The sequence below is a fragment of the Pseudophryne corroboree genome, chromosome 9, assembly GCF_028390025.1.
Source record: "Pseudophryne corroboree isolate aPseCor3 chromosome 9, aPseCor3.hap2, whole genome shotgun sequence".
Lineage (NCBI taxonomy): Eukaryota > Metazoa > Chordata > Amphibia > Anura > Myobatrachidae > Pseudophryne > Pseudophryne corroboree.
The window spans coordinates 95355317-95499495 of NC_086452.1; the positions used below are offsets into that span (position 1 = coordinate 95355317).

Genomic DNA, 144179 nt, shown 5'->3' on the forward strand with positions numbered 1-144179 from the left:
TGAGTTCACTTCTCTCCCCTAAGTCCCTCGATGCAGTGAGCCTGTTGCCAGCAGGACTCACTGAAAATAAAAAACCTAACAAAACTTTTACTCTAAGCAGCTCTTTAGGAGAGCCACCTAGATTGCACCCTTCTCGGCCGGGCACAAAAATCTAACTGAGGCTTGGAGGAGGGTCATAGGGGGAGGAGCCAGTGCACACCACCTGATCCTAAAGCTTTTACTTTTGTGCCCTGTCTCCTGCGGAGCCGCTAATCCCCCCATGGTCCTGACGGAGTCCCCAGCATCCACTAGGACGTCAGAGAAATGGGCTTTAAAATTAAGTCACAGTATTATGGACCTGATTCAGTAAGGTAACGGAATTTGCTATCCTTTTGATCGCATGCTGGGGGCCACCCAGCATGATGCTAACCATGTCCCCCACCCCCCATTGACCACGTTGAAATTGCCATTGCACCGCAATTTCAGCGTGATCGCTAAAAATAGGGCAGCCTCCTGCCGGCGCAACCTGACTGCGACCGCAGGAGGCCCGCCGCCTTGATCATGCCCATGCCCCCATTCGACCGCTGCCGCACCCATTTTTCTCTATCGTCCTAAGTGGATGCTGGGGTTCCTGAAAGGACCATGGGGAATAGCGGCTCCGCAGGAGACAGGGCACAAAAAAGCAAAGCTTTACTAGGTCAGGTGGTGTGCACTGGCTCCTCCCCCTATGACCCTCCTCCAGACTCCAGTTAGATTTTGTGCCCGAACGAGAAGGGTGCAATCTAGGTGGCTCTCCTAAAGAGCTGCTTAGAGAAAGTTTAGTTTAGGTTTTTTTTCTTTACAGTGAGTCCTGCTGGCAACAGGATCACTGCAACGTGGGACTTAGGGGGAAAGTAGTAAACTCACCTGCATGCAGAGTGGATTTGCTGCTTGGCTACTGGACACCATTAGCTCCAGAGGGATCGAACACAGGCCCAGCCGTGGAGTCCGGTCCCGGAGCCGCGCCGCCGACCCCCTTGCAGATGCTGAAGCGTGAAGAGGTCCGGAAACCGGCGGCTGAAGACTCCTCAGTCTTCATAAGGTAGCGCACAGCACTGCAGCTGTGCGCCATTTTCCTCTCAGCACACTTCACTGGGCAGTCACTGAGGGTGCAGAGCGCTGGGGGGGGGCGCTCTGAGAGGCAAATATAAACCTTATACAAGGCTAAAAATACCTCACATATAGCCCATAGGGGCTATATGGAGATATTTAACCCCTGCCTGACTGGAAAAATAGCGGGAGAAGAACCCGCCGAAAAAGGGGCGGGGCCTATCTCCTCAGCACACGGCGCCATTTTCTGTCACAGCTCCGCTGGTCAGAACGGCTCCCAGGTCTCTCCCCTGCACTGCACTACAGAAACAGGGTAAAACAGAGAGGGGGGGCACATTAATGGCTATATATATATATATATTAAAGCAGCTATAAGGGAGCACTTAATATAAGGATATCCCTTGTATATATAGCGCTTTGTGGTGTGTGCTGGCAGACTCTCCCTCTGTCTCCCCAAAAGGGCTAGTGGGTCCTGTCTTCATTAGAGCATTCCCTGTGAGTTTGCGGTGTGTGTCGGTACGTGGTGTCGACATGTATGAGGACGATATTGGTGTGGAGGCGGAGCAATTGCCAAATATGCAGATGTCACCCCCCAGGGGGTCGACACCAGAATGGATGCCTTTATTTGTGGAATTACGTGATGGTTTATCTTCCCTTAAACAGTCAGTTGAGGACATGAGGCGGCCGGACAATCAATTAATGCCTGTCCAGGCGCCTCAAACACCGTCAGGGGCTGTAAAACGCCCTTTGCCTCAGTCGGTCGACACAGACCCAGACACGGGCACTGATTCCAGTGACGACGGTAGAAATTCAAACGTATTTTCCAGTAGGGCCACACGTTATATGATTTTGGCAATGAAGGAGACGTTACATTTAGCTGATACTACAGATACCGTAAAACAGGGTATTATGTATGGTGTGAAAAAACTACAAACAGTTTTTCCTGAATCAGAAGAATTAAATGACGTGTGTGATGAAGCGTGGGTTGCTCCTGATAAAAAGTTGATAATTTCAAAAAAGTTATTGGCATTATACCCTTTCCCGCCAGAGGTTAGGGCGCGCTGGGAAACACCCCCTAAGGTGGACAAGGCGCTCACACGCTTATCCAAACAAGTGGCGTTACCCTCTCCTGAGACGGCCGCACTTAAGGATCCATCAGATAGAAAGATGGAAGTTATTCAAAAGAATATATACACACATGCAGGTGTTATACTACGACCAGCTATAGCAACTGCCTGGATGTGCAGTGCTGGAGTAGTTTGGTCAGAATCCCTGATTGAAAATATTGATACCCTAGATAGGGACAATGTTTTACTGTCGTTAGAACAAATAAAGGATGCATTTATCTATATGCGTGATGCACAGAGGGATATTTGCACACTGGCATCTCGGGTGAGTGCTATGTCCATTTCAGCCAGAAGAGCCTTATGGACACGACAGTGGACAGGCGATGCGGATTCAAAACGTCACATGGAGGTTTTGCCGTATAAAGGGGAGGAGTTATTTGGAGTTGGTCTATCAGACTTGGTGGCCACGGCTACTGCCGGGAAATCCACTTTTTTACCTCAAGTCACTCCCCAACAGAGAAAGGCACCGACCTTTCAACCGCAGCCTTTTCGCTCCTACAAAAATAAGAGAGCAAAGGGCTTGTCGTACCTGCCACGAGGCAGAGGAAGAGGGAAGAGACACCAACAGGCAGCTCCTTCCCAGGAACAGAAGCCCTCCCCGGCTCCTGCAAAAACCTCAGCATGACGCTGGGGCCTCTCAAGCGGACTCGGGGACAGTGGGGGGCCGTCTCAAAAATTACAGCGCGCAGTGGGCTCACTCGCAGGTAGACCCCTGGATCCTGCAGATAATATCTCAGGGGTACAGGTTGGAATTAGAGACGGATCCTCCTCATCGTTTCCTGAAGTCTGCCTTACCAACCGTCTCTTCCGAAAGGGAGAGGGTGTTGGAAGCCATTCACAAGCTGTACGCTCAGCAGGTGATAGTCAAAGTACCCCTATTACAACAAGGAAAGGGGTATTATTCCACTCTATTTGTGGTACCGAAGCCGGATGGCTCGGTAAGGCCTATTCTAAATCTGAAGTCCTTGAACCTCTACATAAAAAAGTTCAAGTTCAAGATGGAGTCACTCAGAGCAGTGATAGCGAACCTGGAAGAAGGGGACTTTATGGTATCCTTGGACATCAAGGATGCGTATCTACACGTTCCGATTTACCCCGCACACCAGGGGTACCTCAGGTTCATTGTTCAAAACTGTCACTATCAGTTTCAGACGCTGCCGTTCGGATTGTCCACGGCGCCTCGGGTCTTTACCAAGGTAATGGCCGAGATGATGATTCTTCTTCGAAGAAAAGGCGTATTAGTTATCCCATACTTGGACGATCTCCTAATAAGGGCAAGGTCCAGAGAACAGCTGGAGACAGCTTTAGCACTATCTCAAGAGGTGCTAAGACAACACGGGTGGATTCTGAATATTCCAAAATCCCATTTAATCCCGACAACTCGTCTGCTGTTCCTAGGAATGATTCTGGACACGGTTCAGAAAAAGGTTTTCCTTCCAGAGGAAAAAGCCAAGGAGTTATCCGATCTGGTCAGGAACCTCCTAAAACCAGGAAAAGTGTCAGTACATCAATGCACAAGAGTCCTGGGAAAAATGGTGGCTTCTTACGAAGCAATTCCATTCGGCAGATTCCATGCAAGAATATTCCAAAGGGATCTGTTGGACAAATGGTCAGGGTCGCATCTGCAGATGCACCTGCGAATAACCCTGTCACCAAAGACAAGGGTGTCACTTCTGTGGTGGTTGCAGAAGGCTCACCTATTAGAAGACAGCAGATTCGGCATTCAGGATTGGATCCTGGTGACCACGGACGCCAGCCTGAGAGGCTGGGGAGCAGTCACACAAGGAAGAAACTTCCAGGGAGTATGGACGAGTCTGGAAAAGTCTCTTCACATACACATTCTGGAACTAAGAGCAATCTACAATGCTCTAAGCCAGGCGGAACTTCTCCTGCAAGGAAAGCCGGTGTTGATTCAGTCGGACAACATCACGGCGGTCGCCCATGTAAACAGGCAGGGCGGCACAAGAAGCAGGAGTGCAATGGCAGAAGCTGCCAAGATTCTTCGCTGGGCGGAGAATCACGTGATAGCACTGTCAGCAGTGTTCATCCCGGGCGTGGACAACTGGGAAGCAGACTTCCTCAGCAGACACGATCTTCATCCGGGAGAGTGGGGTCTACATCCAGAAGTCTTCAACATGTTAATAGACCGTTGGGAAAGACCAATTGTAGACATGATGGCGTCTCGCCTCAACAAGAAACTGGACAAATATTGCGCCAGGTCAAGAGATCCACAGGCAATAGCTGTGGACGCACTGGTAACTCCTTGGGTGTACCAGTCAGTGTATGTGTTTCCTCCTCTGCCGCTCATACCAAAGGTATTGAAGATCATACGGCAAAGAAGAGTAAGAACAATACTAGTGGTTCCGGATTGGCCGAGAAGGACTTGGTATCCGGAACTTCAAGAGATGCTCACGGACGAACCGTGGCCTCTACCTCTGAGAAGGGACCTGCTACAGCAGGGTCCCTGTCTTTTTCAAGACTTACCGCGGCTGCGTTTGACGGCATGGCGGTTGAACGCCAGATCCTAAAAGGGAAAGGCATTCCAGAAGAAGTCATTCCTACCTTGATTAAGGCACGGAAGGAAGTCACCGTGAAACATTATCACCGCATTTGGCGAAAATATGTAGCGTGGTGCGAGGATCGGAGGGTTCCGACGGAGGAATTCCAACTGGGTCGTTTCCTACATTTCCTGCAATCAGGATTATCTATGGGTCTCAAATTGGGATCCATTAAGGTTCAAATTTCGGCCCTGTCAATATTCTTCCAAAAAGAATTGGCCTCTGTCCCTGAGGTCCAGACTTTTGTCAAGGGAGTACTGCATATACAGCCTCCTGTGGTGCCTCCGGTGGCACCGTGGGATCTAAATGTAGTTTTAGATTTCCTCAAATCCCATTGGTTTGAACCATTGAAAAAGGTGGATTTGAAATATCTCACATTGAAAGTGACTATGTTACTAGCCCTGGCCTCTGCCAGGAGAGTATCTGAATTGGCGGCTTTATCTTATAAAAGTCCTTATCTAATCTGCCATTCGGATAGGGCAGAACTGCGGACTCGTCCGCATTTTCTCCCTAAAGTGGTATCAGCATTTCATCTGAACCAACCTATTGTGGTGCCTGCGGCCACTAGCGACTTGGAGGACTCCAAGTTGTTGGACGTTGTCAGAGCCTTAAAAATATACATTGCAAGGACGGCTGGAGTCAGAAAATCTGACTCGCTGTTTATATTGTATGCACCCAACAAGTTGGGCGCACCTGCTTCTAAGCAGTCGATTGCTCGTTGGATTTGTAACACAATTCAACTTGCACATTCTGTGGCAGGCCTGCCACAGCCTAAAACTGTAAAAGCCCACTCCACAAGGAAGGTGGGCTCATCTTGGGCGGCTGCCCGAGGGGTCTCGGCATTACAACTCTGCCGAGCAGCTACGTGGTCGGGGGAGAACACGTTTGTAAAATTTTACAAATTTGATACCCTGGCAAAGGAGGACCTGGAGTTCTCTCATTCGGTGCTGCAGAGTCATCCGCACTCTCCCGCCCGTTTGGGAGCTTTGGTATAATCCCCATGGTCCTTTCAGGAACCCCAGCATCCACTTAGGACGATAGAGAAAATAAGAATTTACTTACCGATAATTCTATTTCTCGGAGTCCGTAGTGGATGCTGGGCGCCCATCCCAAGTGCGGATTATCTGCAATACTTGTACATAGTTATTGTTAACTAATTCGGGTTATTGTTAAGGAGCCATCTTTAAGAGGCCCTTTCTGTTGTCATACTGTTAACTGGGTTTAGATCACAAGTTGTACGGTGTGATTGGTGTGGCTGGTATGAGTCTTACCCGGGATTCAAAATGCCTCCCTTATTGTGTATGCTCGTCCGGGCACAGTACCTAACTGGAGTCTGGAGGAGGGTCATAGGGGGAGGAGCCAGTGCACACCACCTGACCTAGTAAAGCTTTGCTTTTTTGTGCCCTGTCTCCTGCGGAGCCGCTATTCCCCATGGTCCTTTCAGGAACCCCAGCATCCACTACGGACTCCGAGAAATAGAATTATCGGTAAGTAAATTCTTATTTTAAGCCACGTCTCCGCCTAGGGAACAGAGTTCAATCGGGCAGAGGCGTTCGCATTTTCTGCAGGCGCACGTAGAAAATGTGGGCACATGTGCAGGACAGGCCTGCACATGCGCCTCCATCCTGTTTCATTTTTGCTGTTGGATCGTGTTTTGAGATCCAACCTGAATGAGGGCCCATATTAAAGGCATTTTCAGAACACACTGGAAGAGTTTAATGAAGGATCCTGTTATGGCATCTACTGTTATACATAAGCCACACTTTATCTACAGGGGGGCACTAAGCTCTCTGGGGGTTATTCAGAGTCCTTAGCAGTTTTTGCTAATTTAGCAAAAACTGCTAACGATCAAATCGCATGCTAGGGGGCCGCACAGCACACGGCAAGGCTGCCCAGCATGTATGGAACCGCCCTGCGTTGCGATCACATTGCAGATTTGGGAAATAAGAGGTTGAAACCTGCCTGTGCAGCCTGGGTGGTATGCAAGCGCACTGCCACTATGTTTCCAATCGCAGGAAATGCAGGCAACATCATCTGATCACCCCAAAAACGGCCAAGACACGCATGCATCTCCTGCTCCACTCCACCCGTCTCCACTCCCCCTGAACACTTCGCGCCTGCCAATCATAATGCAATCGCACCCTTCCGGAATGCGATCGCATTATGATGGGTTGTGCATTGCGGGTGAAAATTGGCCATCTGCGGCCACCTCTGAATAGCCCCCCTCTGTATTATAGAGAAAGAAGGTTGGATGAGTACCTTAATTCACCGTAGATGCGCAAAAGGTGCCCCATGCAGGTTCTGGGTGATACAGGGGAGAGGGAGATCTACTGCCAGTTTCCACAATGACTTGTAATGTGAGTAACAAAGGAAATGACTCCCAGGAATTGCTGCATGTCGCTAAACATTAGCCTGCGTCCTGGAGATCACACTACTGTGGTTGGAGGAAACACAGATATTTTGCAGTGCTATATGTTCTTCTAATTGGGAGTGTTTTTTTTATTTTTTATTTGAGAACTATATCTATAAAGGGCATTATGACAGACCAATTGTTGCCCTTCATTTTCTCAGGGATCTCAGAGGATGTTGGGAGGATTGGCTTAGAAATCTGGGGCTGTAGATTTATAATACAAAAACCATCAGTGGCGTTTCAATATTCAATTATATTCTAAAGTGTGGATTCTCGGTGGGATTGTGGCGGATTTGGTTTTAGTAAACTGGCGAAAAACACCACAATCTCACAGTAGAACCAGATCAGCTACTTCGTAAATATACCCCATGGTCTAAAGCAGTGGTTCTCAAACTCAGTCCCCAGGACCCCACACAGTTCACGTTTTCCAGATCACCTGTGGATATTTGAAATGTGACAGTTGGTCATATACCTATGCCCCTCCTAGGTGACGTGGAAAACGTGAACTGTGTGGGGTCCTGAGGACCAAGGTGGAGTTGTATTATGCGGCACATATTGCCCCTGTATAGCGCTTCCTGCTTCAACTCTTTGCAGAGGCAAAGCAATAGCGACGAGATGTATGAACATCTCATTTGCTGGAGTGGGGGAGTGAAAACTCCCCCTCAGGGGTCCCCCACCAGAGCTCACAACACATTAGCCTAGTGCTGATGGGGTGGTATTCATGTGACCACCGGTCAGCTGACCGACAGTCACATGACCTCCTCCACGAGCCCGACGGCTCACTATCCCGGTGATCGGCATGCCGACCAACAGGGACTATTTCCACTCGTGGATGTCCACGACACCCATAGAGTGGGAATAGAACCCGTGGCGACCGCAGATCGCCACCGAGCCCGCAAGGGGCTTGCTGCACTCGCCCCTCCCCGCCGGGATCCCGGCGTCGGTATGCTGCCGGGATCCCGGCGTCGGTAAGCTGACCGGCGGTCAGGAGACAGCCGGTCACCAGTACTACACCCTGCTGATGTGCTGTGTCTCTGCTCCCGGACGGCTCGACTGGGCATGTGCATGATCTCCCTTGCAGCCGTGTGGTATATTGTAGATAGCAGCGCTGATAATGACGGGGGCGTTAGCCAGTAATTACTGTCTTACATGGGGGAGAAGCGGTATCAGTGCACATAACGTTCACTGATACCACTTCTCTCCCATAACGTCTTATATCTCCTACACAGACTACAGGGACAATGCAGAGTAAATGCAACTCATCCGCAGCTTTACATGCACGGAAAATAATACAGATATTGGTCTGGATGTGGGGGTTGTGCTCATCTCTGCTGTGCACATGCCTGCTATGCATAACCCTAGTTGATACCATCATCAGGTCGCACTTGCACTAGCCTATACTTAGGGCAATAGAATTGTCTGGAAACAGACGTATTTACACTTCCACCTAACTTTGTATAGTACACAATGCAGCTGACACACTGTGACTTCTCTCTGTGATAATGCCTTGCTACAGCCCCTTCAGTCACAAGTGGAGCTGCAGCAGCAATGCATCCTACTCTGCATCACCCGCATATTTGTACACTTGGATCCGGGTCACACAAGGGCCCTCATTCCGAGTTGTTTGCTCGCTAGCAGCTTTTAGCAGCAGTACACACGCTAGGCCGCCGCCCACTGGGAGTGTATCTTAGCTTAGCAGAATTGCGAACGAAAGATTAGCAGAATTGCGAATAAATAATTCTTAGCAGTTTCTGAGTAGCTCCAGACTTACTCCTACACTGCAATCAGTTCAGCCCGTTTCGTTCCTGGTTTGACGTCACAAACACGCCCTGCGTTCGGCCAGCCACTCCCGTTTCTCCAGACACGCCTGCGTTTTATTCTGGCACGCCTGCGTTTTTCCGCACACTCCCAGAAAACGGTCAGTTTCCACCCAGAAACACCCACTTCCTGTCAATTACACTCCGATCTCTTCAACGATGAAAATTCTTCAGTCGGACGTGAGTAAATCTACTAAGTTTTGTGCTAAAATACTTAGCGCATGCGCGCTGCGTACCATGCGCATTTTTGCCTTAATCGCTCCGTTGCAAAAATCGGCAATGAGCGAACAACTCGGAATGACCACCAAGATGCGCTCCTCTAACTGGCACACGCTCCACTGGCCCCAAAAAATGTTGTTCTGGAGAAATGAAAGAATAATGGGCTTAATGTATAAAGCAGTGGATAAGTTGTCCATAGAAACATCAATCAGCTCCTCCCTATTATTTTACAGAATGTACTTGATAAATGACTCCTCTGTGCTGATTGGTCCACTTCAGTAACCCCATATGTCACCTTCATGTCTACAATATGCACAGTAAGGAAACGCATAGTCATACCATTGTCGCACACCTAGCTATAAATGAGACCTTGAGAGGAAAATGTATCAACCCTTCTAAAGATGTTGCCCCTAGCAACCAATCAGCTTGTAGCTAGCATTTGTCAAGCACCTTCTATAAAATGAGAGGTAGAGGCTGATTGGTGCTATGTGCATCTTCTCCACTTGTTCATTCTTTAGAATGTTTGCTACATCTGCCCCAAGTCACCTACTATAGCATACATTGCACTGATCACACCACACACTGGGGGTCATTCCGAGTTGATCGCTCGCTAGCAGTTTTTAGCAGCCGTGCAAATGCATTGTTGCCGCCCACTGGGGAGTGTATTTTCGCTTTGCAGAAGTGCGAACGCTTGTGCAGCAGGGCGCCTGCAAAATCTTTTTGTGCAAAACAAGACCAGCCCTGTACTTACTCTTCATGTGCGTCGATTCTAACGATGGAGGGACAGCTTTTGCCGTCACACACCCGCCCAGCGAACGCCCAGTCACGCCTGCGTTTTTCCTGCCACGCTTGCGTTTTTCTAAGCACTCCTTAAAAACGGTCAGTTGACACCCATAAACGCCCTCTTTCTGTCAATCTCCTTGCAGCCGCCTGTGCGATTGGAATCGTCGCTAGAACCAGTGCAAAACCACAATGGACTTTGTACCCGTACGACGCGCATGCGCATTGCAGAGCATACACATGTGCAGATTAGCCATTTTTTTCACTGATCGCTATGCAGCAAACAACGGCAGCTAGCGATCAACTAGAAATGACCCCCCCCAGAGTTAAGATTTTCCTTAATTTGGTAAATTTAACAAGGTACGAGCGCTTACCCATTATTCCCTCACGATTGCTTTATACCTACACTTACGTTCCTTTATGTCTGTTCAAGGAGTGTGTATTTTCCTAGTATTTATAGAAGTGTCTAATATGGGTGTAGTAGGGTATGCCGACGGCCGGGCTCCTTGCGGCCAGCATACCGGCGCCGGAATCTCGACCGCCGGCATACCGACAGCTGGACGAGCGCAAATGAGCCCCTTGCGGGCTCGCTGCGCTACACGCGCCACGCTATATATTCTCCATCCAGGGGGATCGTGGACCCCCAAGAGGAAGAAAAGATGTCGGTATGCCGGCGGTCGGGATTCCGGCGCCGGTCTGCTGGTCGTCGGGAGCCCGTGCGCCAGCAAACAGAAGACCACCCGTCTAATATCAGGATTTTGGTACTTACCGATAAATCCCTTTCTCCGATTCCACAGGGGCCACTGGAGCGTAGTTACAATGGGGAATAGTAGGCAGTAATTGGGAGCCTGCACTTTAAACAAAATTCTAACCCTGTGGCTAGCTCCGCCCCTACTATCTCCCCTCCAAGCCAGTCTACGTAAAACTGTGCCCAAGGAGAGCTGTAATAGAGAAACCTATAAGGTAGAGGAGGTTATTGACGTCTACTGAACCAGGATAACCCAAACTAACCCTGGAATCGAACCTAATAATAATAATAAACAGGTTAACCTGAACTCAACAAACGGTCATTAATTGAACCGCAGACCGTTAAACAAAAAACAACAAGGAAGAACAGCGCTGGGCGGGCGTCCAGTGGCCCCTGTGGAATCGGAGAAAGGGATTTATCGGTAAGTACCAAAATCCTGATTTCTCCTTCATCCACTAGGGGCCACTGGAGCGTAGTTACAATGGGGACGTCCCAGAGCTCCCAGAACGGGTGGGAGAGCGCTGAGAATCCTGTAGAACCGCTCGGCCAAAGTGAGATGCAGAGGCCGCAAAAGTGTCAAACTTGTAGAATCTGACAAACGTATGACGGCCGGACCAAGTAGCCGCCCGACATAAAGTAGTCATAGAGACCCCCCGGGCAGCCGCCCAAGAAGGTCCCACAGAGCGTGTGGAGTGTGCTGAAATAGAAGATGGAGGTTCCCGAGAAGCCGCCAAATAAGCTTGTCTGATGGTCAGTCGAATCCATCGAGACAAGGTCTGCTTAGATGCCGGCCAACCACGGCGGGCAGCGTCGTACAGCACAAATAAGGAATCAGACTTCCGAATAGCCGAAGTCCTATCCACATAGATCTTGAGCGCTCTTACCACGTCCAATGATCTCACATCCGGAGAGTCCCCTGAGAGGGCCGGTACAACAAGCGGCTGATTGATGTGAAAATCAGACACCACTTTTGGTAGAAAGGACATACGAGTACGAAGCTCGGCCCTATCCGCATGAAACACCAGGTAAGGAGACCTGCAAGAGAGAGCCCCCAATACCGACACCCGTCTAGCTGAAGCCAGCGCCAGGAGCAGAACCACCTACCAGGTGAGATATTTTATCTCTACTGATTCCAGGGGCTCAAACAATGAAGACTGCAGAAAGGACAGGACCAGACTGAGGTCCCATGGCGCTGTCGGAGGACGGAAGGGAGGCTGTATTCGAAGAATCCCTTGAAAGAAGGTCTGAACCTCAGGCAGCAAGGCTAACCGTTTCTGGAAGTAAACCGAAAGAGCAGAGACCTGCACTTTTAGTGAGCCTAGTCTTAGGCCTGCTGAAAAACCCGCCCGCAAAAAACGGAGAAGACGGGCTAAGCTATACACGGAAGGAGAATACTGTCGACGTTCACACCATGCTACATAAGCCTTCCAAATGCGGTAGTAGTGAGAAGATGTAACCGACTTTCTAGCCCGAAGCATAGTAGGTATAACTGTACGAGGAATCCCCTTCCTTGTCAAGATGGCTTTCTCAACAGCCACGCCGTCAAACGTAGCCTGCGTAAGTCTGGATAACAAAAGGGGCCCTGTTGTAGAAGATCGTCTCGTAGTGGTAGGGTCCAAGGCTCGGCCACCGACAACTGATGTAGAGCGGAGTACCAAACCCTGCGCGGCCAATCTGGAGCCACTAGGAGAACCAGAGCGTCTTCTCTCTTGATGCGTTGCAGAACCTTTGGCAACAACGGAAACGGAGGAAAGAGGTAAACGAACTGGAAATTCCAAGGAGCCGTGAGAGCATCCACGCCCGCCGCCGCTGGGTCCCTCGTCCGAGAGTAGTAAAGAGGCAACTGATGGTTCAGGCGGGACGCCATGAGGTCGATCTGTGGTCTTCCCCACCGGCAGACCAGTTGGCAAAACACCTGGGGATGTAGTGACCATTCTCCCGGGTGCATGTCCTGCCGACTTAGATAGTCGGCTTCCCAATTGTCCACTCCCGGAATGAATATTGCCGAGAAGGACAGAGCATACTTCTCCGTCCAGAGAAGGATGTTGGTGACTTCCCTCATCGCTGCTCGGCTGCGAGTGCCGCCCTGACGGTTGATGTATGCTACCGTCGTGGCGTTGTCGGACTGAACTCTGACCGCTCGACCTTGCAGGAGGTGATGTGCCTGCAGCAGGGCGTTGTACACTGCCCTTAGTTCGAGGATGTTTATGTGGAGAGCGGATTCGTGGATTGACCAGCGCCCCTGAAACTGATGTCCCAGGGTCACTGCTCCCCAGCCTCGCAGACTGGCGTCCGTGGTGAGGAGAGTCCAATCCCATATGCCGAACCGTCTTCCTTCCAACAGATGGGTCGACTGGAGCCACCAGAGCAGCGATGACCGTGCTCTTGGAGATAGCGTCACCCGCTGATGAAGGAACAGATGAGATCCTGACCATTGATTTAGAAGACATAGCTGAAACGGTCGAGAGTGGAAGCGACCGTACAGAAGAGCCTCGAACGCCGCTACCATCTTTCCCAGCAGGCGAATGCACAGATATACCGACACCCGACGGTGCTGAAGGACCAGTCTTACCAGTGTCTGCAGAGAAAGTATCTTGTCCCGCGGAAGGAAAACCCTCTGATGGACTGTGTCGAGAATCATTCCCAGAAACAACAGCCGTTGTGCGGGGCATAAGTGAGACTTCGGGAAATTCAGGACCCACCCGTGTCGGATCAGAAAGTCCTGTGTCATCTGGATATTCTGAAGTAACCGTTCTGCTGTGTTTGCTTTTATTAGCAGATCGTCCAGATAGGGGACAATTGTCACACCCTGCTTCCGAAGTAGGGCCATCATGACCGCCATGATCTTTGTGAACACTCTGGGGGCAGAAGAGAGACCGAAAGGAAGGGCCTGGAACTGTAAATGAGAGTCCTGTATTGCGAACTGGAGAAAGGCCTGGTGAGGAGGCCAAATGGGAACATGTAAGTATGCGTCCTTGATGTCTAAGGATGCCAGAAACTCGTCCTTTTCCAACCCCGCAATAACAGACTGGAGAGACTCCATCTTGAACACCTTCAAATACGGATTGAGATCTTTCAAGTTCAGGATTGGTCTGACTGAGCCGTCCGGCTTCGGTACTAGAAACAGGCTTGAGTAATAGCCCTGTTTTCGATGATGCGAGGGAACAGGGATCACTACCCTTGCAGACAGAAGCTTCTGGACCGCGGTTTGTAAGGCAACTCCCCGGTTGTCGGAAACTGGCAAACCCGTGGTAAAGAACCGCTGGGGTGGTTGTTCCTGAAAAACGAGCTTGTAACCGCAAGTGATGAGATCCCGGACCCAAGCATCTGGGCAGGACTGTATCCAGACCTCCTTGAAATCCCATAAACGAGCTCCCACCCTGTGATCTCCCAGGTGGGAGGGAGGCCCGTCATGCGGTGGCAGTGCCAGAAGACTTAACGTCTGACTGGGTTGAGGCTGCGGAACCTCTACCCCTGCCGCCGCCTCTACCTCTATGGCCACGGAAGGTAGAAGCTCCACCCCTGGCCTGTCCTCGAAACCTGGAAGGGGCACGAAAGGATCGAAAAGAGGGACCCCTATATGGTCTGCGAGCGGCTGGGGCAGTAGAAGGAAGATAAGCCGACTTACCCCCCGTAGCCGTAGAGATCCAGGCATCCAGATCCTTGCCAAACAGAAACTCACCCGTAAAGGGTAACGCCTCTACCGCCCTTTTGGATTCCGTATCCGCATGCCAATTTCGGAGCCATAACGTTCTGCGGGCCGCAATTGTTAAAGCGGAAATTCTAGCTCCAAGAACACCTATGTCCTTGGACGCTTCGCAAAGATAAAGGGCTGATTCACGGATGTGCTCCGCCAAGTCTATCAATTGATCCGCCGGTAATTCGTCACGAATTCCAGAGGACAATTGTTCCGCCCAAGCTTCGATCGCCTTGTTGACCCAACAACCTACCTGTGCCGGGCGCTGCAAAACCCCTGCCGCAGAGTAAATATTCTTTAAGGTAGACTCCAACTTCCTATCTGGCGCCTCCTTAAGTGAAGTTGCCCCCGGAACAGGCAGGACCGTCTTTTTGGACAGATGAGACACCGAAGGATCCACGATCGGAGAGTTCTCATAGCGCGTTCTGCTACCTGCGGGAAAAGGATAGGAAGACAACAATTTTCTTGATACCTGAAATCTCGCGTCTGGATGCTTCCAGGCTGTCGTTATGAGCGCATCCAGCTCCTCCGAAACTGGAAAAGTCACCGGCAGGTATTGGTCTGTGCCAAACCTTGAAGGGCGTAAGGTGTCTTCCGTCTCCTCCACCTGTAACACTGAGCGAATAGCAGTAATAAGAGCCTCTATACCCTGAGCTACTGGTTCAGAGTCCCCATATACCTGATCGTCCACAGTATCCTGGATATCCACATCTTGTATATCCTGTACATCTACGTCCGCCTCATCTAATTGAGGCATATCATCGTCAAAGTCCTGTAACACCGAGGCTAGCAATCTCTTTTTTGCAGCCTGTTGGGGGGGGACTAAAGGACGGGGCTTGGGAAGGTATTACAGCTCTGGAAAGTCCTTCCACTGACTTTGCCAATGAGACTGCCCATGCAGGTTCTGGCACCGGTACCGGGACAAGCTGTCGGAACTGGGCCGCCTCTCTATCTTTCCGAGAGGCTTTAAGTTCCCCAGTCAGCAGGGACATCACCTCTGTGAGTTGTGTCGTCCATGTCGGGGCGCTCTGGGGTTCTGAGGAGGGCTGGGCTGATTGCTGTGACTCCTCACCTAAAACCTGACCCTGCTTTTGAGCTGCCTTGGAGCCTTTAGTGGCCATGGCAGCACCTAAACTTGATACCCTTCCCCCACAGGAAACGGCTATAGGCAGAATGGGAGGGATGGGAGGGAAGCAGGGAAAAGAACTCAGCCACAGCAGCCGATCTGTCCTGCACGATACTGTGTGCAGTGACAGGCTGCAATAAACAAATCCTGTACCTGCAGTGCCCCCGAGTGCCCCCCTTCCCCACTGTAACTCTCTTGCTGTGGTCGCGTGGCCTCCGTCCCGCGCTGCTGAAGAACGGGTCCCCGGCGCGCTGTACTTCCGGGCGCGCAGAGCGGGATTAAGACCCGCCCCCCTCCTTGACGGCGCCAAATTTAAACATGCAATGTGCGCTTATGTCGGATCCCTGTAGCGGCTCTGTGAGCCGCGCTGCCAGGGATCCGAGCAGTGAGGAGAGCGGGCGGCTGGCGGGCGGGCGGGCGGCGGGCGAGCGGCTGTGAGCGCGGCACAGCGCTTTTCTTTTTTTTTTATAAAAATGAATAAAAATAATAATAATCCGAGGAGGGGGGAGGGGGGGGGGGGGGAGGGGGAGGACTGTTAGTGCTGTAAGGGTGCTAAGTCACTGTAGTCACCAGTATAAAATTAATTTCTTCAGAAACCCCCTGTCACCCCTTCAGCCCATGTCTGGGTGGGGGGTATGCACACACTCACCTTTCAGTGGTGGAGGGTGGCCCCGACACACGCCGCACGCAGCGGTGTCCGGCCGCAGATACTCACCGCTGCCGTGCTGCCGGAATCTTCTGCTGGATGGAGTGGCCGCGACACGCGCCGCACGCAGCGGTGTCCGCCAACTCAGGAGAGCTCAGTGTCTCCCTCAGCCGGGGCCCATCCCTAGCCGCACGCAGCTGCGATGGGACCCCGCCGGCAGCTCCCACGGTGCAGACTGGCAGTGGCAGAGCTGCCAATCTGTGAGTGTAAGTGAGAAAAAATAAAATAATAAAATAAAAAATAAAAATTTCTTCAGCTAAACCCAAGTGAACCAGCTCCCTTGGGCACTAAACTAAGACTGGCTTGGAGGGGAGATAGTAGGGGAGGAGCTAGCCACAGGGTTAGAATTTTGTTTAAAGTGCCAGCTCCCAATTACTGCCTACTATTCCCCATTGTAACTACGCTCCAGTGGCCCCTAGTGGATGAAGGAGAAATAGGTGGAGTGATCCTGTAGTCACATTGCAGGACATCAGAGAAGCCATAAAAGTGTTATAAGAGAACAAAAGAAACTGTGGCATCTTTTAGAACTAAAAAGTTGTAATAGCTTTGTAATACAGGCGCAGATTTATCAAGCCTCGGAGAGTGATAAATTGCACGGAGATAAAGTACTAGCCAATCAGCTCCTAACTGTCATTTTTTCAAACACAGCCTGTGACATGGCAGTTAGGAGCTGGCTTGTTGGTACCGTGCAATTTATCACTCTCCAATGCTTGATAAATCTGGGCCACAGTTTGATGTGGTCTTTGATGGAACGAGGTATACAGCTGCTATCAGGGCACCAGCAATGTACCCTCTTCTACTAGTAGCTTGTGCTGACTCACCTCAGAGATAGGTCTAATGAATACCGCAGTATGGACCAGGGCCCCCTCAAGGATGTAATGAGCTTTGTTGCAAGTTATGTACACTCTGTAACCCCGATGCTGGCTGCCCAAGGCAGCACTGAACAAGTTCAGGACATTGTGACAACAGAAACATGAGACTAAAGGGCAAATTCAATCAGGGGCGAATTAACCAAAAATCTTGCAGCAGCAGAGTATTGACCATTAATCAGCAGAGGCCAGGGTAAATGCAGTAAGACTTGCAGGAATCCTGGGCTTGGGGGGTGGTCTTCAGTTTGTTGGCTATCGGGATCCTGGCGCACAGTATACCGGCCCCGGAATCCCGACAGCCGGCATACCGACACTTTATCTCCCTCTTGGGGGTCCACGACCCCCCTGGAGGGAGAATAAATAGCGTGTTAGCGCGCCACCATGCCCGCAGTGTGGCGAGCGCAGCGTGCCCGCAAGGGGCTCATTTGCCCTCGCCACGCTCTCGGTATGTCGGCGGTCGGGCATACAATACTACACCCGGCTTGGAAAACTCAGTGAGAGAGAGGTTATTTCATTAAATAAATAAAATTATCATCAATGCGTTGTGCCATTCCGACTGCACCGGTGCAAGTTATGCCACTGGAGCCAGCAGAGAAACTGCCCATGGAAACCAATCAGCTGCTCTGTATAATATTATAGTATGAAAATTATACATGTTACTTCAGTGCGGATTGGTTGCCATTGGCAACTTCTCTACTGGCTCACTTCTCCACTGCTCAGTACATCTCCCCCTTAGTCTCACTTAAGAGAATGACCAACTGTTTGAAAAGTCATATAATAAGAATGGGATTTGTACACAGATGGCAGTAAAATATAGGGCCTGAATCAGACCTGATTGCTGTTGTGCGAAATCGCACAGCGGCCGATTATCGAATGACTGCGCATGCATATGCACCGCAATGCGTGGGCGCGTCGCATAACAGCGATAGGATGGTGCAAATTTTTTTATCGCACGGGCATTCGCAAGGTGATTGACAGGAAGAGCCCATTTGTGGGTGGTAACTGCCCGTTTTCTCGGGAGTGTCAGGAAAAACGCAAGCGTTCCCAAGCGTTTTCAGGGCGGGTGTGTGACGTCAGCTCCGGCCCCGATCAGGCTGTTCTCATCGCACTGTAGGAGCAAGTCCTGGGCTACGCACAGACTGGAAAAATCATTCAATGGTGAGTGAGTTGTGAACAGATTTGCAGCTGTCCGCTGTCTGGCGGACTTTTCACAGACTGTACACATGCATTCACACTCTTGCATGGGGCGGTTTTCACTCTATGTGCGATCAGTTCTGAATTAGGTCCATAGATATAGATACGAGAGGTTGATCCAATTATGTGTTTCTCCCACAATAAGAGATACCAGAGTCTATAATTCTGGCAGTTACTTAATATAACAGACAGTGTAATGATTTCTACAGCCAGATACAGTCAGTATATTGTATATGTACAAGCATTGCTCATAACCATTTCATAGTCCCAGGTGGCTACACACCACCCAATATTTATTACGACATAATAAAATATACACAAACAAACAAGGAATTGAATTAAACCATTACGCTTGTTGGCACTTCTCAGTATACAAACATTACCATTATTTGGCTTCACATTTCCAAGAATAAAAAACAAACATTCAGACTTGAAGAAATTCTGTTTTCATTTCTGAATCTTATCAAAATTACTGTGTCTTAATTACTGTACATGGGTCCTATAGATCATCGGCATTGGACAACTGGTTGCACTGTCCAGGTATAATTGCACATGGTTGTATTAGGTGCAACTTCTATAGAGTATATGCATCAGTGGTCACACAGACAGCTAGAAAAAGGCTTGTAGTAGTAAAGGTCCTGTATACAGTCCATTTCTGTAGCTTACGTCTGTTGCTATCAATGACGTGCAGCTTTGCATATTTTACTATACACCTCTGGAAAAGCGTTTTTGCAGTTCAGTTTCTCTCGCAGCTTCTGATACAAAGAGGCATCAAACATCTCCCAGAATTCCTCACGCGTCATGTAGCAGTCTGCGTACAGCATCTGGAAGCTGAACAGAGAAAGAAAGAATTCTATTTTGGAGGCAAATTAACTACTACAGTATGTATTACAGCTTATATATGTATCTGGTTTGTTTATCTATGTAAATTAATGTTGCAACATCTGCTACTGCAACCACACTACAGCAATAAACAAACAATCAGCTTCCCGACAGACAGGGCACACACAGACAGATCAATGAGTAAGGGTGACATTCACTGCAGTGCCAAAAGTAATGGGATAGGTGCCTAGTATCGTATAGGACCCCCTCTAGCCCAGCAAAGTGCAGCAATCCGACAAGGCATAGATTTCCACAAGTTGACGGAAGACCTCTGGAGAGATGTTGACCCATGCCGTCTGGCTAGCTTCCCACAGCTCCCTGATATTTGTAGGTGCAGGATCTTGGGTGTGAATGGAACTCTCCACCACTTCCCATAACTGCTCAACTGGGTTAATGTTGGGTGAATGTGGTTGCCACCAGAGCCGGATTAAGGGGGGTCCAGGGGGTAAGTATCCTTGAGCCCCCATGGCTCAAGGGGCCCCCTGGCCAGAGCTACTTTGCGTCAGCTCTGATGGAGCAGTCTACCTTCTCCAGCCTGCACTGGCAGCAGCGGAGGCTGGAGATTACAGTATCATTCTGCACGGCGTGCTGCCCGAGAGGAGGGAGGGAGATGCTGCACGCCTGCATGCGAGTCACTACTCTCCTCCCCCCTGGAAGCCCTCCGTGCTGCCCAACAGCCTGCCCCAAAGCCTCCTTCACCCCACGACCCCACAGCCTGAAACCCTCCCTCCCCAACAGCCTGCCCGAAATCTCCCTCAACCACTACACACCCTATAGCATAAAACCCTCCCTTCCCGACAGCATGCCACAAAGTCGTCCCCCCCCCCCCGTGTTGGCTGCCCACCTGCATTCTGTTCCACCCTAGCGTGGAGACTCACTAGCGGCCAGCCCCAGCAAATCTGTGAGGAGCAGGAAATGGTGCAGCTGTAGCGCCAGGGAGAACCTGTTATAAAGGTGCGTTAAGTGATCAGTCTCATTGTGTTGGAAGGGAGGGGAGGGGCGACACAGTAGGCACATCTAGGGGGTAGTTGCTGACAAGAAGTGGTGGGCCTCCCCTACCTTAAGTGCCCTGGGCCCCCTGAATGCTTAATCCGGCCCTGATTGCCACTCAGTTCAGCAGAACTCTTTAGAATGCTCCTTGAACCAATTCTGGACAACCTGAGCGATGAATGGTGCATTATCCTGCTGCAATATTCCATCGTTCTGGGGGTACATGAAGTCCATGATGCAAATGGTCACCCAGCAGACCCAACCCATGCCACATGAACACACCCCACACCACCAGTCTGCTTGGTGCCTTGTTGACAACTGAAGTCCATGGTCTTATGGGGTCTGCAACACACCCAAAGCAACTGGAACTGTGACTCATCAGACCACGCCACATGTTACTAGTCCTCCAGGGTCCAATTAGCGACATCACAAGCCCAGGTGAGGCGCTGTGTCCAGTGTCGTAGTGTCAACAGGGGCACTCTGGTGGTCTTTCTGCTACCATATTCCATGGAAGCTAAAAATGCTGCACTGAACTGCTGGATGTGTTTGGAACCTTCTGCATTGAATGTGGATGTGATCTGAGCCAGTACCGCTTGTTTGTTACCACAGACAATTCTGGCCAGATGCCACTGGTCATGATCATTAAGCCTCTGCACTGTCCATGATGGGTGGTATGGTCTTCCGGGATGCGGTCAAGATGCCGCCGGCCGGAATCCCGGCGGTCGAAATACATACGCTGGAATCCCGACCGCCACAATCCCGACATATTCTCCCTCCGTGGGTGTCCATGACACCCATAGAGGGAGAATATAATAGTGTGCCGAGCGTAGCGAGGCACCGTGCCCGCAGCGTGGCGAGCAAAGCGAGCCCGCAAGGGGCTGCGTTCCGCTCGCCACCCCTGTCGGGATTGTGTGGTCGGGATTCCGGCGTCGGTATATCGACCGCCGGGATTCCGGCCGGCGGCATTTAGTACTGATCCCGGTCTTCCATAAAGTAATCCCGGAACACGCGAGACCATAGATTGAAGAATGTTGAATGTCTGCACAACCTCTGAAATGGAATGTCCTATTCATCAGGCACTCACTATTATGCCCTGATATTTCACATCACTTTGCCATAAGCAGCCTAGCCAGTGTACAAACTGATTTACGAGATGTCAGATTACAACTAATGCAGGTCTGACCATTTCTAAGATGTCACAGTACATTACCTTGACATACTGCTATCCTATGACATTTGGCAGTTCAGTGTGGTGTGTGTAGTGTTGCACATTTGCTTAAAATAAAAAGTTTTTATTTGTAACACTGACCAATTTTAAATCCATGCAAATAACAGAGGTAGCTGGAAAATAAGGCTACATAGGTCAGATTAAAATGCACCTGCTAACTACAACTAGAATTTATATATTTAACTTACCCATGCACATCTCTGACAAACTTTTCTAACTGGCGCATAGAAGCTTTGGCATCAAAGTGTTTCGTTTTGGGTTCCCCATATGCTCCAATATCTACATAGAGCTCTGCCTCATTACCCTTGGGGTGTACCATGCCCGGCTGACTTGGTAATATGAAAGGGCAAAGCCAAAGTGGATAAACCTGCGAAAAAGTAAAGAACATACAGTATGCCTCAAACTGTGATAAACAGTTACAGAACAGGGAGAGACATGTACGCAACCTTGGACTCAAGTTCTTAAAAAAACAAAACAAAAACCGCCCCACAAACCTCAGTTTATTACCCATAAGAGACACTACAGTTTAAAACACAAAAAGGGGGTTAGCGCAGGGATAGGAGCAAAGCAAAAAGTTTACAGCTAGCTTCTGCCTACCGTATCAGCCTGCATATCGACCAGACCGGTGCCAACGAGCATGGTCTCTCCCTCATAAGTGCACCTTCTCAGGGAAGCATTTTGTCCTTTCACTTGAAAGCCTACGTGAGCCTATTAGTGAGCTGCAGGATTATCTTGAGCCTTATTCCTTGCATGAGGCAGATAATATCTGTGAGAAGTGTCAGACTAAACTACCCATAGAACAATCAGGACTTCTTTGTACTGCCTATTGTACATCAGTCTATAGTCCTGGATAGCAACCCAGGACAATCCTTTTATCAACTATAGCTAAGTGAGTGATTTAGCAGAGAGTCTTCTCCCACAGCTAACATGCTACTGATTGTGGCCCTAATGAGGCTTAATAGAGAATAAAGGATTCATACACCCTCTCTGGAAAAGATTCAGACTCTGGGAAATGATGTAATGTACAAAATATTAAATGTTCCTTCCTGTGGGGATGTAGTTATGTGACCAATACCAACCACTACATCCCGCCTGCTAAAAATCCCGCCGGTCAGCATGACCACGACAACCATAGAGTGCGAATAGCCGGTCCACGACAACCATAGAGTGCGAATAGAACCGGTGGTGAGCGCAGCGAGCCCGCAAGGGGCTTCGTTGCACTCGCCCCTCCCCCCGCCGGTCACGCATACCCAACTCTTCCTGTGGTAGCAGACGGCTCCCCATAAGTCTACAAGTGCGATGTTAAAAAGAAGCAAAACACACAAGCAAACAAAGGACACAGAAGAAATGATTTATCAATAGCAAAAATATTATTTTTTTGAAGCTAACCGTATTCTACAAAAATTGCAGAAACAATTGTTTAGAACTCACGTTAATCTCCTTGTGGAAAGCAGTGATGGATTTTTGTAAGCATTTCATGGGAACGAGCATATCCTGCACCACATGGTGCTGCTCATATAGCCTTCGAATGGTCTCACCCTGGGTGAGTTTTAATAAGGAGATTTTTGGAGGAACCATCCAACCAAACAGGTAACGGAACACTGGGTGATTGCCAAAGGGAATTATATCCTAAAACAAAGGGAGAATCAAAAATGTTTGTTCATCTTTTTTTTTTTTTTTTTGTGGCACATTGTAAATAAATCCTCTATTTACAGTCGATAAAGCTTGTAACAGTTCTGTAATAGTCGCTGTTTCTCAGTATCATATTATAAATAGTCCTACTAGCAGCACTGGCACAATCCTATCACTCTTTCTATAGCACTTGTGCACTCATGGGGGGAGATTCAAATGTTTGAAAAGTCAGTTGGGTGTCTGTTTTTTCCGATCTAATAGACAGGAAAAAACAAACAGACACCCAACCGACTTTTCAGACATTTGAATCTCCCCCATGGAGTCAGACACCTACCTGCAACTCCCAGAAGATACTCCGTGTGTGTCTGTGATAGTAATGCCGTAGGGGGATGTACTCTGTTCCACTTCGGTTATTCTTCAAATAAGACTTCACATGTTGGAAAAACCAAGGCTTCCAATAACTTCCAATATTATTTATCTTTCAAATGAAATTAAAAAGTTTTTAATAGATGAGTTTTGGGTGAAAAACCCCCCAAAAATTAACATTTCTAAAAACTACAAAAGAGCAAACATCTACTAACCACTCAGTTTTACGCATCTCAGTCACATATTACTTCTCATAGAATGGGTGTACCTGCCTGGCAAAGGGGCATTTGCATGTAGGCTAAGTACACTGAGGGGGCGTGTCATTGGCATGCAGTCAGTGGGGTGTATTCAATAATTGTCGGAAAGACGGCAGCTTCTGACAGGTTTAGGTTGGAAGGGGTTCCGACCTATTCAAAAGGGGGCCGTGTTTTCCGATAAGTCGGGAATTCCTGACTTGTCGGAAAGCTGTCGGAATGCACACGGATCAGCGGCTTCAGCCGCCGATTCACTTGTAGTGTCGGAAGCGCGGCCAAACCCAACAGGTTCTAGCCCCGTTTCTGACAATGTCAATCAGACTTTAAAAAAAAAAAGAGTCGGGTTGCCATCGTCAGACCTGTTGAGTTTAAAAAAAAAAGTCTCCAGGTGTGAGGGACACAGCGGGGCTGATCCCCGAGTGCTCTGATACCTGCGCAGGTGGTGCGGCTGACCAGGGAGATCGGGGCCTGCGCCTGGCTCAAGAGCTGCGGCCTCAAGTAGTGGCTGCATCCTGGAGCTCCCCAGCTACCACTCACGATGAAGTGGGAAGGCTTCAGAGAGGAACCTGGCGGCGTCACCATGAGGGGCGGATTGAGGTAGTGATTCTGGCACTGCCTCCAGGCATCTAGGATATTAGCTCCGCCTGAGCCGCTCCTCCATGCCCATCTTCCTTCTGTCATGTGCTGAAGGAGGAGGCCGGCTCTTGTGTCTCTGTGCTTCCCGGTCTCCGCCTCCGTTCCCAGCCAGGCACCAAGGGAGGCAGTCTCTCAACACATGCAGTCCTGGCCGGGTCCGCCTTCCAGGGAGGACTGTCCACCTCCATCACTCTCGGGGATGACCAGCGCGGTCCCGGGACTTCCCCCGCTCTGTACTACTCACAGAACCTTCGGGGTCAGGCCAGACAGGTATTTTTAGGTCAGTCTCCGGGGTGCTGATGGAGCCTGTCAGTGCTGCAGTCTTTCACAGCGCGGCTCCCTCACGTGCTGTCCACCTGTCACCACAGCGATTTGACTGGGCACTGCTGCAGCCGCGGGGTTCCCTGCTTGTCCCGCTGCGATGACCTGCTACCGGGAGGGCATGTGTCTTTGTCCTTTCAGACTCTGTCAATCCGATTAAAAAAAAAGTCCCGTTGGCATCGTCGGAAACGGCCAAACCCTGTCAGATTTGGCCGTTCATTGAATAGTGCTTTGTCGGATCCTTTCCGACAATGCTTGTCAGAAAGGATCCAACTTGAATTGAATATACCCCAGTATCGCAGGTTACATCAGTGCTGAGCATACGGAGAGCGTCATCTGATATCAGATGAATCTCTTGCACCAGGCAAAGGGCTGCAGCAAATGCCTACTGATCGGGATGAGGGATAATTTCACAGGTAGTTTGATAGTGGCTACTCCGAATATTGGACAAGATCCCTAATGAGTCTGCACTTGCGGCCAAACTGCGTTTGACTCAGGCACATAGTGAATACATGCCACTAGTATATAATGGTACAGTATACGTTTCATACTCATTGGAGCTCATAAATAGTCATTGTAAAGCAGTTCTATAAGCACCTTTAATTGGCCGAATACCCTTTAATAATATTTCATATGCGCTTTCTGCACTGACATGGGGTATTTGGGTAGAAAGCGGAGGCAGAAACTTGGGTGTAGATTTAGTAAAACGTCTAAAAACACAAAGTGGAGGAGTTGCCTGTAGCAACCAGTTAGTCTAGTTGTCCTGTATATAGTACATTCTAGAAAATAATAGCTAATATCTGATTGGTTGCTATGGGGAAAAACTCTACTTTCCCTTTTTAGAAGTTTTAGAAAAAATACTTACATAGTAGGTCTTTAAATGTGTGAATTCTATTTTTCCCCTAACGGGCTACCTTGGTAAATTGGACGTACCACACAGCTCTGTGCACAATCAATGATTGCTCCTTATAGGCAACCATAGGTTAGACCTCCCTACACCACAGAAATAACAATGCAGCTCTGAGGAGACACATCGGTGGTCACCAGCAAACTCCCGTAGTACATCGTCACTGTATACCTGGAACCTATGCCCTCATCTCCATCATTGCTCCTTATAGGCAGCCATAGATTAGACCTCCCTACACCACAGGAATAACAATGCAGCTCTGAGGACACACATCGGTCACCGGCACACTCCCGTAGAACACAGTCACAGAATACCTGGAATCTATGCACTCATGGTGCCCAAAGTCCTAACGCGTTTCGGGAAAGCTGCTACAGGATTTGTCCTACCTTTACCCTGGAATGGGGTACAAAAACCTCTGAAACTGAGGACTCCTGTTAGCGTTACTATGTATAAGAGAATATGCTGTTTGTAAAATATGTTACAAAAAGCTGCAGTAAACTTAACATCCGCGTTTTGCCATCCTTTTTGCATCGGTACATAACTTGTCTCCAGATCACCTACTTACCAACTGCACCCACCCTCACCTACTCTTCTATAATGACAGCACTTACATAATATTGATATAGTAATAACTAAAAATGCACATTTTATTTGCCCATATTATCTACCAACTATAACAAACATTAACACTTTTTATTTCCCTTCCCCTCATTCCCTTTCACTGTGTATAGTGCTACTTACCTGGTCGGGCTGAGGCTCATCAGTTAGGACTCCGGTCATTATCACTGCCTCATCAGATGAGTAAGCCAAACCTTCTACAAAATAATTCTCTTTTTTCTTGGACTCCATGGCAAACTTCTCGCAGATCTTCTCCAACCCTCTCACGGGAGTATACTGCAGCTTCACATACTTCTTAGCTGGGACTATCTTTATTTCCGCAGCAACCAAGAACCCCAGAGTTCCACAGGACCAGGGGACGGCGTAGAAGAGGTCGGAGTTTTCTGTCTGAAAAGAGGATTACAGAACTGTTCCAACAGAGCGCGCACATTTCAAATCAGCTTGCAATAAAGAAGTGCCCTATTATATGAATAGGACGGAAACATTCTGCCTTACTGGTGTACACCGCACAAGGCTTCCATCTGCAAGGACAAGCTCATAGGCCAAGCAGATGTGCTGGAAGAGTCCAAAATGATGGGATGAAGATTCAATTCCTGTTCCCATAATCAGACCACCTGCAGAAAAGGACACTACCTGTAATTAAATACATTCACTTCCAGCACACATCAAGCGGATACCAACAGGGTGTATAAATTAGATTAGTAAAAGGTTATTTTAATATCAGACAGATCCTACTTTATCCAAATAACTAGCTGAATACCCGTGCTTCGCTACGGATCTTAAAGAATAATGCCAATCTTTGTCAGGCCGCACCTCTGGGCTTCCCCGGATTGATGCCGTCAAAACGGTGGCGCTGAGAATAATCCACCTTCTCTGCCCCGTCCCGCCTCTGATGCTGCCCTGCACAATGCTGTAAATGCTGGGATGACAGGCCAAGCTCCGCCCACTGTATGTTAAACATGCTAGGATTGCAGGCTGACTCTATTTCAAAGGGCCCTAGGTCTCCTTGCTTAGCTTCTCGCTCTCCATAGGGCTCCTCTTTTGAAGTAAAAAGGTAAAGATTTTTGCACAACACTTAAGGTGCATACACACTTGGCGTTTTTGCTCAGCGTGTATGCATAGCGATGATCGCTGAGCTGAAAAGCGCTCAGTGCATACACACTGAGCGCTTTCCCCCCCTGCCCAGCGATGTCAGCGGGGGTGAACAGCTTTCCATAGCAGGACGCTGTGGAAAGCCGCTCACCGTAATACCAGTAGATGAACGGCGGCCGCCAGCGATGAAGTGGGAGCACGCATCAACGCTCACCGCTTGTCCATACACACTGGGCGGCTTTGAGCTGAAAGCAGCTCAACACACCAAAAGTGACCCGCTTTCAGCTCAAAATCGCCCAGTGTGTATGGGCCTTTAAGGGTGAGCTGTCGGTACCCTTTACACAGCAGATAAGCAACTGCCTGATGCAACTGCTGACCATCAAGTATTCCAGGAACAGAGCATTGTGTCCTCCCCCCCTCCGTGACTTGGTATCGCCTGCACCATTACGCTCCTGTGTGAGGGGGGAATTTCCAATAATCATCTCACCCCTTTTAACCCCTATGTGGGTGGAATTTTGAAAAATCCCTTCTTAGTGGGTGCCTGTGGTCACAAAGGCAAGCTACTGTCCAAATGTCCTTATGATTCAGGAGATTTTGTGGTAGTGACCCTGAAAACTATGGATTTGACTAATGTCGGTCATTTTGGACATTTTATTTTTCACCCCTTCTCACCCCCCATGCTGATGGGGGCTGAATGTGGACTGAAATGCTATCAGGAGTGTCACTATTAATCTACGCGACCATGAAAACTATGGATTTTTACATGTCACCCCCTCCCCACCCCTACCCCACAGTATTTTATTCCAGATTGTACGTCAAATGTGTACCAAGTTTGGTGTAAATTGCTCCAATATATGCAACGGCTAGTAGCTGCTTAATAGTCTGAAAAAGTGGGCACATTGGGGGTAATTCCAAGTTGATCGCAGCAGGAAATTTTTTAGCAGTTGGGCAAAACCATGTGCACTGCAGGGGAGGCAAATATAACATGTGCAGGGAGAGTTAGATTTGGGTGGGGTGTGTTCAATCTGCAATCTAAATTGCAGTGTAAAAATAAAGCAGCCAGTATTTACCCTGCACAGAAATAAAATAACCCACCCAAATCTAACTCTCTCTGCAAATGTTATATCTGCCCCCCCCCCCCCCCCCTGCAGTGCACATGGTTTTGCCCAACTGCTAAAAAATTTCCTGCTGCGATCAACTTGGAATTACCCCCATTGTTTTAAAATGTATTATGATTTGTTTAGGTGATTTCTACTCTCCGGAGAACAGTGATGGGCAACAGGGGAACCTGGGGCTGTATTCGCCCATACGAGCCTTCACTCGCAGCCCGCAGCTACTTCCCGATTTGTTGTCATATTTAATTGTTATAGTTTGTAATGCATATTCTAATGGCCTGTTGATAAGTTATTACAGATAGATGTCCCTTGTATTTATTAAATGTATTAATTTAACTTACTAATGTGGCCCTTTTGAATGTTAGTGGGACGCCTAATGTGGTCCCCCAAATGTATCAAATTGCATATTCCTGTTGTAGCACCTTTCGCAAATATACCTCACAGAACATACTTAAGCACTATTATCTATATATATTTCTAACCATGTATATTTTTCTTTTCAGCCACTCATAGCAACAATCTCTATGGGATGATTAAATTGTGGCGCACGCCACCTGCTGGCCATCTGAAGGAATGGGCGCCTATCAAAGCTATTCAATGGTTTCTCTGATAGACACTTATTTGCCGCAGCACTCACATTTTTTTCTTGCACCTCTTCCCCCGGAGGTGTGAGAAAAAAAATAAGAATTTACTTACCGATAATTCTATTTCTCGTAGTCCGTAGTGGATGCTGGGGACTCCGTCAGGACCATGGGGAATAGCGGCTCTGCAGGAGACAGGGCACAAAAGTAAAAGCTTTAGGATCAGGTGGTGTGCACTGGCTCCTCCCCCTATGACCCTCCTCCAAGCCTCAGTTAGGATACTGTGCCCGGACGAGCGTACACAATAAGGAAGGATCTTGAATCCCGGGTAAGACTCATACCAGCCACACCAATCACACTGTACAACCTGTGATCTGAACCCAGGTAACAGCATGATAACAGCGGAGCCTCTGACAAGATGGCTCACAACAATAATAACCCGATTTTTGTAACAATAACTATGTACAAGTATTGCAGACAATCCGCACTTGGGATGGGCGCCCAGCATCCACTACGGACTACGAGAAATAGAATTATCGGTAAGTAAATTCTTATTTTCTCTGACGTCCTAAGTGGATGCTGGGGACTCCGTCAGGACCATAGGGATTATACCAAAGCTCCCAAACGGGCGGGAGAGTGCGGATGACTCTGCAGCACCGAATGAGAGAACTCCAGGTCCTCCTCAGTCAGGGTGTGCCCCTGACCAAGTATGAGCTCGGCAAAGTTGTAAAGCCGAGACCCCTCGGGCAGCCGCCCAAGATGAGCCCACCTTTCTTGTGGAATGGGCATTTACATATTTTGGCTGTGGCAGGCCTGCCACAGAATGTGCAAGCTGAATTGTACTACACATCCAACTAGCAATCGACTGCTTAGAAGCAAGAGCACCCAGTTTGTTGGGTGCATACAGGATAACAGCAAGTCAGTCTTCCTGACTCCAGCCGTCCTGGAAACTATATTTTCAGGGCCCTGACAACATCTAGCAACTTGGAGTCCTCCAAGTCCCTAGTAGCCGCAGGTACCACAATAAGCTGGTTCGGGTGAAACACTGACACCACCTTAGGGAGAAACTGGGGATGAGTCCGCAGCTCTGCCCTGTCCGAATGGACAATCAGATATGGGCTTTTTGAGACAAACGCCGCCAATTCTGACACTCGCCTGGCCGAGGCCAGGGCCAACAGCATGGGCACTTTCCCTGTGAGATATTTCAAATCCACAGATTTGAGCGGTTTAAACCAATGTGATTTTAGGAATCCCAGAACTACGTTGAGATCCCACAGTGCCACTGGAGGCACAAAAGGGGGTTGTATATGCAGTACTCCCTTGACAAACTTCTGGACTTCAGGAACTGAAGCCAATTCTTTCTGGAAGAAAATCGACAGGGCCGAAATTTTAACCTTAATGGACCCCAATTTGAGGCCCATAGACACACCTGTTTGCAGGAAATGCAGGAAACGACCGAGTTGAAATTTCTTCATGGGGCCTTCCTGGCCTCACACCACGCAACATATTTTCGCCACATGTGGTGATAATGTTGTGCGGTCACCTCCTTCCTGGCTTTGACCAGGGTAGGAATGACCTCTTCCGGAATGCCTTTTTTCCCTTAGGATCCGGCGTTCAACCGCCATGCCGTCAAACGCAGCCGCGGTAAGTCTTGGAACAGACATGGTACTTGCTGAAGCAAGTCCCTTCTTAGCGGCAGAGGCCATGAGTCCTCTGTGAGCATCTCTTTAAGTTCCGGGTACCAAGTCCTTCTTGGCCAATCCGGAGCCACGAGTATAGTTCTTACTCCTCTACGTCTTATAATTCTCAATACCTTGGGTATGAGAAGCAGAGGAGGGAAGACATACATCGACTGGTACACCCACGGTGTTACCAGAACGTCCACAGCTATTGCCTGAGGGTCTTTTGACCTGGCGCAATACTTGTCCAGTTTTTTGTTCAGGCGGGACGCCATCATGTCCACCTTTGGTCTTTTCCAACGGTTCACAATCATGTGGAAGACTTCCCGATGAAGTCCCCACTCTCCCGGGTGGAGGTTGTGCCTGCTGAGGAAGTCTGCTTCCCAGTTGTCCACTCCCGGAATGAACACTGCTGACAGTGCTATCACATGATTTTCCGCCCAGCGAAAAATCCTTGCAGTTTCTGCCATTGCCCTCCTGCTTCTTGTGCCGCCCTGTCTGTTTACGTGGGCGACTGCCGTGATGTTGTCCCACTGGATCAATACCGGCTGACCTTGAAGCAGAGGTCTTGCTAAGCTTAGAGCATTGTAAATTGCCCTTAGCTCCAGTATATTTATGTGGAGAAAAATCTCCAGACTTGATCACACTCCCTGGAAATTTTTTCCCTGTGTGACTGCTCCCCAGCCTCTCAGGCTGGCCTCCGTGGTCACCAGCATCCAATCCTGAATGCCGAATCTGCGGCCCTCTAGAAGATGAGCACTCTGTAACCACCACAGGAGAGACACCCTTGTCCTTGGAGATAGGGTTATCCGCTGATGCATCTGAAAATGCGATCCGGACCATTTGTCCAGCAGATCCCACTGAAAAGTTCTTGCGTGGAATCTGCCGAATGGAATCGCTTCGTAATAAGCCACCATTTTTCCCAGGACTCTTGTGCAATGATGCACTGACACTTTTCCTGGTTTTAGGAGGTTCCTGACTAGCTCGGATAACTCCCTGGCTTTCTCCTCCGGGAGAAACACCTTTTTCTGGACTGTGTCCAGAACCATCCCTAGGAACAGCAGACGTGTCGTCGGAAACGGCTGCGATTTTGGATATTTAGAATCCACCCGTGCTGTCGTAGAACTACTTGAGATAGTGCTACTCCGACTTCCAACTGTTCTCTGGACCTTGCCCTTATCAGGAGATCGTCCAAGTAAGGGATAATTAAGACGCCTTTTCTTTGAAGAAGAATCATCATTTCGGCCATTACTTTGGTAAAGACCCGAGGTGCCGTGGACAATCCAAACGGCAGCGTCTGAAACTGATAGTGACAGTTCCGTACCACGAACCTGAGGTACCCTTGGTGAGAAGGGCAATTTGGGACATGGAGGTAAACATCCTTGATGTCCAGGGACACCATATAGTCCCCTTCTTCCTGGTTCGCTATCACTGCTCTGAGTGACTCCATCTTGATTTGAACCTTTGTATGTAAGTGTTCAAAGATTTCCCATTTAGAATAGGTCTCACCGAGCCGTCTGGCTTCAGTACCACAATATAGTGTGGAATAATACCCCTTTCCTTGTTGTAGGAGGGGTACTTTGATTATCACCTGCTGGGAATACAGCTTGTGAATTGTTTCCAATACTGCCTCCCTGTCGGAGGAAGACGTTGGTAAAGCAGACATCAGGAGCCTGCGAGGGGGAGACGTCTCGAATTTCCAGTCTGTACCCCTGGGATACTACTTGTAGGATCCAGGGGTCCACTTGCGAGTGAGCCCACTACGCGCTGAAACTCTTGAGACGACCCCCCACCGCACTTGAGTCCGCTTGTACGGCCCTAGCGTCATGCTGAGGACTTGGCAGAAGCTGTGGAGGGCTTCTGTTCCTGGGAATGGGCTGCCTGCTGCAGTCTTCTTCCCTTTCCTCTATCCCTGGGCAGATATGACTGGCCTTTTGCCCGCTTGCCCTTATGGGGACGAAAGGACTGAGGCTGAAAAGACGGTGTCTTTTTCTGCTGAGATGTGATTTGGGGTAAAAAAGGTGGATTTTCCAGCTGTTGCCGAGGCCACCAGGTCCGATGGACCGACCCCAAATAACTCCTCCCCTTTATACGGCAATACTTCCATGTGCCGTTTGGAATCTGCATCACCTGACCACTGTCGTGTCCATAAACATCTTCTGGCAGATATGGACATCGCACTTACTCTTGATGCCAGAGTGCAAATATCCCTCTGTGCATCTCGCATATATAGAAATGCATCCTTTAAATGCTCTATAGTCAATAAAATACTGTCCCTGTCAAGGGTATCAATATTTTCAGTCAGGGAATCCGACCAAGCCACCCCAGCGCTGCACATCCAGGCTGAGGCGATCGCTGGTCGCAGTATAACACCAGTATGTGTGTATATACCTTTTTAGGATATTTTCCAGCCTCTCAGCTGGCTCCTTGAGGGCGGCCCTATCTGGAGACGGTACCGCCACTTGTTTTGATAAGCGTGTGAGCGCCTTATCCACCCTAAAGGGTGTTTTCCAACGCGCCCTAACTTCTGGCGGGAAAGGGTATACCGCCAATAATTTTCTATCGAGGGAAACCCACGCATCATCACACACTTCATTTAATTTATCTGATTCAGGAAAAACTACAAGTAGTTTTTTCACACCCCACATAATACCCTTCTTGTGGTACTTGTAGTATCAGAATTATGTAACACCTCCTTCATTGCCCTTAACATGTAACGTGTGGCCCTAAAGGAAAATACGTTTGTTTCTTCACCGTCGACACTGGAGTCAGTGTCCGTGTCTGTGTCGACCGACTGAGGTAAATGAGCGTTTTACAGCCCCTGACGGTGTTTGAGACGTCTGGACAGGTACTAATTTGTTTGCCGGCCGTCTCATGTCGTCAACCGACCTTGCAGCGTGTTGACATTATCACGTAATTCCTTAAATAAGCCATCCATTCCGGTGTCGACTCCCTAGAGAGTGACATCACCATTTCAGGCAATTGCTCCGCCTCCTCACCAACATCGTCCTCATACATGTCGACACACACGTACCGACACACAGCACACACACAGGGAATGCTCTGATAGAGGACAGGACCCCACTAATCCTTTGGGGAGACAGAGGGAGAGTTTGCCAGCACACACCAAAAACGCTATAATTATACAGGGACAACCTTTATATAAGTGTTTTTCCCTTATAGCATTTTAATATATATATACATATCGCCAAATAAGTGCCCCCCCTCTCTGTTTTAACCCTGTTTCTGTAGTGCAGTGCAGGGGAGAGCCTGGGAGCCTTCCCACCAGCATTTCTGTGAGGGAAAATGGCGCTGTGTGCTGAGGAGAATAGGCCCCGCCCCCTTTTCGGCGGGCTTCTTCTCCCGTTTTTCTGAGACCTGGCAGGGGTTAAATACATCCATATAGCCCCTAGGGGCTATATGTGATGTATTTTTAGCCAGAATAAGGTACTATCATTGCTGCCCAGGGCGCCCCCCCCCAGCGCCCTGACCGCTGCTATGAAGTGTGCTGACAACAATGGCGCACAGCTGCAGTGCTGTGCGCTACCTTATGAAGACTGAAGAGTCTTCTGCCGCCGTTTCTGGACCTTCACTTTTCGGCATCTGCAAGGGGGGTCGGCGGCGCGGCTCCGGGACGAACCCCAGGGTGAGACCTGTGTTCCGACTCCCTCTGGAGCTAATGGTGTCCAGTAGCCTAAGAAGCCAATCCATCCTGCACGCAGGTGAGTTCACTTCTCTCCCCTAAGTCCCTCGTAGCAGTGAGCCTGTTGCCAGCAGGACTCACTGAAAATAAAAAACCTAACAAACTTTTACTCTAAGCAGCTCTTTAGGAGAGCCACCTAGATTGCACCCTTCTCGGCCGGGCACAAAAATCTAACTGAGGCTTGGAGGAGGGTCATAGGGGGAGGAGCCAGTGCACACCACCTGATCCTAAAGCTTTTACTTTTGTGCCGTCTCCTGCGGAGCCGCTATTCCCCATGGTCCTGACAGAGTCCCCAGCATCCACTTAGGACGTCAGAGAAATATATGTTAAAAAATCTGCAGTTTGGGCGCCCAAACTCGGACTTTGGAAACCCACCATTCAGGCTTTTTAGACAGGCTTAGCCGCTTTGCGCGGTTATACCCGGAGCCTTAACTAGCAATGAGCATCTGATCGGAGCAACATTGATAGACGCCCACTGTTAAAGACAGGGGGCGCAAAAACAATTTAATTCGGCAACTATATGTCTTTCTAAGACAATACCGGTATAGGTCAACCTGCTTCTTGAAATAGAAGCTGACAGAAACAAGAAAGTACGAACTTTCTACTTACCTACTGTCAAATCATCAAGCTCAGGCACCACCGGGAGAGTCCAGCCAATAGAATTAAGCAAGGCAGTCACCTGACCCATATTCACCAATGGTTCAAGACGGACAACCTATAAAAAAAAAAGGATGCATAAAAAAAAAATTCAAATGAGAGAGAGTGAAGAAGGATTCGGAGTAAATATCATTGTGCATTAATATCTTGGGAAGATACAATTATTCGTTTTAAAAACCTTTTTTTTTTTTTTACAATATTTTCAACAAAATGGCAGCAAACGCCTGTCTGGAACACATACCTGCCTCTTGGTGTCAACCTCTAAAATATCCATAAGATTGATCATTATGTTCTTATGTGTGTCCTTGTATTTCCCAACCCGAAGTGACACTGTTAGCCAGCCCGGTCTACCAGTGCACATGAAGTTTTTACTTCCATCATCCTTCCACCGACGCACCTGGGAAATCACACACAGCATTCAGCAAAGTACCATGTGATATTAGTATACCAACACTGTACTCTATACAAATAACACTGGTAAACAAGATGTTTGAACTTTTGTCATAATAATGTGATATACAAAACTAAACATACTAAATAGGTGATCATAAGAAAAAAAAAATGTTTTACAAAAAAAAAAAACCCCATAAAGAAAAAAAAAGAAAAAAAAACAAACATTGATTTTTCAATACTACACAATGGGGGTCATTCCGAGTTGTCCGCTCGCTAGCAGATTTTAGCAGCATTGCACACGCTAGGCCGCTGCCCTCTGGGAGTGTATCTTAGCTTAGCAGAATTGCGAACGAAAGATTAGCAGAATTGCGAATAGAAATTTCTTAGCAGTTTCTGAGTAGCTCCAGACCTACTCACAGATTGCGATCAGCTCAGGCCGTTTCGTTCCTGGTTTGACGTCACAAAAACGCCCTGCGTTCGGCCAGCCACTGCCCCATTTCTCCAGACACTCCCGCGTTTTTCCCTGACACGCCTGCGTTTTTCCGCACACTCCCAGAAAACGGCCAGTTTCCGCCCAGAAACACCCACTTCCTGTCAGTCACACTCCGATCACTTCAACGATGAAAAAAATAAGATTTTACTTACCGATAAATCTATTTCTCGTAGTCCGTAGTGGATGCTGGGACTCCGTAAGGACCATGGGGAATAGCGGCTCCGCAGGAGACAGGGCACAAAATAAAAGCTTAAGGATCAGGTGGTGTGCACTGGCTCCTCCCCCTATGACCCTCCTCCAAGCCTCAGTTAGGATACTGTGCCCGGACGAGCGTACATAATAAGGAAGGATATTGAATCCCGGGTAAGACTCATACCAGCCACACCAATCACACCGTACAACTTGTGATCTGAACCCAGTTAACAGTATGATAAACGCAAAGGAGCCTCTGAAAAGATGGCTCACAACAATAATAACCCGAATTTTTGTAACAATAACTATATACAAGTATTGCAGACAATCCGCACTAGGGATGGGCGCCCAGCATCCACTACGGACTACGAGAAATAGATTTATCGGTAAGTAAAATCTTATTTTCTCAGACGTCCTAGTGGATGCTGGGACTCCGTAAGGACCATGGGGATTATACCAAAGCTCCCAAACGGGCGGGAGAGTGCGGATGACTCTGCAGCACCGAATGAGAGAACTCCAGGTCCTCCTCAGCCAGGGTATCAAATTTGTAGAATTTAGCAAACGTGTTTGCCCCTGACCAAGTAGCTGCTCGGCAAAGTTGTAAAGCCGAGACCCCTCGGGCAGCCGCCCAAGATGAGCCCACTTTCCTTGTGGAATGGGCTTTTACTGATTTTGGCTGTGGCAATCCTGCCACAGAATGTGCAAGCTGAATTGTACTACAAATCCAACGAGCAATCGTCTGCTTAGAAGCAGGAGCACCCAGCTTGTTGGGTGCATACAGGATAAACAGCGAGTCAGATTTTCTGACTCCAGCCGTCCTGGAAACATATATTTTCAAGGCCCTGACAACGTCAAGCAACTTAGAGTCCTCTAAGTCCCTGGTAGCCGCAGGTACCACAATAGGTTGGTTCATGTGAAATGCAGAAACCACCTTAGGTAGAAATTGAGGACGAGTCCTCAATTCCGCCCTGTCAGAATGAAAAATTAAGTAAGGGCTTTTATATGATAAAGCCGCCAATTCTGACACACGCCTGGCTGAAGCCAAGGCTAACAGCATCGACACCTTCCATGTGAGATATTTTAAGTCCACAGTGGAAAGTGGTTTAAACCAATGTGACTTTAGAAAACTCAACACCACATTGAGATCCCAAGGTGCCACTGGAGGCACAAAAGGAGGCTGTATGTGCAGCACCCCTTTTACAAAAGTCTGAACTTCAGGTACTGAAGCCAGTTCTTTCTGGAAGAAAATCGACAGGGCCGAAATTTGAACCTTAATGGACCCTAATTTTAGGCCCATAGACAGTCCTGTTTGCAGGAAATGAAGGAAACGACCCAGTTGAAATTCCTCTGTAGGGGCCTTCTTGGCCTCACACCACGCAACATATTTATGCCAAATGCGGTGATAATGTTTTGCGGTTACGTCCTTCCTGGCTTTGACCAGAGTAGGAATGACTTCTTCTGGAATGCCTTTTTTCCTCAGGATCCGGCGTTCAACCGCCATGCCGTCAAACGCAGCCGCGGTAAGTCTTGGAACAGACAAGGCCCCTGCAGTAGCAGGTCCTTTCTTAGAGGTAGAGGCCACGGTTCGTCCGTGAGCATCTCTTGAAGTTCCGGGTACCAAGTCCTTCTTGGCCAATCCGGAACCACGAGTATAGTTCTTACTCCTCTCCTTCTTATGATTCTCAGTACTTTTGGTATGAGAGGCAGAGGAGGGAACACATACACTGACTGGTACACCCACGGCGTTACCAGAGCGTCCACTGCTATTGCCTGAGGGTCCCTTGACCTGGCGCAATATCTGTCCAGTTTTTTGTTTAGACGTGACGCCATCATGTCCACCTTTGGTTTTTCCCAACGGTTTACAATCAGGTGGAAGACTTCTGGGTGAAGTCCCCACTCTCCCGGGTGAAGGTCGTGTCTGCTGAGGAAGTCTGCTTCCCAGTTGTCCACTCCCGGAATGAACACTGCTGACAGTGCTATCACATGATTTTCCGCCCAGCGAAGAATCCTTGCAGCTTCTGCCATTGCCCTCCTGCTTCTCGTGCCGCCCTGTCTGTTTACGTGGGCGACTGACGTGATGTTGTCCGATTGGATCAACACCGCCTGACCCTGAAGCAGAGGTTTTGCTTGACTTAGGGCATTGTAAATGGCCCTTAGTTCCAGAATGTTTATATGAAGAGATGTTTCCATGCTTGACCACAAGCCCTGGAAATTCCTTCCCTGTGTGACTGCTCCCCAGCCTCTCAGGCTGGCATCCGTGGTTACCAGGATCCAATCCTGAATGCCAAATCTGCGGCCCTCTAGTAGATGAGCACTCTGCAGCCACCACAGGAGAGACACCCTTGTCCTTGGCAACAGGGTTATCCGCTGATGCATCTGCAGATGCGATCCGGACCATTTTTCCAGTAGATCCCACTGAAACGTTCTTGCATGGAATCTTCCGAATGGAATCGCTTCGTAAGAAGCCACCATTTTTCCCAGGACCCTCGTGCACTGATGCACTGAGACCTGGCCTGGTTTTAGGAGGTTCCTGACTAGCTCGGATAACTCCCTGGCCTTCTCCTCCGGGAGAAACACCTTCTTCTGGACTGTGTACAGAATCATTCCTAGGAACAGTAGACGTGTCGTTGGAATCAGCTGCGATTTTGGAATATTTAGAATCCACCCGTGCTGACGTAACACTACCTGAGATAGTGCTACTCCGACTTCTAACTGTTCCCTGGATCTTGCCCTTATCAGGAGATCGTCCAAGTAAGGGATAATTAAAATGCCTTTTCTTCGTAGAAGAATCATCATTTCGGCCATTACCTTGGTAAAGACCCGAGGTGCCGTGGACAATCCAAACGGCAGCGTCTGAAACTGATAATGACAGTTTTGTACTACAAACCTGAGGTACCCTTGGTGAGAAGGGTATATTGGGACGTGGAGATAAGCATCTTTGATGTCCAGAGACACCATATAGTCCCCTTCTTCCAGGTTCGCTATCACTGCTCTGAGTGACTCCATCTTGAATTTGAACCTTTTTATGTAAGTGTTCAAGGATTTCAGATTTAAAATTGGTCTCACCGAGCCGTCCGGCTTCGGTACCACAAACAGCGTGGAATAATACCCCTTTCCTTGTTGCAGGAGGGGTACCTTGATTATCACCTGCTGGGAATACAGCTTGTGAATGGCTTCCAAAACTGCCTCCCTGTCGGAGGGAGACTTTGGTAAAGCAGACTTCAGGAACAGACGAGGGGGAAACGCCTCGAATTCCAGTTTGTACCCCTGCGATACTACCTGTAGAATCCAGGGATCCACTTGCGAGTGAGCCCACTGCGCGTTGAAATTCTTGAGACGGGCCCCCACCATATCTGAGTCTGCTTGTAAAGCCCCAGCGTCATGCTGAAGACTTGGCAGAAGCAGGGGAGGGCTTCTGCTCCTGGGAAGCGGCTGCATGGTGCAGTCTTTTTCCTCTTCCTCTGCCCCGGGGCAGAAAGGAGTGGCCTTTTGCTCGCTTGTACTTATGGGAACGAAAAGACTGAGTTTGAAAAGACTGTGTCTTTTTCTGCTGATGTGAAGTGACCTGGGGTAAAAAGGTGGATTTTCCAGCCGTTGCCGTGGCCACCAGGTCCGATAGACCAGCCCCAAATAACTCCTCCCCTTTATACGGCAATACTTCCATGTGCCGTTTGGAATCCGCATCCCCTGACCACTGTCGCGTCCATAACGCTCTTCTGGCAGAGATGGACATAGCACTTACTCTTGATGCCAGGGTGCAAATATCCCTCTGTGCATCACGCATATATAGTAATGCATCCTTTAAATGTTCTATAGTTAACAAAATATTGTCCCTATCCAGGGTATCAATATTCTCAGTCAGGGAATCCGACCATGCGACTCCAGCACTGCACATCCAGGCTGAGGCGATTGCTGGTCGCAGTATAACACCAGTATGTGTGTATATACTTTTTAGGATATTTTCCAGCCTTCTATCAGCTGGTTCTTTGAGGGTGGCCGTATCAGGAGACGGTAACGCTACTTGTTTAGATAAACGTGTGAGCGCCTTATCTACCCTTGGGGGTGTTTCCCAACGCGCCCTAACCTCTGGCGGGAAGGGATATAATGCTAATAATTTTTTAGAAATTAGCTGTTTTTTATCGGGGGAAACCCACGCTTTATCACACACCTCATTTATTTCCTCTGACTCAGGAAAAACTATTGGTAGTTTTTTCACACCCCACATAATACCCTTCTTTGTGGTACTTGTAGTGTCAGAAAGGTTCAATGCCTCTTTCATTGCCGTGATCATGTAACGTGTGGCCCTACTGGACATTACGTTTGTCTCGTCACCGTCGACACTAGACTCAGTATCTGTGTCAGGGTCTGTGTCGACCCACTGAGGTAACGGGCGTTTTAGCGCCCCTGACGGTGTCTGAGACGCCTGGACAGGCACTAATTGATTTGCCGGCTGTCTCATGTCGTCAACAGTTTTTTGCAAATTGCTGACATTATCACTTAATTGTTTAAATACAATCATCCAGTCAGGTGTCGACTCCCTAGGGGGTGACATCACCAACACAGGCAACTGCTCCGCCTCCACATCATTTTCCTCCTCATACATGTCGACACACGCGTACCGACACACAGCACACACACCGGGAATGCTCTGATAGAGGACAGGACCCCACTTAGCCCTTTGGAGAGACAGAGGGAGAGTCTGCCAGCACACACCCAGCGCTATATATATATATATACAGGGATAACCTTATATAAGTGTTATTCCCTTATAGCTGCTGTTATTATCGTTATTTGCTGCCAAAAATGCCCCCCCTTCTCTTTTTTACCCTGATTCTGAAGCAGGACTGCAGGGGAGAGTCAGGGAGCCGTCCTTCCAGCGGAGCTGTGAGGGAAAATGGCGCTTGTGTGCTGAGGAGATAGGCTCCGCCCCTTCACGACGTCCTTATCTCCCGCTTTTTTGTGTAAAAATGGCAGGGGTTAAAATACATCCATATAGCCCAGGAGCTATATGTGATGTATTCTTTTTGCCACCTAAGGTATATACTGTTATATTGCGTCTCAGGGCGCTCCCCCCCAGCGCCCTGCACCCTCAGTGACCGGAGTGTGAAGTGTGCTGAGAGCAATGGCGCACAGCTGCGGTGCTGTGCGCTACCTTAGTCTGAAGACAGGATGTCTTCTGCCGCCGATTTCACCGGACCTCTTCGTCTCTTCTGGCTCTGTAAGGGGGACGGCGGCGCGGCTCCGGTGACCCATCCAGGCTGAACCTGTGATCGTCCCTCTGGAGCTAATGTCCAGTAGCCTAAGAAACCCGATCCACTCTGCACTCAGGTGAGTCCGTTTCTTCTCCCCTTAGTCCCACGATGCAGTGAGCCTGTTGCCAGCAGGACTCACTGAAAATAAAAAAACCTAAACTAAACTTTTATTCTAAGCAGCTCAGGAGAGCCACCTAGATTGCACCCTTCTCGGCCGGGCACAAAAATCTAACTGAGGCTTGGAGGAGGGTCATAGGGGGAGGAGCCAGTGCACACCACCTGATCCTTAAGCTTTTATTTTGTGCCCTGTCTCCTGCGGAGCCGCTATTCCCCATGGTCCTTACGGAGTCCCAGCATCCACTAGGACGTCTGAGAAATAAGATTTTACTCACCGGTAAATCTACTTCTCGTAGTCCGTAGTGGATGCTGGGAACTCCGTAAGGACCATGAGGAATAGCGGCTCCGCAGGAGACTGGGCACAACTAAAGAAAGCTTTAGGACTACCTGGTGTGCACTGGCTCCTCCCTCTATGACCCTCCTCCAGACCTCAGTTAGGATACTGTGCCCGGAAGAGCTGACACAATAAGGAAAGGATTTGGAATCCCGGGTAAGACTCATACCAGCCACACCAATCACACCGTATAACTCGTGATATTATACCCAGTTAACAGTATGAAATATAACTGAGCCTCAGTAACAGATGGCTCATAACAATAACCCTTTAGTTAGGCAATAACTATATACAAGTATTGCAGACAATCCGCACTTGGGACGGGCGCCCAGCATCCACTACGGACTACGAGAAATAGATTTACCGGTGAGTAAAATCTTATTTTCTCTGACGTCCTAGTGGATGCTGGGAACTCCGTAAGGACCATGGGGATTATACCAAAGCTCCCAAACGGGCGGGAGAGTGCGGATGACTCTGCAGCACCGAATGAGCAAACTGAAGGTCCTCCTCAGCCAGGGTATCAAACTTGTAGATTTTTGCAAAAATGTTTGAACCCGACCAAGTAACAGCTCGGCAAAGTTGTAAAGCCGAGACCCCTCGGGCAGCCGCCCAAGAAGAGCCCACTTTCCTCGTGGAATGGGCTGTTACAGATTTTGGGTGCGGCAGTCCAGCCGCAGAATGTGCAAGTTGAATCGTGCTACAGATCCAGCGAGCAATAGTCTGCTTAGAAGCAGGAGCACCCAGCTTGTTGGGTGCATACAGGATAAATAGCGAGTCAGTTTCCCGGACTCCAGCCGTTCTGGAAACATATATTTTCAGGGCCCTGACTACATCCAGTAACTTGGAGTCCTCCAAGTCCCACGTAGCCGCAGGCACCACAATAGGTTGGTTCACATGAAAAGCTGATACCACCTTAGGAAGGACTTGGGAACGAGTCCTCAATTCCGCCCTATCCATATGAAAATCAGATAAAGGCTTTTGCATGACAAAACCGCCAATTATGATACACGCCTGGCCGACGCCAAGGCAAACAGCATGACCACTTTCCACGTGAGGTATTTTAGCTCCACGGATTTAAGTGGCTCAACCCAATGCGACTTTAGGAAATCCAACACCACGTTGAGATCCTACGGTGCCACTAGAGGCACAAACGGGGGCTGAATATGCAGCACTCCCTTAACAAAAGTCTGAACTTCAGGCAGTGAAGCCAGTTCTTTTTGGAAGAAAATGTACAGAGCCGAAATCTGGACCTTAACGGAACCCAATTTTAGGCCCATAGTCACTCCTGACTGTAGGAAGTGCAGAAATCGACCCAGTTGAAATTCCTCCGTTGGGGCCTCCTGGCCTCACACCAAGCAACATATTTTTGCCATATGCGGTGATAATGATTTGCGAACACATCTTTCCTAGCCTTAATCAGCGTAGGAATGACTTCCTCCGGAATGCCTTTTTCCTTTAGGATCCGGTGTTCAACCGCCATGCCGTCAAACACAGCCGTGGTAAGTCTTGGAACAGGCAGGGCCCCTGCTGCAGCAGGTCCTGTCTGAGCGGCAGAGGCCACGGGTCCTCTGAGATCATTTCTTGAAGTTCTGGGTACCAAGCTCTTCTTGGCCAATCCGGAACCACGAGTATAGTTCTTGCTCCTCTCCTTCTTAGTATTCTCAATACCTTGGGTATGAGAGGCAAAGGAAGGAACACATACACCGACTGGTACACCCACGGTGTTACCAGAGCGTCCACAGCTATCGCCTGAGGGTCCCTTGACCTGGTGCAATATCTTTTTAGCTTTTTGTTGATGCGGGACGCCATCATGTCCATCTGTGGCCTTTCCCAAAGGTGTACAATCATTTTGAGGACTTCTGGATGAAGTCTCCACTCTCCCGGGTGGAGGTCGTGCCTGCTGAGAAAGTCTGCTTCCCAGTTGTCCACTCCGGGAATGAACACTGCTGACAGTGCTAACACATGATTTTCCGCCCATCGGAAAATCCTTGTGGCTTCTGCCATCACCATCCTGCTTCTTGTGCCGCCCTGCTGGTTTACATGGGCGACCGCCGTGATGTTGTCTGACTGGATCAGCACCGGCTGGTGTTGAAGCAGGGTCTAGCCTGACTTAGGGCATTGTGAATGGCCCTTAGTCCCAGAATATTTATGTGTAGGGAAGTCTCCTGACTTGACCATAGTCCTTGGAAGTTTCTTCCCTGTGTGACTGCCCCCCAGCCTCGAAGGCTGGCATCTGTGGTCACCAGGACCCAGTCCTGTATGCCGAATCTGCGGCCCTCTAGAAGATGAGCACTCTGCAGCCACCACAACAGCGACACCCTGGCCCTTGGAGACAGGGTTATCAGCCGATGCATCTGAAGATGCGACCCGGACCACTTGTCCAACAGATCCCACTGGAAGATCCTTGCATGGAACCTACCGAATGGAATTTCTTCGTAAGAAGCTACCATCTTTCCCAGGACTCGCGTGCATTGATGCACCGATACCTGTATTTGTATTAGGAGGTCTCTGACTAGAGATGACAACTCCTTGGCCTTCTCCTCCGGGAGAAACCCTTTTTCCTGTTCTGTGTCCAGAACCATACCCAGGAACAGTAGATGCGTCGTAGGAACCAGCTGCGACTTTGGACTATTCAGAATCCAGCCGTGCTGTTGTAGCACTTCCCGAGATAGTGCTACTCCGACGAACAACTGCTCCCTGGACCTCGCCTTTATAAGGAGATCGTCCAAGTACGGGATAATTATAACTCCCTTTTTTCGAAGGAGTATCATCATTTCGGCCATTACCTTGGTAAATACCCTCGGTGCCGGGGACAGCCCAACGGCAACGTCTGGAATTGGTAATGACAGTCCTGTACCACAATTTTGAGGTACTCCTGGTGAGGAGGGTAAATGGGGACATGCAGGTAAGCATCCTTGATGTCCAGTGATACCATGTAATCCCCTTCGTCCAGGCTTGCAATAACCGCCCTGAGCGATTCCATTTTGAACTTGAACCTTCGTATATAAGTGTTCAAGGATTTCAATTTTAGAATGGGTCTCACCGAACCGTCTGGTTTCGGAAACATTGTGGAATAGTAACCTCGGCCTTGTTGAAGGAGGGGTACCGTGATTATCACCTGCTGGAAGTACAGCTTGTGAATTGCCGCCAGTACTACCTCTCCTCGAGGGCAGCAGGCAAGGCTGATTTGAGGTAACGGCGAGGGGGAGTCGCCCCGAAACTCCAGCTTGTATCCCTGTGATACTACTTGCAGAACCCAGGGATCCACCTGTGAGCGAGCCCACTGGTCGCTGAAGTTCCCGAGACGCGCCCCCACCGCACCTGGCTCCATTTGTGGAGCCCCAGCGTCATGTGGTGGACTCAGAGGAAGCGGGGGAAGATTTTTGAGCCTGGGAACTGGCTGTCTGGTGCAGCTTTTTCCCTCTTCCCTTGTCTCTGTGCAGAAAGGAAGCGCCTTTAACCCGCTTGCTTTTCTGAAGCCGAAAGGACTGTACCTTATAATACGGTGCTTTCTTAGGCTGTGAGGAAACTTGAGGTAAATTTTTTCCTTCCCAGCTGTTGCTGTGGATACGAGGTCCCAGAGACCATCCCCAAACAATTCCTCACCCTTATAAGGCAGAATCTTCATGTGCCTTCTAAAGTCATCATCGCCTGTCCACTGCCGGGTCCCTATTACCCTCCTGGCAGAATGGACATTGCATTAATTCTGGATGCCAGCCGGCAAATATACCTCTGTGCATCCCTCATATATAAGACGACATCTTTAATATGCTCTATGGTTAGCAAATAGTATCCCTGTCCTGACAGGGTAATAGACCACGCTGCAGCAGCACTATCCATGCGGAGGCAATTGCAGGTCTCAGTATAGTACCTGAGTGTGTATATACAGACTTCAGGATAGCCTCCTGCTTTTTATCAGCAGGCTCCTTCAAAGTGGCCGTATTCTAAGACGGCAGTGCCACCTTTTTTGACAAACGTGTGAGCGCCTTATCCACCCTAGGGGATATCTCCCAACGTGACCTATCCTCTGGCGGGAAAGGGTACGCCATCAGTAACTTTTTAGAAATTACCAGTTTCTTATCAGGGGAACCCATGCTTCTTCACACACTTCATTCACTCATCTGATGGGGGAACAAAACACTGTCTGCTTTTTCTCCCCAAACATAAAACCCCTTTTTTGTGGTACCTGGGTTAATGTCAGAAATGTGTAACACATTTTTCATTGCCGAGATCATGCAACGGATGTTCCTAGTGGATTGTGTATATGTCTCAACCTCGTCGACACTGGAGTCAGACTCCGTGTCGACATCTGTGTCTGCCATCTGAGGTAGCGGGCGTTTTTGAGCCCCTGATGGCCTTTGAGACGCCTGGGCAGGCGCGGGCTGAGAAGCCGGCTGTCCCACAGCTGTTACGTCATCCAGCCTTTTATGTAAGGAGTTGACACTGTCGGTTAATACCTTCCACCTATCCATCCACTTTGGTGTCGGCCCCACAGGGGGCGACATCACATTTATCGGCATCTGCTCCGCCTCCACATAAGCCTCCTCATTAACCATGTCGACACAGCCGTACCGACATACCGCACACACACAGGGAATGCTCTGACTGAGGACAGGACCCCACAAAGTCCTTTGGGGAGATAGAGAGAGAGAGTATGCCAGCACACACCAGAGCGCTATATAATGCAGGGATTCACACTACCCACAGTGATTTTTCCCTTATAGCTGCTATAATACACAGATTTTGCGCCTAAATTTAGTGCCCCCCCTCTCTTTTTAACCCTTTGAGCTTGAAAACTACAGGGGAGAGCCTGGGGAGCTGTCTTCCAGCTGCACTGTGAAGAGAAAATGGCGCCAGTGTGCTGAGGGAGATAGCTCCGCCCCTTTTTCGGCGGACTTTCTCCCGCTTTTTTATGGATCCTGGCAGGGGTATTTTTCACATATATAGCCTCTGGGACTATAATAAGAATTTACTCACCGGTAATTTTATTTCTCGTAGTCCGTAGTGGATGCTGGGTACTCCGTAAGGACCATGGGGTATAGACGGGCTCCGCAGGAGACTGGGCACTCTTAAAAGAAAGATTAGGTACTATATCTGGTGTGCACTGGCTCCTCCCTCTATGCCTCTCCTCCAGACCTCAGTTAGGGAAACTGTGCCCGGAAGAGCTGACATTACTAGGAAAGGATTTGGAATCCAGGGTAAGACTCATACCAGCAACACCAATCACACCGTACAACTCGTGATAACTATACCCAGTTAACAGTATGAACAATAACTGAGCCTCTCTCAACAGATGGCTCATACAATAACCCTTTAGTTAAGCAATAACTATATACATGTATTGCAGAGAGTCCGCACTTGGGACGGGCTCCCAGCATCCACTACGGACTACGAGAAATAGAATTACCGGTGAGTAAATTCTTATTTTCTCTGACGTCCTAGTGGATGCTGGGTACTCCGTAAGGACCATGGGGATTATACCAAAGCTCCCAAACGGGCGGGAGAGTGCGGATGACTCTACAGCACCGAATGAGCAAACTCAAGGTCCTCCTCAGCCAGGGTATCAAACTTGTAGAATTTTGCAAAAGTGTTTGAACCCGACCAAGTAGCAGCTCGGCAAAGTTGTAAAGCCGAGACCCCTCGGGCAGCCGCCCAAGATGAGCCCACCTTCCTTGTGGAATGGGCTTTTACTAATTTAGGATGCGGCAGTCCAGACGCAGAATGTGCAAGCTGAATCGTGCTGCAGATCCAGCGAACAATAGTCTGCTTAGAAGCAGGAGCACCCAGCTTGTTGGGTGCATGCAGGATAAATAGCGAGTCAGTTTTTCTGACTCTAGCCGTCCTGGAAACAAAGTTTCAGGGCCCGGACTACGTCCAGCAACTTGGAATCCTCCAAGTCCCTAGTAGCCGCAGGCACCACAATAGGTTGGTTCAAATGAAACGATGATACCACCTTAGGGAGAAATTGGGGACGAGTCCTCCATTCTGCCCTTTCCATATGGAAGATCAGATATGGGCTTTTACATGACAAAGCCGCCAATTCTGACACACGCCTAGTCCAAGCTAAGGCCAAAAGCATGACCACTTTCCACGTGAGATATTTTAGCTTCACGGTCTTAAGTGGCTCAAACCAGTGGGATTTTAGGAATCCAACACACGTTAAGATCCCAAGGTGCCACTGGAGGCACAAAAGGGACTGAATATGCAGCACCCCTGTAACAACGTCCCAACTTCAGGCAGTGAAGCCAGTTCTTTTTGAGAGAAAAAGGGATAGGGCCGAAATCTTGGCCTTTATGGATCCTAATTTTAGGCCCATAGACACTCCTGACTGTAGGAAGTGCAGGAATCGACCCCCCTGGAATTCCTCTGTAGGGCCTTCCCGTCCACACACCAAGCAACCTATTTTCGCCATATACAGTGAAAAAGTCTTGCTGTCACGTCTTTCCTAGCCTTTATCAGCGTAGGAATAACTGCATCCGGAATGCCCTTTTCCACTAGGATCCGGCGTTCAACCGCCATGCCGTCCAACGCAGCCGCGGTAAGTCTTGGATCAGACAGGGTCCCTGTTGCAACATGTCCTGACTGAGAGGCAGAGGCCATGGGTCCTTTGAGAGCATTTCTTGCAGTTCCGGGTACCGAGTCCTTCTTGGCCAATCCGGAGCAAAGAATTTTGTTCACACTCCTCCGTTTATTACAATTCTCAGCCCTTGTGTCTGAGAGGAAGAGGAGGGAATATATAGACCGACTGGAACACCCACGGTGTTACTAGTGTGACCACAGCTATCGCCTGAGAGTCCCTTGACCCAGCGTAAAACCTTTTTTATCTTTTTATTGAGGTGGGACGCCATGTAGTCCACCTGAGGCAGTTTCCATCAATTTGCAGAACTGCGTGAAGACTTCCTGATGAAGTCACCACTTTCCCGGGTGGAGGTCGTGTCCACTCCCGGAATGAACACTGCTGACAGTGCGCTTACTTGATTCTCCGCCCAGCGAAGAATTCTGGTGGCTTCTACCCTCGCCACCCTGCTCCTTGTGCCGCCCTGGCGGTTTACATGAGCCCCTGCGGTCTGACTGGATCAGAACCGGTTGGTCGCGAAGCAGAAACTCCGCTTGACTTAGGGCGTTGTATATGGCCCTTAGTTCCAGGATATTGATGTGAAGGCAAGTCTGTTGGCTTGACCACAAACCTTGGAATTTACTTCCCTGTGTAACTGCCCCCCACCCTCGGAGGCTTGCATTCGTGGTCACCAGGACCCAGTCCTGAATGCCGAATCTGCGGCCCTCGAGAAGGTGAGCAATCCGCAGCCACCACAGGAGAGACACCCTGGCCCTGGGGGATAGGGTGATTAACCGATGCATCTGAAGATGTGATCCGGACCACTTGTCCAGTAAGTTCCATTGTCCATGCATGGAACCAGCCGAAGGGGATGGCCTCGTATGATGCCATCATCCTTCCCAGGACTCGAGTGCAGTGATGCACTGACACCTGTTTTGGTTTTCAATGGATTCCTGACCAGTGTCATGAGCTCCTGAGCTCTCTCTATCGGGAGATAAACCCTCTTCTGGTCTGTGTCTAGGATCATGCCTAGGCGAGGCAGATGAGCTGTAGGAACCAACTGCGACTTCGGAATATATAGAATCCAGTCGTGTTGCCGTTTCACTTCCAGAGAAGGTGATACGCTGTCCAGCAACTGCTCTCTTGATCTCGCTTTTATGAGGAGATCATCCAAGTATGTGATAATAGTGACACCTTGCTTCCCTAGGAGCACCATCATATCCGCCATTACCTTGGTGAAATGGGTAATGACAATCCCGTACCGCAATTCTGAGGTACGCCTGATGAGGTGGATAAATGGGGACACGAAGGTATGCATCCCTTATGTCCCGATTCATTTCAGGCTTGCAATGACCGCTCTTAGCGATTCCATCTTGAACCTGAACCTTTTCAGGTATATGTTCAGGGATTTTAATACAATATGGGTCTAAACGAACCGTCTGGTTTCGGGATTATAACATGGTCGAATAATAACACCCTCTTGTTGAAGGAGGGGACCCTTGACCACCACCTGTTGAAGATACAATTTATGAATTGCAGTTAACACTGGCTCCCTCTCTTGGGGGGAAGCCCGCCGGGTCCTCGGTGAGGGGGCATCTTCTCACAGTCCAGCCTGTATCCCTGCGATACAATTTCTATTGCCCAGGGATCTAACAGGGAGTGGACCCACTTGTGGCTGAACTTACGAAGGCGTGTCCCCACCGGGCCTAGCTCCGCCTGTGGAGCCCCAGCGACATGCGGTGGATTTTTGTAGAGGCCGGGGAGGACTTCTGTTCCTGGGGACTAGCTGTGTTGTACAGCTTCTTTCCTCTGCCCCCGGCTCTGACAAGAAAGGACGCACCTCAGACTTTCTTGTTTCTTTATTCGAAAAGCTGCATTTAATAATGTCGTGCTTTCCTAGGCTGTGCAGGAATATAAGGCAAAATATCAGAATCACCAGCTATAGCTGTGGAGACCAGGCCCGAGAACCTTTCTCCACACAATCCTCAGCCTTCCATATGCCTCTTAAGTCGGCATCATCTGTCCAATGTATATTCTACAGGACACGTCAAGCAGAAATCGACATAGCTTTTGTCTCTAGGACCCAGTATACTCATGTCCCTTTGGGCATGCTTTAGAATTATATATCTATCACTTAAGACAGCATCTTAAAATATTTATATGCATACTAGGGTCTCAATCTCTGCTGATAAGGTACCTGTCCACGCTGCCACAGCGCTATAAACCCATGCCGACACAATCGCCGGTCTGGGTAGTATACTAGAATGTGCACACTATCTGCAGGATCCCTGAGAATAGCTAGTGCAAACAGGACACCCAAGGGGAAGATTCTCAACACATCCTGGCCCTAGTGGGGAAAGGATACAGCCTGAGAATTCTCTTGTGGGAAGCTGCAGTCTCTTGTCTGGAGATTCCCGCTCTTTTTCCTCATGAGAGGAGGGAAATTTACCTCAGCATTCTTCCCCTTAACGCAGTGTTTTTCAACCGCTGTGCCGCGGCACACTAGTGTGCCGCGAGCGGTTGCCAGGTGTGCCGCCGTCTGACAGAGATGCCGCTGCCCTCCGCCAGAGATTCCGCTGCCGCCCGCCAGAGAGAGACCTGCGCCGCCGACAGAGAGAGACCTGCTTCCGCCCGCCAGAGAGAGACCTGCTTCCGCCCGCCAGAGAGACCTGCTTCCGCCCGCCAGAGAGACCTGCTGCCGCCTGCCAGAGAGAGACCTGCTGCCGCCCGCCAGAGATGCCAGCACAGCTGCCGCTGCAATCAGTAGCCGGTTCGGCAGTGCTGTGCACTTCCGCTACCCACCCATGACCTATGGCGAGACATAGGTCACGCACGGCCCACCCACTGCTGCTCCGTGCTGCTGCTGCGCCGTGCTGTTGCTGCCACTGCCTGGTCCATCCACTCAATGCTCCTCACTTCTGCCAGATCAGGTTATTTATATATATTTTTTTCCATTATGTATGTGTGGAATTACTGTGGGGTGGGGGCAGATATTGTATGGAATTACTATGGGGGGGCAGTGTGTGGAATTACTGGGCTGGGGGGGGGGGCAGTGAGTGGAATTTCTATTTGGGGGGCAATGTGACATTACTGTGGGGACAATGTTTATGCAATATGGAGCTGTGCATATACGAAGTGGCAATTTTGTACTGCTGGTGGGGAATTTTAGACGTGGTCCTGATGACTCCTTCTGCATTATACAGTTATAAATAAGGAGTAAATAGTGGCCAGGTTAAGTTGCAGGTGAAATTAGTTGGGGAGGCAGTGTGTGGTTAAATTACTCTGGGGGACAGTGTGTGGCATTATTATAAATTAGTTTTAGTACTGTGGGGGCCAATGTGTTTGCACTTCTGTGGGGGCCTGTGTTTTTGTTTAATTGCCATGGGGGCCAGTGTGTGTATATGCGGTTTTTATCCCGTGGGGCACTGATGGTGTGCCTTGGCAATTTTAAAGTCTTGTAGGTGTGCCGCGAGTGGAAAAAGGTTGAAAATCACTGCCTTAACATGTGTACTCTCGTGTCAGGGACAGATGAGTCATCAGTGATATGCAAATCATCTTTTATTCCAATAATCATATATTGAATATCTTTTAGCCCTCTTGGCTGTAACTTTGCATTATCGTAGTCGACAGTGGAGTTAAACTCAGTGTCGATACTTTGTTATTTTGGATAGTGAACATAGAGAGACTCTGAAGGACTCTGTGACATAGGGACAGACCACGGTAGATTTCCTTTCTGTTCGCTAACCTTTTGTGCAATAATTTTACCTCAGCACTTACACATATCCAAACAGGTGTCGGCGTTGTCGACGGAGACACCCTCCCACACACATATCCGCTCTATCACCTCCTTAGAGCCTTTTACCTCAGACATGTCGACACACGCCTACCGACACACCACACACACAGGGGATGCTCTATTTGAAGACAGTTCCCCCACAAGGCCCTTTGGAGAGACAGAGAGAGAGTATGCCAGCACACACCACAGCGCTATATAATACAGGGATGTACACTATACTGAGTGATTTTTCCCCTATAGCAGCTTATATACACAGTTTTGCGCCTAAATTTATGTGCCCCACCTCTCTTTTTTTACCCTTTGTGTACCAGGATACTGCAGGGGAGAGCCTGGGGAGCTTCCTTCCAGCTGAGCTGTGAAGAGAAAATGGCGCCGGTGTGCTGAGGAAGAAGGCCCGGCCCCCTCAGCGGCGGGCTTCTGTCCTTTTATGTACTTTAATGGCGGGGGTTAATGCACATATACAGTTTATCAGACTGTATTATGTGCTTTTCGCCAAGTAAGGTAATCTAATTGCTGCCCAGGGCGCCCCCCCCCCAGCGCCCTGCACCCATCAGTGACCGGAGTGTGTGGTGTGCTAAGGGAGCAATGGCGCACAGCTGCAGTGCTGTGCGCTACCTTAATGAAGACCGGAGTCTTCAGCCGCCGATTTTCAACTTCTCTTCGTTCTTCTGGCTCTGCAAGGTGGACGGCGGCGCGGCTCCGGGACCGGACGACCGAGGACTGGGCCTGTGTTCGATCCCTCTGGAGCTAATGGTGTCCAGTAGCCTTAGAAGCCCAAGCTAGCTGCAAGCAGGTAGGTTCGCTTCTCTCCCCTCAGTCCCACGTAGCAGTGAGTCTGTTGCCAGCAGATCTCACTGAAAATAAAAAACCTAACAAATACTTTCTTTTCTAGGAAGCTCAGGAGAGCCCCTAGGGTGCATCCAGCTCTGGCCGGGCACAGATACTAACTGAGGTCTGGAGGAGGGGCATAGAGGGAGGAGCCAGTGCACACCAGATATAGTACCTAATCTTTCTTTTAAGAGTGCCCAGTCTCCTGCGGAGCCCGTCTATACCCCATGGTCCTTACGGAGTACCCAGCATCCACTAGGACGTCAGAGAAATATTGTGATTATTTTGCCAGCCAAGGTGTTAATATTGCTGCTCAGGGCGCCCCCCCCCAGCGCCCTGCACCCATCAGTGACCGGAGTGTGAGGTGTGCATGAGGAGCAACGGCGCACAGCTGCAGTGCTGTGCGCTACCTTGTTGAAGACCGAAGTCTTCTGCCGACGATTTTCAGGACCATCTTCATGCTTCTGGCTCTGTAAGAGGGACGGCGGCGCGGCTCCGGGACCGGACGATCGAGGTTGGGCCCTGTGTTCGATCCCTCTGGAGCTAATGGTGTCCAGTAGCCTAAGAAGCCCAAGCTAGCTGCAAGCAGGTAGGTTCGCTTCTTCTCCCCTTAGTCCCTCGTAGCAGTGAGTCTGTTGCCAGCAGATCTCACTGAAAATAAAAAACCTAAAATATACTTTCTTTTCTAGGAGCTCAGGAGAGCCCCTAGTGTGCATCCAGCTCAGCCGGGCACAAGATTCTAACTGAGGTCTGGAGGAGGGTCATAGAGGGAGGAGCCAGTGCACACCAGGTAGTCCTAAAGCTTTCTTTAGTTGTGCCCAGTCTCCTGCGGAGCCGCTATTCCCCATGGTCCTTACGGAGTTCCCAGCATCCACTAGGACGTCAGAGAAATCTTCGTTCGGACGTGAGTAAATCTACTAAGTTTTGTGCTAAAATACTAACCGCATGCGCACTGCGTACCGTGCGCATGCGCATTTTTGCCTTAATCGCTCCATTGCGAAAATCGGCAACGAGCGAACAACTCGGAATGACCCTCAATGATCTTACTTACATACAAGACCCCTAATCACAGAACTCCTGCACTGAGCTTATTATTATTTATAATAATATTCTGCTGGTCCAATCCTAGACACAATAAGGTTGTCTATTTGACATATGAAATATTATGGACTCTGCTGCTACCACTGAACTCTTAAAGTTATAATGCAAAAAACGAAGAAACTATTTTCTTAGTGTGTGATGCACCGAACACAAAGAAACATAGACATCTATCTGCACCATGGTTACACTGTTAGCACAGATTTGTTAAATGTGGCCGACACTTCCACAGGGACCAGCCACCTCATATCAGCCCAGTCCTTCCTGATAACTGCCTACTCAACACCTCTCCTGGTACCCCACGGTACAGTAGCCCAGCCGACGGCCCCCTCTGCAGCCCCAGCACCCGGTCCACTCTCCCCCTCGGCCAGTGCATCCTGCAGCACCCAACGGTAGTGCCGGGGATAGGATGAGGAGCCGCAGGTCTGGGACTGCCCTTGCAGCTGCCGTGTATACACGACCTCCAGGGCTGCAGGAACCAGGGAGATACTTTGCATCACTGCTTCATCTGTGTGACCACACCCCTGGATTCTCCCTGACCAATCCGCATGCTCCATTATGCTCAGACTTCCAGGAGGCTGTAGATGGCTCATACATGAAAAGAAGAAAAGCACAGGCAGAAGACAGGTATGGTAAGCATTGCTTGCTGCTGGAGGCACAGGGGAATGGGGCCGGTTAGACACACATAGGAGGTGATAACACAGGTGATGGAGCTATAGGCACATAGGAGGTGGTGCTGGGGACACAGAGGAGATGGCGCTGGAGAGATATAGTGGGATGGTATTGAAGAGATGTGGCTGCTGCTGGAAACCCACGGGGCTGGCGGGCTGCTGCTTTACAGACACAGAGGGATGGTGCTGGATGGAATGACACATGGGAGATGGGGGCTGGTGGGGGGACTGGTGCCGGAGACACACAGATAGGACCTCTGTCGAGTTAGAAGAGAAGGTTGGGGGACAGTAATCCTCAGTAAGACACCAATTCTAAATAAACCATAAACCTGATAAAGAATAGTACCAAATTAGCAAATATCAGGGCAACTCACAATTTCTCCTGCCTCAAAGCCTTTGTACTCTGGGCCTGATTCAGTTGTGGTTGGGGTAGCTATTGCTGCTTACATAGAAGCAGCAGCGATAGCTCCAATATGGTAATGCAGTAGGGGGCGCCACACCTCCTGCATGCATTACGGATTCCAGCTGCGTTCTTGGATGCAGTTTCAGATAATCTGTGACACCATCGGCCAGGTGAGTGACAAGCCGGCTGACGCAGCAACAACAAAGAGGTCAGGAAATCTCCTTCCTCGGATGCTTGCTGGGCTGGAGGTAAAATGATAGGTAACACTAACCACGCCCCTTGAGTGTCACTAGCCATACCCACTCTGGTGCAGACCTGAGTTGGAGGGGCTCCTCTGCGTCACTAGCTCCCCATCAACCTCTGTCTCTCCAAGGCATAACCCTGTCCCCGTCATAGCATACGACATTCCCTTTGAGGCCATATTTCTTGATGTGAGGCCACACCCACTTTTCCAGGACCACACGCAAATTACAGCAAACCACAGACATATTGTAAGGATGGGGGTGGGGGACGCTCCAAATATTCTTGCACAGGGTGCTAGGGGTCCTGGGTCCAGCCCTGATTGCAGTGTAACAACAAAGTTGTCTAGTATTTGTGTGCTACATGCGAAAGCAACACAATTGCATGTGCACTGTCTGTATACAAATTTATACACTTATGTTGGATTTGCTACGAATTGTAAATCATGTTTTTTGCGTGACCAAAAAAAGTGCTATGTTACCCATTGTATCCTTTGTCTGAATGAGCAAGAAATATAACTATCAGGGCCGGCGCTACCACTAGGCAGCTTTAGGCAGCTGCCTATGGGCGGCGACCACTGGAGGGCGGCACTGCACACTGAATAAATCAGACAACGCTTTATCACCCTGCTGACAATTGTTCAACATGAGTTCAATGTGAGTGGGTCATCCCCCGCCCCCGTCCACCCGCTCCCCCGCTCCCGAATGTTACCTCCAGTGTTCGCAAATACGTGCCAGGGTGGGTCCCCCTTGTCCCCTGGGATGCGCTGCACGGATATTGATTTGTTTTAATGATTAAAGTCTCCCTTGCCCGACTGCAGTGCAGAAGTGGAGGAGGAGCCAGCCTGCGAGGGGGACAGCGAGCAATCATTAAAATAAACCAATATCAGTGCAGCGCGTCCCAGGGGAGTTTGAACAGCCCTCCCTCCCTCTCTCTTCTCTCCTCCCCCGGAACTAAGGAACCCGACGTTCTTCACATCACCCTCCAACAGTGGTTACCTACGATGCTGTTCAAGCACAGCACACAGAGGAAATGTGCAGTGCAGAACGATGTAAGGTAACTCACACTGGTTCTGTCTGTTCTGCTGTGACATACACTCACATTCAGGCTGAAGCACCAGGCAGTGCTCTCCGTCTCCAGCTCCGGCTGACCGGTCACTGCTCCCTGCTGCACGTGTACAGAAACACTGACTGAAGCAATGCATAGTACACAGTAGTGTCTGCCACAGCTTCTTGGAATGTGCTACACTGCCCCCCACCCCTACATGGGAATCTGTGACTGTTAACACCTTATCCCCCAGGACAATCTCAATTTGCAGAGAAACTTCAGCCATGTAGTTCTGGTTTCTTCTATTGGTTTAGAAAGGTTCACAATACACAGAAAGTTCTATTCAGGAGCATCATGCAGAGAAGGTGTAGGTGCGGTATATAGGGATGGTGTAGGTGCGTCATATAGAGAAGGTGTAGGTGCGGCATATAGAGATGGTGTAGGTGCGGCATATAGAGAAGGTGTAGGTGCGGCATATAGAGATGGTGTAGGTGCGGCATATAGAGATGGTGTAGGTGCGGCATATAGAGATGGTGTAGGTGCGGCATATAGAGATGGTGTAGGTGCGGCATATAGAGATGGTGTAGGTGCGGTATATAGTGATGGTGTAGGTGCGGTATATAGAGATGGTGTAGGTGTGGTATATAGAGATGGTGTAGGTGCGGTATATAGTGATGGTGTAGGTGCGGTATATAGGGATGGTGTAGGTGCGGCATATAGATAAGGTGTAGGTGCGGCATATAGAGATGGTGTAGGTGCGGCATATAGAGAAGGTGTAGGTGCGGCATATAGAGAAGGTGTAGGTGCGGTATATAGTGATGGTGTAGGTGCGGTATATAGGGATGGTGTAGGTGCGGCATATAGGGATGGTGTAGGTGCGGCATATAGAGATGGTGTAGGTGCGGCATATAGAGAAGGTGTAGGTGCGGCATATAGAGAAGGTGTAGGTGCGGCTTATAGAGAAGGTGTAGGTGCGGCATACAGAGAAGGTGTAGGTGCGGCATATAAAGAAGGTGTAGGTGCGTCATATAGAGAAGGTGTGGTGTAGGTGCGGTATATAGAGATGGTGTAGGTGTGGTAAATAGAGATGGTGTAGGTGCGGTATATAGAGAAGGTGTAGGTGCGGTATATAGTGATGGTGTAGGTGCGGTATATAGAGATGGTGTAGGTGCGGTATATAGAGATGGTGTAGGTGCGGTATATAGAGATGGTGTAGGTGCGGTATATAGAGATGGTGTAGGTGCGGTATATAGAGAAGGTGTAGGTGCGGCATATAGAGATGGGACCCAGAAACAGTGGAATAGGACCCCATTTTTTTAAAGTAATGGGTCACTGGGACCCACAAGCTTTTTCGCTCACCGCGATCTCCCCCCCCCCCCCCCGCGCAATTATGCTCCTGAATGTTACTTCCTCCTCTCTGCATCATTACCAGCCCCCCCCCCCCTCCCGCGATTGTGCTCCCAAATGTTACCCGCTGCCTCCCCACCTTCTGCATCTTGTGCTGCCAGGGCCAGGCTGAGGAGGGTCAAGACCTCCCCTTTGCACTAAAAACACAGCAACATTAGGACCCGGGACATCCTCAATGACCATGCGCCCTCCCGCCCCCGGCTGTTGCTGCTGTGTGGCTGATCCTGACATTGAGCTGCCCTGAGCCGCTGAACAGCTGTCACACCAGCTGCAGCTAATGTACCACACTTTTCCAGTTATCTGGCTAGACACATAGCGGCTGCGGATGACAGCTGACTCCCGGGCTCCTCCCAGCCAGCTGCACAGTGCAAGGTGGCACTAGGTGAGCACTACTGGGTGCATTGTTTGTGTGTGGTTGACATTGTGGGTTACATTGGGTGAATGCTGTATATGGGTGCCAGTGAATGACTGCTGTGTGTGGGTGACATTGGGTGACTGCTGTGTGTGAATGTGTGCGACAGTGGGTGACTCCTGTGTGAGTGACTGTACTAATTTTAAATTGCCACCATATCTGCCGTGGTGCTCCTGATTTGAGATGTCTATGTTGGGAAAGGAGCTGCATTGGATGAGAAATTGCATTGGGGAGAGGGGCTAGGGGTTAAAGAAAAAAAGGTAGTGAGAGGTGTGGGGCTGAGAGAAGGAATCAGGTAGGCAGTGGGTCAAGGATGCAGGCAGGGAGTGAAACAAGCAATGAGAGGTGCGGGGAATGAGGGGGGAGTGGGGGGGGGGGGGGCAGGGGTTGAGAGGGAAGAAGGAGCCGAATGGGTAGCAGGCAAAATGCGAGGAGTAAGTAAATGTGAGAGACACAGGCATTCAGACACCAAGGAGAGCAAGTGTTTTGTTTTTGGGGTGGGGGTGGGGGTGGGGGTGGGGGGGGGGGGTGGGTTACGCTGAAGTTTTGCCTAGGGTGCCGAGATACCTTGCACCGGCCCTGATAACTATATACGATATACAAATGCAGAATCTGGGCTGCAGTCTCATGTCACAGTCCCTCTTTCATCATTACACTACCGCAAAAATGGGCACGAACACCATATCTCACCTGGTCCTGAATTTCCTTTACCCGGCGGTCATGTAGTTTGGGAGCGCTGCACATCTTAAACACCAGCCACGCTCGCAGGTAGTAATATACATCAAAGACAACCGAGAGAGGAAGCAAGAAGAGGCAAACGAAGACCCATCTATGGTGGACAATGATGTACTCAAAGCCCTTTGCTCTGATCCACAGTAACAACAGCACCAGGACACTGGCCAGGTATATTAAAACGTCCATTGTTTTAGAGAAGAGGAAACCCTAGAAAGTAAAATAAACATTAATGCTGGGACTTTTACATTTTAAATAGTGTTTTTGTGAAAAAATGCTTACATTTAAACAAATAGACATTAAAAGGACACATAGTATACCCAGAAACAGGACAACATTTTTTTTTTAATTACCTACCGGTAAATCCTTTTCTCAAAGCCGTAGAGAATGCTGGGGTCCACATTAGTACCATGGGGTGTATAGATGGGTCCACTAGGAGCCATTGGCATTTTAAGAGTTTGAGAGTGTGGGCTAGCTCCTCCCTCTATGCCCCTTCTACCAGACTCAGTCTAGAAACTGTGCCGAGGAGACTGACATCTTCGAGAGAAGGATTATACACAGGTAGTGGCGAGATTCATACCAGCTCACACATACAAGGCAAACCAAGCTAACTAGCTTGAAACTCAGCAACTGCTGAAACATTACTTACCAAGTAACAATGCAGTACTTAACTAAAAACAAAGTTGTACTGAACCAGATCACCACTGCAGGTTAACGACGCGCTGGACGGGCGCACAGCATCCTCTACAGACTACGAGAAAAGGATTTACCGGTAATCAAAATCCTATTTTCTCTCTTACGTCCTAGAGGATGCTGGGGTCCACATTAGTACCATGGGGATATACCAAAGCTCCCAGAACGGGAGGGAGAGCGCAGAGTCTCTTGCAGAACTGATTGGCCTCTGAGGACCTAAAGTTTGGTCAAAGTATCGAACATGTAGAACTTAGCAAACGTGTTTGACCCAGACCAAGTAGCCGCTCGGCAGAGTTGTAAAGCCGAGACACCTCGGGCAGCCGCCCAGGAAGAACCCACCTTACGAGTAGAGTGGGCCTTAACAGACGTAGGACACGGCAAGCCTGCCGTAGAATATGCATGCTGGATAGTGAACCTGATCCAGCGAGAGATCGTCTGCTTAGAAGCAGGACACACAATTTTCTTGGGATCATACAGGACAAACTGAGCCGGGTTTTCTGTGACGAGCAGTACTCGTCACATAGATTTTTAGAGCCCTTACATCATCTAAGGACTTTGATGAAATTGATGAGTCAGTCGCAACTGGCACCACAATAGGTTGGTTGATATGAAAAGCCGACAACCTTCGGAATGAACTGCTGACGCGTTACAGGATAAAGCCCCCAACTCCTGACACACGTCGAGTAGAAGCTAAGGCCAACAAAGTGACAGCCTTCCACGTGAGAAACTTGACCTCAACCTCCTGGAGAGGCTCAAACCAGTCCGATTGGAGGAACTGCAACACCACGTTATAATCCCAGGGCGCCGTAGGCGGTACAAAGGGAGGTTAGATGTGCAGAACTCCCTTCAAAAAAAAAGTCTGAACCTCAGGGAGGGCAGCCAATTGTTTCTGGAAGAAAATGGATAAGGCCGAAATCTGGACCTTCACGGATCCCAATCTCAGGCCCATATCCACACCTGCTTGCAGGAAGAGGAGAAACCGTCCCAGTTGAAACTCCACCGTAGGAAGCTTCTTGGACTCACACCAAGATACTTATTTTTTCCAAATACGATGGTAATGTTTAGACGTTACTCCTTTCCTAGCCTATATCAGAGTAGGAATAACCTTGTTCGGAATGCCCTTCCGAGCAAATATCTGGCGTTCAACCTCCATGCCGTCAAACGTAGCCGCGGTAAGTCTTGATAGGCGAACGGCCCCTGCTGCAGCAGGTCCTCCCGAAGAGGAAGAGGCCTCAGCTCTTCTAGCAGTAGATCCAGAAGATCAACGTACCAAGTCCTTCTTGGCCAGTCTGGAGCAATAAGGATCGCTTGAACTTTTGTTCTCCTTATGAGCTTTAGAACTCTTGGAATGAGTGGAAGTGGAGGAAACACGTACACCGACTGGAACACCCACGGAGTCACTAGGGCGTCCACCGCCATGGCTTGCTGGTCCCTCGACCTGGAACAATATCGCAGAAGCTTCTTGTTGAGATGAGAGGCCCTCATGTCTATTTGAGGTACACCCCAAAGATCTGTTGTCTCCTCCCTGAACACCTCCGGATGGAGACCCCACTCCCCTGGATGGAGATCGTGTCTGCTGAGGAAGTCCGCTTCCCAGTTGTCTACTCCAGGAATGAAGATTGCTGACAGCGCCAACGCATGTTTTTCTACCCAGAGGATGATTCTTGTTACCTCTGACATTGCAGCTCTGCTCTTCATTCCGCCCTGTCGGTTTATGTAAACCACTGTCGTTACATTGTCCGACTGCACTTAAATGGCCCGGTTTCTCAGAAGATGGGCCGCTTGGAGAAGACCGTTGTAGATGGCTCTTAGTTCTAGAATGTTTATTGGTAGGCCGACTTCCAGACTTGACCACCTTCCTTTGGAAGGTTTCCCCTTGAGTGACTGTGCCCCAGCCCCGGAGACTTGCATCCGTGGTTAGAAGGATCTAGTCCTCAATCCCGAACCTGCAGCCCTCCAGAAGGTGAGGTAATTGAAGCCACTAGAGGAGTGAAATCATTGCCTTTGGCGACAGACGTATTCTCTGGTGCATGTGTAGATGAGATCCCGACCACTTGTCCAGAAGATCCAGTTGGAAGGGCCGAGCACGAAACCTCCCGTACTGCAGAGTCTCATAAGAGGCCACCATCTTCCCCAGAAGGCGAATGCACTGATGAACAGAAACCCGAGCTGGCTTTAGGACATCCCGGACCATTGTATCACCAACGCTTTCTCCTCTGGAAGAAATACCCTCTGCACTTCCGTGTCGAGGATCATTCCCAGAAAAGACAACCTCCTGGTTGGTTCCAAATGTGATTTCGGAAGATTCAGGATCCAACCGTGTTCCCTGAGCAGATGAGTCGTGAGAACAATGGTCTGTAACAGGTTCTCCTTGGACGATGCATTTATTAGCAGATCGTCCAGATACGGGATTATATTCCCCCCTTGTCTGCGGAGAACCATCATCTCCACCATCACCTTGGTGAACACCCTCAGTGCCGTGGAGAGGCCAAATGGTAGGGCCTTGAACTGAAAATGACTAACAGTGCGAATCGGAGAAAAGCCTGATGTGGCGGCCAAATCGGAATGTGGAGGTACGCATCCTTGATATCCAGGGATACCAGGCATTCCCCCTCCTCCAGACCTGATATCACCGCCCTCAGAGACTCCATCTTGAATTTGAACTCCCTCAGAAAGGGGTTTAGCGATTTTAAGTTCAAAATGGGCCTGACCGAACCGTCCGGTTTCGGTACCACAAAAAGGTTTGAATAGTAACCTTTGTTTTGCAGATGAGGTGGAATTAGTACAATGACCTGTGACTCCACCAACCTTTGGACGGCTTCCTGTAGGATAGCCCTGTCTGCCAGCTAAGCTGGCAAGCCTGATTTGAAGAATCGGTGAGGAGGGAGATCCTGAAACTCCAGCCTGAACCCCTGGGACACCATATCCTGCACCCAGGGGTCCAGGCCGGACGACACCCAGACGTGGCTGAACCGTCTGAGCATCGCCCCCACCGGCCCTACTTCCAGGCCGTACTGTCCACCGTCATGCTGAGGACTTTGATGTACCTGAAGCAGGCTTCTGTTCCTGGGAACCTGCCACAGCAGGTTTCTTGGATTTTGCCCGACCTCCTCTAAAGAAGGTGTTAGACGGTTTGGCCTTTCTTGTTTTAGCAGTCCGAAAGGACTGTGATGCAGCTGAAGAAAAAGGGTTTCTTCGTAGCAGGTGCAGCTGAGAGAAGAAAAAGTGACTTACCCGCAGTTGCCGTGGAAATCCATGCATCCAATGCTTACCCAAAAAAAGCCTGACCTGTGTAGGGTAGGTTCACCACACCTCTCCTGGATTCCGCGTCGGCAGACCACTGGCGCAGCCAAAGTCCTCTACGAGCTAAGACAGACATGGAAGATATCCCTGCAGCCATCGAACCCAGGTCTTTCATAGATTCCACCATAAATCCTGCAGAATCCTGTATGTTACGTAAAAACAATTCAACGTCACTTTTATCCATTGGATCTGAATCCTAAAGTAACGTGCCTGACCACTTTACTATAGCTTTAGAAATTCATGCACAGGCAATAGTAGGACGTAGTATCGTCCCTGAAGCAGTGTATATGGATTTGAGCGTAGTGTCAATCTTGCGATCAGCCAGTTCTTTTAACGCGGTAGTTCCTGGCACAGGTAAAAACCACCTTTTTTGAAAGTCTGGAAACCGATGCGTCCACTATGGGTGGGTTTTCCCATTTTTTCCTATCCTCAGAAAAATAAGATTTTACTTACCAGTAAATCTATTTCTCGTAGTCCGTAGTGGATGCTGGGGACTCCGTAAGGACCATGGGGAATAGACGGGCTCCGCAGGAGACATGGGCACTTTAAGAATTTAGATTCTGGTGTGCTCTGGCTCCTCCCTCTATGTCCCTCCTCCAGACCTCAGTTAGAGAAACTGTGCCCGGAAGAGCTGACAGTACAAGGAAAGGATTTTGGAAATCCAGGGCAAGACTCATACCAGCCACACCAATCACACCGTATAACTTGTGATAAACTTACCCAGTCAACAGTATGAACAACAACAGAGCATCAGTTCAACCCTGATGCAACAATAACATAGCCCTTATTGCAGCAATAACTATATACAAGTATTGCAGAAGAAGTCCGCACTTGGGACGGGCGCCCAGCATCCACTACGGACTACGAGAAATAGATTTACCGGTAAGTAAAATCTTATTTTCTCTAACGTCCTAGTGGATGCTGGGGACTCTGTAAGGACCATGGGGATTATACCAAAGCTCCCAAACGGGCGGGAGAGTGCGGATGACTCTGCAGCACCGAATAAGCAAACACAAGGTCCTCCTCAGCCAGGGTATCAAACTTGTAGAACTTTGCAAAAGTGTTTGAACCTGACCAAGTAGCCGCTCGGCACAGCTGTAATGCCGAGACCCCTCGGGCAGCCGCCCAAGAAGAGCCCACCTTCCTAGTGGAATGGGCCTTAACTGATTTTGGCAGCGGCAATCCAGCCGCAGAATGAGCCTGCTGAATCGTGTTACAGATCCAGCGAGCAATAGTTTGCTTTGAAGCAGGAGCACCCAGCTTGTTGGAAGCATACAGGATAAACAAAGATTCTGTTTTCCTGACCCTAGCCGTTCTGGCTACATAAACCTTCAAAGCCCTGACCACATCAAGTAACTCGGAATCCTCCAAGTCAGTAGTAGCCACAGGCACCACAATAGGTTGGTTTATATGAAAGGATGAAACCACTTTTGGCAGAAATTGTGGACGGGTCCGCCATTCTGCTCTATCCGCATGGAAAACCAGATAGGGGCTTTTATGTGACAAAGCCGCTAATTCTGACACACGCCTAGCCGAAGCCAATGCTAGTAGCATGACCACCTTCCACGTGAGATATTTCAATTCCACCGTTTTGAGTGGTTCAAACCAGTGGGATTTCAGGAAACTCAACACCACGTTAAGATCCCAAGGTGCCACCGGGGGCACAAAAGGGGGCTGAATACGCAGCACTCCCTTCACAAACATATGAACTTCAGGTAGAGAAGCCAGCTCTTTTTGAAAGAAAATGGATAGCGCCGAAATCTGGACCTTAATGGAACCCAATTTTAGGCCCAAAGTCACTCCTGACTGTAGGAAGTGAAGGAAACGGCCCAGCTGGAATTCCTCCGTAGGGGCATTCCTGGCCTCACCAAGCAACATATTTTCGCCATATACGGTGATAATGTTGAGCTGTCACGTCCTTCCTAGCCTTTATCAGCGTAGGAATGACCTCATCAGGAATGCCTTTTTCTGCTAGGATCCGGTGTTCAACCGCCATGCCGTCAAACGCAGCCGCGGTAAGTCTTGGAACAGACAGGGCCCTTGTTGCAACAAGTCCTGTCTTAGAGGAAGAGGCCACGGGTCCTCTGTGAGCATTTCTTGCAGATCTGGATACCAAGTCCTTCTTGGCCAATCCAGAACAATGAGTATTGTTCTCACTCCTCTTTTTCTTATGGGTATGAGAGGAAGAGGAGAAAATACATAGACCGACTGGAACACCCACGGTGTCACCAGTGCGTCCAGAGCTCTCGCCTGAGGGTCTCATGACCTGGCGCAATACCTCTGTAGCTTTTTGTTGAGGCGGGATGCCATCATGTCCACCTGTGGAAGTTCCCACCGACTTGCAATCTGCGTGAAGACTTCTTAATGAAGTCCCCACTCTCCCGGGTGGTGGTCGTGCCTGCTGAGGACGTCTGCTTCCCAGTTGTCCACTCCCGCGATGAACACTGCTGACAGTGCGCTTACGTGATTCTCCGCCCAGCAAAGAATTCTGATGGCTTCTGACTGAATCAGAACCGGTTGGTCGCGAAGCAGGGTCTCCGCTTGACGTAGGGCGTTGTATACGGCCCTTAGTTTCAGGATGTTGATGTGAAGGCAAGTCTCCTGACTTGACCACAGACCTTGGAAATTTCTTCCCTGTGTGACTGCTCCCCACCCTCGGAGGCTTGCATCCGTAGTCACCAGGACCCAGTCCTGAACGCAGAATATGCGGCCCTCGAGAAGGTGAGCACTCTGCAGCCACCACAGGAGAGACACCCTGGCCCTGGGGGATAGGGTGATTAACCGATGCATCTGAAGATGTGATCCGGACCACTTGTCCAGTAAGTCCCATTGAAAGGTCCTCGCATGGAACCTGCCGAAGGGAATGGTCTCGTATGCTGCCACCATCCTTCCCAGGACTCAAGTGCAGTGATGCACTGACACCTGTTTTGGTTTTAATAGGTTCCTGACCAGTGTCATGAGCTCCTGAGCTCTCTCTATCGGGAGATAAACCCTTTTCTGGTCTGTGCCTAGAATCATGCCTAGGAAAGGCAGATGAGCCGTAGGAACCAACTGCGACTTTGGAATATTTAGAATCCAGCCGTGTTGCCGTTACACATCCAGAGAAAGTGATACGCTGTTCAGCAACTGCTCTCTTGATCTCGCTTTTATGAGGAGATCGTCCAAGTAAGGGATAATTGTGACACCTTGCTTCCGCAGGAGCACCATCATTTCCGCCATTACCTTGGTGAAGATTCTCGGGGGCCGTGGAGAGACCAAACGGCAACGTCTGAAATTGGTAATGACAATCCTGTACCGCAAATCTGAGGTACGCCTGATGGTGGATAAATGGGAACATGAAGGTATGCATCCTTTATGTCCAGAGACACCATAAAATCTCCCCCTTTCAGGCTTGCGATGACCGCTCTTAGCGATTCCATCTTGAACTTGAACCTTTTCAGGTATATGTTCAGGGATTTTAACTTCAATATGGGTCTGACCGAACCGTCCGGTTTCGGGACTACAACATGGTCGAATAATAACCCCCTCCTTGTTGAAGGAGGGGAACCTTGACCACCACCTGTTGAAGATACAATTTGTGAATTGCAGTTAACACTGTTTCCCTCTCGTGGGGGGGAAGCCGGCAGGGCTGTCGGTGAGGGGGCATCTCCTCAAAGTCCAGCTTGTATCCCTGAGACACAATATCTATTGCCCAGGGATCCAACAGGGAGTGAACCCACTTGTGGCTGAAATTACGAAGACGTGCCCCCACCGGGCCTAGCTCCGCCTGTGGAGCCCCAGCGACATGCGGTGGATTTTTTGTAGAGGCCGGGGAGGACTTCTGTTCCTGGGAACTAGCTGTGTTGTGCAGCTTCTTTCCTCTGCCCCTGCCTCTGGCAAGAAAGGACGCACCTCGGACTTTCTTGTTTCTTTGTGATCGAAAGGCTGCATTTGATAATGTCGTGCTTTCCTAGGCTGTGCAGGAATATAAGGCAAAAGATCAGAATTACCAGCTATAGCTGTGGAGACCAGGTCCGAGATCCCTTCTCCACACAATCCTCAGCCTTCCATATGCCTCTTAAGTCGGCATCACCTGTCCATTGCATATTCTACAGGACACGTCAAGCAGAAATCGACAAAGCGTTGACTCCAGAACCCAGTAGACTAATGTCTCTTTGGGCATGTTATATATATATATATATATATATATATATATATATATATATATATCTATCTATCTCTATCAAGAGACAGCATCTTTAATATTATATATATATATATATATATATATATATATATATATACATACATACATACATACTAGGGTCTCAATCTCTGCTGATAAGGTACCTGTCCACGCTGCTACAGCGCTATACACCCATGCCGACACAATCGCCGGTCTGAGTAGTGTACCAGAATGTGCACGTTATCTGCAGGATCCCTGAGAATAGCTGTTACGTCAGGACTACCTTTTGGGCAAACGTGACACCCTAGGGGAAGATTTCCATCGTATCCTGGCCCTAGTAGGGAAAGGATACTCCCTGAGAATTCTTTGTGGGAAGCTGCAGTCTCTTGTCTGGAGATTCCCGCTCTTTTTCATCATGAGAGGAGGGAAATTTACCTCAGCTTTCTTCCCCTTAAACATGTGTACCCTTGTGCATACTTGCCTACTTTTGAAAAGTAGTTTCAGGGAGATTATAAATTGCGTGGCATTGAGGGGGCGTGTCACATTCCACAGAAGGGGCGTGTTTATCTCCACCTATGGGCGTATCGATTGTCACTCAGGGGTGTGTCCTGCAGTGGCAGATGAAAACTAAAGTACAAAGCGCAGGACATGGTACACACTGACATCACAGCTACATTACACAGCAGAGATACATGCTGACATCACCCGTAACACATACAGTATATGTGACACACATACATGTGTCAGACATTAATACAGCCCAAGTGACTACTTTAAAGTTTAAGCTTTGATGTTCTTAAATTATTATTATTATTATTATTATTTTTTTTTAACAGGCCACCTTGGGGGGAGAGGAGGCCACTGCTTCCACTCCCGCCACTTCCGAGAAACAGTCTCACCCAGTGTGCTAGCACTTCTGTGCTAGGCGGCCACCGCTACTCACATCCCCATGGCGGTGCCAGTGGCTGGCCTTTAAACAACTCCCCTAGAGGCCCCGCCTGCAGACAGTGGGAATCTGGGAGCTACAAGTCAATTTGCAGGACAGCGGGCAAAAAATTTGACTCTCCTGCACGACAAGTCTGCTCTAAATATGTGTTACTGGCTTTATTCAATTAAATCCATTCAGTGGTCAGCAGCACTTCCCACCAATACCCCCCAAAATCAGCAGATCGGGACCCCGGGGAGCCTATGTTACACTGGGGGCAAGCCGAGCATCCTGACAGCTGCTGGGCTGCCCCCAGCCTCTGTCTCTGTGCAGTGAATGGACGCCACACTCATGCGCGCGGTATCCACTCTCCTTCACCCCATCACCAGCATAGCAGGGCAGACACCAACGGAGACTGAGTGCGCCCTGTCCCGCAACTTTCTGACTATCAGGTCTCCGGTCAGATGACCCGGGTTACTCATTTACATTGCCACTGGACATGGGTCCTATCAGTGTTCAACCCTGTTAGTCTCCGGGGTTGGATTTCCGGGTCACTGGAACCGGGTTATTTTTTAAGGGGGGACGTTTACACTGAGGCCCAACCCAGGTTGATCTGGCAATAACCCTGGATTTCAAGTCGGTGTAAAAGGGGTATAACACTGTGCTGTTCAATAGTTTGCAGGATTGACATTACTCAGTAGGGTGCTGGTATTGTTTTTTTTTTTTTTTTTTTTTTTTTATTAATGTCCGTATTTGTAATAAAATGTCAATCCCTTTGTTGGCATTTCTAGGAAATAATAGTCCTACATCGCACCTGCAGTTTGCCGTGAATGGGGGTGTATGGGAGTTTGGAGTTGTTTGGAGAAAGAATGAGCAGGAAAGGGGGACCTGTTTGTATGTGTGTGGAGGGGGAAGGGGGGGTTCAGGGGTGCCGTGGATGGCAGGGAAGGATGCAAGGAGAGAGAGATAGAGCAGGACAGGTGTGTGTGTGGTGAGGGGGTTGGAGTTGTGAGGAGACACAGCGAGCAGGAGATGGGAATCTGTGTGTAGGAAAGAGGGTCAGGATGACGCAGATAGGGAAGGGGGAGTTTGGAGCGGATTGGGGAAGGACGGAGCAGGAGAGGGGAACCTCTGTGTGTGTGTTGAGGGGGGGGGGGCAGTCCCCGTGGATGGGAGAAGAGGATGTGAGAAAAGAGAGCAGGAGAGGTGAACCTGTGTGTGTGTGTGTGGGGGGGGGGGGGGGGGGGGGGGGGGGGTTGGAGCTGTGAGGAGAGAGCACGAACAGAAGAGGGGAATCTGTGTGGGTGAGAAGGGGGTCGGGGGTGCTGTGGATTGGGAAGGGGGGGGATTTGGAGCTGTGAGGAGAGCGAGCAGAAGAGGGGAATCTGTGTGGGGGTAGGGGTGCTGCGGATGGGAAGGGGGGGGGGGGGGTTGGGGCTGTGAGGTGAGAAAGAGTGAGCCTAAGCAAACAAACCTCTGACAGGGGACTAGCTTGTAATAGGGGCAGGTTCTCTCATGCCTACCCCAGTGGCGAACGCAGGATTTTTCTTGGGGGTGGGGGTTCCATATGATTACATATATACAGTACATCATGCATGCATACACACACACCTATATAGCATACAGACATACACATATACACACAACTCCCACTCACCAAGTTTGGTAGGTAGGTATGATCAGCTGCAGTCAGGACGAGGCCCCATTCTATTAGGCTTCGCCAAAAAAAATGCCGTGATTCGCGTGTCTTCCGTGAAGTGGATAATGGGACCACTGTGGCTATGCTAGCAGCTCTGAGTAGATGCCGGGACCTGGAGGAGCTCGCACAGACTTCTCCAAACTGCAGGCTTCTGATAGGTGTCACTGTCCACAAGCTATTCTGTTACTGTAAGCATGGTGAGTGACATGCTGCTGTGGGCAGGGGCATATGCAGGTTTAGGTCCCACAGTCCTACTACCGGCTTCCCGTTCAGGCGCCGCCCCCATTCATTCCGAGTTAGCTCATGCGCAGTCCGTTTTCTGAGGGGGAGGGAGGGTGCAGTGCGAATCCGGGAGCTGCCATTCAATATGCGGGGCAGCGGGGGACTCAAGCAAAATACGGGAGCCTCCCGCTAATTGCGGGAGGGTAGGCAAGTCTGCCCTTGTGTCAGGGACAGATGAGTCATCAGTGATATGCAAATCATCTTTTATTACAATAATCATATATTGAATACTTTCCTGCCATTTTGGCTGTAACTTTGCATTATCGTAGTCGACACTGGAGTCAGACTCCGTGTCGATATCAGTGTCTATTATTTTGGTTAGTGAGCATTGAGAGACTCTGAAGGTCTCTGCGACATAGGGACAGACATGGGTAGATTCCCTGTCTGTTCTCTAATCTTTTGTGCAATAAATTCACCTTAGCACTTAATTACACATATCCAAACAGGTGTCGGAGTTGTCGACGGAGACACCCCTCACACACACATTTGCTCCATCTCCTCCTTAGGGGAGCCTTTCACCTCAGACATGTCGACACACACGTACCGACACACCACACACTCAGGGAATGCTCATCTGAAGACAATTCCCCCACAAGGCCCTTTGGAGAGACAGAGAGAGAGTATGCCAGCACACACCCCAGCGCTATTAACCCAGGAATAACACAGTAACTTAATGTTAACCCAGTAGCTGCTGTTTATACAGGTTGAGTATCCCATATCCAAATATTCCGAAATACGGAATATTCCGAAATACGGACTTTTTAGAGTGAGAGTGAGATAGTGAAACCTTTGTTTTTTGATGGCTCAATGTACACACACTTATTTTAAAACACAGGTTATTAAAAAATATTGTATTAAATGACCTTCAGGCTGTGTGTATAAGGTGTATATGAAACATAAATTAATTGTGTCAATAAAGACACACTTTGTTTAATGCACAAATTTGTAAAAAATATTGGCTAAAATGACCTTCAGGCTGTGTGTATAAGGTGTATATGAAACATAAATGCATTGGGGTATATGCAATTCACGGCGAATCGCGGCAATTTTTCGCCGTTTTTTAATTCGACTAAATTCGCCAGGTGAATTCCGGAAGGTGGCTTCCGGAATTCACCATATTCAATGAAAAACGGATTCGCCAGAATCGCGGGCGAAAATCGGCCGATTTGGCGGATTTTTCCGCGATTTTAAAAAACGGGAAAAAACGGGAAAAACCCGGAAAAAAAAAAATGGCGTGGGGTCCCCCCTCCAAAGCATAACCAGCCTCGGGCTCTTCGAGCTGGTCCTGGTTCTAAAAATGCAGGGGAAAAATTGGGCAGGGATCCCCCGTATTTTTAAAACCAGCACCGGGCTCTGCGCCTGGTGCTGGTGCCAAAAATACGGGGGACAAAAAGAGTAGGGGTCCCCCGTATTTTTAACACCAGCATCGGGCTCCACTAGCTGGACAGATAATGCCACAGCCGGGGGTCACTTTTATGCCGTGCCCTGCGGCCGTGGCATTAACTGCCCAACTAGTCACCCCTGGCCGGGGTACCCTGGGGGAGTGGGGACCCCTACAATCAAGGGGTCCCCCCCCCCCAGCCACCCAAGGGCCAGGGGTGAAGCCCGAGGCTGTCCCCCCCCCATCCAATGGGCTGCGGATGGGGGGGCGGATAGCCTTTTGTGATAATTAAAATAAGAATTTACTTACCGATAATTCTATTTCTCGGAGTCCGTAGTGGATGCTGGGGTTCCTGAAAGGACCATGGGGAATAGCGGCTCCGCAGGAGACAGGGCACAAAAAGTAAAGCTTTACGATCAGGTGGTGTGTACTGGCTCCTCCCCCTATGACCCTCCTCCAAGCCTCAGTTAGGTACTGTGCCCGGACGAGCGTACACAATAAGGAAGGATTTATGAATCCCGGGTAAGACTCATACCAGCCACACCAATCACACCGTACAACCTGTGATCTAAACCCAGTTAACAGTATGATAACAGCGGAGCCTCTGAAAAGATGGCTCACAACAATAATAACCCGATTTTTGTAACTATGTACAAGTAATGCAGATAATCCGCACTTGGGATGGGCGCCCAGCATCCACTACGGACTCCGAGAAATAGAATTATCGGTAAGTAAATTCTTATTTTCTCTATCGTCCTAGTGGATGCTGGGGTTCCTGAAAGGACCATGGGGATTATACCAAAGCTCCCAAACGGGCGGGAGAGTGCGGATGACTCTGCAGCACCGAATGAGAGAACTCCAGGTCCTCCTTAGCCAGGGTATCAAATTTGTAGAATTTTACAAACGTGTTCTCCCCCGACCACGTAGCCGCTCGGCAGAGTTGTAATGCCGAGACCCCTCGGGCAGCCGCCCAAGAAGAACCCACCTTCCTTGTGGAGTGGGCTTTTACCGATTTTGGCTGTGGCAGGCCTGCCACAGAATGTGCAAGCTGAATCGTACTACAAATCCAGCGAGCAATAGTCTGCTTAGACGCAGGAGCGCCCAACTTGTTGGGAGCATATAGTATAAACAGCGAGTCAGATTTCCTGACTCCAGCTGTCCTTGAAATGTATATTTTTAAAGCTCTGACAACGTCCAACAACTTGGAGTCCTCCAAGTCGCTTGTAGCCGCAGGCACTACAATAGGTTGGTTCAGATGAAATGCTGACACCACCTTAGGGAGAAAATGCGGACGAGTCCGCAGTTCTGCCCTGTCCGAATGGAAAATCAGATATGGGCTTTTGTAAGATAAAGCTGCCAGTTCTGACACTCTCCTGGCCGAAGCCAGGGCTAGTAGCATGGTCACTTTCCATGTGAGATATTTCAAATCCACAGTTTTTAGTGGTTCAAACCAATGAGATTTGAGAAAGTCCAAAACAACATTGAGATCCCACGGTGCCACTGGAGGCACCACAGGGGGCTGTATATGCAGCACTCCCTTAACAAAAGTCTGGACTTCAGGAACTGAAGCCAATTCTTTTTGGAAGAAAATCGACAGGGCCGAAATTTGAACCTTAATAGATCCCAATTTGAGACCCATAGACAATCCTGATTGCAGGAAATGTAGGAATCGACCCAGTTGAAATTCCTCCGTCGGAGCACTCCGATCCTCGCACCACGCAACATATTTTCGCCAAATGCGGTGATAATGTTGCGCGGTTACTTCCTTCCTTGCTTTAATCAAAGTAGGAATGACTTCTTCCGGCATGCCTTTTTCCTTTAGGATCCGGCGTTCAACCGCCATGCCGTCAAACGCAGCCGCGGTAAGTCTTGAAACAGACAGGGACCCTGCTGAAGCAAGTCCCTTCTCAGAGGTAGAGGCCACGGATCTTCCGTGATCATCTCTTGAAGTTCCGGGTACCAAGTCCTTCTTGGCCAATCCGGAACCACTAGTATCGTTCTTACGCCTCTTTGCCGTATAATTCTCAATACTTTTGGTATGAGAGGCAGAGGAGGAAACACATACACCGACTGGTACACCCAAGGCGTTACCAGCGCGTCCACAGCTATTGCCTGCGGATCTCTTGACCTGGCGCAATACCTGTCCAGTTTTTTGTTGAGGCGAGACGCCATCATGTCCACCATTGGTCTTTCCCAACGGGTTACCAGCATGTGGAAAACTTCTGGATGAAGTCCCCACTCTCCCGGGTGAAGGTCGTGTCTGCTGAGGAAGTCTGCTTCCCAGTTGTCCACTCCCGGGATGAACACTGCTGACAGTGCTATCACATGATTCTCTGCCCAGCGAAGAATCCTTGCAGCTTCTGCCATTGCACTCCTGCTTCTTGTGCCGCCCTGTCTGTTCACATGGGCGACTGCCGTGATGTTGTCCGACTGGATCAACACCGGTTTTCCTTGAAGCAGAGGTTCTGCCTGGCTTAGAGCATTGTAGATTGCTCTTAGTTCCAGAATGTTTATGTGAAGAGACGTTTCCAGGCTCGACCACACGCCCTGGAAGTTTCTTCCTTGTGTGACTGCTCCCCAGCCTCTCAGGCTGGCGTCCGTGGTCACCAGGATCCAATCCTGTATGCCGAATCTGCGGCCCTCCAATAGATGAGCACTCTGCAACCACCACAGAAGAGATACCCTTGTCCTTGGAGACAGGGTTATCCGCTGGTGCATCTGAAGATGCGACCCTGACCATTTGTCCAACAGATCCCTCTGGAAAATTCTTGCGTGGAATCTGCCGAATGGAATTGCTTCGTAAGAAGCCACCATTTTTCCCAGGACTCTTGTGCATTGATGTACAGACACCTTTCCTGGTTTTAGGAGGTTCCTGACAAGCTCGGATAACTCCTTGGCTTTTTCCTCCGGGAGAAAAACCTTTTTCTGAACCGTGTCCAGAATCATCCCTAGGAACAGCAGACGTGTTGTCGGAATTAACTGGGATTTTGGAATATTCAGAATCCACCCGTGCTGTTTTAGCACTTCTTGAGACAGTGCTAATCCCATCTCTAGCTGTTCTCTGGACCTTGCCCTTATTAGGAGATCGTCCAAGTATGGGATAATTAATACGCCTTTTCTTCGAAGAAGAATCATCATCTCGGCCATTACCTTGGTAAAGACCCGAGGTGCCGTGGACAATCCGAACGGCAGCGTCTGAAACTGATAGTGACAGTTCTGTACGACGAACCTGAGGTACCCCTGGTGTGAGGGGTAAATTGGAACGTGGAGATACGCATCCTTGATGTCCAAGGATACCATAAAGTCCCCTTCTTCCAGGTTCGCTATCACTGCTCTGAGTGACTCCATCTTGAACTTGAACTTCTTTATGTACAGGTTCAAGGATTTCAGATTTAGAATAGGTCTTACCGAGCCATCCGGCTTCGGTACCACAAATAGAGTGGAATAATACCCCTTTCCTTGTTGTAAAAGGGGTACCTTGACTATCACCTGCTGAGAGTACAGCTTGTGAATGGCTTCCAAGACCGTCACCCTGTCGGAGGGGGACGTTGGTAAAGCAGACTTCAGGAAACGGCGAGGTGGATCCGTCTCTAGTTCCAACCTGTACCCCTGAGATATTATCTGCAGGATCCAGGGATCTACCTGCGAGTGAGCCCACTGCGCGCTGAAATTCTTGAGACGACCCCCCACCGCCCCCGAGTCCGCTTGAGAAGCCCCAGCGTCATGCTGAGGCTTTTGTAGAAGCGGGGGAGGGCTTCTGTTCCTGGGAAGGAGCTGTCTGTTGCTGTCTCTTCCCCCTTCCTCTGCCTCGTGGCAGATATGAATATCCCTTTGCTCTCTTGTTTTTAAAGGAACGAAAGGGCTGCGGTTGAAAAGTCGGTGTCTTTTTCTGTTGGGGAGTGACTTGAGGTAAAAAGGTGGATTTCCCGGCTGTAGCCGTGGCCACCAAATCCGATAGACCGACACCAAATAACTCCTCCCCTTTATACGGCAAAACTTCCATATGCCGTTTTGAGTCCGCATCGCCTGACCACTGTCGCGTCCATAAACTTCTTCTGGCCGAAATGGACATCGCACTTACCCGTGATGCCAGTGTGCAGATATCCCTCTGTGCATCACGCATATAAAGAAATGCATCCTTTATTTGCTCTAAAGACAGTAAAACATTGTCCCTATCCAGGGTATCAATATTTTCAATCAGAGACTCTGACCAAGCTACCCCAGCACTGCACATCCAGGCTGTCGCTATAGCTGGTCGTAGTATAACACCTGTATGTGTGTATATACTTTTTTGGATATTTTCCATCCTCCTATCTGCTGGATCTTTAAGTGCGGCCGTCTCAGGAGAGGGTAACGCCACTTGTTTTGATAAGCGTGTGAGCGCCTTGTCCACCCTAGGAGGTGTTTCCCAGCGCGCCCTAACCTCTGGCGGGAAAGGGTATAAAGCCAATAACTTCTTTGAAATTAGCATTTTTTTATCGGGGGCAACCCACGCTTCATCACACACCTCATTTAATTCATCTGATTCAGGAAAAACTATAGGTAGTTTTTTCACACCCCACATGATACCCTGTTTTGTGGTACCTGTAGTATCAGCAATATGTAACGCCTCCTTCATTGCCAAAATCATATAACGTGTGGCCCTACTAGAAAATACGGTTGATTCGTCACCGTCGCCACTGGAATCAGTGCCTGTGTCTGGGTCTGTGTCGACCGACTGAGGCAAAGGGCGTTTTACAGCCCCTGACGGTGTTTGAGGCGCCTGGACAGGCACTAATTGATTGTCCGGCCGTCTCATGTCGTCAAACGACTGCTTTAGCGTGTTGACACTATCCCGTAATTCCATAAATAAAGGCATCCATTCTGGTGTCGACCCCCTAGGAGGTGACATCCCCATATTTGGCAATTGCTCCGCCTCCACACCAATATCGTCCTCATACATGTCGACACACACGTACCGACACACAGCAGACACACAGGGAATGCTCTTAACGAAGACAGGACCCCACTAGCCCTTTGGGGAGACAGAGGGAGAGTTTGCCAGCACACACCAAAAGCGCTATATATGACAGGGATAGCCTTATAATAAGTGCTCCCTGTATAGCTGCTTTAATAATATAGTTTTGCCACAATTTTGCCCCCCCCCTCTCTTGTTTTACCCTGTTTCTGTAGTGCAGTGCAGGGGAGAGCCTGGGAGCCTTCCTGACCAGCGGAGCTGTGTGAGGAAAATGGCGCTGTGTGCTGAGGAGATAGGCCCCGCCCCTTTTTCGGCGGGCTCGTCTCCCGCTCTTTAGTGGATTCTGGCAGGGGTTAAATATCTCCATATAGCCCCCGGAGGCTATATGTGAGGTATTTTTAGCCAAAAAAGGTTTTCATTTGCCTCCCAGGGCGCCCCCCTCCCAGCGCCCTGCACCCTCAGTGACTGCCGTGTGAAGTGTGCTGAGAGGAAAATGGCGCACAGCTGCAGTGCTGTGCGCTACCTTAAGAAGACTGAGGAGTCTTCTGCCGCCGATTCTGGACCTCTTCTCGTTTCAGCATCTGCAAGGGGGCCGGCGGCGAGGCTCCGGTGACCATCCAGGCTGTACCTGTGATCGTCCCTCTGGAGCTAATGTCCAGTAGCCAAGAAGCCAATCCATCCTGCACGCAGGTGAGTTCACTTCTTCTCCCCTAAGTCCCTCGTTGCAGTGATCCTGTTGCCAGCAGGACTCACTGTAAAATAAAAAACCTAAGCTAAACTTTTCTAAGCAGCTCTTTAGGAGAGCCACCTAGATTGCACCCTTCTCGGCCGGGCACAAAAATCTAACTGAGGCTTGGAGGAGGGTCATAGGGGGAGGAGCCAGTACACACCACCTGATCGTAAAGCTTTACTTTTTGTGCCCTGTCTCCTGCGGAGCCGCTATTCCCCATGGTCCTTTCAGGAACCCCAGCATCCACTAGGACGATAGAGAAAAGATATTGTTTTTTCCATTAGTACTACAAGTCCCAGCAAGCCTCCCCCGCAAGCTGGTACTTGGAGAACCACAAGTACCAGCATGCGGGAGAAAAACGGGCCCGCTGGTACCTGTAGTACTACTGGAAAAAAAATACCCAAATAAAAACAGGACACACACACCGTGAAAGTAAAACTTTATTTCATACGCCGACACACACATACTTACCTATGTTGACACGCCGACTGCCACGGTCTCCGACGATCCGAGGTACCTGTGAAAAAATTATACTCACCTTCCAGCGTCCAGAGGTACATCCAGGTCCAGAGATAATCCACGTACTTGACAAAACAAAAAAACGAACACCGATCCATACCGGACTAGAAAGGGGTCCAATGCTTTCACATCAGACCCCTTTCTCCCGAATGCCGGGACATCACGTGACTCCTGTCACTGAAGTCCCTTCAGCCAATCAGGAAGCGCTACTTCCGTGGCGCTCATCTGATTGGCTGTGCGCTGTCTGTGATGTGACAGCGCATCGCAAAGCCGTTCCATTACTTTCAATGGTGGGAACTTAGCGGCTAGCGGGGGGGGGTCACCCGCCGGTCAGCCGCTGACCGGCGGGTGACCTCACCGCTAGCCGCTAAGTTTCCACCATTGAATATAATTGACTGGGCTGTGCGATGCGCTGTCTGCTCAGACGCACAGAGCCAATCAGATGAGCGCAACGAAGTTGCGCTTCCTGATTGGCTATAGAGACCTTTCTGTGACAGCTGTCACTGACAGGTCTCTCTGCATTCGGGGATAGGGGTCCCATGTGTCAGCATGGGACCCCTTTCAGTCCGTTTGGTCGGGTATTTGCGGTTTGTTATTTTCTACAAGTACGTGGATGTATCTCTGGACCATGGCTGAGGTGAGTATATTGATCTTTTTTTTCAGGTACCCCTGGATTCTACATGGAGAAGAGGACCGATGTCGGCGTGTGAACATAGGTAAGTATGTGTGTGTCGACGTAAGAAATAAAGTTTTACTTTCACGGTGTGTGTGTCCTGTTTTTATTTGGGTATTTTTTTTCCAATAGTACTACAGGTACCAGCGGGCCCGTTTTTCTCCCGCATGCTGGTACTTGTGGTTCTCCAAGTACCAGCTTGCGGGGGAGGCTTGCTGGGACTTGTAGTACTACTGGAAAAAACAATATCTTTTAATTATCACAAAAGGCTATCAGCCCTCCCATCCACAGCCCACTGGATGGGGGGGGGGGACAGCCTCGGGCTTCACCCCTGGCCCTTGGGTGGCTGGGGGGGGGGGGACCCCTTGATTGAAGGGGTCCCCACTCCCCCAGGGTACCCCGGCCAGGGGTGACTAGTTGGATATTTAATGCCACGGCCGCAGGGCACGGCATAAAAGTGACCCCCGGCTGTGGCATTATCTGTCCAGCTAGTGGAGCCCGATGCTGGTGTTAAAAATACGGGGGACCCCTACTCTTTTTGTCCCCCGTATTTTTGGCACCAGTACCAGGCGCAGAGCCCGGTGCTGGTTTTAAAAATACGGGGGATCCCCTGTCAATTTTTTCCCCGCATTTTTAGAACCAGGACCAGCTCGAAGAGCCCGAGGCTGGTTATGCTTTGGAGGGGGGATCCCACGCAATTTTTTTTTCGGATTGTACCGTTCCAGCAAAAAAAAAAAAAAAAAAAAAAAAATTTTAAAAAAATTATAAATATTTGTGCCTCAAAAAAAAAAAAAAAAAAAAAAAAAAAATTTAAAAAAATTATAAATATTTGTGCCTCAAAAAAAAAAAAAAAAAAAAAAAAAAAAAAGTACCTAATCCCTTCTAATATAAATAGATCTGCTATTCCCAAAAAAAAAAAAAAAAACACAAAAAAAACCATGTTTAAATTTTTTTTTATTTGTTTTCACCCTCCAAAGTGTGGCGGATTGAAAATGACGAATTTGCTGTCTAAAAGCACTGCTGTCGAATTTCCAAACTTGAATTGAATATGCTTTGGTCGAATTGCAGCACTTATATCATTGCAGAAAAGTCGAATTTGCAAAAATTCGAATTTCAAAAAGTCGAATTTTGAAAGTCCGTTTTTTGGTCGGAAAGCACTGAATTGCATAGGCGAATTTTTTTTTTTGGTCGAAAATGACCCGAAATTCGACAATTTCGGGAATTCGACCGCAATTGCATATACCCCATTATGTGCTTTGACTTGGGTCTCATCACCATGATATCTCATTATGGTATGCAATTATTCCAAAATACGGAAAAATCCGATATCCAAAATACCTCTGGTCCCAAGCATTTTGGATAAGGGAGACTCAACCTGTATTGATTTTTGCGCTTAATTATGTGCCCCCCCTCTCTTTTTACCCTCTTCCACCGTGTATCTGCAGGGGAGAGGCTGGGGAGCTTCCTCTCAGAAGTGCTGTGTAGAAAAAACATGGCGCTGGTCGGCGGGCTTCTGTCCCGCTTAAATATACATTTTCTTGGCGGGGGCTCATACATATATACAGTGCCCAACTGTATTTATGTGTACATTTGCCAAAAGAGGTCCATATGCTGCCCAGCACCCCCCCCCCCCCCCCACCTGCGTCCTTACAGTGACCGGAGTATGTGAGGTGTGTTTGGAGCAATGGCGCACAGCTGCAGTGCTGTGCGTTACCTCATGTGAAGAACGGAGTCTTCTGCCGCCGATTTCGAAGTCTTCTTGCTTCTCATACTCACCCGGCTTCTGTCTTCCGGCTCTGCGAGGGGGACGGCGGCGCGGCTCTGGGATCGGACGACGAGGGTGAGATCCTGTGTACGATCCCTCTGGAGCTAATGGTGTCCAGTAGCCTAAGAAGCAGGACCTAGCTTCAGAGAGTAGGGCTGCTTCTCTCCCCTCAGTCCCACGATGCAGGGAGTCTGTTGCCAGCAGAGCTCCCTGAAAATAAAAACCTAACAAAATACTTTCTTACAGCAAGCTCAGGAAAGCTCACTGAACAGCACCAAGCTCGTCCGGGCACAGATTCAAACTGAGGTCTGGAGGAGGGACATAGAGGGAGGAGCCAGAGCACACCAGAATCTAAATTCTTTCTTAAAGTGCCCATGTCTCCTGCGGAGCCCGTCTATTCCCCATGGTCCTTACGGAGTCCCCAGCATCCACTAGGACGTTAGAGAAAAGGGAAAGCAACCAGAACCTTTCTAGGAATCTGAAATTTTTTCTCTGGGTTTTCCCAGGATTTTACAAATATAGCGTTTAATCCCTTAGACGCAGGGAAGGTTAGCGAGGCTTTCTTATTGTAATTGAAATAAGACTCCTCAACCTGCTCGGGTGTTGTATCAGTAATATTCAAAACATCTCTAATGGCCTCAATCATCAACTGCACCCCTTTTGCAAGAGATGCCGCCCCCCCGCAGCACATCCCCATCACAGTCTGCCACGTCAGAATCGGTATCCGTATTATCTTGCATAATCTGGGCAAGAGCACGTTTTTGGGAGCGTACTTTAGGGGGCCCTGAGGTAACAGAACCAGACCAAACTGCTATAGAGTTCTGTAAAATCTGAGTTGCAGTCTCATTTTGTGCAACCCTAGTAGAAATCATATTTTCAAAGAGAGGGTAACCACTCAGGCTCCCTTGTAGGGACCTGTGCTAACAAAGTGCAATCCTGATTACATGGAATGGGATCATCCTGAGAGGAATTATCCTCTACAGCATATGACACAGAGTCCCTGGACATAGCTTAATGGAGACAACAAACACTCCACACACTCACACAGGGAAGGGGCAAACAGAGTCTCCCCCTAAGAATGCCAAGAGAGACACAGAGGTTGGTGCCAACCCACACACAGCGCTTCAAGATAGGGAAACCTCTTCCCAGCGCTTACTGTGTACCTTAATAGGTTGCACAGTACAGATATATGCAGCCTCCCCCCCCCCCCCCCCCCCCCCTTCTACAATCCCCTGGTACTGTACAAGATAGCTGGAGTTGATTTGGAGGGACAGCTCTTCTGTAGGCAGAAAAATAAGAATTTACTCACCAGTAATTCTATTTCTCGTAGTCCGTAGTGGATGCTGGGTACTCCGTAAGGACCATGGGGAATAGACGGGCTCCGCAGGAGACTGGGCACTCTAAAAGAAAGATTAGGTACTATCTGGTGTGCACTGGCTCCTCCCTCTATGCCCCTCCTCCAGACCTCAGTTAGGGAAACTGTGCCCAGAAGAGCTGACACTACAAGGAAAGGATTTGGAATCCAGGGTAAGACTCATACCAGCCACACCAATCACACCGTACAACTTGTGATAACTATACCCAGTTAACAGTATGAACAACAAATGAGCCTCATTAACAGATGGCTCATAACAAAACCCTATAGTTAAGCAATAACTATATACACGTATTGCAGAGAGTCCGCACTTGGGACGGGCTCCCAGCATCCACTACGGACTACGAGAAATAGAATTACCGGTGAGTAAATTCTTATTTTCTCTGACGTCCTAGTGGATGCTGGGTACTCCGTAAGGACCATGGGGATTATACCAAAGCTCCCAAACGGGCGGGAGAGTGCGGATGACTCTGCAGCACCGAATGAGCAAACTCAAGGTCCTCCTCAGCCAGGGTATCAAACTTGTAGAATTTTGCAAATGTGTTTGAACCCGACCAAGTAGCAGCTCGGCAAAGTTGTAAAGCCGAGACCCCTCGGGCAGCCGCCCAAGAAGAGCCCACCTTCCTCGTGGAATGGGCTTTGACTGATTTAGGATGCGGCAGTCCAGCCGCAGAATGTGCAAGTTGAATCGTGCAACAGATCCAGCGAGCAATAGTCTGCTTAGAAGCAGGAGCACCCAGCTTGTTGGGTGCATGCAGGATAAACAGCGAGTCAGTTTTTCTGACTCTAGCCGTCCTGGAAACATAGATTTTCAGGGCCCGGACTACGTCCAGCAACTTGGAAGCCTCCAAGTCCCGAGTAGCCGCAGGCACCACAATAGGTTGGTTCAAATGAAACGCTGATACCACCTTAGGGAGAAATTGGGGACTAGTCCTCAAATCTGCCCTGTCCATATGGAAGATCAGATAGGGGCTTTTACATGACAAAGCCGCCAATTCTGACACATGCCTAGCCGAAGCCAAGGCCAAAAGCATGACCACTTTCCACGTGAGATATTTCAACTCCACGGTCTGAAGTGGCTCAAACCAATGTGATTTTAGGAAATCCAACACAACGTTGAGATCCCAAGGTGCCACTGGAGGCACAAAAGGGGGCTGAATATGCAGCACTCCCTTAACAAACGTCTGAACCTCAGGCAGTGAAGCCAGTTCTTTTTGAAGGAAAATAGACAGGGACGAAATCTGGATTTTAATGGATCCCAATTTTAGGCCCATAGTCACTCCTGACTGTAGGAAGTGCAGAAATCGACCCAGCTGAAATTCTTCTGTTGGGGCCTTCATAGCCTCACACCAAGCAACATATTTTCGCCATATGCGGTGATAATGTTTTGCTGTCACATCCTTCCTAGCTTTTATCAGCGTAGGAATGACTTCAACCGGAATGCCCTTTTCCATCAGGATCCGGCGTTCAACCGCCATGCCGTCAAACGCAGCCGCGGTAAGTCTTGGAACAGACAGGGCCCCTGCTGTAGCAGGTCCTGTCTGAGAGGCAGAGGCCAAGGGTCCTCTGAGATCATATCTTGTAGTTCCGGGTACCAAGTCCTTCTTGGCCAATCCGGAACGATGAGTATAGTTCTTACTCCTCTCTTTCTTATTATCCTCAGTACCTTTGGTATGAGAGGAAGAGGAGGGAACACATAAACCGACTGGTACACCCACGGTGTCACTAGAGCGTCCACAGCTATCGCCTGAGGGTCCCTTGACCTGGCGCAATATCTTTTTAGCTTTTTGTTGAGGCGGGACGCCATCATGTCCACCTGTGGCCTTTCTCAACGATTTACAATCAGCTGGAAGACTTCTGGATGAAGTCCCCACTCTCCCGGGTGGAGGTCGTGCCTGCTGAGGAAGTCTGCTTCCCAGTTGTCCACTCCCTGAATGAACACTGCTGACAGTGCTATCACGTGATTTTCCGCCCATCGGAGAATCCTTGTGGCTTCTGCCATCGCCATCCTGCTTCTTGTGCCGCCCTGTCGGTTTACATGGGCGACCGCCGTGATGTTGTCTGACTGAATCAGCACCGGCTGGTTTTTAAGCAGGGGTCTTGCCTGACTTAGGGCATTGTAAATGGCCCTTAGTTCCAGAATATTTATGTGTAGGGAAGCTTCCTGTTTCTTCCCTGAGTGACTGCCCCCCAACCTCGGAGGCTTGCATCCGTGGTCACCAGGATCCAGTCCTGTATGCCGAATCTGCGGCCCTCGAGAAGATGAGCACTCTGCAGCCACCACAGCAGAGACACCCTGGCCCTCGGGGACAGGGTGATCAGCCGATGCATCCGAAGATGCGATCTGGACCACTTGTCTAACAGATCCCACTGAAAGATCCGTGCATGGAACCTGCCGAATGGAATTGCCTCGTAAGAAGCTACCACCTTTCCCAGGACTCGCGTGCAGTGATGCACCGACACCTGTTTTGGTTTTAGGAGGTCTCTGACCAGAGATGACAACTCCTTGGCCTTCCCCTCCGGGAGAAACACCTTCTTCTGTTCTGTGTCCAGAAACATACCCAGGAACAGCAGACGCGTCGTAGGAACCAGCTGCGACTTCGGGATATTCAGAATCCAGCCGTGCTGTTGTAGCACTTCCTGAGATAGTGCTACTCCGACCAACAACTGCTCCCTGGACCTCGCCTTTATAAGGAGATCGTCCAAGTACGGGATAATTATAATTCCCTTCTTTCGAAGGAGTATCATCATTTCGGCCATTACTTTGGGAAATACCCTCGGTGCCGTGGACAGACCAAACGGTAACGTCTGGAATTGGTAATGGCAGTCCTGTACCACAAAACGGAGGTACACCTGGTGAGGTGGGTAAATGGGGACATGTAGGTAAGCATCCTTGATGTCCAGTGATACCATGTAATCCCCCTCTTCCAGGCTTGCAATAACCGCCCTGAGCGATTCCATTTTGAACTTGAACTTCCTTATATAAGTGTTCAAGGATTTCAAATTTAGAATGGGTCTCACCGAACCGTCTGGTATCGGTACCAAACACATTGTGGAATAGTAACCCCGTTCCTGTTGAAGGAGGGGAACTTTTATTATCACCAGCTGGAGGTACAGCTTGTGAATTGCCGCCAGTACTACCTCCCTGTCCTGGGGAGTAGCTGGCAAGGCTGATTTGAGGTAAAGGCGAGGGGGAGACGTCTCGAATTCCAGCTTGTATCCCTGAGATACCACTTGTAGAACCCAGAGATCCACCTGTGAGCGAACCCACTGGTCGCTGAAGTTCCGGACACGAGCCCCCACCGCACCTGGCTCCACATGTGGAGCCCCAGCGTCATGCGGTGGACTTAGTGGAAGCAGGGGAGGATTTTTGTTCTTGGGAACTGGCTGTCTGGTGCAGCTTTTTCCCTCTACCCCTGCCTCTGGGCAGAAAGGACGCGCCTTTAACCCGCTTGCCTTTCTGAGGCCGAAAGGACTGTACTTGATAATACGGTGCTTTCTTAGGCTGTGAGGGAATCTGAGGTAAAAAAGTCGACTTCCCAGCTGTTGCTGTGGATACGAGGTCTGAAAGACCGTCCCCAAACAATTCCTCACCCTTATAAGGCAAAATTTCCATGTGCCTTTTAGAATCAGCATCACCCGTCCACTGCCGAGTCCATAATACTCTCCTGGCAGAAATGGACATCGCATTAATTCTAGATGCCAGCCGGCAAATGTCCCTCTGTGCATCTCTCATATATAAGACTACGTCTTTAATATGCTCTATGGTTAGCAATATAGTGTCCCTGTCAAGGGAATCAATGTTATCAGACAGGGAATCAGACCACGCTGCTGCAGCACTGCACATCCATGCTGAAGCAATAGCAGGTCTCAGTATAGTACCCGAGTGTGAATACACAGACTTCAGGATAGCCTCCTGCTTTCTATCTGCAGGCTCCTTTAAGGCGGCCGTATACTGAGACGGCAGTGCCACCTTTTTTGATAAGCGTGTGAGCGCTTTGTCCACCTTAGGGGATGTCTCCCAGCGTAACCTATCCGTTGGCGGGAAAGGGTACGCCATTAGTAACCGCTTAGAAATTACTAGTTTCTTATCTGGGGAACCCCACGCTTCTTCACACAATTCGTTTAACTCATCAGATGGGGGAAAAGTCACTGGCTGCTTTTTCTCCCCAAACATAATACCCTTTTTTGTGGTAACCGGGTTTATGTCAGCAATGTGTAAAACATCTTTCATAGCCGTAATTATACATCGGATGGCCCTTGTGGACTGTACATTTATCTCATCCTCGTCGACACTGGAGTCAGACTCCGTGTCGACATCTGTGTCTGCCATCTGAGTCAGCGGGCGTTTTTGAGCCCCTGATGGCCTCTGAGACGCCTGGGCAGGTGCGGACTGAGCTGCCGACTGTCCCATGGCTGTCACGTCATTAAACCTTTTATGTAAGGAGTTGACACTGTCGGTTAAAACCTTCCACATATCCTTCCACTCCGGTGTCGGCCCCACAGGGGGCGACATCACACTTATCGGCTCCTGCTCCGCCTCCACGTAACCCTCCTCCTCAAACATGTCGACACAGCCGTACCGACACACCGCATACACACAGGGAATGCTCTGACTGAGGACAGGACCCCACAAAGTCCTTTGGGGAGACAGAGAGAGAGTATGCCAGCACACACCACAGCGCTATATAATCAGGGATGTACACTAACACAAAGTGATTTTTCCCTATAGCTGCTTTACATATACAATTTGCGCCTAAATTTAGTGCCCCCCCTCTTTTTTTTACCCTTTGAGCCTGGAAACTGCAGGGGAGAGCCTGGGGAGCTGTCTTCCAGCGGAGCTGTGAAGAGGAAATGGCGCCAGTGTGCTGAGGGAGATAGCCCCGCCCCCTTCTCTGCGGACTTCTCCCGCTCTTATATTTATATTATGGCGGGGGATTTTGCACATAATAAGAATTTACTTACCGATAATTCTATTTCTCGGAGTCCGTAGTGGATGCTGGGGTTCCTGAAAGGACCATGGGGAATAGCGGCTCCGCAGGAGACAGGGCACAAAAAAGTAAAGCTTTTACCAGATCAGGTGGTGTGCACTGGCTCCTCCCCCTATGACCCTCCTCCAGACTCCAGTTAGGTACTGTGCCCGGACGAGCGTACACAATAAGGGAGGCAATTTGAATCCCGGGTAAGACTCATACCAGCCACACCAATCACACCGTACAACTTGTGATCTAAACCCAGTTAACAGTATGATAACAGAAAGAGCCTCTTAAAGATGGCTCCTTAACAATATAACCCGAATTTGTTAACAATAACTATGTACAGTATTGCAGATAATCCGCACTTGGGATGGGCGCCCAGCATCCACTACGGACTCCGAGAAATAGAATTATCGGTAAGTAAATTCTTATTTTCTCTATCGTCCTAAGTGGATGCTGGGGTTCCTGAAAGGACCATGGGGATTATACCAAAGCTCCCAAACGGGCGGGAGAGTGCGGATGACTCTGCAGCACCGAATGAGAGAATTCCAAGTCCTCTTTTGCCAGGGTATCAAATTTGTAGAATTTTACAAACGTGTTTTCCCCCGACCACGTAGCTGCTCGGCAGAATTGTAATGCCGAGACCCCTCGGGCAGCCGCCCAAGATGAGCCCACCTTCCTTGTGGAATGGGCCTTAACAGATTTAGGCTGTGGCAGGCCTGCCACAGAATGAGCAAGTTGAATTGTGTTACAAATCCAACGAGCAATCGTCTGCTTAGAAGCAGGGGCACCCAACTTGTTGGGTGCATATAGTATCAACAGCGAGTCAGATTTTCTGACTTCAGCCGTCCTTGAAATGTATATTTTTAAGGCTCTGACAACGTCCAACAACTTGGAGTCCTCCAAGTCGCCAGTGGCCGCAGGCACCACAATAGGTTGGTTCAGGTGAAACGCTGATACCACCTTAGGGAGAAAATGCGGACGAGTCCTCAGTTCTGCCCTATCCGAATGGAAGATTAGATAAGGGCTTTTATAAGATAAAGCCGCCAATTCAGATACTCTCCTGGCGGAAGCCAGGGCCAGTAACATAGTCACTTTCCATGTGAGATATTTAAAATCCACCTTTTTCAATGGTTCAAACCAATGGGATTTGAGGAAATCTAAAACTACATTTAGATCCCACGGTGCCACCGGAGGCACCACAGGAGGCTGTATATGCAGTACTCCTTTAACAAAAAGTCTGTACCTCAGGAACTGAGGCCAATTCTTTTTGGAAGAATATTGACAGGGCCGAAATTTGAACCTTAATAGATCTCAATTTGAGACCCATAGACAATCCTGATTGTAGGAAATGTAGGAAACGACCCAGTTGAAATTCCTCCGTCGGAACACTCCGATCCTCGCACCACGCGACATATTTTCGCCAAATGCGGTGATAATGTTTCGCGGTGACTTCCTTCCTTGCCTTAATCAAGGTAGGAATGACTTCTTCTGGAATGCCTTTCCCTTTTAGGATCTGGCGTTCAACCGCCATGCCGTCAAACGCAGCCGCGGTAAGTCTTGAAAGAGACAGAGACCCTGTTGTAGCAGGTCCCTTCTCAGAAGTAGAGGGCACGGGTCGTCCGTGACCAACTCTTGAAGTTCCGGGTACCAAGTCCTTCTTGGCCAATCCGGAGCCACTAGTATTGTTCTTACTCCTCTTCACCGTATAAACTTCAATACCTTTGGTATGAGAGGCAGAGGAGGAAACACATATACTGATTTGTACACCCAAGGTGTTACCAGTGCGTCCACAGCTATTGCCTGTGGATCTCTTGACCTGGCGCAATACTTGTCCAGTTTCTTGTTGAGGCGAGACGCCATCATGTCTACCATTGGTCTTTCCCAACAGTTTATTAGCATGTGGAAGACTTCTGGATGAAGACCCCACTCTCCCGGGTGAATATCGTGTCTGCTGAGGAAGTCTGCTTCCCAGTTGTCCACGCCCGGGAAGAACACTGCTGACAGTGCTATTACGTGATTCTCCGCCCAGCGAAGAATCTTGGCAGCTTCTGCCATTGCACTCCTGCTTCTTGTGCCGCCCTGTCTGTTTACATGGGCGACCGCCGTGATGTTGTCCGACTGAATCAACACCGGTTTTCCTTGCAGGAGTGGTTCCGCCTGGCTTAGAGCATTTTAGATTGCTCTTAGTACCAGAATGTTTATGTGAAGAGACTTTTCCAGGTTCGTCCATACCCCCTGGAAGTTTCTTCCTTGTGTGACTGCTCCCCAACCTCTCAGGCTGGCGTCCGTGGTCACCAGGATCAAATCCTGTATGCCGAATCTGCGGCCCTCCAATAGATGAGCCTTTTGCAACCACCACAGAAGATATACCCTTGTCCTTGGCGACAGGGTTATTCGCAGGTGCATCTGAGGATGCGACCCTGACCATTTGTCCAACAGATCCCTTTGGAAAATTCTTGCATGGAATCTGCCGAATGGAATTGCTTCGTAAAAAGCCACCATTTTTCCCAGGACTCTTGTGCATTGATGTACAGACACCTTTCCTGGTTTTAGGAGGTTCCTGACAGGTCGGATAACTCCTTGGCTTTTTCCTCGGGAAGAAAAACCTTTTTCTGAACCGTGTCCAGAATCATCCCTAGGAACAGCAGACGTATCGTCGGAAAACAGCTGCGATTCTTGGAATATTTAGAATCCAGTCGTGCCGTCGAAGAACTACTTTAGATAGTGCTCTTCCGACCTCCAACTGTTCTCTGGAACTTGCCCTTTTTAGGTCGTGCAAGTAAGGGATAATTTAGATGCCTTTTTTCTTTGAAGAAACATCTTTTCGGCCATTACCTTGGTAAAAAGGCCCGGGGTGCCGTGGATAATTCAAACGGCATCGTCTGAAACTGATATTGACAGTTCTGTACCACGAACCAGAGGTACCCTTGATGAGAAGGACAAAATTTGGACATGGAGGTAATCCTTGATGTCCAGGGACACCATATAGTCCCCTTTTTTCCGGTTCGCTATCACTGCTCTGAGTGACTTTATCTCGATTTGAACCTTTTATGTAAGTGTTCAAAACATTTTAGATTTAGACTATGTGTCACCAAGCCGTCTGGCTTCAGTACCACAATATAGTGTGGAAAAATAATACCCTTTTCCTTGTCGTAGGAGGGGTACTTTGATTATCACCTGCTGGATATACAGCTTGTGAATTGTTTCCAATGCTGCCTCCCTGTCGGAGGGAGCCGTTGGTAAAGCAGACTTCAGGAACCTGCGAGGAGAAGATGTCTCGACTCTCCAATCTTTACCCCTGGGATAATACTCGTACGATCTAGGGGTCAACTTGCGAGTGATCCCACTGCGCCCTGAGACTCTTGAGACTACCCCCCCACCTTGAGTCCGCTTGCACGGCCCCAGCGTCATGCTGAGGACTTGGCAGACGCGGTGGAGGGCTTCTTTTCCTGGGAAAGGGCTGCCTGCTGCAGTCTACTTCCCTTACCTCTATGTCTGGGCAGATATGACTGGCCTTTTGCCTGCATGCCCTCATGGGAAAGGAAAGATTGAGGCTGAAAAGACGGTGTCTTTTTTTTTTTTTTTTTAGCTGAGATGTAACTTGGGGTAAAAAAGGTTGGATTTCCCAGCTGTTGCTGTGGTCCCCAGGTCCGATGGACCGACCCCCAAATAACTCCTTCCCTTTATACAGCAATACTTCCATCTGCCGTATGGGATCTGTATCACCTGACCACTGTCGTGTCCCTGACATCTTCTGGGAGATATGGACAACGCACTTATCTTGATGCCAGAGAGCAAATATCCCTCTGTGCATCTCACATACATATATATAGAATGCATCCTATTAAATGCTCTACATGAATAAAATATTTTCAGTCAGGGAATCCGACCAAGCCAACCCAGCACTGCATCTCCAGGCTGATGGCGATCGCTGGTCGCAGTATAACCACCGTATGTGTGTATATACTTTTTAGGATATTTTTCCAGCTTCCTATCAGCTGGCTCCTTGAGGGCGGCCGTATCTGGAGACGGTAACGCCACTTGATAAGCGTGTGAGCGCCTTATCACCCTAAGGGGTGTTTCCCAACGTACCCTAATTTCTGGCGGGAAAGGGTATAACGCCAATATTTGCTATCGGGGTAACCCTACGCATCATCACACACTTCATTTTATTTTATCTGATTCAGGAAAAACTACAGGTAGTTTTTTCACTCCCACATAATACCCTTTCTTGTGGTACTTGTAGTATCAGAAACACGTAACACCTCCTTCATTGCCCTTAACGTGTGGCCCTAATGAGAAATACGTTTGTTTATTCACCGTCGACACTGTATTCAGTGTCCGTGTCTGTGTCGACCGACTGAGGTAAATGGGCGTTTTTAAAACCCCTGACGGTGTTTCTGAGACGCCTGGACCGGTCCTAATAGATTGTCGGCCGTCTCATGTCGTCAACCGACCTTGCAGCGTGTTGACATTCTCACGTAATTCTCTAAATAAGCCATCCATTCCGGTGTCGACTCCCTAGAGAGTGACATCACCATTACAGGCAATTTCTCCGCCTCCTCACCAACATCGTCCTCATACATGTCGACACACACGTACCGACACACAGCACACACACCGGGAATGCTCTGACAGAGGACAGGACCCACTAGCCCTTTGGGGAGACAGAGGGAGAGTCTGCCAGCACACACCAAAAACGCTATAATTATATAGGGACAACCTTATATAAGTGTTTCTCCCTTATAGCATCTTTTATATATATACAATATCGCCAAAATCAGTGCCCCCCCTCTCTGTTTTAACCCTGTTTCTGTAGTGCAGTGCAGGGGAGAGCCTGGGAGCCTTCTCTCCAGCTTTTCTGTGAGAGAAAATGGCGCTGTGTGCTGAGGAGATAGGCCCCGCCCCTTTTTCGGCGGGCTCGTCTCCCGCTATTTTTGAAGTTAGGCAGGGGTTAAATATCTCCATATAGCCTCTGTGGGCTATATGTGAGGTATTTTTTGCCTCTAATAAGGTTTTTATTTGCCTCTCAGAGCGCCCCCCCCAGCGCTCTGCACCCTCAGTGACTGTTGTGTGAAGTGTGCTGAGAGGAAAATGGCGCACAGCTGCAGTGCTGTGCGCTACCTTAAGAAGACTGAGGAGTCTTCAGCCGCCGATTTTGGACCTCTTCTCTCTTCAGCGTCTGCAAGGGGGCCGGCGGCGCGGCTCCGGTGACCATCCAGGCTGTACCTGTGATCGTCCCTCTGGAGCTAGTGTCCAGTAGCCAAGCAGCAAATCCACTCTGCACGCAGGTGAGTTCACTACTTCTCCCCTAAGTCCCTCGTTGCAGTGATCCTGTTGCCAGCAGGACTCACTGTAAAGTAAAAAACCTAATCTAAACTTTCTCTAAGCAGCTCTTTAGGAGAGCCACCTAGATTGCACCCTTCTCGTTCGGGCACAAAATCTAACTGGAGTCTGGAGGAGGGTCATAGGGGGAGGAGCCAGTGCACACCACCTGATCTGGTAAAAGCTTTACTTTTTTGTGCCCTGTCTCCTGCGGAGCCGCTATTCCCCATGGTCCTTTCAGGAACCCCAGCATCCACTTAGGACGATAGAGAAATATAGTTTATTGGACTATATTATGTGCTTTTAGCCATAGAAGGTACTCTAATTGCAGCTCAGGGCGCCCCCCCCAGCGCCCTGCACCCATCAGTGACCGGAGTGTGTGGTGTGCATAGGGAGCAATGGCGCACAGCTGCAGTGCTGTGCGCGCTACCTTCATGAAGACCGAAGTCTTCAGCTGCCGATTTTCAGGATGTTCTTCTTGCTTCTGGCTCTGCAAGGGGGACGGCGGCGCGGCTCCGGGACCGGACGATCGTGGACGGGCCCAGTGTTCGATCCCTCTGGAGCGAATGGTGTCCAGTAGCCTTAGAAGCCCAAGCTAGCTGCAAGCAGGTAGGTTCGCTTCTCTCCCCTCAGTCCCTCGTAGCAGTGAGTCTGTTGCCAGCAGATCTCACTGAAAATAAAAAACCTAACAAATACTTTCTTTACTAGAAGCTCAGGAGAGCCCCTAGTGTGCAACCAGCTCGGGCCGGGCACAGATTCTAACTGAGGTCTGGAGGAGGGGCATAGAGGGAGGAGCCAGTGCACACCAGATAGTACCTAATCTTTCTTTTAGAGTGCCCAGTCTCCTGCGGAGCCCGTCTATTCCCCATGGTCCTTACGGAGTACCCAGCATCCACTAGGACGTCAGAGAAAATGGCACTGAACGCTGCTGGGTCCGCTCTGAGAAGCGCTGCCACCTTTCATGGTGCTGCTTCCCGCTCTCCTATAGATTATACTGGCCTGAGGAATTGTGCTGGCAGTGATCCTGGGACCCTGACAGGCTTTCTGGATAGTGTAGGGTGCAGGCTCAGGGCGCCCCTCACAGCGCCACACTATGTACCGCTGAGCCCCGGAGCACAGTTAGTACTGCGCTCCATACCCTGTTGCCGCCATCTTCACACCAGCTTCCCGCTTGCCAGGGGGGCTGGTGACTAACTCGCCACAAGTCTTCTGTCTCTGTAAGGGGGTGGCGGCATGCTGCTGGGGTGAGCGATCCCCTGTGGCGGGGAACATTCGATCCCCTCAGGAGATCCGTGTCCTGTCAGCGGAGATAGTGGCTCAGACCCCGCAGGGCGGACACTACTCCCCCCCTTAGTCCCTCGAAGCAGGGAGGCTGTTGCCAGCAGCCTCCCTGTAAAATGATAAACTCTAAAAAAAAACTTTTACCAGAGAAGCTCTGTAGAGCTCCCCTAGCTGTGACCGGCTCCTCCGGGCACATTTTCTAAACCGAGTCTGGTAGGAGGGGCATAGAGGGAGAAGCCAGCCCACACTCTCAAACTCTTAAAGTGCCAATGGCTCCCAAAGGACCCATCTATACCCCACCATGGTACTAATGTGGACCCCAGCATCCTCCAGGACATAAGAGAAATAATAATCGAATGTTACCCTATTTACAATCACAGTTGACATTTGTGATATATGAACAAACAAAACAGCACCACCATAAAATGTAGGGTAATGATGTCACATAACGATAGTAAGCACACATAATGTACTTACAGTATCTGCATACATTAGGGAGTAGGAACTTATAATTATAGGCCTGTATGCTTGGAATTTCTAGGCCATGTGTGACAGTATGAATGGTGAATGCACAATAATATAACAAAATCAGTTCACACAAAAAGCTGATAAAATAACAGGTGATGTACAGGTGGCACGTAGTACAAAGGTAAACTACACGGCTAGGACAGAATCTAACATGCACATGGTGTAAGTCAGGTGACAACTACAACCCTAATCATCAATTCCCAGCTATATAAATGGCATTGCAGCTCTCCTGCTGATGTAGAACTACAAGTCACAGGAAGTCCTGCCAGACATCAATGACAGCACTCTGTCACTCGTACAGGGGCCCTGCAGCTGTTGCATGGACACAGGCTCCTGCAGAACATGGAAGACACAGGTATCCCTCCCACTTACACATGGAGGTTACAGCACACACAACGCATGGGCAGCATGACATGTACAGCACTACTGCATTCACTGTGGAGGTGTAATGCTGCATGCACTCTGGCTCTATGCTGCTGCTGTGTAATGCTGCATGCACTCTAGCTGTGTAATGCTGTATGCACTATGGCTGTGTAATGCTGCTCCTCCCTGCCAGCCCGGTTCTCGCATTCAGGCAACACATCACATCCTCAGCACATTACCGGGGCTGACTATACAGTAATAAGTGACAATATAATACCTGCGGCTCCACACACGCGCTTTTTCCCGCACCTGACCTCCGATCACTCGTGTTCTAGAATTCTGACCACACACTTTTCCTGTCAAACTAAGCCCAGCCCAGTCGCATAGCTCCGCCCAACGCGCTTCACTGTTGGCTTATCCGCCAAGCCATCAAGATAAATCCAGGTGGCGTGTACTAGAAATGATCCAATCAGAGCTTGTGCTCAGCATCGGAACAGAGTGGAAAGCTGCACTAGCCAATCCTGTGAGCGAGGGGCGGGACGGAGCGGTTGCTATAGGGACGGATGAGCGAGATGCACTAGTCTAGTGTTATATTTTATTAAATGCCCATGTATTCCAAAGCTGTAGTGTAATTAGGAAGTAAGTAACATTTACTGTCCAACTACAGCTTCAGAATAATAAACCATTATTACACCTCACTATGTATATTATGCACTACTGTATTATCAGGGCCGAAACTAGGATTTTTGTCACCCGGGGCAAGGTAGTCATTTGACACCCCCCCCCCCCCCCCCCCCCCCGGCAAAAAAAAAAAAAAAAAAAATATTTTACAATAAATAAATAAAAATAATAATAATAAAAATTAAAATAAATAAATTCATGAATAAAAATATTATATATATATCTCTTTCAGAACTTTTTTACCTGAAAAATTGCCTTTTCTAACATGAATTTCATATCCAGGAAAAAGTGTCCCCATTTTACACAGTACGACAGGCAAGTGTCCCCATTCCCCATTTTACACATTGCGGCAGACAGGTGACCCCATTTTACACATTGCGGCAGACAGGTGTCCCCATTTTACACATTGCGGCAGGAAAAAGTGTCCCCATTTTACACATTGCGGCAGACAGGTGACCCCATTTTACACATTGCGGCAGACAGGTGTCCCCATTTTACACATTGCGGCAGGAAAAAGTGTCCCCATTTTACACATTGCGGCAGGCACGTGTCCCCATTTTACACAGTACGCTGGCAAGTGTCCCCATTTTACACATTGCGGCAGGAAAAAGTGTCCCCATTTGACACATTGCGGCAGGCACGTGTCCCCATTTTACACAGTACGCTGGCAAGTGTCCCCATTTTACACATTGCGGCAGGAAAGTGTCCCCATTTTACACATTGCGGCAGGAAAAAGTGTCACCATTTTACACATTGCGGCAGGAAAAAGTGTCCCCATTTTACACATTGCGGCAGGCACAGGTCCCCATTTTACACATTGCGGCAGGAAAAAGTGTCCCCATTTTACACATTGCGGCAGGCACAGGTCCCCATTTTACACATTGCGGCAGGAAAAAGTGTCCCCATTTTACACATTGCGGCAGGCACAGGTCCCCATTTTACACAGTACGCTGGCAAGTGTCCCCATTTTACACATTGCGGCAGGCACAGGTCCCGATTTTACACAGTACGCTGGCAAGTGTCCCCATTTTACACATTGCGGCAGGCACAGGTCCCCATTTCACACAGTACGCTGGCAAGTGTCCCCATTTTACACATTGCGGCAGGCACAGGTCCCCATTTTACACAGTACGCTGGCAAGTGTCCCCATTTTACACATTGTGGCAGGAAAAAGTGTCCCCATTTTACACATTGAGGCAGGCACAGGTCCCCATTTTACACAGTACGCTGGCAAGTGTCCCCATTTTACACATTGTGGCAGGAAAAAGAGTCCCCATTTTACACATTGAGGCAGGCACAGGTCCCCATTTTACACATTGCGGCAGGCACAGGTCCCCATTTTACACATTGCGGCAGGACGGTGGTGGAGGGAGAGAGAGAGAGAGGAAGGGAGAGGGGATGACTTACATTTGAAGCGGTTCTCGCCGCTCTTCAGCCGCCTCTCCCTCCTCGTCCGGTCTGCGCGGCTCCCCCTTCTCCCTCCTCCGGCGGGGTTTCGTGGAATGACGCGTTTGCGCCGTGACGTCACGACGCAATCGCGTCATTCCGCGAAACCCTGCCCCCCGAGCTGGGCACTCGGGAGAAGGGGGTTTCAACGTTATAAAAGTGCCGCGGCGGGTGTTAGGGGGTCTCGGCGCCCCCTCCAATCCGGCGCCCAGGTCGCCTGCCCCCCTAGCCCCCCCCTAGTTTCGGCCCTGGTATTATTATACAACTGCTGATGCTAGCTGCTTCTCAGTGTAATCCTAGCCTGTTTCTTCTTATCCCGCCATAGATTGCTATGGTGATTGTGTTACCACCACAGTGTTTGTTCCCAGAGTGTAAGTAATATGTGTAGCAAGTGATAAAGCTAAATATTTATCTTATTTAAAACCCTTTGAGAGGTCCTATGAACACTGTACGCTATTGACGTATGAAGTACCGTAAGGGTACGCACGTTGCGTAACAATCGCTTAGCCGTAGTCGAGACGCTCAAGCGTCACGTTCGCTCACGGCCAAGAGATCACAGGCAGGCACGCTATTGGCTGCCGACTAACGTAATGATTCGCTATAGCGTAGCGGACGCTCGGGACCACGAGGAGATCACCAGCGGCGCAGACGCTCACAATGTTAAACCTTTATATCTAAACCATAAACAATGTAATATGCAGTAAAACCTTAGTGTAGTGATAGGGTGTAAATGCAACACAGTGTAACCTTATTAACTTAAAAGCTGTTCGAGCGTCACCGACGCTCTGAGAATACTTAACACTATAAGAAATACACAAATACCGTGCTTAGGGTCTAACGCCTTATATGAATGTTATACTTGCAAAAAGAATAATACAGTACAAGTCATACACTACAATATAACATAGACTAACTAACCAGATAACTACACAGGAAATACAATACAATTACGTTTAAGGAAAAATAAGAGAGAAAGAGGAGGAGAGAGAGAGAGATATGGCTCACAATAACAAGAAAGACAATATGATTGCGGAGAAAACTTACGCACAAAGGGGAACGATCGCATGCGCCTCTGGACATCCAGCTCCCGATTATCAGCAATGAGAACCGTTGAAGAGTGAGAGCTGGATGTGATCGGCTTGTCTATTTATGCCCCACACACAATACAATTCAATGGTCCCTACAATCTCATTGTTCATTGGACACAGGAATTCGTCTTCGCACTATAACAAAAGGTCATAGGTTGATTCATACAGGTGGGCTGTGACTACTTACAACTGCTCAGGTGGGTGGGAAACTAGGTTTCCCGCCGCATGGATAAGTAAGTGCAAATAATAGTAAATGGACATAAACTTCTTATGTCCATAACTATTCGCACGAGCGATTAATTCGCTTCAAACCAACACCGGAATATTGCTAATTAAATACTCTTCCGATGGATACTAAACACCACTGTATGACCCATGTCTGACCCTTCGTATCAAACAAAGAGGGATCTCTCTGTCCATGAACATGCTATATTAACTAAACTTTCAGAATCTATCAAAGGGACCATGATCTACAAAATACATTATATAGTGAAAATATGTATCGATTGAGTCGCACGCTACGAACACATAAACTCTACCGTAAATACGCATACCGTGCCCCTGCGGGTGCCCGCAGCGGCGAGTATGCGCACGCACGGCAGGGCTCATGAACGTGCAACAGGCACTCGCATGAGGTGCAAATATGGCAGTGTGTAGCGTGATATTTTTCTGACTTTGACAGTCCACCCTTTGGCAGTCAACAATAACTGCCACTTCCTAAAACATTTCAAAACGAGAAAAATATATGTCAGGTGTAAATACATTTCCATGGTTGGGTAAGGGAGGAGGGAAGAAGGTGTGAAAAGGGTATGACCTAGTGAGATAGCAGAAGCATGTGTGTATGAATCCATGTTTGGGGGGTCATGTATCATCGTGCCGTACGTGTTGTAAATCAAGCTTCGAGGTATTGCGAAGTATACATTTGAATTCCTTCTTATCCCGTGGTACGGGTCTGTGGATGGGCTGTCAAACTTTACCGAGCTCTTTTCGGATTTTGGTTGCAACAAAATGGGGGAGCACATTTTAGTTGATGATACATGGATGGGGGAATATGTGATTGCTGATATCTGTGCCTGTATTCCCTATCGACTATGTGTGTCATTACCTGAAGGTTGTAGAGATGAAGATAAAGAACACTTATGGTAAATGCAGTGGTATTCTATGTCAGGTTAATGAACATTTGTCGGTTGAAGTCTTGTTCGGTGTCTGTTGAATGCAGTCTTCTTTGGGCTTTTGCCAATAGGTGTGAGCAAAAGCTTTGTCAATGTCCATAGACTTACAAAAGTGTTGGGCTAGCGTAATTTTAAATTTCTAGGGAAACTGGGGGTCTATGGCATAGTTCATCAAATATCTGTGTATAAGGTTGTCAAAACTTCTGCTTTAATCCATCAGTTGTCTATATACAGGATCATCAAATTTCTTGTCCAAGTGGGTCTTTTTACCTTGGGGAGAACGGAAAAACAGGTGAAAGAAACGGACCGTATAATCGCATTTTCATCACATCATTGTTTCTACAGTTGGGTCATAAATCAAATCCATTGGAATTACAATTTCCTCACTCCTTAGACTCATTACCCTGGTACTACGTTTGCACTTCGTTAAAGCCTGAACGCACCTAAATATCAAGCCAATCGTTATGACAACACCTAAGATACATAGGAGAAACTTCCCTACATCCATTATGACTCCTTGAGCCCATTCTCCTAAACCAGAGAACCAATTTCGCGGGTTCAACCATGACACCCAACCAGTCAGCTCATTACCCACAGCAGCAAGAGTGAGATTGTGTCTCCTGCGAAATTCCCACTTTAATTGGAGAATATCGTCCATCTTTTGGTCTATGACCTCGACCGGGTCCTCGGTACTATTCGTTATATATGTGCAGCATTTCACGCCGTACTGCGTTGCCAGTGTGACACAATATCCACCTGTCACTGCTGTGAGATAATTAAGAACCATTCTGTGCTGAACCAGTTCTGTTTTATAAGCTTGAAGTTCTCTTCCAGTATACCTAAACGTGTCATCATACATTTCTGTGATATTGTCTAACAAATTTGCGAGCGCAGATATGTATTTATAATTCATCACTCCTCGAGCGGTGCGAGTGAAATCTAACGCAAGCAGGACCTGAATCCCGGTGGATTCAGGGATCAGATCAGAGGCCGGATGCTCTGTCCTTTCTGTCAGTTGCCTTTTAACTACGTGCTCGTAATGAGTGTGAGTATAATGAGCTTGGGCACCACGGTGTATATCTTTCATTTTGGCATGTGATACAGTCATTACTTCAGGCAGTACTTTTCCAATATAACACAATCCTTCAGAGTGCCACTTATACGCCTTCCTCCCGCATATGAAATATGCATCATCGGGGAGAACATATGGGACGGAGTAGGACATAACCATATTACACATCCTCCATGTGAAATCTCCTACCCCTAATTCTCCCATCTGTCTAGTACACGTATCAGTTTGTACGATATGTGCACAGTATCCTGGTGATACTTCTCCAACTCTCGTAATCCTACTTCCTAGGGTATACCTATATCGGAAAGATTTTTCTCTACTGGCTATGTGGTGTATAAGCTCTGTATCTGTCGGCATTCTATCTGCTCTATATGAAAAGGTCATGGTTTGGTTACTCCATGACACTTCCCAATTTCCCGGCTTTCGGGGATTGGTAATGTTAAAACATATTAGGGATCTATCCACATGATATTGGTGGAGCTTCAAACTAGGAGGACTGGAGATATTAAACCTCCTGTCCACCGGTCTCCCACCCTTTAGCTCAAGTACCTCCCCTACTGTTAAAGGAAATGGTACTAGCCCTGATTTGCTATGACCTTGAGGTACTTGAGAGCATACCCAACAATCTGTTTGATTTAACACACTACCCACTAAGGAGTGATAGTCACTCAATGGATGCCGGTCCATGTGGATATTAAAACTGGATTGGCATTTCTTAATGCACCCATCCTCAACTACATTGTCACAGAGCCTACAGATACAGTTTTCTTTTCAGCTAACAATCCTTCACAATGTTTACAAATAACATGGCTGCTAGATCGTTTCCGGTACTCGCCTTTGCTTGGTGGTTGTGTTGCTATTGGAAATTTACACCTCTGTCTCAGTCATCGGGATCTTTCTGGATCCTTTCTCGACCTCACTGGTACTCTCACCGAAACAGACTGCTCTGGTCAACATCAGGGTCAACAGGAAAATCCATATCACAGTCTCTTGTGGCAAGTCCATCTTACAGGAGGAGTAAAGAAGAAATTTGTAATGGGGGTACAGGAAAACAGTTTGAGGGGGAGAGAAACTTGTTACGATAATTAGTTCTCTTGTCTTGTTGTTCTTCTTGTTCTGCTGTCATCTCAAAGGTGCTGTCTCTCAGTCTTCCAAACGAACATTCCGGTGATGCAATATTCCTTCCAAACCAGCGATCTTTCTGTAAGGAGCAAAAAATCTTGCATTACCATTTGTCTAACTGATGTGTGACATACCATCTTTAAAACATGAAAACATGAGTGAGAAGAGAGAGAAAACAAAAAAACAAAAGAGAGAGAGAACAATTCATATATTTATATATAACATAACACATCAATAAACAACAACAAAAAAACATTTTTTTTTTTTCAAACATTTTAAAACATTGTCAGATCATCAGGCTGTCATATCTACATGTCCAATGGTTTCCTTGCGCAGTCTCTCCCCCCCGCACCTCCATACTCCACCCTTTGTATCTGGCCAGGATACATTGATGCGGATAGGTCATGCTGGGGTTTGGTAGACTTCTGCAAAGACCAAGTAGATATGCAATGTTTGAGTCCTATCAATAGTCGTCAGAGATGGGGAGAGAAAAAGAAACATTTCACAGATACATTTACAACGTTTCACCCGGTCATTCCTGTGTTCTTCAGGGAATGACTTCCCAATTTATTAACCGTTACCTCAGGCTTACCATCAGTCCTAATGATCACCTTTCCTGAAATACATTTTATGGGTATGGGCCAAAATTCTTCCTATCTGATCCCTGATTATAATTTGGTGTGTCATAACTTTTGCTCATTTTCATGTCTAGGGGGTCTGACTTTATGTGGGCTGTTGCAGTTGCTGGCATAATGCCCTTCTCTTTTACAAAGATAACAAACCCTGGGTTTCCTCCAAGTGTCAATGACCTGAGGTCTTGGTTGATTTGATGCCTCCTCAAACGCTCGGATGCTCATCACCATCAACCGTTTTCCCTGTACTCCCCTGTTTCCTTGGATATCATGGTTATGTTGTTGTCTAGGGGGCTGATGTGACTTTTGTCTACTTCCTGATCTACAATCTCTTGCAAAATGACCTTCCTTCTGGCAATTGTAACAGACTTCCACATTTGAATTTCTCGCAGGGGTTTGGGGCTTATGCTGGAGTGGTCTTGTGGTTAGGGCCTGTATACTTGCGGCCATTAACCTATCACTTTGTGACTCCCTGTGTCTGGTGATATTTCGATCATGATCGATAGCGGCCTCTCTTAATGCGGCCACCGAGATATTTCTCCAGTTTGGGTTGGTGGTCTGTACCCTTGCTCTCAATACCTCCTTTAAACCATTCATTAATACCTTAACCGCTATTTCTCTATGCTGTGCGCATGTTTTGATGTCTGTGATCCCAGTGTTCCTAGCCATTACTTGCAGTGCTCGATTGAAATAATTGGAAATACTTTCCCTTTCGTTTTGTCTTATGGAGAAAATTTCATTCCACTTGACAACGGCAGGGAAATATGCTTCCAACTGTCGGTTAATCTGCTTAATACATTCCTGATTGTGTTCCTCCGTTTGAGGTACTTCTATGTCTAATTGACAATCAGTAATAAATTTCGCAGAGTCAACACCGGAGGGCAAACATGCCCTCAGCACTGTCCGCCAATCTTTGTTGGTGGGTTCTGTTGAGTTTCCTAGTTCTTTAATGAACCTTTGACATGCGACTAGATTTTTCCTAGGATCAGGAAATTCAGACATAATTGATCTCAATTCGGTCCGGGACCAGGGACAGCGCATTGCACTGTCCTGGACGGGAATGGTTCCCTGATCGTCAGTCTTCCCATTGGGGACTGTGATCACCCTGACAGGACTAAACTCAATTACATCACCTTGTTTTGGTCTTTCAATATGGGGTACATTTGTTTGTGCGTGATATAAAACATTGTACGTACCTGTGGACAAGACCTCACCTGACCCTCCGTTAGGGGGTTTGATTATTGCCTTTACCGATTTGGTCGCGTCCACCTGGATGTCTTGTGTGATGGCTGCTGGAAGAGGTGCCGACATCGTGCTGGGCTCACTTTCTTGTTTGTATTCCTGAGGGAAGTTTGACATGGGGTGCGACTTGCACGGGTTAACATTTGTAATTTTTACACTTTCATTTTCATAAACATTATTACATTTTACACTTTCATTCTTAATACAGTTACTAAGTGCATTTTTATCGTACACCATTGTGCCTTTCTCCGCAACCATAATCCTCTCCATTGCCATATCTCTCCTCCCAAGATGAGAGTCAGATATGTCAGTTAACTCTCTTTGCATTTCACTTTCCTGTTGCCATAATTTTAAACAATCATAATGTTTGATCCGTCTCTTTGCTGGTTTAATAAGACCTATCCTTCTCCTTAGATTTAGTAACACTTCTGGGCTAAAGCTGCCTACTTGTCACAACTGAGGGCCTGAGCTGACGGGAGGCAGCCTCAGTTGTAGGGGCTGAGATGTAACGGAACCTGGGAGGTTGTATCAGACCCCTAGACATGTAAGTAACATGTAGAAGAAATGCCCGAAGGCGTGAACACGACAACCAGGGTAAAAGTCAATGATGTTTATTTATGACAAACTCCGTAACACAGCAGCAGTAAAAGAAAACATAAAAATCAGCAGAGGATAAATACAGTTCCTGGGTTCTACAGGGTGGCAAGGGCCACAGGGCTCTGGTAGTGTGAGATAGTTCTTATAATCTTCTAGTTGGAAAGTCCTTACCAGGCCCGACTGTAGCAATGGAGATAGCCCAGGATCGTACCAGCTGGTGTTCCAGGAAAAGCTGGGCTGCTGTGGATAAAACGGCTGCTGTGGGTACTGGCTGGAACCAGACTGATGTTGGCACGGAGTGGATACTGGCTGGAACCAGTTAAATGATAAATGTAGCTTGAGAGCGATGAAATATGAAGTGATGTTTGGAGCTTGAGAGCGGTGAAATAATAATGCCGGTGATAAATGATAATCTGTAGAAAAGGGTACCGGCACTTTAAGAAGAGCTGATCTCTGCTGGAAGCTGATTGCTGTAAGCAGGTGGATCTGTAGCTGGAAGCAGATGAATCCAAATGGATAGGAGAGTCAGGCTACACCGCAGGTGGAATGCTGGTGCGGGTCTCTTTAGTGGAGGTTTGGAGATAGGAACTGGAACCTGGAAAACAACCACAGGAGAGAGACAAACTGGAACAAGGTTTGACAACCAAAGCACTGACGCCTTCCTTGCTCAGGCACAGAATACTTATACCTGCAGCAAGGAAGGGATTGGCTAGGCAATTATGCAGATTAACATTGCAAACAGTAGATTGGTGGAAATGAACAGATGACAGAATCCAAGATGGCTGCGCCCATGCAGACACTTGGAGGGAAGTTTGGTTTGTAATCCATGTGGGAATTAAAACAGTAATGGCGGCGCCGGCCACAGGAGACAGGAGACGCCAGACTGATAAGTGCACATTTAACCACGCGGGCACAGCGGAGGCCGCGGCTGACGTAATCACCACTCTGACACTCTGCATGCAGAAACTCAGGAACAGCGGCGGAGGCCGCGGGAGACGCCATTCCGGATGTTACAGGCGTTGCGGTGACCGCGTCTCAGAGTGACAGGAGAGGAGGCAGGAATGTGGACATCAGTATGACAGATGGGATCTGGTCCTGGAACGCTGAGCCAGCCTTAGAAGGCATCTGAAGGGTAAGTAATGGTGTCCAGATACCCGGATCGTGACAGCACCCCCCCCCTTTAGGAGTGGCCCCAGGACACTTCTTTGGCTTTTGAGGAAACTTGGAATGGAATCTCCGGACCAAGGCAGGAGCATGGACATCAGAAGCATTGGTCCATGAGCGTTCCTCAGGGCCGTAACCCTTCCAGTCAATAAGATACTGTAGTTGACCGTAACGGTGACGTGAGTCCAGGATCTTGGCCACTTCATACTCAACGCCTCGTTGAGTTTGGACTTTCGGAGTTGGAGGAAGTGAGGAATGAAACCGATTCAGGATCAGCGGTTTCAACAGGGAAACATGGAATGTCCTGGGTATTTTTAAGAAGGGAGGTAACTGAAGTCTGTAAGCAACAGGATTGATGACTTGCTCAATTTTGAAAGGACCAATGTAGCGAGGTGCAAACGTCATACTGGGAACTCTTAACCTCAAATTCTTCGTGGATAACCATACCCGATCACCCACCTTGAGACCAGGAACCGCTCTACGCTTCTTGTCCGCAAACTTCTTATACCTGAACGATGCCTTGAGCAGAGCTGCTCGTACACTCTTCCAGTTGTTTGCAAACTGATGCAAGGTGATATCCACTGCTGGAACAGAAGTTGCTGGGAGCGGTTGGAATTCAGGGACTTTAGGATGGAATCCAAAGTTGGTGAAGAATGGTGTTGAAGAAGATGAGGAATGATACTGATTGTTATGACAGAACTCGGCCCAGGGAAGTAATTGAACCCAGTCATCTTGAGAGGAAGACACATAGATGCGAAGGAAGGCCTCCAAGTCCTGATTCACCCTCTCAGTTTGACCATTGGTCTGAGGATGGTAAGCCGTGGAAAACTTTAGTTTGACTTGGAGGACTTGACATAAACTTCGCCAGAATTTGGCTGTGAATTGAACTCCTCGATCTGAGATAATTTCTTCAGGCAGACCGTGGAGTCGGAAGATCTCTTGTATGAACACTTGAGCCAACTTGGAAGCTGACGGAAGACCGGTGAGAGGAATGAAGTGTGCCATCTTGGTGAACCGGTCAACTACCACCCAGATGGTATTGAACTTGTTGCACATGGGTAAGTCTGTAATGAAATCCATCGACAAATGGGTCCATGGTCGACGGGGAACGGATAGTGGAACCAGTTGCCCCGCAGGCGACTGGCGGGATACTTTATGTTGGGCACACTTTGGGCAAGATGCAATAAACTCCATGACGTCCTTTCTCAGAGTTGGCCACCAATAGGACCTAGAGATAAACTCCAGGGTTTTTTGGACACCTGTATGTCCGGCAAAACGGGAAGCATGGGCATTGGGCATGAGCTTCTTCCTCAGTACCGGCTTCACAAAACTTTTCCCTAGTGGGGGCGTAGAGTCCATCCCTACCGTGGAGAATGCCAACGGATTGATAATAGGATGCTTGTCTGAAGACTCTGACTCATTTTCTTGCTCCCATGAGCGGGAAAGGGCATCGGCCTTGCGATTCTGAGAGCCCGGACAGAACTGGAGTTTAAAGTCGAACCTGGAAAAGAAAAGTGCCCATCTGGCCTGACGAGGGTTGAGACATTGTGCGCCTTTCAGATATAAAAGGTTCTTGTGGTCTGTAAGTATGGTGATTGAATGAGAAGCTCCCTCCAACAGATATCTCCACTCCTCTAGAGCGAGCTTGATGGCTAGCAACTCCTGGTCGCCAATGGCATAGTTGCGCTCCGCTGGGGAGAACTTCCGGGAGAAGAAACTGCAAGGATGTAAATGGCCATCTTTAGCCCTCTGAGATAACACCGCTCCTACTCCAACGGAGGAGGCATCCACCTCTAAGATGAAAGGAGAGTCGATGTCGGGCTGTTTCAGAACTGGTGCAGAGATGAACCGTTGTTTTAAGAGATGAAAAGCTTGCGTAGCTTCTTCAGACCACTTGGACGGGTTAGCACCCTTCTTAGTTAAAGCAGTAATAGGCGCCACAATGGTGGAAAAGTCTCGTATAAACTTTCTGTAATAATTGGCGAACCCTAAGAACCTCTGGACCCCTTTGAGGGTTAAGGGTATCTGCCAATTCTGGATTGCTTGTAGTTTCTCAGGATCCATCTCTAGTCCGGAACCGGACACAATGTAACCTAGAAACGGAATGGACTTGACTTCAAAGACGCATTTCTCTAATTTGCAATAGAGATGATTGACACGGAGACGGGACAGAACCTCTTTTACCCAAAAACGATGTTCCTCTAAATTGTTGGCAAAAATGAGGATATCATCTAGATAGACCACGACATGACGGTATAAAATGTCTCTGAAGATCTCATTGACAAAATGCTGGAAGACAGCTGGAGCATTGCTCAATCTGAAGGGCATGACGAGGTACTCATAATGTCCGTCACGGGTGTTAAAGGCGGTCTTCCACTCGTCACCCTCACGGATCCGGATGAGATTGTATGCACCTCTCAAGTCCAGCTTTGTGAAGATGGTAGCTCCGCTAACTCTATCAAAGAGCTCAGTAATCAGGGGTAGTGGATAACGGTTCTTGATGGTAATGTCGTTCAGACCTCTGTAGTCAATGCACGGCCGCAGACCACCATCTTTTTTCTTTACGAAAAAGAAGCCTGCGCCGGCTGGAGAAGAGGAAGGTCGAATGAACCCTTTTGCTGGGTTCTCTTTAATGTATTCCTCCATAGAATGCGTCTCAGGCAGAGACAACGGGTAAGTTCGGCCTCGAGGTGGAACCTTCCCTGGAACGAGATCAATCGGGCAGTCCCATTCTCTAGGAGGAGGAAGGATATCAGCAGAAGCCTTACTGAACACATCCGTGAAATCTTGATATGGAGGAGGTGGAACATCAGACGACCTGGGGGAGGAAGAACAGACAGGCAATACTTTAAACAAACATGTCTCAGCACAGGAGGGACCCCATGCCAGAATCTGCGTAGTCGTCCAATCAATAGATGGATTGTGAAGACGGAGCCATGGAAGGCCCAGGACCACAGGATGTGTGGCCCTTGGAATCACTAAAAAAGAAATAAATTCGGAATGAAGAACTCCCACTCTCAGACGAACTGGTAGAGTCCTTAGGGAAATAACTGCATCAAAAATCTTGCTGCCATCCACGGCAGTTAAGGAGATGGACGAAGGAAGTCTCTCGGTGGGTAGGGACCACCGTTTAACATAGGCTTCGGTAATAAAGTTCCCAGCTGCTCCGGAATCAAGGAGGGCAATGACGTTCCGATAACGTTGAGCAATTTGGAGCGACAAAGGGAGATTACAATCATGAGGAGATGGAGAGGAGATCATTACTCCTAGCCGGCCCTCTCCTGGGCGAGCTAGGGTTTGGAGTTTTCCCGGACGTTCGGGACAGGCATTGATGGTGTGAGACGGAGCTGCACAGTAAAGACAAAGAGACTCAGAGAGACGTCTTCGGCGCTCAGCAGGAGTTAAACGGGAACGGCCAATTTGCATGGGCTCGTCTTTAGATGGTGACAGTTGGCGAGGAGGAGGAGCAGAAGATTTTGGAGCAGATGATCTTCCACGCTCAGTTGCTCTCTCTCTGAAACGTAAATCAACTTTCGTGCAGAGTGAGATTAGCTCATCTAACTTGGAAGGTAAGTCTCTGGTAGCTAACTCATCTTTAATACGCTCAGATAAGCCATGCCAGAATGCAGCATACAGGGCCTCGTCGTTCCATGCCAGTTCGGATGCCAGGATCTGGAACTGTATAAGATATTGTCCTACAGTACGTGATCCCTGGCGTAAACGGAGAATCTCAGATGAAGCTGAAGTTACCCGGCCTGGCTCGTCGAAGATACGCCTGAATGTTGACACGAATGCAGTGTAGGAGGATAGCAGGGTATCGGACCTCTCCCATAACGGTGATGCCCAATCAAGGGCTGAGCCACTGAGAAGAGAGATAATGTAGGCAATTTTTGTACGGTCACTGGGAAAATTGCCAGGTTGTAGCTCAAACTGAATCTCACACTGGTTGAGAAATCCCCTGCAGAATCTTGGAGATCCGTCAAATTTTGCTGGCGTTGGAAGATGAAGACGTGGAGCAGAAATGGGTAAGGTGGGTGGGGTCATAGCTGGAGTCACTGTGGTTGACGCACCGGACGCGTCTGATCCACGGAGAGTTGTCTGAATCCCATCCAGCCGAGTAGAGAGATCCTGGAGACAGCGGATGATGTGGCCCTGTGCAGCCTCCTGATGTTCAAGTCGGGCTGCCAGTTCTTGCATCGGCCTGGCCGCTTGATCCTGGTCTCTGGCTGGATTCATATGGTCAGTGCTTACTGTCACAACTGAGGGCCTGAGCTGACGGGAGGCAGCCTCAGTTGTAGGGGCTGAGATGTAACGGAACCTGGGAGGTTGTATCAGACCCCTAGACATGTAAGTAACATGTAGAAGAAATGCCCGAAGGCGTGAACACGACAACCAGGGTAAAAGTCAATGATGTTTATTTATGACAAACTCCGTAACACAGCAGCAGTAAAAGAAAACATAAAAATCAGCAGAGGATAAATACAGTTCCTGGGTTCTACAGGGTGGCAAGGGCCACAGGGCTCTGGTAGTGTGAGATAGTTCTTATAATCTTCTAGTTGGAAACTCCTTACCAGGCCCGACTGTAGCAATGGAGATAGCCCAGGATCGTACCAGCTGGTGTTCCAGGAAAAGCTGGGCTGCTGTGGATAAAACGGCTGCTGTGGGTACTGGCTGGAACCAGACTGATGTTGGCACGGAGTGGATACTGGCTGGAACCAGTTAAATGATAAATGTAGCTTGAGAGCGATGAAATATGAAGTGATGTTTGGAGCTTGAGAGCGGTGAAATAATAATGCCGGTGATAAATGATAATCTGTAGAAAAGGGTACCGGCACTTTAAGAAGAGCTGATCTCTGCTGGAAGCTGATTGCTGTAAGCAGGTGGATCTGTAGCTGGAAGCAGATGAATCCAAATGGATAGGAGAGTCAGGCTACACCGCAGGTGGAATGCTGGTGCGGGTCTCTTTAGTGGAGGTTTGGAGATAGGAACTGGAACCTGGAAAACAACCACAGGAGAGAGACAAACTGGAACAAGGTTTGACAACCAAAGCACTGACGCCTTCCTTGCTCAGGCACAGAATACTTATACCTGCAGCAAGGAAGGGATTGGCTAGGCAATTATGCAGATTAACATTGCAAACAGTAGATTGGTGGAAATGAACAGATGACAGAATCCAAGATGGCTGCGCCCATGCAGACACTTGGAGGGAAGTTTGGTTTGTAATCCATGTGGGAATTAAAACAGTAATGGCGGCGCCGGCCACAGGAGACAGGAGACGCCAGACTGATAAGTGCACATTTAACCACGCGGGCACAGCGGAGGCCGCGGCTGACGTAATCACCACTCTGACACTCTGCATGCAGAAACTCAGGAACAGCGGCGGAGGCCGCGGGAGACGCCATTCCGGATGTTACAGGCGTTGCGGTGACCGCGTCTCAGAGTGACAGGAGAGGAGGCAGGAATGTGGACATCAGTATGACAGATGGGATCTGGTCCTGGAACGCTGAGCCAGCCTTAGAAGGCATCTGAAGGGTAAGTAATGGTGTCCAGATACCCGGATCGTGACAGCACCCCCCCCTTTAGGAGTGGCCCCAGGACACTTCTTTGGCTTTTGAGGAAACTTGGAATGGAATCTCCGGACCAAGGCAGGAGCATGGACATCAGAAGCATTGGTCCATGAGCGTTCCTCAGGGCCGTAACCCTTCCAGTCAATAAGATACTGTAGTTGACCGTAACGGTGACGTGAGTCCAGGATCTTGGCCACTTCATACTCAACGCCTCGTTGAGTTTGGACTTTCGGAGTTGGAGGAAGTGAGGAATGAAACCGATTCAGGATCAGCGGTTTCAACAGGGAAACATGGAATGTCCTGGGTATTTTTAAGAAGGGAGGTAACTGAAGTCTGTAAGCAACAGGATTGATTACTTGCTCAATTTTGAAAGGACCAATGTAGCGAGGTGCAAACTTCATACTGGGAACTCTTAACCTCAAATTCTTCGTGGATAACCATACCCGATCACCCACCTTGAGACCAGGAACCGCTCTACGCTTCTTGTCCGCAAACTTCTTATACCTGAACGATGCCTTGAGCAGAGCTGCTCGTACACTCTTCCAGTTGTTTGCAAACTGATGCAAGGTGATATCCACTGCTGGAACAGAAGTTGCTGGGAGCGGTTGGAATTCAGGGACTTTAGGGTGGAATCCAAAGTTGGTGAAGAATGGTGTTGAAGAAGATGAGGAATGATACTGATTGTTATGACAGAACTCGGCCCAGGGAAGTAATTGAACCCAGTCATCTTGAGAGGAAGACACATAGATGCGAAGGAAGGCCTCCAAGTCCTGATTCACCCTCTCAGTTTGACCATTGGTCTGAGGATGGTAAGCCGTGGAAAACTTTAGTTTGACTTGGAGGACTTGACATAAACTTCGCCAGAATTTGGCTGTGAATTGAACTCCTCGATCTGAGATAATTTCTTCAGGCAGACCGTGGAGTCGGAAGATCTCTTGTATGAACACTTGAGCCAACTTGGAAGCTGACGGAAGACCGGTGAGAGGAATGAAGTGTGCCATCTTGGTGAACCGGTCAACTACCACCCAGATGGTATTGAACTTGTTGCACATGGGTAAGTCTGTAATGAAATCCATCGACAAATGGGTCCATGGTCGACGGGGAACGGATAGTGGAACCAGTTGCCCCGCAGGCGACTGGCGGGATACTTTATGTTGGGCACACTTTGGGCAAGATGCAATAAACTCCATGACGTCCTTTCTCAGAGTTGGCCACCAATAGGACCTAGAGATAAACTCCAGGGTTTTTTGGACACCTGTATGTCCGGCAAAACGGGAAGCATGGGCCCAATGCATGAGCTTCTTCCTCAGTACCGGCTTCACAAAACTTTTCCCTAGTGGGGGCGTAGAGTCCATCCCTACCGTGGAGAATGCCAACGGATTGATAATAGGATGCTTGTCTGAAGACTCTGACTCATTTTCTTGCTCCCATGAGCGGGAAAGGGCATCGGCCTTGCGATTCTGAGAGCCCGGACAGAACTGGAGTTTAAAGTCGAACCTGGAAAAGAAAAGTGCCCATCTGGCCTGACGAGGGTTGAGACATTGTGCGCCTTTCAGATATAAAAGGTTCTTGTGGTCTGTAAGTATGGTGATTGAATGAGAAGCTCCCTCCAACAGATATCTCCACTCCTCTAGAGCGAGCTTGATGGCTAGCAACTCCTGGTCGCCAATGGCATAGTTGCGCTCCGCTGGGGAGAACTTCCGGGAGAAGAAACTGCAAGGATGTAAATGGCCATCTTTAGCCCTCTGAGATAACACCGCTCCTACTCCAACGGAGGAGGCATCCACCTCTAAGATGAAAGGAGAGTCGATGTCGGGCTGTTTCAGAACTGGTGCAGAGATGAACCGTTGTTTTAAGAGATGAAAAGCTTGCGTAGCTTCTTCAGACCACTTGGACGGGTTAGCACCCTTCTTAGTTAAAGCAGTAATAGGCGCCACAATGGTGGAAAAGTCTCGTATAAACTTTCTGTAATAATTGGCGAACCCTAAGAACCTCTGGACCCCTTTGAGGGTTAAGGGTATCTGCCAATTCTGGATTGCTTGTAGTTTCTCAGGATCCATCTCTAGTCCGGAACCGGACACAATGTAACCTAGAAACGGAATGGACTTGACTTCAAAGACGCATTTCTCTAATTTGCAATAGAGATGATTGACACGGAGACGGGACAGAACCTCTTTTACCCAAAAACGATGTTCCTCTAAATTGTTGGCAAAAATGAGGATATCATCTAGATAGACCACGACATGACGGTATAAAATGTCTCTGAAGATCTCATTGACAAAATGCTGGAAGACAGCTGGAGCATTGCTCAATCCGAAGGGCATGACGAGGTACTCATAATGTCCGTCACGGGTGTTAAAGGCGGTCTTCCACTCGTCACCCTCACGGATCCGGATGAGATTGTATGCACCTCTCAAGTCCAGCTTTGTGAAGATGGTAGCTCCGCTAACTCTATCAAAGAGCTCAGTAATCAGGGGTAGTGGATAACGGTTCTTGATGGTAATGTCGTTCAGACCTCTGTAGTCAATGCACGGCCGCAGACCACCATCTTTTTTCTTTACGAAAAAGAAGCCTGCGCCGGCTGGAGAAGAGGAAGGTCGAATGAACCCTTTTGCTAGGTTCTCTTTAATGTATTCCTCCATAGAATGCGTCTCAGGCAGAGACAACGGGTAAGTTCGGCCTCGAGGTGGAACCTTCCCTGGAACGAGATCAATCGGGCAGTCCCATTCTCTATGAGGAGGAAGGATATCAGCAGAAGCCTTACTGAACACATCCGTGAAATCTTGATATGGAGGAGGTGGAACATCAGACGACCTGGGGGAGGAAGAACAGACAGGCAATACTTTAAACAAACATGTCTCAGCACAGGAGGGACCCCATGCCAGAATCTGCGTAGTCGTCCAATCAATAGATGGATTGTGAAGACGGAGCCATGGAAGGCCCAGGACCACAGGATGTGTGGCCCTTGGAATCACTAAAAAAGAAATAAATTCGGAATGAAGAACTCCCACTCTCAGACGAACTGGTAGAGTCCTTAGGGAAATAACTGCATCAAAAATCTTGCTGCCATCCACGGCAGTTAAGGAGATGGACGAAGGAAGTCTCTCGGTGGGTAGGGACCACCGTTTAACATAGGCTTCGGTAATAAAGTTCCCAGCTGCTCCGGAATCAAGGAGGGCAATGACGTTCCGATAACGTTGAGCAATTTGGAGCGACAAAGGGAGATTACAATCATGAGGAGATGGAGAGGAGATCATTACTCCTAGCCGGCCCTCTCCTGGGCGAGCTAGGGTTTGGAGTTTTCCCGGACGTTCGGGACAGGCATTGATGGTGTGAGACGGAGCTGCACAGTAAAGACAAAGAGACTCAGAGAGACGTCTTCGGCGCTCAGCAGGAGTTAAACGGGAACGGCCAATTTGCATGGGCTCGTCTTTAGATGGTGACAGTTGGCGAGGAGGAGGAGCAGAAGATTTTGGAGCAGATGATCTTCCACGCTCAGTTGCTCTCTCTCTGAAACGTAAATCAACTTTCGTGCAGAGTGAGATTAGCTCATCTAACTTGGAAGGTAAGTCTCTGGTAGCTAACTCATCTTTAATACGCTCAGATAAGCCATGCCAGAATGCAGCATACAGGGCCTCGTCGTTCCATGCCAGTTCGGATGCCAGGATCTGGAACTGTATAAGATATTGTCCTACAGTACGTGATCCCTGGCGTAAACGGAGAATCTCAGATGAAGCTGAAGTTACCCGGCCTGGCTCGTCGAAGATACGCCTGAATGTTGACACGAATGCAGTGTAGGAGGATAGCAGGGTATCGGACCTCTCCCATAACGGTGATGCCCAATCAAGGGCTGAGCCACTGAGAAGAGAGATAATGTAGGCAATTTTTGTACGGTCACTGGGAAAATTGCCAGGTTGTAGCTCAAACTGAATCTCACACTGGTTGAGAAATCCCCTGCAGAATCTTGGAGATCCGTCAAATTTTGCTGGCGTTGGAAGATGAAGACGTGGAGCAGAAATGGGTAAGGTGGGTGGGGTCATAGCTGGAGTCACTGTGGTTGACGCACCGGACGCGTCTGATCCACGGAGAGTTGTCTGAATCCCATCCAGCCGAGTAGAGAGATCCTGGAGACAGCGGATGATGTGGCCCTGTGCAGCCTCCTGATGTTCAAGTCGGGCTGCCAGTTCTTGCATCGGCCTGGCCGCTTGATCCTGGTCTCTGGCTGGATTCATATGGTCAGTGCTTACTGTCACAACTGAGGGCCTGAGCTGACGGGAGGCAGCCTCAGTTGTAGGGGCTGAGATGTAACGGAACCTGGGAGGTTGTATCAGACCCCTAGACATGTAAGTAACATGTAGAAGAAATGCCCGAAGGCGTGAACACGACAACCAGGGTAAAAGTCAATGATGTTTATTTATGACAAACTCCGTAACACAGCAGCAGTAAAAGAAAACATAAAAATCAGCAGAGGATAAATACAGTTCCTGGGTTCTACAGGGTGGCAAGGGCCACAGGGCTCTGGTAGTGTGAGATAGTTCTTATAATCTTCTAGTTGGAAACTCCTTACCAGGCCCGACTGTAGCAATGGAGATAGCCCAGGATCGTACCAGCTGGTGTTCCAGGAAAAGCTGGGCTGCTGTGGATAAAACGGCTGCTGTGGGTACTGGCTGGAACCAGACTGATGTTGGCACGGAGTGGATACTGGCTGGAACCAGTTAAATGATAAATGTAGCTTGAGAGCGATGAAATATGAAGTGATGTTTGGAGCTTGAGAGCGGTGAAATAATAATGCCGGTGATAAATGATAATCTGTAGAAAAGGGTACCGGCACTTTAAGAAGAGCTGATCTCTGCTGGAAGCTGATTGCTGTAAGCAGGTGGATCTGTAGCTGGAAGCAGATGAATCCAAATGGATAGGAGAGTCAGGCTACACCGCAGGTGGAATGCTGGTGCGGGTCTCTTTAGTGGAGGTTTGGAGATAGGAACTGGAACCTGGAAAACAACCACAGGAGAGAGACAAACTGGAACAAGGTTTGACAACCAAAGCACTGACGCCTTCCTTGCTCAGGCACAGAATACTTATACCTGCAGCAAGGAAGGGATTGGCTAGGCAATTATGCAGATTAACATTGCAAACAGTAGATTGGTGGAAATGAACAGATGACAGAATCCAAGATGGCTGCGCCCATGCAGACACTTGGAGGGAAGTTTGGTTTGTAATCCATGTGGGAATTAAAACAGTAATGGTGGCGCCGGCCACAGGAGACAGGAGACGCCAGACTGATAAGTGCACATTTAACCACGCGGGCACAGCGGAGGCCGCGGCTGACGTAATCACCACTCTGACACTCTGCATGCAGAAACTCAGGAACAGCGGCGGAGGCCGCGGGAGACGCCATTCCGGATGTTACAGGCGTTGCGGTGACCGCGTCTCAGAGTGACAGGAGAGGAGGCAGGAATGTGGACATCAGTATGACAGATGGGATCTGGTCCTGGAACGCTGAGCCAGCCTTAGAAGGCATCTGAAGGGTAAGTAATGGTGTCCAGATACCCGGATCGTGACAGCACCCCCCCCTTTAGGAGTGGCCCCAGGACACTTCTTTGGCTTTTGAGGAAACTTGGAATGGAATCTCCGGACCAAGGCAGGAGCATGGACATCAGAAGCATTGGTCCATGAGCGTTCCTCAGGGCCGTAACCCTTCCAGTCAATAAGATACTGTAGTTGACCGTAACGGTGACGTGAGTCCAGGATCTTGGCCACTTCATACTCAACGCCTCGTTGAGTTTGGACTTTCGGAGTTGGAGGAAGTGAGGAATGAAACCGATTCAGGATCAGCGGTTTCAACAGGGAAACATGGAATGTCCTGGGTATTTTTAAGAAGGGATGTAACTGAAGTCTGTAAGCAACAGGATTGATGACTTGCTCAATTTTGAAAGTACCAATGTAGCGAGGTGCAAACTTCATACTGGGAACTCTTAACCTCAAATTCTTCGTGGATAACTATACCCGATCACCCACCTTGAGAGCAGGAACCGCTCTACGCTTCTTGTCCGCAAACTTCTTATACCTGAACGATGCCTTGAGCAGAGCTGCTCGTACACTCTTCCAGTTGTTTGCAAACTGATGCAAGGTGATATCCACTGCTGGAACAGAAGTTGCTGGGAGCGGTTGGAATTCAGGGACTTTAGGGTGGAATCCAAAGTTGGTGAAGAATGGTGTTGAAGAAGATGAGGAATGATACTGATTGTTATGACAGAACTCGGCCCAGGGAAGTAATTGAACCCAGTCATCTTGAGAGGAAGACACATAGATGCGAAGGAAGGCCTCCAAGTCCTGATTCACCCTCTCAGTTTGACCATTGGTCTGAGGATGGTAAGCCGTGGAAAACTTTAGTTTGACTTGGAGGACTTGACATAAACTTCGCCAGAATTTGGCTGTGAATTGAACTCCTCGATCTGAGATAATTTCTTCAGGCAGACCGTGGAGTCGGAAGATCTCTTGTATGAACACTTGAGCCAACTTGGAAGCTGATGGAAGACCGGTGAGAGGAATGAAGTGTGCCATCTTGGTGAACCGGTCAACTACCACCCAGATGGTATTGAACTTGTTGCACATGGGTAAGTCTGTAATGAAATCCATCGACAAATGGGTCCATGGTCGACGGGGAACGGATAGTGGAACCAGTTGCCCCGCAGGCGACTGGCGGGATACTTTATGTTGGGCACACTTTGGGCAAGATGCAATAAACTCCATGACGTCCTTTCTCAGAGTTGGCCACCAATAGGACCTAGAGATAAACTCCAGGGTTTTTTGGACACCTGTATGTCCGGCAAAACGGGAAGCATGGGCCCAATGCATGAGCTTCTTCCTCAGAACCGGCTTCACAAAACTTTTCCCTAGTGGGGGCGTAGAGTCCATCCCTACCGTGGAGAATGCCAACGGATTGATAATAGGATGCTTGTCTGAAGACTCTGACTCATTTTCTTGCTCCCATGAGCGGGAAAGGGCATCGGCCTTGCGATTCTGAGAGCCCGGACAGAACTGGAGTTTAAAGTCGAACCTGGAAAAGAAAAGTGCCCATCTGGCCTGACGAGGGTTGAGACATTGTGCGCCTTTCAGATATAAAAGGTTCTTGTGGTCTGTAAGTATGGTGATTGAATGAGAAGCTCCCTCCAACAGATATCTCCACTCCTCTAGAGCGAGCTTGATGGCTAGCAACTCCTGGTCGCCAATGGCATAGTTGCGCTCCGCTGGGGAGAACTTCCGGGAGAAGAAACTGCAAGGATGTAAATGGCCATCTTTAGCCCTCTGAGATAACACCGCTCCTACTCCAACGGAGGAGGCATCCACCTCTAAGATGAAAGGAGAGTCGATGTCGGGCTGTTTCAGAACTGGTGCAGAGATGAACCGTTGTTTTAAGAGATGAAAAGCTTGCGTAGCTTCTTCAGACCACTTGGACGGGTTAGCACCCTTCTTAGTTAAAGCAGTAATAGGCGCCACAATGGTGGAAAAGTCTCGTATAAACTTTCTGTAATAATTGGCGAACCCTAAGAACCTCTGGACCCCTTTGAGGGTTAAGGGTATCTGCCAATTCTGGATTGCTTGTAGTTTCTCAGGATCCATCTCTAGTCCGGAACCGGACACAATGTAACCTAGAAACGGAATGGACTTACTTCAAAGACGCATTTCTCTAATTTGCAATAGAGATGATTGACACGGAGACGGGACAGAACCTCTTTTACCCAAAAACGATGTTCCTCTAAATTGTTGGCAAAAATGAGGATATCATCTAGATAGACCACGACATGACGGTATAAAATGTCTCTGAAGATCTCATTGACAAAATGCTGGAAGACAGCTGGAGCATTGCTCAATCCGAAGGGCATGACGAGGTACTCATAATGTCCGTCACGGGTGTTAAAGGCGGTCTTCCACTCGTCACCCTCACGGATCCGGATGAGATTGTATGCACCTCTCAAGTCCAGCTTTGTGAAGATGGTAGCTCCTCTAACTCTATCAAAGAGCTCAGTAATCAGGGGTAGTGGATAACGGTTCTTGATGGTAATGTCGTTCAGACCTCTGTAGTCAATGCACGGCCGCAGACCACCATCTTTTTTCTTTACGAAAAAGAAGCCTGCGCCGGCTGGAGAAGAGGAAGGTCGAATGAACCCTTTTGCTAGGTTCTCTTTAATGTATTCCTCCATAGAATGCGTCTCAGGCAGAGACAACGGGTAAGTTCGGCCTCGAGGTGGAACCTTCCCTGGAACGAGATCAATCGGGCAGTCCCATTCTCTATGAGGAGGAAGGATATCAGCAGAAGCCTTACTGAACACATCCGTGAAATCTTGATATGGAGGAGGTGGAACATCAGACGACCTGGGGGAGGAAGAACAGACAGGCAATACTTTAAACAAACATGTCTCAGCACAGGAGGGACCCCATGCCAGAATCTGCGTAGTCGTCCAATCAATAGATGGATTGTGAAGACGGAGCCATGGAAGGCCCAGGACCACAGGATGTGTGGCCCTTGGAATCACTAAAAAAGAAATAAATTCGGAATGAAGAACTCCCACTCTCAGACGAACTGGTAGAGTCCTTAGGGAAATAACTGCATCAAAAATCTTGCTGCCATCCACGGCAGTTAAGGAGATGGACGAAGGAAGTCTCTCGGTGGGTAGGGACCACCGTTTAACATAGGCTTCGGTAATAAAGTTCCCAGCTGCTCCGGAATCAAGGAGGGTAATGACGTTCCGATAACGTTGAGCAATTTGGAGCGACAAAGGGAGATTACAATCATGAGGAGATGGAGAGGAGATCATTACTCCTAGCCGGCCCTCTCCTGGGCGAGCTAGGGTTTGGAGTTTTCCCGGACGTTCGGGACAGGCATTGATGGTGTGAGACGGAGCTGCACAGTAAAGACAAAGAGACTCAGAGAGACGTCTTCGGCGCTCAGCAGGAGTTAAACGGGAACGGCCAATTTGCATGGGCTCGTCTTTAGATGGTGACAGTTGGCGAGGAGGAGGAGCAGAAGATTTTGGAGCAGATGATCTTCCACGCTCAGTTGCTCTCTCTCTGAAACGTAAATCAACTTTCGTGCAGAGTGAGATTAGCTCATCTAACTTGGAAGGTAAGTCTCTGGTAGCTAACTCATCTTTAATACGCTCAGATAAGCCATGCCAGAATGCAGCATACAGGGCCTCGTCGTTCCATGCCAGTTCGGATGCCAGGATCTGGAACTGTATAAGATATTGTCCTACAGTACGTGATCCCTGGCGTAAACGGAGAATCTCAGATGAAGCTGAAGTTACCCGGCCTGGCTCGTCGAAGATACGCCTGAATGTTGACACGAATGCAGTGTAGGAGGATAGCAGGGTATCGGACCTCTCCCATAACGGTGATGCCCAATCAAGGGCTGAGCCACTGAGAAGAGAGATAATGTAGGCAATTTTTGTACGGTCACTGGGAAAATTGCCAGGTTGTAGCTCAAACTGAATCTCACACTGGTTGAGAAATCCCCTGCAGAATCTTGGAGATCCGTCAAATTTTGCTGGCGTTGGAAGATGAAGACGTGGAGCAGAAATGGGTAAGGTGGGTGGGGTCATAGCTGGAGTCACTGTGGTTGACGCACCGGACGCGTCTGATCCACGGAGAGTTGTCTGAATCCCATCCAGCCGAGTAGAGAGATCCTGGAGACAGCGGATGATGTGGCCCTGTGCAGCCTCCTGATGTTCAAGTCGGGCTGCCAGTTCTTGCATCGGCCTGGCCGCTTGATCCTGGTCTCTGGCTGGATTCATATGGTCAGTGCTTACTGTCACAACTGAGGGCCTGAGCTGACGGGAGGCAGCCTCAGTTGTAGGGGCTGAGATGTAACGGAACCTGGGAGGTTGTATCAGACCCCTAGACATGTAAGTAACATGTAGAAGAAATGCCCGAAGGCGTGAACACGACAACCAGGGTAAAAGTCAATGATGTTTATTTATGACAAACTCCGTAACACAGCAGCAGTAAAAGAAAACATAAAAATCAGCAGAGGATAAATACAGTTCCTGGGTTCTACAGGGTGGCAAGGGCCACAGGGCTCTGGTAGTGTGAGATAGTTCTTATAATCTTCTAGTTGGAAACTCCTTACCAGGCCCGACTGTAGCAATGGAGATAGCCCAGGATCGTACCAGCTGGTGTTCCAGGAAAAGCTGGGCTGCTGTGGATAAAACGGCTGCTGTGGGTACTGGCTGGAACCAGACTGATGTTGGCACGGAGTGGATACTGGCTGGAACCAGTTAAATGATAAATGTAGCTTGAGAGCGATGAAATATGAAGTGATGTTTGGAGCTTGAGAGCGGTGAAATAATAATGCCGGTGATAAATGATAATCTGTAGAAAAGGGTACCGGCACTTTAAGAAGAGCTGATCTCTGCTGGAAGCTGATTGCTGTAAGCAGGTGGATCTGTAGCTGGAAGCAGATGAATCCAAATGGATAGGAGAGTCAGGCTACACCGCAGGTGGAATGCTGGTGCGGGTCTCTTTAGTGGAGGTTTGGAGATAGGAACTGGAACCTGGAAAACAACCACAGGAGAGAGACAAACTGGAACAAGGTTTGACAACCAAAGCACTGACGCCTTCCTTGCTCAGGCACAGAATACTTATACCTGCAGCAAGGAAGGGATTGGCTAGGCAATTATGCAGATTAACATTGCAAACAGTAGATTGGTGGAAATGAACAGATGACAGAATCCAAGATGGCTGCGCCCATGCAGACACTTGGAGGGAAGTTTGGTTTGTAATCCATGTGGGAATTAAAACAGTAATGGCGGCGCCGGCCACAGGAGACAGGAGACGCCAGACTGATAAGTGCACATTTAACCACGCGGGCACAGCGGAGGCCGCGGCTGACGTAATCACCACTCTGACACTCTGCATGCAGAAACTCAGGAACAGCGGCGGAGGCCGCGGGAGACGCCATTCCGGATGTTACAGGCGTTGCGGTGACCGCGTCTCAGAGTGACAGGAGAGGAGGCAGGAATGTGGACATCAGTATGACAGATGGGATCTGGTCCTGGAACGCTGAGCCAGCCTTAGAAGGCATCTGAAGGGTAAGTAATGGTGTCCAGATACCCGGATCGTGACAGCACCCCCCCCTTTAGGAGTGGCCCCAGGACACTTCTTTGGCTTTTGAGGAAACTTGGAATGGAATCTCCGGACCAAGGCAGGAGCATGGACATCAGAAGCATTGGTCCATGAGCGTTCCTCAGGGCCGTAACCCTTCCAGTCAATAAGATACTGTAGTTGACCGTAACGGTGACGTGAGTCCAGGATCTCGGCCACTTCATACTCAACGCCTCGTTGAGTTTGGACTTTCGGAGTTGGAGGAAGTGAGGAATGAAACCGATTCAGGATCAGCGGTTTCAACAGGGAAACATGGAATGTCCTGGGTATTTTTAAGAAGGGAGGTAACTGAAGTCTGTAAGCAACAGGATTGATGACTTGCTCAATTTTGAAAGGACCAATGTAGCGAGGTGCAAACTTCATACTGGGAACTCTTAACCTCAAATTCTTCGTGGATAACCATACCCGATCACCCACCTTGAGAGCAGGAACCGCTCTACGCTTCTTGTCCGCAAACTTCTTATACCTGAACGATGCCTTGAGCAGAGCTGCTCGTACACTCTTCCAGTTGTTTGCAAACTGATGCAAGGTGATATCCACTGCTGGAACAGAAGTTGCTGGGAGCGGTTGGAATTCAGGGACTTTAGGGTGGAATCCAAAGTTGGTGAAGAATGGTGTTGAAGAAGATGAGGAATGATACTGATTGTTATGACAGAACTCGGCCCAGGGAAGTAATTGAACCCAGTCATCTTGAGAGGAAGACACATAGATGCGGAGGAAGGCCTCCAAGTCCTGATTCACCCTCTCAGTTTGACCATTGGTCTGAGGATGGTAAGCCGTGGAAAACTTTAGTTTGACTTGGAGGACTTGACATAAACTTCGCCAGAATTTGGCTGTGAATTGAACTCCTCGATCTGAGATAATTTCTTCAGGCAGACCGTGGAGTCGGAAGATCTCTTGTATGAACACTTGAGCCAACTTGGAAGCTGACGGAAGACCGGTGAGAGGAATGAAGTGTGCCATCTTGGTGAACCGGTCAACTACCACCCAGATGGTATTGAACTTGTTGCACATGGGTAAGTCTGTAATGAAATCCATCGACAAATGGGTCCATGGTCGACGGGGAACGGATAGTGGAACCAGTTGCCCCGCAGGCGACTGGCGGGATACTTTATGTTGGGCACACTTTGGGCAAGATGCAATAAACTCCATGACGTCCTTTCTCAGAGTTGGCCACCAATAGGACCTAGAGATAAACTCCAGGGTTTTTTGGATACCTGTATGTCCGGCAAAACGGGAAGCATGGGCCCAATGCATGAGCTTCTTCCTCAGTACCGGCTTCACAAAACTTTTCCCTAGTGGGGGCGTAGAGTCCATCCCTACCGTGGAGAATGCCAACGGATTGATAATAGGATGCTTGTCTGAAGACTCTGACTCATTTTCTTGCTCCCATGAGCGGGAAAGGGCATCGGCCTTGCGATTCTGAGAGCCCGGACAGAACTGGAGTTTAAAGTCGAACCTGGAAAAGAAAAGTGCCCATCTGGCCTGACGAGGGTTGAGACATTGTGCGCCTTTCAGATATAAAAGGTTCTTGTGGTCTGTAAGTATGGTGATTGAATGAGAAGCTCCCTCCAACAGATATCTCCACTCCTCTAGAGCGAGCTTGATGGCTAGCAACTCCTGGTCGCCAATGGCATAGTTGCGCTCCGCTGGGGAGAACTTCCGGGAGAAGAAACTGCAAGGATGTAAATGGCCATCTTTAGCCCTCTGAGATAACACCGCTCCTACTCCAACGGAGGAGGCATCCACCTCTAAGATGAAAGGAGAGTCGATGTCGGGCTGTTTCAGAACTGGTGCAGAGATGAACCGTTGTTTTAAGAGATGAAAAGCTTGCGTAGCTTCTTCAGACCACTTGGACGGGTTAGCACCCTTCTTAGTTAAAGCAGTAATAGGCGCCACAATGGTGGAAAAGTCTCGTATAAACTTTCTGTAATAATTGGCGAACCCTAAGAACCTCTGGACCCCTTTGAGGGTTAAGGGTATCTGCCAATTCTGGATTGCTTGTAGTTTCTCAGGATCCATCTCTAGTCCGGAACCGGACACAATGTAACCTAGAAACGGAATGGACTTGACTTCAAAGACGCATTTCTCTAATTTGCAATAGAGATGATTGACACGGAGACGGGACAGAACCTCTTTTACCCAAAAACGATGTTCCTCTAAATTGTTGGCAAAAATGAGGATATCATCTAGATAGACCACGACATGACGGTATAAAATGTCTCTGAAGATCTCATTGACAAAATGCTGGAAGACAGCTGGAGCATTGCTCAATCCGAAGGGCATGACGAGGTACTCATAATGTCCGTCACGGGCGTTAAAGGCGGTCTTCCACTCGTCACCCTCACGGATCCGGATGAGATTGTATGCACCTCTCAAGTCCAGCTTTGTGAAGATGGTAGCTCCGCTAACTCTATCAAAGAGCTCAGTAATCAGGGGTAGTGGATAACGGTTCTTGATGGTAATGTCGTTCAGACCTCTGTAGTCAATGCACGGCCGCAGACCACCATCTTTTTTCTTTACGAAAAAGAAGCCTGCGCCGGCTGGAGAAGAGGAAGGTCGAATGAACCCTTTTGCTAGGTTCTCTTTAATGTATTCCTCCATAGAATGCGTCTCAGGCAGAGACAACGGGTAAGTTCGGCCTCGAGGTGGAACCTTCCCTGGAACGAGATCAATCGGGCAGTCCCATTCTCTATGAGGAGGAAGGATATCAGCAGAAGCCTTACTGAACACATCCGTGAAATCTTGATATGGAGGAGGTGGAACATCAGACGACCTGGGGGAGGAAGAACAGACAGGCAATACTTTAAACAAACATGTCTCAGCACAGGAGGGACCCCATGCCAGAATCTGCGTAGTCGTCCAATCAATAGATGGATTGTGAAGACGGAGCCATGGAAGGCCCAGGACCACAGGATGTGTGGCCCTTGGAATCACTAAAAAAGAAATAAATTCGGAATGAAGAACTCCCACTCTCAGACGAACTGGTAGAGTCCTTAGGGAAATAACTGCATCAAAAATCTTGCTGCCATCCACGGCAGTTAAGGAGATGGACGAAGGAAGTCTCTCGGTGGGTAGGGACCACCGTTTAACATAGGCTTCGGTAATAAAGTTCCCAGCTGCTCCGGAATCAAGGAGGGCAATGACGTTCCGATAACGTTGAGCAATTTGGAGCGACAAAGGGAGATTACAATCATGAGGAGATGGAGAGGAGATCATTACTCCTAGCCGGCCCTCTCCTGGGCGAGCTAGGGTTTGGAGTTTTCCCGGACGTTCGGGACAGGCATTGATGGTGTGAGACGGAGCTGCACAGTAAAGACAAAGAGACTCAGAGAGACGTCTTCGGCGCTCAGCAGGAGTTAAACGGGAACGGCCAATTTGCATGGGCTCGTCTTTAGATGGTGACAGTTGGCGAGGAGGAGGAGCAGAAGATTTTGGAGCAGATGATCTTCCACGCTCAGTTGCTCTCTCTCTGAAACGTAAATCAACTTTCGTGCAGAGTGAGATTAGCTCATCTAACTTGGAAGGTAAGTCTCTGGTAGCTAACTCATCTTTAATACGCTCAGATAAGCCATGCCAGAATGCAGTATACAGGGCCTCGTCGTTCCATGCCAGTTCGGATGCCAGGATCTGGAACTGTATAAGATATTGTCCTACAGTACGTGATCCCTGGCGTAAACGGAGAATCTCAGATGAAGCTGAAGTTACCCGGCCTGGCTCGTCGAAGATACGCCTGAATGTTGACACGAATGCAGTGTAGGAGGATAGCAGGGTATCGGACCTCTCCCATAACGGTGATGCCCAATCAAGGGCTGAGCCACTGAGAAGAGAGATAATGTAGGCAATTTTTGTACGGTCACTGGGAAAATTGCCAGGTTGTAGCTCAAACTGAATCTCACACTGGTTGAGAAATCCCCTGCAGAATCTTGGAGATCCGTCAAATTTTGCTGGCGTTGGAAGATGAAGACGTGGAGCAGAAATGGGTAAGGTGGGTGGGGTCATAGCTGGAGTCACTGTGGTTGACGCACCGGACGCGTCTGATCCACGGAGAGTTGTCTGAATTCCATCCAGCCGAGTAGAGAGATCCTGGAGACAGCGGATGATGTGGCCCTGTGCAGCCTCCTGATGTTCAAGTCGGGCTGCCAGTTCTTGCATCGGCCTGGCCGCTTGATCCTGGTCTCTGGCTGGATTCATATGGTCAGTGCTTACTGTCACAACTGAGGGCCTGAGCTGACGGGAGGCAGCCTCAGTTGTAGGGGCTGAGATGTAACGGAACCTGGGAGGTTGTATCAGACCCCTAGACATGTAAGTAACATGTAGAAGAAATGCCCGAAGGCGTGAACACGACAACCAGGGTAAAAGTCAATGATGTTTATTTATGACAAACTCCGTAACACAGCAGCAGTAAAAGAAAACATAAAAATCAGCAGAGGATAAATACAGTTCCTGGGTTCTACAGGGTGGCAAGGGCCACAGGGCTCTGGTAGTGTGAGATAGTTCTTATAATCTTCTAGTTGGAAACTCCTTACCAGGCCCGACTGTAGCAATGGAGATAGCCCAGGATCGTACCAGCTGGTGTTCCAGGAAAAGCTGGGCTGCTGTGGATAAAACGGCTGCTGTGGGTACTGGCTGGAACCAGACTGATGTTGGCACGGAGTGGATACTGGCTGGAACCAGTTAAATGATAAATGTAGCTTGAGAGCGATGAAATATGAAGTGATGTTTGGAGCTTGAGAGCGGTGAAATAATAATGCCGGTGATAAATGATAATCTGTAGAAAAGGGTACCGGCACTTTAAGAAGAGCTGATCTCTGCTGGAAGCTGATTGCTGTAAGCAGGTGGATCTGTAGCTGGAAGCAGATGAATCCAAATGGATAGGAGAGTCAGGCTACACCGCAGGTGGAATGCTGGTGCGGGTCTCTTTAGTGGAGGTTTGGAGATAGGAACTGGAACCTGGAAAACAACCACAGGAGAGAGACAAACTGGAACAAGGTTTGACAACCAAAGCACTGACGCCTTCCTTGCTCAGGCACAGAATACTTATACCTGCAGCAAGGAAGGGATTGGCTAGGCAATTATGCAGATTAACATTGCAAACAGTAGATTGGTGGAAATGAACAGATGACAGAATCCAAGATGGCTGCGCCCATGCAGACACTTGGAGGGAAGTTTGGTTTTTAATCCATGTGGGAATTAAAACAGTAATGGTGGCGCCGGCCACAGGAGACAGGAGACGCCAGACTGATAAGTGCACATTTAACCACGCGGGCACAGCGGAGGCCGCGGCTGACGTAATCACCACTCTGACACTCTGCATGCAGAAACTCAGGAACAGCGGCGGAGGCCGCGGGAGACGCCATTCCGGATGTTACAGGCGTTGCGGTGACCGCGTCTCAGAGTGACAGGAGAGGAGGCAGGAATGTGGACATCAGTATGACAGATGGGATCTGGTCCTGGAACGCTGAGCCAGCCTTAGAAGGCATCTGAAGGGTAAGTAATGGTGTCCAGATACCCGGATCGTGACAGCACCCCCCCCTTTAGGAGTGGCCCCAGGACACTTCTTTGGCTTTTGAGGAAACTTGGAATGGAATCTCCGGACCAAGGCAGGAGCATGGACATCAGAAGCATTGGTCCATGAGCGTTCCTCAGGGCCGTAACCCTTCCAGTCAATAAGATACTGTAGTTGACCGTAACGGTGACGTGAGTCCAGGATCTTGGCCACTTCATACTCAACGCCTCGTTGAGTTTGGACTTTCGGAGTTGGAGGAAGTGAGGAATGAAACCGATTCAGGATCAGCGGTTTCAACAGGGAAACATGGAATGTCCTGGGTATTTTTAAGAAGGGAGGTAACTGAAGTCTGTAAGCAACAGGATTGATGACTTGCTCAATTTTGAAAGGACCAATGTAGCGAGGTGCAAACTTCATACTGGGAACTCTTAACCTCAAATTCTTCGTGGATAACCATACCCGATCACCCACCTTGAGAGCAGGAACCGCTCTACGCTTCTTGTCCGCAAACTTCTTATACCTGAACGATGCCTTGAGCAGAGCTGCTCGTACACTCTTCCAGTTGTTTGCAAACTGATGCAAGGTGATATCCACTGCTGGAACAGAAGTTGCTGGGAGCGGTTGGAATTCAGGGACTTTAGGGTGGAATCCAAAGTTGGTGAAGAATGGTGTTGAAGAAGATGAGGAATGATACTGATTGTTATGACAGAACTCGGCCCAGGGAAGTAATTGAACCCAGTCATCTTGAGAGGAAGACACATAGATGCGGAGGAAGGCCTCCAAGTCCTGATTCACCCTCTCAGTTTGACCATTGGTCTGAGGATGGTAAGCCGTGGAAAACTTTAGTTTGACTTGGAGGACTTGACATAAACTTCGCCAGAATTTGGCTGTGAATTGAACTCCTCGATCTGAGATAATTTCTTCAGGCAGACCGTGGAGTCGGAAGATCTCTTGTATGAACACTTGAGCCAACTTGGAAGCTGACGGAAGACCGGTGAGAGGAATGAAGTGTGCCATCTTGGTGAACCGGTCAACTACCACCCAGATGGTATTGAACTTGTTGCACATGGGTAAGTCTGTAATGAAATCCATCGACAAATGGGTCCATGGTCGACGGGGAACGGATAGTGGAACCAGTTGCCCCGCAGGCGACTGGCGGGATACTTTATGTTGGGCACACTTTGGGCAAGATGCAATAAACTCCATGACGTCCTTTCTCAGAGTTGGCCACCAATAGGACCTAGAGATAAACTCCAGGGTTTTTTGGATACCTGTATGTCCGGCAAAACGGGAAGCATGGGCCCAATGCATGAGCTTCTTCCTCAGTACCGGCTTCACAAAACTTTTCCCTAGTGGGGGCGTAGAGTCCATCCCTACCGTGGAGAATGCCAACGGATTGATAATAGGATGCTTGTCTGAAGACTCTGACTCATTTTCTTGCTCCCATGAGCGGGAAAGGGCATCGGCCTTGCGATTCTGAGAGCCCGGACAGAACTGGAGTTTAAAGTCGAACCTGGAAAAGAAAAGTGCCCATCTGGCCTGACGAGGGTTGAGACATTGTGCGCCTTTCAGATATAAAAGGTTCTTGTGGTCTGTAAGTATGGTGATTGAATGAGAAGCTCCCTCCAACAGATATCTCCACTCCTCTAGAGCGAGCTTGATGGCTAGCAACTCCTGGTCGCCAATGGCATAGTTGCGCTCCGCTGGGGAGAACTTCCGGGAGAAGAAACTGCAAGGATGTAAATGGCCATCTTTAGCCCTCTGAGATAACACCGCTCCTACTCCAACGGAGGAGGCATCCACCTCTAAGATGAAAGGAGAGTCGATGTCGGGCTGTTTCAGAACTGGTGCAGAGATGAACCGTTGTTTTAAGAGATGAAAAGCTTGCGTAGCTTCTTCAGACCACTTGGACGGGTTAGCACCCTTCTTAGTTAAAGCAGTAATAGGCGCCACAATGGTGGAAAAGTCTCGTATAAACTTTCTGTAATAATTGGCGAACCCTAAGAACCTCTGGACCCCTTTGAGGGTTAAGGGTATCTGCCAATTCTGGATTGCTTGTAGTTTCTCAGGATCCATCTCTAGTCCGGAACCGGACACAATGTAACCTAGAAACGGAATGGACTTGACTTCAAAGACGCATTTCTCTAATTTGCAATAGAGATGATTGACACGGAGACGGGACAGAACCTCTTTTACCCAAAAACGATGTTCCTCTAAATTGTTGGCAAAAATGAGGATATCATCTAGATAGACCACGACATGACGGTATAAAATGTCTCTGAAGATCTCATTGACAAAATGCTGGAAGACAGCTGGAGCATTGCTCAATCCAAAGGGCATGACGAGGTACTCATAATGTCCGTCACGGGCGTTAAAGGCGGTCTTCCACTCGTCACCCTCACGGATCCGGATGAGATTGTATGCACCTCTCAAGTCCAGCTTTGTGAAGATGGTAGCTCCGCTAACTCTATCAAAGAGCTCAGTAATCAAGGGTAGTGGATAACGGTTCTTGATGGTAATGTCGTTCAGACCTCTGTAGTCAATGCACGGCCGCAGACCACCATCTTTTTTCTTTACGAAAAAGAAGCCTGCGCCGGCTGGAGAAGAGGAAGGTCGAATGAACCCTTTTGCTAGGTTCTCTTTAATGTATTCCTCCATAGAATGCGTCTCAGGCAGAGACAACGGGTAAGTTCGGCCTCGAGGTGGAACCTTCCCTGGAACGAGATCAATCGGGCAGTCCCATTCTCTATGAGGAGGAAGGATATCAGCAGAAGCCTTACTGAACACATCCGTGAAATCTTGATATGGAGGAGGTGGAACATCAGACGACCTGGGGGAGGAAGAACAGACAGGCAATACTTTAAACAAACATGTCTCAGCACAGGAGGGACCCCATGCCAGAATCTGCGTAGTCGTCCAATCAATAGATGGATTGTGAAGACGGAGCCATGGAAGGCCCAGGACCACAGGATGTGTGGCCCTTGGAATCACTAAAAAAGAAATAAATTCGGAATGAAGAACTCCCACTCTCAGACGAACTGGTAGAGTCCTTAGGGAAATAACTGCATCAAAAATCTTGCTGCCATCCACGGCAGTTAAGGAGATGGACGAAGGAAGTCTCTCGGTGGGTAGGGACCACCGTTTAACATAGGCTTCGGTAATAAAGTTCCCAGCTGCTCCGGAATCAAGGAGGGCAATGACGTTCCGATAACGTTGAGCAATTTGGAGCGACAAAGGGAGATTACAATCATGAGGAGATGGAGAGGAGATCATTACTCTCCTGGGCGAGCTAGGGTTTGGAGTTTTCCCGGACGTTCGGGACAGGCATTGATGGTGTGAGACGGAGCTGCACAGTAAAGACAAAGAGACTCAGAGAGACGTCTTCGGCGCTCAGCAGGAGTTAAACGGGAACGGCCAATTTGCATGGGCTCGTCTTTAGATGGTGACAGTTGGCGAGGAGGAGGAGCAGAAGATTTTGGAGCAGATGATCTTCCACGCTCAGTTGCTCTCTCTCTGAAACGTAAATCAACTTTCGTGCAGAGTGAGATTAGCTCATCTAACTTGGAAGGTAAGTCTCTGGTAGCTAACTCATCTTTAATACGCTCAGATAAGCCATGCCAGAATGCAGCATACAGGGCCTCGTCGTTCCATGCCAGTTCGGATGCCAGGATCTGGAACTGTATAAGATATTGTCCTACAGTACGTGATCCCTGGCGTAAACGGAGAATCTCAGATGAAGCTGAAGTTACCCGGCCTGGCTCGTCGAAGATACGCCTGAATGTTGACACGAATGCAGTGTAGGAGGATAGCAGGGTATCGGACCTCTCCCATAACGGTGATGCCCAATCAAGGGCTGAGCCACTGAGAAGAGAGATAATGTAGGCAATTTTTGTACGGTCACTGGGAAAATTGCCAGGTTGTAGCTCAAACTGAATCTCACACTGGTTGAGAAATCCCCTGCAGAATCTTGGAGATCCGTCAAATTTTGCTGGCGTTGGAAGATGAAGACGTGGAGCAGAAATGGGTAAGGTGGGTGGGGTCATAGCTGGAGTCACTGTGGTTGACGCACCGGACGCGTCTGATCCACGGAGAGTTGTCTGAATTCCATCCAGCCGAGTAGAGAGATCCTGGAGACAGCGGATGATGTGGCCCTGTGCAGCCTCCTGATGTTCAAGTCGGGCTGCCAGTTCTTGCATCGGCCTGGCCGCTTGATCCTGGTCTCTGGCTGGATTCATATGGTCAGTGCTTACTGTCACAACTGAGGGCCTGAGCTGACGGGAGGCAGCCTCAGTTGTAGGGGCTGAGATGTAACGGAACCTGGGAGGTTGTATCAGACCCCTAGACATGTAAGTAACATGTAGAAGAAATGCCCGAAGGCGTGAACACGACAACCAGGGTAAAAGTCAATGATGTTTATTTATGACAAACTCCGTAACACAGCAGCAGTAAAAGAAAACATAAAAATCAGCAGAGGATAAATACAGTTCCTGGGTTCTACAGGGTGGCAAGGGCCACAGGGCTCTGGTAGTGTGAGATAGTTCTTATAATCTTCTAGTTGGAAAGTCCTTACCAGGCCCGACTGTAGCAATGGAGATAGCCCAGGATCGTACCAGCTGGTGTTCCAGGAAAAGCTGGGCTGCTGTGGATAAAACGGCTGCTGTGGGTACTGGCTGGAACCAGACTGATGTTGGCACGGAGTGGATACTGGCTGGAACCAGTTAAATGATAAATGTAGCTTGAGAGCGATGAAATATGAAGTGATGTTTGGAGCTTGAGAGCGGTGAAATAATAATGCCGGTGATAAATGATAATCTGTAGAAAAGGGTACCGGCACTTTAAGAAGAGCTGATCTCTGCTGGAAGCTGATTGCTGTAAGCAGGTGGATCTGTAGCTGGAAGCAGATGAATCCAAATGGATAGGAGAGTCAGGCTACACCGCAGGTGGAATGCTGGTGCGGGTCTCTTTAGTGGAGGTTTGGAGATAGGAACTGGAACCTGGAAAACAACCACAGGAGAGAGACAAACTGGAACAAGGTTTGACAACCAAAGCACTGACGCCTTCCTTGCTCAGGCACAGAATACTTATACCTGCAGCAAGGAAGGGATTGGCTAGGCAATTATGCAGATTAACATTGCAAACAGTAGATTGGTGGAAATGAACAGATGACAGAATCCAAGATGGCTGCGCCCATGCAGACACTTGGAGGGAAGTTTGGTTTGTAATCCATGTGGGAATTAAAACAGTAATGGTGGCGCCGGCCACAGGAGACAGGAGACGCCAGACTGATAAGTGCACATTTAACCACGCGGGCACAGCGGAGGCCGCGGCTGACGTAATCACCACTCTGACACTCTGCATGCAGAAACTCAGGAACAGCGGCGGAGGCCGCGGGAGACGCCATTCCGGATGTTACAGGCGTTGCGGTGACCGCGTCTCAGAGTGACAGGAGAGGAGGCAGGAATGTGGACATCAGTATGACAGATGGGATCTGGTCCTGTAACGCTGAGCCAGCCTTAGAAGGCATCTGAAGGGTAAGTAATGGTGTCCAGATACCCGGATCGTGACAGCACCCCCCCCCTTTAGGAGTGGCCCCAGGACACTTCTTTGGCTTTTGAGGAAACTTGGAATGGAATCTCCGGACCAAGGCAGGAGCATGGACATCAGAAGCATTGGTCCATGAGCGTTCCTCAGGGCCGTAACCCTTCCAGTCAATAAGATACTGTAGTTGACCGTAACGGTGACGTGAGTCCAGGATCTTGGCCACTTCATACTCAACGCCTCGTTGAGTTTGGACTTTCGAAGTTGGAGGAAGTGAGGAATGAAACCGATTCAGGATCAGCGGTTTCAACAGGGAAACATGGAATGTCCTGGGTATTTTTAAGAAGGGAGGTAACTGAAGTCTGTAAGCAACAGGATTGATGACTTGCTCAATTTTGAAAGGACCAATGTAGCGAGGTGCAAACTTCATACTGGGAACTCTTAACCTCAAATTCTTCGTGGATAACCATACCCGATCACCCACCTTGAGAGCAGGAACCGCTCTACGCTTCTTGTCCGCAAACTTCTTATACCTGAACGATGCCTTGAGCAGAGCTGCTCGTACACTCTTCCAGTTGTTTGCAAACTGATGCAAGGTGATATCCACTGCTGGAACAGAAGTTGCTGGGAGCGGTTGGAATTCAGGGACTTTAGGGTGGAATCCAAAGTTGGTGAAGAATGGTGTTGAAGAAGATGAGGAATGATACTGATTGTTATGACAGAACTCGGCCCAGGGAAGTAATTGAACCCAGTCATCTTGAGAGGAAGACACATAGATGCGAAGGAAGGCCTCCAAGTCCTGATTCACCCTCTCAGTTTGACCATTGGTCTGAGGATGGTAAGCCGTGGAAAACTTTAGTTTGACTTGGAGGACTTGACATAAACTTCGCCAGAATTTGGCTGTGAATTGAACTCCTCGATCTGAGATAATTTCTTCAGGCAGACCGTGGAGTCGGAAGATCTCTTGTATGAACACTTGAGCCAACTTGGAAGCTGACGGAAGACCGGTGAGAGGAATGAAGTGTGCCATCTTGGTGAACCGGTCAACTACCACCCAGATGGTATTGAACTTGTTGCACATGGGTAAGTCTGTAATGAAATCCATCGACAAATGGGTCCATGGTCGACGGGGAACGGATAGTGGAACCAGTTGCCCCGCAGGCGACTGGCGGGATACTTTATGTTGGGCACACTTTGGGCAAGATGCAATAAACTCCATGACGTCCTTTCTCAGAGTTGGCCACCAATAGGACCTAGAGATAAACTCCAGGGTTTTTTGGACACCTGTATGTCCGGCAAAACGGGAAGCATGGGCCCAATGCATGAGCTTCTTCCTCAGAACCGGCTTCACAAAACTTTTCCCTAGTGGGGGCGTAGAGTCCATCCCTACCGTGGAGAATGCCAATGGATTGATAATAGGATGCTTGTCTGAAGACTCTGACTCATTTTCTTGCTCCCATGAGCGGGAAAGGGCATCGGCCTTGCGATTCTGAGAGCCCGGACAGAACTGGAGTTTAAAGTCGAACCTGGAAAAGAAAAGTGCCCATCTGGCCTGACGAGGGTTGAGACATTGTGCGCCTTTCAGATATAAAAGGTTCTTGTGGTCTGTAAGTATGGTGATTGAATGAGAAGCTCCCTCCAACAGATATCTCCACTCCTCTAGAGCGAGCTTGATGGCTAGCAACTCCTGGTCACCAATGGCATAGTTGCGCTCCGCTGGGGAGAACTTCCGGGAGAAGAAACTGCAAGGATGTAAATGGCCATCTTTAGCCCTCTGAGATAACACCGCTCCTACTCCAACGGAGGAGGCATCCACCTCTAAGATGAAAGGAGAGTCGATGTCGGGCTGTTTCAGAACTGGTGCAGAGATGAACCGTTGTTTTAAGAGATGAAAAGCTTGCGTAGCTTCTTCAGACCACTTGGACGGGTTAGCACCCTTCTTAGTTAAAGCAGTAATAGGCGCCACAATGGTGGAAAAGTCTCGTATAAACTTTCTGTAATAATTGGCGAACCCTAAGAACCTCTGGACCCCTTTGAGGGTTAAGGGTATCTGCCAATTCTGGATTGCTTGTAGTTTCTCAGGATCCATCTCTAGTCCGGAACCGGACACAATGTAACCTAGAAACGGAATGGACTTGACTTCAAAGACGCATTTCTCTAATTTGCAATAGAGATGATTGACACGGAGACGGGACAGAACCTCTTTTACCCAAAAACGATGTTCCTCTAAATTGTTGGCAAAAATGAGGATATCATCTAGATAGACCACGACATGACGGTATAAAATGTCTCTGAAGATCTCATTGACAAAATGCTGGAAGACAGCTGGAGCATTGCTCAATCCGAAGGGCATGACGAGGTACTCATAATGTCCGTCACGGGTGTTAAAGGCGGTCTTCCACTCGTCACCCTCACGGATCCGGATGAGATTGTATGCACCTCTCAAGTCCAGCTTTGTGAAGATGGTAGCTCCGCTAACTCTATCAAAGAGCTCAGTAATCAGGGGTAGTGGATAACGGTTCTTGATGGTAATGTCGTTCAGACCTCTGTAGTCAATGCACGGCCGCAGACCACCATCTTTTTTCTTTACGAAAAAGAAGCCTGCGCCGGCTGGAGAAGAGGAAGGTCGAATGAACCCTTTTGCTAGGTTCTCTTTAATGTATTCCTCCATAGAATGCGTCTCAGGCAGAGACAACGGGTAAGTTCGGCCTCGAGGTGGAACCTTCCCTGGAACGAGATCAATCGGGCAGTCCCATTCTCTATGAGGAGGAAGGATATCAGCAGAAGCCTTACTGAACACATCCGTGAAATCTTGATATGGAGGAGGTGGAACATCAGACGACCTGGGGGAGGAAGAACAGACAGGCAATACTTTAAACAAACATGTCTCAGCACAGGAGGGACCCCATGCCAGAATCTGCGTAGTCGTCCAATCAATAGATGGATTGTGAAGACGGAGCCATGGAAGGCCCAGGACCACAGGATGTGTGGCCCTTGGAATCACTAAAAAAGAAATAAATTCGGAATGAAGAACTCCCACTCTCAGACGAACTGGTAGAGTCCTTAGGGAAATAACTGCATCAAAAATCTTGCTGCCATCCACGGCAGTTAAGGAGATGGACGAAGGAAGTCTCTCGGTGGGTAGGGACCACCGTTTAACATAGGCTTCGGTAATAAAGTTCCCAGCTGCTCCGGAATCAAGGAGGGCAATGACGTTCCGATAACGTTGAGCAATTTGGAGCGACAAAGGGAGATTACAATCATGAGGAGATGGAGAGGAGATCATTACTCCTAGCCGGCCCTCTCCTGGGCGAGCTAGGGTTTGGAGTTTTCCCGGACGTTCGGGACAGGCATTGATGGTGTGAGACGGAGCTGCACAGTAAAGACAAAGAGACTCAGAGAGACGTCTTCGGCGCTCAGCAGGAGTTAAACGGGAACGGCCAATTTGCATGGGCTCGTCTTTAGATGGTGACAGTTGGCGAGGAGGAGGAGCAGAAGATTTTGGAGCAGATGATCTTCCACGCTCAGTTGCTCTCTCTCTGAAACGTAAATCAACTTTCGTGCAGAGTGAGATTAGCTCATCTAACTTGGAAGGTAAGTCTCTGGTAGCTAACTCATCTTTAATACGCTCAGATAAGCCATGCCAGAATGCAGCATACAGGGCCTCGTCGTTCCATGCCAGTTCGGATGCCAGGATCTGGAACTGTATAAGATATTGTCCTACAGTACGTGATCCCTGGCGTAAACGGAGAATCTCAGATGAAGCTGAAGTTACCCGGCCTGGCTCGTCGAAGATACGCCTGAATGTTGACACGAATGCAGTGTAGGAGGATAGCAGGGTATCGGACCTCTCCCATAACGGTGATGCCCAATCAAGGGCTGAGCCACTGAGAAGAGAGATAATGTAGGCAATTTTTGTACGGTCACTGGGAAAATTGCCAGGTTGTAGCTCAAACTGAATCTCACACTGGTTGAGAAATCCCCTGCAGAATCTTGGAGATCCGTCAAATTTTGCTGGCGTTGGAAGATGAAGACGTGGAGCAGAAATGGGTAAGGTGGGTGGGGTCATAGCTGGAGTCACTGTGGTTGACGCACCGGACGCGTCTGATCCACGGAGAGTTGTCTGAATCCCATCCAGCCGAGTAGAGAGATCCTGGAGACAGCGGATGATGTGGCCCTGTGCAGCCTCCTGATGTTCAAGTCGGGCTGCCAGTTCTTGCATCGGCCTGGCCGCTTGATCCTGGTCTCTGGCTGGATTCATATGGTCAGTGCTTACTGTCACAACTGAGGGCCTGAGCTGACGGGAGGCAGCCTCAGTTGTAGGGGCTGAGATGTAACGGAACCTGGGAGGTTGTATCAGACCCCTAGACATGTAAGTAACATGTAGAAGAAATGCCCGAAGGCGTGAACACGACAACCAGGGTAAAAGTCAATGATGTTTATTTATGACAAACTCCGTAACACAGCAGCAGTAAAAGAAAACATAAAAATCAGCAGAGGATAAATACAGTTCCTGGGTTCTACAGGGTGGCAAGGGCCACAGGGCTCTGGTAGTGTGAGATAGTTCTTATAATCTTCTAGTTGGAAACTCCTTACCAGGCCCGACTGTAGCAATGGAGATAGCCCAGGATCGTACCAGCTGGTGTTCCAGGAAAAGCTGGGCTGCTGTGGATAAAACGGCTGCTGTGGGTACTGGCTGGAACCAGACTGATGTTGGCACGGAGTGGATACTGGCTGGAACCAGTTAAATGATAAATGTAGCTTGAGAGCGATGAAATATGAAGTGATGTTTGGAGCTTGAGAGCGGTGAAATAATAATGCCGGTGATAAATGATAATCTGTAGAAAAGGGTACCGGCACTTTAAGAAGAGCTGATCTCTGCTGGAAGCTGATTGCTGTAAGCAGGTGGATCTGTAGCTGGAAGCAGATGAATCCAAATGGATAGGAGAGTCAGGCTACACCGCAGGTGGAATGCTGGTGCGGGTCTCTTTAGTGGAGGTTTGGAGATAGGAACTGGAACCTGGAAAACAACCACAGGAGAGAGACAAACTGGAACAAGGTTTGACAACCAAAGCACTGACGCCTTCCTTGCTCAGGCACAGAATACTTATACCTGCAGCAAGGAAGGGATTGGCTAGGCAATTATGCAGATTAACATTGCAAACAGTAGATTGGTGGAAATGAACAGATGACAGAATCCAAGATGGCTGCGCCCATGCAGACACTTGGAGGGAAGTTTGGTTTGTAATCCATGTGGGAATTAAAACAGTAATGGCGGCGCCGGCCACAGGAGACAGGAGACGCCAGACTGATAAGTGCACATTTAACCACGCGGGCACAGCGGAGGCCGCGGCTGACGTAATCACCACTCTGACACTCTGCATGCAGAAACTCAGGAACAGCGGCGGAGGCCGCGGGAGACGCCATTCCGGATGTTACAGGCGTTGCGGTGACCGCGTCTCAGAGTGACAGGAGAGGAGGCAGGAATGTGGACATCAGTATGACAGATGGGATCTGGTCCTGGAACGCTGAGCCAGCCTTAGAAGGCATCTGAAGGGTAAGTAATGGTGTCCAGATACCCGGATCGTGACAGCACCCCCCCCTTTAGGAGTGGCCCCAGGACACTTCTTTGGCTTTTGAGGAAACTTGGAATGGAATCTCCGGACCAAGGCAGGAGCATGGACATCAGAAGCATTGGTCCATGAGCGTTCCTCAGGGCCGTAACCCTTCCAGTCAATAAGATACTGTAGTTGACCGTAACGGTGACGTGAGTCCAGGATCTTGGCCACTTCATACTCAACGCCTCGTTGAGTTTGGACTTTCGGAGTTGGAGGAAGTGAGGAATGAAACCGATTCAGGATCAGCGGTTTCAACAGGGAAACATGGAATGTCCTGGGTATTTTTAAGAAGGGAGGTAACTGAAGTCTGTAAGCAACAGGATTGATGACTTGCTCAATTTTGAAAGGACCAATGTAGCGAGGTGCAAACTTCATACTGGGAACTCTTAACCTCAAATTCTTCGTGGATAACCATACCCGATCACCCACCTTGAGAGCAGGAACCGCTCTACGCTTCTTGTCCGCAAACTTCTTATACCTGAACGATGCCTTGAGCAGAGCTGCTCGTACACTCTTCCAGTTGTTTGCAAACTGATGCAAGGTGATATCCACTGCTGGAACAGAAGTTGCTGGGAGCGGTTGGAATTCAGGGACTTTAGGGTGGAATCCAAAGTTGGTGAAGAATGGTGTTGAAGAAGATGAGGAATGATACTGATTGTTATGACAGAACTCGGCCCAGGGAAGTAATTGAACCCAGTCATCTTGAGAGGAAGACACATAGATGCGAAGGAAGGCCTCCAAGTCCTGATTCACCCTCTCAGTTTGACCATTGGTCTGTGGATGGTAAGCCATGGAAAACTTTAGTTTGACTTGGAGGACTTGACATAAACTTCGCCAGAATTTGGCTGTGAATTGAACTCCTCGATCTGAGATAATTTCTTCAGGCAGACCGTGGAGTCGGAAGATCTCTTGTATGAACACTTGAGCCAACTTGGAAGCTGACGGAAGACCGGTGAGAGGAATGAAGTGTGCCATCTTGGTGAACCGGTCAACTACCACCCAGATGGTATTGAACTTGTTGCACATGGGTAAGTCTGTAATGAAATCCATCGACAAATGGGTCCATGGTCGACGGGGAACGGATAGTGGAACCAGTTGCCCCGCAGGCGACTGGCGGGATACTTTATGTTGGGCACACTTTGGGCAAGATGCAATAAACTCCATGACGTCCTTTCTCAGAGTTGGCCACCAATAGGACCTAGAGATAAACTCCAGGGTTTTTTGGACACCTGTATGTCCGGCAAAACGGGAAGCATGGGCCCAATGCATGAGCTTCTTCCTCAGAACCGGCTTCACAAAACTTTTCCCTAGTGGGGGCGTAGAGTCCATCCCTACCGTGGAGAATGCCAACGGATTGATAATAGGATGCTTGTCTGAAGACTCTGACTCATTTTCTTGCTCCCATGAGCGGGAAAGGGCATCGGCCTTGCGATTCTGAGAGCCCGGACAGAACTGGAGTTTAAAGTCGAACCTGGAAAAGAAAAGTGCCCATCTGGCCTGACGAGGGTTGAGACATTGTGCGCCTTTCAGATATAAAAGGTTCTTGTGGTCTGTAAGTATGGTGATTGAATGAGAAGCTCCCTCCAACAGATATCTCCACTCCTCTAGAGCGAGCTTGATGGCTAGCAACTCCTGGTCGCCAATGGCATAGTTGCGCTCCGCTGGGGAGAACTTCCGGGAGAAGAAACTGCAAGGATGTAAATGGCCATCTTTAGCCCTCTGAGATAACACCGCTCCTACTCCAACGGAGGAGGCATCCACCTCTAAGATGAAAGGAGAGTCGATGTCGGGCTGTTTCAGAACTGGTGCAGAGATGAACCGTTGTTTTAAGAGATGAAAAGCTTGCGTAGCTTCTTCAGACCACTTGGACGGGTTAGCACCCTTCTTAGTTAAAGCAGTAATAGGCGCCACAATGGTGGAAAAGTCTCGTATAAACTTTCTGTAATAATTGGCGAACCCTAAGAACCTCTGGACCCCTTTGAGGGTTAAGGGTATCTGCCAATTCTGGATTGCTTGTAGTTTCTCAGGATCCATCTCTAGTCCGGAACCGGACACAATGTAACCTAGAAACGGAATGGACTTGACTTCAAAGACGCATTTCTCTAATTTGCAATAGAGATGATTGACACGGAGACGGGACAGAACCTCTTTTACCCAAAAACGATGTTCCTCTAAATTGTTGGCAAAAATGAGGATATCATCTAGATAGACCACGACATGACGGTATAAAATGTCTCTGAAGATCTCATTGACAAAATGCTGGAAGACAGCTGGAGCATTGCTCAATCCGAAGGGCATGACGAGGTACTCATAATGTCCGTCACGGGTGTTAAAGGCGGTCTTCCACTCGTCACCCTCACGGATCCGGATGAGATTGTATGCACCTCTCAAGTCCAGCTTTGTGAAGATGGTAGCTCCGCTAACTCTATCAAAGAGCTCAGTAATCAGGGGTAGTGGATAACGGTTCTTGATGGTAATGTCGTTCAGACCTCTGTAGTCAATGCACGGCCGCAGACCACCATCTTTTTTCTTTACGAAAAAGAAGCCTGCGCCGGCTGGAGAAGAGGAAGGTCGAATGAACCCTTTTGCTAGGTTCTCTTTAATGTATTCCTCCATAGAATGCGTCTCAGGCAGAGACAACGGGTAAGTTCGGCCTCGAGGTGGAACCTTCCCTGGAACGAGATCAATCGGGCAGTCCCATTCTCTATGAGGAGGAAGGATATCAGCAGAAGCCTTACTGAACACATCCGTGAAATCTTGATATGGAGGAGGTGGAACATCAGACGACCTGGGGGAGGAAGAACAGACAGGCAATACTTTAAACAAACATGTCTCAGCACAGGAGGGACCCCATGCCAGAATCTGCGTAGTCGTCCAATCAATAGATGGATTGTGAAGACGGAGCCATGGAAGGCCCAGGACCACAGGATGTGTGGCCCTTGGAATCACTAAAAAAGAAATAAATTCGGAATGAAGAACTCCCACTCTCAGACGAACTGGTAGAGTCCTTAGGGAAATAACTGCATCAAAAATCTTGCTGCCATCCACGGCAGTTAAGGAGATGGACGAAGGAAGTCTCTCGGTGGGTAGGGACCACCGTTTAACATAGGCTTCGGTAATAAAGTTCCCAGCTGCTCCGGAATCAAGGAGGGCAATGACGTTCCGATAACGTTGAGCAATTTGGAGCGACAAAGGGAGATTACAATCATGAGGAGATGGAGAGGAGATCATTACTCCTAGCCGGCCCTCTCCTGGGCGAGCTAGGGTTTGGAGTTTTCCCGGACGTTCGGGACAGGCATTGATGGTGTGAGACGGAGCTGCACAGTAAAGACAAAGAGACTCAGAGAGACGTCTTCGGCGCTCAGCAGGAGTTAAACGGGAACGGCCAATTTGCATGGGCTCGTCTTTAGATGGTGACAGTTGGCGAGGAGGAGGAGCAGAAGATTTTGGAGCAGATGATCTTCCACGCTCAGTTGCTCTCTCTCTGAAACGTAAATCAACTTTCGTGCAGAGTGAGATTAGCTCATCTAACTTGGAAGGTAAGTCTCTGGTAGCTAACTCATCTTTAATACGCTCAGATAAGCCATGCCAGAATGCAGCATACAGGGCCTCGTCGTTCCATGCCAGTTCGGATGCCAGGATCTGGAACTGTATAAGATATTGTCCTACAGTACGTGATCCCTGGCGTAAACGGAGAATCTCAGATGAAGCTGAAGTTACCCGGCCTGGCTCGTCGAAGATACGCCTGAATGTTGACACGAATGCAGTGTAGGAGGATAGCAGGGTATCGGACCTCTCCCATAACGGTGATGCCCAATCAAGGGCTGAGCCACTGAGAAGAGAGATAATGTAGGCAATTTTTGTACGGTCACTGGGAAAATTGCCAGGTTGTAGCTCAAACTGAATCTCACACTGGTTGAGAAATCCCCTGCAGAATCTTGGAGATCCGTCAAATTTTGCTGGCGTTGGAAGATGAAGACGTGGAGCAGAAATGGGTAAGGTGGGTGGGGTCATAGCTGGAGTCACTGTGGTTGACGCACCGGACGCGTCTGATCCACGGAGAGTTGTCTGAATCCCATCCAGCCGAGTAGAGAGATCCTGGAGACAGCGGATGATGTGGCCCTGTGCAGCCTCCTGATGTTCAAGTCGGGCTGCCAGTTCTTGCATCGGCCTGGCCGCTTGATCCTGGTCTCTGGCTGGATTCATATGGTCAGTGCTTACTGTCACAACTGAGGGCCTGAGCTGACGGGAGGCAGCCTCAGTTGTAGGGGCTGAGATGTAACGGAACCTGGGAGGTTGTATCAGACCCCTAGACATGTAAGTAACATGTAGAAGAAATGCCCGAAGGCGTGAACACGACAACCAGGGTAAAAGTCAATGATGTTTATTTATGACAAACTCCGTAACACAGCAGCAGTAAAAGAAAACATAAAAATCAGCAGAGGATAAATACAGTTCCTGGGTTCTACAGGGTGGCAAGGGCCACAGGGCTCTGGTAGTGTGAGATAGTTCTTATAATCTTCTAGTTGGAAACTCCTTACCAGGCCCGACTGTAGCAATGGAGATAGCCCAGGATCGTACCAGCTGGTGTTCCAGGAAAAGCTGGGCTGCTGTGGATAAAACGGCTGCTGTGGGTACTGGCTGGAACCAGACTGATGTTGGCACGGAGTGGATACTGGCTGGAACCAGTTAAATGATAAATGTAGCTTGAGAGCGATGAAATATGAAGTGATGTTTGGAGCTTGAGAGCGGTGAAATAATAATGCCGGTGACAAATGATAATCTGTAGAAAAGGGTACCGGCACTTTAAGAAGAGCTGATCTCTGCTGGAAGCTGATTGCTGTAAGCAGGTGGATCTGTAGCTGGAAGCAGATGAATCCAAATGGATAGGAGAGTCAGGCTACACCGCAGGTGGAATGCTGGTGCGGGTCTCTTTAGTGGAGGTTTGGAGATAGGAACTGGAACCTGGAAAACAACCACAGGAGAGAGACAAACTGGAACAAGGTTTGACAACCAAAGCACTGACGCCTTCCTTGCTCAGGCACAGAATACTTATACCTGCAGCAAGGAAGGGATTGGCTAGGCAATTATGCAGATTAACATTGCAAACAGTAGATTGGTGGAAATGAACAGATGACAGAATCCAAGATGGCTGCGCCCATGCAGACACTTGGAGGGAAGTTTGGTTTGTAATCCATGTGGGAATTAAAACAGTAATGGCGGCGCCGGCCACAGGAGACAGGAGACGCCAGACTGATAAGTGCACATTTAACCACGCGGGCACAGCGGAGGCCGCGGCTGACGTAATCACCACTCTGACACTCTGCATGCAGAAACTCAGGAACAGCGGCGGAGGCCGCGGGAGACGCCATTCCGGATGTTACAGGCGTTGCGGTGACCGCGTCTCAGAGTGACAGGAGAGGAGGCAGGAATGTGGACATCAGTATGACAGATGGGATCTGGTCCTGGAACGCTGAGCCAGCCTTAGAAGGCATCTGAAGGGTAAGTAATGGTGTCCAGATACCCGGATCGTGACAGCACCCCCCCCTTTAGGAGTGGCCCCAGGACACTTCTTTGGCTTTTGAGGAAACTTGGAATGGAATCTCCGGACCAAGGCAGGAGCATGGACATCAGAAGCATTGGTCCATGAGCGTTACTCAGGGCCGTAACCCTTCCAGTCAATAAGATACTGTAGTTGACCGTAACGGTGACGTGAGTCCAGGATCTCGGCCACTTCATACTCAACGCCTCGTTGAGTTTGGACTTTCGGAGTTGGAGGAAGTGAGGAATGAAACCGATTCAGGATCAGCGGTTTCAACAGGGAAACATGGAATGTCCTGGGTATTTTTAAGAAGGGAGGTAACTGAAGTCTGTAAGCAACAGGATTGATGACTTGCTCAATTTTGAAAGGACCAATGTAGCGAGGTGCAAACTTCATACTGGGAACTCTTAACCTCAAATTCTTCGTGGATAACCATACCCGATCACCCACCTTGAGAGCAGGAACCGCTCTACGCTTCTTGTCCGCAAACTTCTTATACCTGAACGATGCCTTGAGCAGAGCTGCTCGTACACTCTTCCAGTTGTTTGCAAACTGATGCAAGGTGATATCCACTGCTGGAACAGAAGTTGCTGGGAGCGGTTGGAATTCAGGGACTTTAGGGTGGAATCCAAAGTTGGTGAAGAATGGTGTTGAAGAAGATGAGGAATGATACTGATTGTTATGACAGAACTCGGCCCAGGGAAGTAATTGAACCCAGTCATCTTGAGAGGAAGACACATAGATGCGAAGGAAGGCCTCCAAGTCCTGATTCACCCTCTCAGTTTGACCATTGGTCTGAGGATGGTAAGCCGTGGAAAACTTTAGTTTGACTTGGAGGACTTGACATAAACTTCGCCAGAATTTGGCTGTGAATTGAACTCCTCGATCTGAGATAATTTCTTCAGGCAGACCGTGGAGTCGGAAGATCTCTTGTATGAACACTTGAGCCAACTTGGAAGCTGACGGAAGACCGGTGAGAGGAATGAAGTGTGCCATCTTGGTGAACCGGTCAACTACCACCCAGATGGTATTGAACTTGTTGCACATGGGTAAGTCTGTAATGAAATCCATCGACAAATGGGTCCATGGTCGACGGGGAACGGATAGTGGAACCAGTTGCCCCGCAGGCGAC

At 48.9% G+C, this 144179-nt stretch overlaps 1 protein-coding gene across 1 annotated transcript; it reads right to left on the minus strand.

Annotated features, from left to right (window-relative positions):
- Positions 1-18576: 18576 nt before the first annotated feature.
- DHCR24 (24-dehydrocholesterol reductase) lies at positions 18577-94289 on the minus strand. The gene is made up of 10 exons (XM_063939660.1): positions 94172-94289; positions 58910-59161; positions 35222-35377; positions 34933-35038; positions 26649-26767; positions 26277-26540; positions 23386-23529; positions 22851-23048; positions 21608-21786; positions 18577-19150 (listed from the first exon to the last, which is right to left on the minus strand). The coding sequence occupies exons 2-10, from the start codon at positions 59138-59140 to the stop codon at positions 18997-18999; spliced, it is 1551 nt and encodes a 516-aa protein (XP_063795730.1). The 5' UTR covers positions 59141-59161; positions 94172-94289; the 3' UTR covers positions 18577-18996.
- Between the last annotated feature and the right edge of the window lie 49890 nt (positions 94290-144179).

Coding starts and splice junctions, on each gene's coding strand:
- DHCR24 (XM_063939660.1), bottom strand. CDS start 59,140: ATGGACGTTTTAATATACCTGGCCAGTGTCCTGGTGCTGTTGTTACTG. Junction 35,378..58,909: donor TAAAGGAAATTCAGGACCAG/GTGAGATATGGT, acceptor GTGATTTCCCAG/GTGCGTCGGTGGAAGGATGA. Junction 35,039..35,221: donor AGGTTGACACCAAGAGGCAG/GTATGTGTTCCA, acceptor TTTTTTTTATAG/GTTGTCCGTCTTGAACCATT.